The sequence below is a fragment of the Salmo salar genome, chromosome 15 (genome assembly GCF_965601325.2).
Source record: "Salmo salar chromosome 15, fSalSal1, whole genome shotgun sequence".
In the NCBI taxonomy this organism is placed as follows: domain Eukaryota; kingdom Metazoa; phylum Chordata; class Actinopteri; order Salmoniformes; family Salmonidae; genus Salmo; species Salmo salar.
The window spans coordinates 33,586,617-33,730,795 of record NC_138305.1 but is presented as its reverse complement, the minus strand read 5'-3'; the positions used below and the strand labels follow the sequence as shown (position 1 = coordinate 33,730,795).

General features: G+C 44.2%; 2 protein-coding genes across 2 annotated transcripts in view; one reads left to right on the top strand and one right to left on the bottom strand.

Annotated features, from left to right (window-relative positions):
* Nucleotides 1-32,517: 32,517 nt before the first annotated feature.
* Nucleotides 32,518-92,922, bottom strand: kcnk3a (potassium channel, subfamily K, member 3a). The gene is made up of 2 exons (XM_014143993.3): nt 92,475-92,922; nt 32,518-37,614 (listed from the first exon to the last, which is right to left on the bottom strand). The coding sequence occupies exons 1-2, from the start codon at nt 92,806-92,808 to the stop codon at nt 36,650-36,652; spliced, it is 1,299 nt and encodes a 432-aa protein (XP_013999468.1). The 5' UTR covers nt 92,809-92,922; the 3' UTR covers nt 32,518-36,649.
* Nucleotides 92,923-129,346: 36,424 nt separating this feature from the next.
* Nucleotides 129,347-144,179, top strand: part of enpp1 (ectonucleotide pyrophosphatase/phosphodiesterase 1) — a 58,389-nt gene continuing 43,556 nt past the window's right edge. The window contains exon 1 of the mRNA XM_014143992.3: nt 129,347-129,767. Coding sequence (XP_013999467.3) covers nt 129,630-129,767 — 138 coding nt within the window. The 5' untranslated portion in view covers nt 129,347-129,629. The remainder of the gene's footprint in view (nt 129,768-144,179) is intronic.

Here is a 144,179-nt window from a genome sequence, read left to right as displayed (position 1 = left end):
GGCAGTATATGGGGCTTTGGTGACAAAACGGATGGCACTGTGATAGACTGAATCCAATTTTCTGAGTAGAGTGTTGGAGGCTATTTTGTAAATGACATCGCCGAAGTCGAGGATCGATAGGATCGTCAGTTTTACGAGGGTATGTTTGGCAGCATGAGTGAAGGATGCTTTGTTACGAAATAGAAAGCCGATTCTAGATTGAATTTTGGATTGGACATGTTTAATGTGAGTCTGGAAGGAGAGTTTACAGTCTAACCAGACACCTAGGTATTTGTAGTTGTCCACATATTCTAAGTCAGAACAGTCCAGAGTAGTGATGCTGGACGGGCAGGCAGGTGCGGGCAGCGATCGGTTGAAGAGCATGCATTTAGTTTTACTTGCATTTAAGAGCAGTTGGAGCCCACGGAGGTAGAGTTGTATGGCATTGAAGCTCATCTGGAGGTTAGTTAACACAGTGTCCAAAGAAGGGCCCGAGGTATACAGAATGGTGTTCTCTGCGTAGAGGTGGATCAAAGAATCACCAGCAGCGAGAGCAACATCATTGATGTATACAGTGAAGAGACTCGGCCCGAGAATTGAACCCTGTGGCACCCCCATAGAGACTGCCAGAGGTCCGGACAACAGGCCCTCCGATTTGAGATACTGAACTCTATCGGAGAAGTAGTTGGTGAAACAGGCGAGGCAATCATTTGAGAAACCAAGGCTGTTGAGTCTGCCAATAAGAATGTTGTGATTGACAGAGTCGAAAGCCATAGCCAGGTCGATGAATACGGCTGCACAGTAAAGTCTCTTATCGATGGCGCTTATGATATCGTTTAGGACCTTGAGCGTGACTGAGGTGCACCCATGACCAGCTCTGAAACCAGATTGCATAGCGGAAAAGGTACGGTGAGATTCGAAATGGTTGGTAATATGGTTGGTAATCTGTTTGTTGACTTGGCTTAGAAAGGCAGGGTAGAATAAACTGCCTTCATTTTGCTGGACCCCAGGAAGAGTATCTGCTGCCTTGGCAGCAGCTAATGTGTAACGCTCGTTGTTAGAAGGAGAAGTGGACCAAGGCGCAGCGTGGTAAGTGTTCATGATACTTTATTTCAAGAAACACTTAAACAAGAATAACCAAAAGCAAAACCCGAAAGCGCACAGTTCTGTCAGGCTCAGATGCTAAACAGAAAATAACCTCCCACAAACACAGGTGGAAAACAGGCTGCCTAAGTATGATTCCCAATCAAAGACAACGATAGACAGCTGCCTCTGATTGGGAACCACACTGGCCCAAAAACAAAGAAACGGAAAACATAGACTTCCCCACCCGAGTCACACCCTGACCAAACCAAACATAGAGAATAATAAGGATCTCTATGGTCAGGGCTTGACATAATGGGCATCCATAATAAATACAAATACAAATATCAAGTAAAAAAATCCCTTTTTATTACTTTTGAGATCACTAGCACTTTCTCAACAACTAGCTATTTCTACTTATTTCAAGACATCTTGTCAAGTGAAATTTGCTCATGCCATTGCCAGAATGTTTTACTTAATTCAAGCAATTGTTTCCCCATTCTACGTTTTAAAAAAGTATTTTTGAGGATGGATTTTTAGCAGTGCATATGTAATGAAATTGGCAGCCCTCCATATCCCTTAGAGAGTATGTAAACAATCAGTCTGCATCATCGTAATAACTGTTATTTTCAACTGAGGCATGCCGAAAGCATTCCTGGATGCCATTTTCCTAGGAGATCAGAGATTCAAATTGGAAAGGCATTCAAACTCAACTGAACACGCACTGGGGACACGGTCATCATTGCCAAAGCTTGAAATCTCAGGTGGCTGTTGAGATAAAAGGGAAAAGAAGGGGATAAGGGCTGGATGGAGAGAGAGGGAGAGGAAATACAACATGATGGCAAAGTCTTCTATGTAACCCTCAGGCCAGTATAAAAAAAATCTAATCAGTAAATCAGATGAAAATGTGTAAAGTGGAGATAAAACGGTCTCTTCGTGTTGTAGAAGAATAACATTGGTCCTGTCTTTGTCAGTTGCTTTATAACTGTGTCACATTCCTGAAGTTGTTTATCTGTGTTTTGCTTTCTCAGCCACAAGTGCGATCTCACGTTTCCATATTTGGCTGTGAAGACTGCGACAGATATCTCTCCAAGTCAGAGAGTGAGCTCACCTAATTTAGTTGGATCTTAAATCTCCAACGGCAAAACACAAACTCGGCAGCCCTCAAATCTCGGTACTGCAAAAACATTAAAGGGATAGTTTTTCTAAATTACATATAAAACTATCTAAGTCAGTGTCAACTGTTTAGCATGTTTTTAATTTCATGCCCAAATCATCTCTTGAATGAATTGTGTTGTTCAATGACTTGGTTTGAAGTTATTTTGAAATTATATGTAATTTTGCTGAACTGTCATTTTAATGGTGTTATATTAACAAGTTAGGTTTTGTGTGTTTGAGTCACATGGAGAATCTCAATTGCATACTTCTTGCGTCTTCTCTCGTCCTTCTGAAAACCCAGTGGATGAGAAAGCCAGAGGTCCGTCCCAGATTTCATCGTGGGGGACAATGACAGGACTGATTCTAAGCAATTAGCCACTATTGTCTTTCAGACCTTCTCTCTCTCTCATACACTCTCTCACATGTAATAGGCCTACTCTATTATAAACTATTGTCACATGGCCTTCATGTATTGTCCAACAAGAGCATCACACACTCAACGGTACACAGGTAACAAAAGTTGATCAGCACATGAGACAGCCAAACCCTGGTCGGCATCGAGTAATTGTCTCTGGACCCCTCCCAGTTAGGGGGAGTGATGAGCTCTACAGCAGAGTCTCACAACTCAATCGCTGGATGAAAACTGTTTTCTGCCCCTCCCAAAAGATAGAATTTGTAGATAATTGGCCCTCTTTCTGGGACTCACCCACAAACAGGACCAAGCCTGGCCTGTTGAGGAGTGACGGACTCCATCCTAGCTGGAGGGGTGCTCTCATCTTATCTACGAACATAGACAGGGCTCTAACTCCTCTAGCTCCACAATGAAATAGGGTGCAGGCCAGGCAGCAGGCTCTTAGCCAGCCTGCCAGCTTAGTGGAGTCTGCCACTAGCACAGTCAGTGTAGTCAGCTCAGCTTTCCCCATTGAGACCGTGTCTGTGCCTCGATCTAGGTTGGGCAAAATTAAAGATGGCGGTGTTCGCTTTAGCAATCTCACTAGTATAAAGACCTCCTCCATTCCTGCCATTATTGAAAGAGATTGCGATACCTCACATCTCAAAATTGGGTTACTTAATGTTAGATCCCTCACTTCCAAGGCAGTTATAGTCAATGAACTAATCACTGATCATCATCTTGATATGATTGGCCTGACTGAAACATGGCTTAAGCCTGATGAATTTACTGTGTTAAATGAGGCCTCACCCCCTGGTTACGCTAGTGACCATACCCCCCGTGCATCCGGCAAAGGCGGAGGTGTTGCTAACATTTATGATAGCAAATTTCAATTTACAAAAAAAAAACCAATGACGTTTTCGTCTTTTGAGCTTCTAGTCATGTAATCTATGCAGCCTACTCAATCACTTTTTATAGCTACTGTTTACATGCCTCCTGGGCCATATGCAGTGTTCCTCACTGAGTTCCATGAATTCCTATTGGATCTTGTTGTCATAGCAGATAATATTCTAATTTTTGGTGACTTTAACATTCACATGGAAAAGTCCACAGACCCACTCCAAAAGGCTTTCGGAGCCATCATCGACTCAGTGGGTTTTGTCCAACATGTCTCTGGACCTACTCACTGCCACAGTCATACTCTGGACCTAGTTTTGTCCCATGGAATAAATGTTGTGGATCTTAATGTTTTCCCTCATAATCCTGGATTATCGGACCACCATTTTATTTCGTTTGCAATTGCAACAAATAATCTGCTCAGACCCCAACCAAGGAGCATTAAAAGTCGTGCTATAAATTCTCAGACAACCCAAAGATTCCTTGATGCCCTTCCAGACTCCCTCTGCCTACCCAAGGACGTCAGAGGACAAAAATCAGTTAACCACCTAACCGAGGAACTCAATTTAACCTTGCGCAATACCCTAGATGCAGTTGCACCCCTAAAAACTAAAAACATCTGTCATAAGAAACTAGCTCCCTGGTATACAGAAAATACACAAGCTCTGAAGCAAGCTTCCAGAAAATTGGAACGGAAATGGCGCCACACCAAACTGGAAGTCTTCCGACTAGCTTGGAAAGACAGTACCGTGCAGTATCGAAGAGCCCTCACTGCTGCTCGATCATCCTATTTTTCCAACTTAATTGAGGAAAATAAGAACAATCCAAAATTTCTTTTTGATACTGTGCGCAAAGCTAACTAAAAAGCAGCATTCGCAAATGGAGGATGGCTTTCACTTCAGCAGTAATACATTTATGAACTTCTTTGAGGAAAAGATCATGATCATTAGAAAGCAAATTACGGACTCCTCTTTAAATCTGCGTATTCCTCCAAAGCTCCATTGTCCTGAGTCTGCACAACTCTGCCAGGACCTAGGATCAAGGGAGATACTAAAGTGTTTTAGTACTATATCTCTTGACACAATGATGAAAATAATCATGGCCTCTAAACCCTCAAGCTGCATACTGGACCCTATTCCAACTAAACTACTGAAAGAGCTGCTTCCTGTGCTTGGCCCTCCTATGTTGAACATAATAAACGTCTCTCTATCCACCGGATGTGTACCAAGCTCACTAAAAGTGGCAGTAATAAAGCCTCTCTTGAAAAAGCCGAATCTTGACCCAGAAATTATAAAAAACTATCGGCCTATATCGAATCTTCCATTCCTCTCAAAAAAAAATTAAAAAGCTGTTGCGCAGCAACTCACTGCCTTCCTGAAGACAAACAATGTATACGAAACGCTTCAGTCTGGTTTTAGACCCCATCATAGCACTGAGACTGCACTTGTGAAGGTGGTAAATGACCTTTTAATGACGTCAGACCGAGGCTCTGCATCTGTCCTCGTGCTCCTAGATCTTAGTGCTGCTTTTGATACCATCGATCACCACATTATTTTGGAGAGATTGGAAACCCAAATTGGTCTACATGGACAAGTTCTGGCCTGGTTTAGATCTTATCTGTCGGAAAGATATCAGTTTGTCTCTGTGAATGGTTTGTCCTCTCAACTGTAAATTCCGGTGTTCCTCAAGGTTCCGTTTTAGGACCACTATTGTTTTCACTATATCTTTTACCTCTTGGGTATGTCATTCGAAAACATAATGTTAAATTTCACTGCTATGCGGACGACACACAGCTGTACATTTCAATGAAACATGGTGAAGCCCCAAAATTGCCCTCGCTAGAAGCCTGTGTTTCAGACATAAAGAAGTGGATGGCTGCAAACTTTCTACTTTTAAACTCGGACAAAACAGAGATGCTTGTTCTAGGTCCCAAGAAACAAAGAGATCTTCTGTTGAATCTGACAATTAATCTGGATGGTTGTACAGTCATCTCAAATAAAACTGTGAAGGACCTCGGCGTTACTCTGGACCCTGATCTCTCTTTTGAAGAACATATCAAGACTGTTTCAAGGACAGCTTTTTTCCATCTACGTAACATTGCAAAAATCAGAAACTTTCTGTCCAAAAATGACGCAGAAAAATTAATCCATGCTTTTGTTACTTCTAGGCTGGAATACTGCAATGCTCTACTTTCCGGCTACCCGGATAAAGCACTAAACAAACTTCAGTTAGTGCTAAATACGGCTGCTAGAATCCTGACTAGAACCAAAAAATGTTATCACATTACTCCAGTGCTAGCCTCCCTACACTGGCTTCCTGTTAAGGCAAGGGCTGATTTCAAGGTTTTACTGCTAACCTACAAAGCATTACATGGGCTTGCTCCTACCTATCTTTCCGATTTGGTCCTGCCGTACATACCTACACGTACGCTACGGTCACAAGATGCAGGCCTCCTAATTGTCCCTAGAATTTCTAAGCAAACGGCTGGAGGTAGGGCTTTCTCCTATAGAGCTCCATTTTTATGGAATGGTCTGCCTACCCATGTGAGAGACGCAGACTCAGTCTCAACCTTTAAGTCTTTACTGAAGACTTATCTCTTCAGTAGGTCCTATGATTAAGTATAGTCTGGCCCAGGAGTGTGAAGGTGAACGGAAAGGCTGGCGCAACGAACCGCCCTTGCTGTCTCTGCCTTGCCGATTCCCCTCTCTCCACTGGGATTCTCTGCCTCTAACCCTATTACAGGGGCTGAGTCACTGGGTGCGTCACTTGAGTGGGTTGAGTCACTGACGTGGTCTTCCTGTCTGGGTTGCCCCCCCCCCCCCCTTGGGTTGTGCCGTGGCGGAGATCTTTGTGGGCTATACTCGGCCTTGTCTTAGGACGGTAAGTTGGTGGTTGGAGACATCCCTCTAGTGGTGTGGGGGCTTTGCTTTGGCAAAGTGGGTGGGGTTATATCCTGCCTGATTGGCCCTGTCCGGGGGTATCATCGGATGGGGCCACAGTGTCTTCTGATCCCTCCTGTCTCAGCCTCCAGTATTTATGCTGCAGTAGTTTATGTGTCAGGGGGCTAGGGTCAGTCTGTTACATCTGGAGTATTTCTCTTGTCTTATCCGGTGTCCTGTGTGAATTTAAATATGCTCTCTCTAATTCTCTCTTTCTTTCTCTCTTTCTTTCTTTCTCTCGGAGGACCTGAGCCCTAGGATCATGCCTCAGGACTACCTGGCATGATGACTCCTTGCTGTTCCCAGTCCACCTCACCTGGCCGTGCTGCTGCTCCAGTTTGAACTGTTCTGCCTGCGGCTATGGAACCCTGACCTGTTCACCGGACGTGCTTGTTGCACCCTCGACAACTACTATGATTATTATTATTTGACCATGCTGGTCATTTATGAACATTTTAACATCTTGACCATGTTCTGTTATAATATCCACCCGGTCACAGCCAGAAGAGGACTGGCCACCCCTCATAGCCTGGTTCCTCTCTAGGTTTCTTCCTAGGTTTTTGGCCTTTCTAGGGAGTTTTTCCTAGGGAGTTTTTCCTAGCCACCGTGCTTCTTTCACATGCATTGCTTGCTGTTTGGGGTTTTAGGCTGGGTTTCTGTACAGCACTTTGAGATATCAGCTGATGTACGAAGGGCTATATAAATACATTTGATTTGATTTGATTTGGTTAGTGTGTCAAATCATCATGCATCTGCCAAAGTCACAGCAGGTTGTCATTGGTTACGCAATCACTCTCCAGTGGTTCTCTATGTACTTTTGGATAGAATCGATGCTCTCAAGTTCTCGTGTTTGCCAGAGGAGGCTGTTGAATGCACTTGTCCATGAGAGAATCACTGTGCACGCATCCCCGAAGAGATGGCAGAAAGAAACACAACAACATAGGCCAAGGGCGAAATTGTGGTGCAGGTACTTGGGGAATGAACAGTAGACAGGGGACAATGTCTACTAGATTATTAAAAACATATTAAAATGCATTTCCTACAATTCTACACAGTTTTACATGACTTATTATGCCTCTCTTGAGGGGTTATTTTGAGGGGTATATGGAGGAGTATTTTGAAAACTCAGTATAAATGGAAAGATAAGTAGAAGGCCCCCATTTCTTTCCTGCATTTCAATACATCTAGTCATGTGGCAGAGAGAAAACTTTTCCATTTTATAATGCTATTCTACACATTTTGTCATGAATCTGAGAGAAAATGTTGCAGTTTTAAAGCAAATTTTCTTCTACGCCACACATCTTGCCATGAGGTTGAGAGAAAACTGTCCAGTAGAAATCTCACTTTCAAAAGTTAATATTCTCTTAATTCATACCCAAATAATGTTGTTGACTCATCCTATACTCTTATTTGTGGCCAAAGCATACATTGGAGAAAAAAAACACTTAAAAAAACCCACCTCAAACTTGTATCTCAAAAATGCTTGCCATTTCATCATTGAGGATGATGTCAACCTCCTGAGGAGGATGAGCTGGCCAATCAGTGGTCTACTCACATGAATATTTGTAATGACTACACCCACACCATTCTGTTGAGCACTGCTAGAAAAAGTACCCAATTGTGAGACTTGAGAAAAAGTATAATTACCTTCATAGAAAGTTACTCAAGTAAAAGTTAAAGTCACCCAGTAAAATACTACTTGAGTAAAAGTCTAAAAGTATTTGGTTCTAAATATACGTAGGCATGTAATTGCTAAAATATACTTAATTATCAAAAGTAAAAGTATAAACCATTTCAAATTCCTTATAGTAAGCAAAGCAGACGCCACCATTTTCTTGTTTAAAAATGTACAGATATCCAGGAGCACACTCAGACATTATTTACAAATGATGCATTTTTGTTTAGTGAGTCCACCAGATCAGAGACAGTAGGAATGACCACGTGTTCTCTTGATAAGTGTGTGAACTGGACCATTTTCCTATCCTGCGAAGCATTCAAAATGCAACGAGTACTTTTGGGTGCCAGGGAAAATGTATGGAGTAAAAAGTACATTATTTTCATTAGGAATGTAGTGAAGTGAAAGTAAAAGTTGTCCCAAAAAATAAATAGTAAAGTACAGATACCCCAAAAAAACGACTTAAGTAGTACTTTGAAGTATTTTTACTTAAAACCTCTTACATCTAGACGTTCCGCTAGCGGAACACCTGCTCCAATATCCAATGATAGGCGTGGCGCGAAATACAAACTCCTCGAAAATCCGAAAACTTCAATTTTTCAAACATATGACTATTTTACACCATTTTAAAGACAAGACTCTCCTTTATCTAACCGCACTGTCCGATTTCAAAAAGGCTTTACAGCGAAAGCAAAGATTATGTCAGCAGAGTACCCAGCCAGAAATAATCAGACACCCATTTTTCAAGCTAGCATATGTCACAAAAAACAAAACCACAGCTAAATGCAGCACTAACCTTTGATGATCTTCATCAGATGACACTCCTAGGACATTATGTTATACAATACATGCATGTTTTGTTCAATCAAGTTCATATTTATATCAAAAAACAGCTTTTTACATTAGCATGTGACGTTCAGAACTAGCATTCCCACCGAACACTTCCGGTGAATTTACTAAATTACTCACGATAAACGTTCACAAAAAACATAACAATTATTTTAAGAATTATAGATACAGACCTCCATTATGCAATCGCGGTGTCCGATTTTAAAATAGCTTTTCGGTGAAAGCACATTTTGCAATATTCTGAGTAGATAGCTCGCCATCACGGGCTAGCTATTTTGACACCCACCAAGTTTGGTACTCACCAAACTCAGATTTACTATAAGAAAAATTGGATTACCTTTGCTGTTCTTCGTCAGAATGCACTCCCAGGACTTCTACTTCAATAATAAATGTTGGTTTGGTTCCAAATAATCCATAGTTATATCCAAATAGCGGCGTTTTGTTGTGCGTTCAAGACACTATCCGAAGGGTAACGAAGGGTGACGCGCCCGGCGCGTTTCGTGACCAAAAATGTCAAAAATATTCCATTACCGTACTTCGAAGCATGTCAAACGCTGTTTAAAATCAATTTTTATGCGATTTTCCTCGTAAAAAAGCGATAATATTCCGACCGGGAGTCGTTGTTTTCGTTCAAAGACTGAAAATGAAAACATGGAGTGATCTCGTGCACGCGTGCGCCAGTCTCATTGTTCTCAGATCGACCACTTACCAAATGCGCTACTGTTTTTCAGCCATGGCCTGCAAAGTCATCATTCAACGTTCTGGCGCCTTCTGAGAGCCTATGGGAGCGTTAGAAAATGTCACGTTACAGCAGAGATCCCCTGTTTTGGATAGAGATGATCAAGAAGGCCAAGAAATGGTCAGAGAGGGCGCTTCCTGTTTGGAATCTTCTCAGGTTTTGGCCTGCCAAATGAGTTCTGTTATACTCACAGACACAATTCAAACAGTTTTAGAAACTTTGGAGTGTTTTCTATCCAAAGCTAATAATTATATACATATTCTAGTTTCTGGGCAGGAGTAATAATCAGATTAAATCGGGTACGTTGTTTATCCGGCTGTGAAAATACTGCCCCCTATCCATAACAAGTTAAGTACTTTACACCACTGCTGTTGAGGTATGCCCACACATTCCAACACAGAAAAGTACAATTTCTTACCAATCTCTACAGCTTCCATCCAAAAACAAATCCTGTGAAATGACGTCAACACATACTGGAGGAGTTGCTGGCTAGCTACAAGTGTCTAGCTAAGGTAACGAACTAAGCTAGACATTGGATGCATGACTGGAATGACACATCGATGAAACACCAGTAAAAAGTTTGGACACACCTGCTCATTCAATGTTTTTTCTTTATTTTTACTATTATCTCTATTGTAGAATAATAGTGAAGACATCAAAACTATGAAATAACACATATGGAATCATGTAGTACCCAAAAAAGTGTTAAAGAAATGTTAATATATTTTATATTTGAGATTCTTCAAAGCAGCCACCCTTTGCCTTGATGACAGCTGATGAGTCCAAATAGACATTTTTGGTTCCAACCGCTGTGTCTTTGTGAGACGCAGAGTAGGTGAACGGATTATCTCCGCATGTGTAGTTCCCACCTTGAAGCATGGAGGAGGAAGTGTGATGGTGTGGGGGTGTTTTTCTGGTGACACTGTCAGTGATTTATATAGAATTCAAGGCACACTTAACCAACATGGTTACCACAGCATACTGCAGCAATACGCCATCCCATCTGGTTTGCGCTTAGTGGGACTATCATTTGTTTTTCAACAGCACAATGACACAACATACCACCAGGCTGTGTAAGGGCTATTTAACCAAGAATGAGAGTGATGGAGCGCTGCATCAGATGACATGGCCTCCACAAATCACCCGACCTCAACCCAATTAAGATGGATTGGGATGAGTTGGACCGCAGAGTGAAGGAAAAGCAGCCAACAAGTGCTCAGCATATGTGGGAACTCCTTCAAGACTGTTGGAAAAGCATTCCTGGTGAAGCTGGTTGAGAGAATGCCAAGAGTGTGCAAAGCTGTCATCAAGGCAAACGGTGGCTACTTTTAAGAATCTCAAATCTAAAATATAATTTGATTTGTTTAACACTTTTTTGGGTACTACAATAACACAATAACATTTATGAAAAAATCTGAATGACACAACATGTAAAGAAAACCTATGGATATTATATGAATCAAAACATGTTTGCATGAAATATTGCATGAGAATCCATTCCGTCAAGCGTTAACTCATTATTTATTTACTTATTTATTTATTCTCTATTGCCATCAATTGTGAAGGACTACTGTCCTTTTCAGTGTCCAATGTTGTGTGTGAATTTCACTGGATCGTTTTGAATCAGGTCTGGCTAGTTATCTAACCTCCTCGCCGCGAGCGGTAACACGATACAGAGAGCTGGAGCCGTTGAGCGGGCTTCCTCAACATCTTCGGGGAGGACACCTAATCATAACTGACCCAGGAGCAACGCGGCATATTTGACGCTAATAGGCGGTGAAGTCCGAAACATTTCAGTGCTCAGCACTCTGTGGTACTCCCTTTGAAAGAAAGTGCAGTAGGCACCGTTGCCATGGAGACATTAGGAATTTTGTGGTTGTATAATTCAGTTTCACATGTCCTTCTGTACAGCGCTTACTTAAGCAATAAGGAACGAGGGGCTGTAGTATATGGTCAATATATCACGGCTAAGGGCTGTTCTTAAGCACGACTCAACGCAGAGTGCCTGGATACAGCCCTTAGCCGTGGTATGTTGGCCATGTACCACAAACCCTCAAAGGTGCCTTATTGCTATTATAAACTGGTTACCAATGTAATTAGAGCAGTAAAAATAAATGTTTTGTCATACCGTGGTGTATGGTCTGATATACCATGGCTGTCAGCTAATCAGCATTCAGGGCTCGAACCACCCAGTTTATAAATATCTCTAGAACACACAGGGGGATAAAATCTATGTATGCTCACTCTCACAAACCCTGTTGCAACGTTGCCTCAGTAGGTGAGGTTTGATGAGGATGTTATTGCTGGGCGTTTCCATGTACAGTTGAAGTCGGAAGTTTACATACACCTTAGCCAAATACATTTAAACTCAGTTTTTCACAATTCCTGACATTTAATCCTTGTAAAAATTCCCTGTCTTAGGTCAGATAGGATAACCACTTTATTTTAAGAACATGAAATGTCAGAATAATAGTAAAGAGAATGATTTATTTCAGCTTTTATTTCTTTCATCACATTTCCAATGGGTAAGAAGTTTACATACACTCAATTAGTATTTGGTAGCATTGCCTTTAAATTGTTTAACTTGTGTCAAATGTTTTGGGTAGCCTTTCACAAGCTTCCCACAATAAGTTGGGTGAATTTTGGCCCATTCCTCCTGACAAAGCTGGTGTAACTGAGTCAGGTTTGTAGGCATCCTTGCTTGCACACACTTTTTCAGTTCTGGCACACACATTTTCTTTAGGATTGAGGTCAGGGCTTTGTGATGGCAACTCCAATACCTTGACTTTGTTGTCCTTAAGCCATTTTGGCACAACCTTGGAAGCATGCTTGGGGTCATTGTCCATTTGGAAGACCCATTTGCGACCAAGCTTCAACTTCCTGACTGATGTCTTGAGATGTTGCTTCAATATATCCACATAATTTTACTTCCTCATGATGCCATCTATTTTATGAAGTGCACCTGTCCCTCCTGCAGCAAAGCACCCCCACAACATTATGCTGCCACCCCCGTGCTTCATGGTTGGGATGGTGTTCTTTGGCTTGCAAGCCTCCGTCTTTTTCCTCCAAACATAACGATGGTCATTATGGCAAAACAGTTCTATTTTTGTTTCATCAGACCAGAGGACATTTCTCCAAAAAGTACGATCTTTGTCCCCATGTGCAGTTGCAAGCCATAGTCTGGCTATTTTATGGCGATTTTGGAGCAGTGGCTTCTTCCATGCTGAGCGGCCTTTCAGGTTATGTTGATATAGGACTCGTTTTACAGTGGATATAGATAATTTTGTACCTGTTTCTTCCAGAATCTTCACAAGGTCCTTTGCTGTTGTCCTGGGATTGATTTGCACTTTTCGCACCAAGTACGTTCATCTCTAGGAGACAGAACGCGTCTCCTTCCTGAGCGGTATGACGGCTGTGTGGTCCCATGGTGTTTATACTTGCATACTATTGTTTGTACAGATGAACATGGTACCTTCAGGCATTTGGAAATTGCTCCCAAGGATGAACCAGACTTGTGGAGGTCTACAATTGTTTTCTGAGGTCTTGGCTGATTTCTTTTGATTTTCCCATGATGTCAAGCAAAGAGGCACTGAGATTGAAGGTAGGCCTTGAAATACATCCACAGGTACACCTCCAAGTGACTCAAATTATTTCAATTAGCCTATCCGAAGCTTCTAAAGCCATGACATCCTTTTATGGAATTTTCCAATCTGTTTAAAGGCACAGTCAACTTAGTGTATGTAAACTTCTGACCCAATGGAATTGTGATACAGTGAAATAATCTGTCTGTAAACAATTGTTGGAAAAATGACTTGTGTCATGCACAAAGTAGATGTCCTAACCGATTTGCCAAAACTATAGTTTGTTAACAAGAAAATTGTGGATTGGTTGAAAAACAAGTTTTAATGACTCCAACCTAAGTGTATGTAAACTTCCGACTTTAACTGCAATTCTGTTACCAAAAATCTGCATATCTTTATGAGATTTTATGATTTCACTCCATCATGAAGAGTGAGGATAATGAAAGTTCACAGAAGTAACAATCAATGGTAGACCTACCATTTAGTTGGAGTGATTTTACTAGTTTTGCTTTTATGAATTATTAAGTGATTAAAACTCATAATTCCATTACCAAATTGGTAATGCATTTACTGCAACTGAATTGGCTACAATGGGAAATCATAATAGTCACAAACCACAGTAGAGTCACCTGCTACCTTCCACTGGCATTCTGTGATGTTCAGCTCATAACAGTTTTCTTTGTTTTTCTGTCAACTTATGGTCAAACTAAGAGTGTTGAAACAGTCTGAGTCTGAACAACCCCTCTCTCTCTGACTCTCGCTCTCACTCTCCAGTTAATGTCACCTATCCCAGCTCTGGCACATACCCATGAGCCCCCTCTCTTTCCATTTACTGTAACCAGCATCCTCAACTGCTGGCTGTGCACCGACGGACAAAGGATGTCCATGGACATTGAAAAGTAGTAGAAATTTGGTCAGTCTACCCTGGCCGGATCAGACTGTGTCGAATCTGAACCTATGATAGATATACATTATGTTTTACAATTTGTTTAGTACAGTACAAGTACAGTGAGTAGAGCATAGTAGAATACAGTACAATACAGTACAGTGAGTAGAGCACAGACGAGTACAGTACGGTACAATACAGTAGTGCAGTACAATACAGTACAGTACAATACAATTCAATATAGTACAGTAAATAAAAGTAGAGTATAGTACAGTAGAGTAGAGTACAGTATAGTGTTCCCAACCTTTTTTGATTACTGTGCACCCAAATGAATTTTGCTCTGCCCGGAGTACCTCTGAAGTACTCCCACATGTGCATTTTACCAGTAAGCCTATGGTCTCATGAATCATCTCAAGTAGCCCATGTGGATAGGCCAAGTACGCCCAGGGGGCCTAGTACCTCTGATTGGGAACCATTACTCTACTGTTCTCTACTGCAATGTACTGAACTCTGCTCTTCTGTGCTCTGCTCTTCTGTATTGCACTACACTGTACTTCACTGTGCTCTGCTGTGCTGCTCTGTGATGTCCAAACTTGTGAAACATGAGGAGAATGGCATTCATATCCATAATTGTGCATTTCTGTGTATTACAGATCAGGGATGTGATGTAATTCCGTTACCGTAATTCTGTTACTGGAGGTAAATTCACTTCACTTACTGTAGTTCAACAACCAAAGGGATTTTTTTCAAACTCAAGGTGCCATGTCAGAGCTGACATTCCATTCTTTCTGCAGAGTTTCTGGAAAACGTCGTCACATATACAACTGAGGAAGATTTTACCGAAATGATGCTACCAAAGTTTGCATCAGCACATTTCTTCCACTAAACTCGTTTTTGTAACATTTTCAGTGGCATTGCCCTACTACAAGTTAGGAGGTATCCTTCATTAGTATAAATATACCTCGAGTTTCCATCCCTTTCTGTCTTTATCTATTATGTGCAGGGTTAAATCAATATTTAGATTTGCATTGCAGCACCAACAGTCAAAGATCAGATGTAAAAAAACAACTAATAAATAAAATGTTAAATATCAATAAAACTAAATCTATTCTAGGGTAGAATAGAAGTGATATATACAACCATAGATGTTTTAGGGGTTGTGTCCATGTCACGACTTCCGCCGAAGTCGGTCCCTCTCTTTGTTCGGGCAGCGTTCGGCGGTCGACTTCACTGGCTTTCTAGCCACCGCCGATCCACTTTTCATTTTCCATTTGTTCTGTCTTTGTCTTATCACACCTGCCTTCACTCACCAATCACTTGTTTATTATTTAACCCTCTGTTCCCCATGTTGTATTTGTGAGTGATTGTTATTTGTTACGTGGATGATTGTCAGGCACTTGTATGTGTTATGTGCTGTCATTTGGTAACCGGGATTAAAGTGCGCCTGTTTATTATACTCAGCTCTCCTGCACTTGACTTCGCCTCCCATATACACGCATTACAGAATCACTCACCTCAAGAATGGAGTCAGCAGGAGCAGACGCCCTCCCAGTTGTAGTGGAGGAGCGCGTTCAGCAGCACGCGACCATGTTGCAACGTCTGGGCACAGCCATGGATCACGTGCTGCAGACTATGGATCGTTGGGAGAGAGGAGGAGGTTTTTCAGCGCCTCCACCAGCCCCACTACAACAGGTCCCACTGTCCACCCCTCTTTCACCTGGTCCCAGCGGGATTCGACTCGCGCTCCCGAGGGAGTATGATGGGACGGATGCCAGGGGTTTCTACTACAGCTGGAGCTCTACCTGGTGACCGTCCACCCGGCTCCTTCGGGGCGTGAGAGTGTGTCCGCCCTCGTCTCCTGCCTCTCAGGCAAAGCCCTGAAGGGGGCCAACGCTGTATGGAGTGAGGGAGACGCGGCGTTGGACCATTACGCGTTGGACCATTACTGCCGCTTTCGGGCAGTGTTCGACCACCCGCCTGAGGGTCGAGCGGCGGATGAACATCTGTTCCACCTGAGGCAGGGGACGAGGAGCGCGCAGGATTTCGCCTTGGACTTCCGGACCCTGGCCGTCAGTGTGGGATGGAACGACAGGGCCCTGATCGATCACTACAGGTGCAGTCTGCGCGAGGACGTCCGTCGGGAGTTGGCCTGCCAAGACACCACCCTCACATTGGACCAGCTGGTGGACCTGTCCATCTGGCTGGACAACCTGCTGACTGCCCGTGGACGTCCAGATCGGGACCTGTCAGTTCCATCCCCCAGCACCTCCACTCCGACGCCCATGGAGCTGGAAGGTGCTGCACTTAGGGCGACCGGAGGAGGGGCCATTCCCTGCACCATGTGTGGCCGCAGAGGGCACACTGCTGGTTGGTGCTGTGGGGGTTCCTCAGGGAGTCGAGGCAGCAGGCAGGGCACTATCGTGTCACCCCAGGTGAGTCGGCACCAGGCTCACCCAGAGCCCCCTGTTGCTCACATGTATGTGTTTATTTCATTTCCTGAGTTTTCCCCGCATTCCCAGCATAAGGCGCTAGTAGATTCAGGCGCAGCTGGGAATTTTATTGACCGTTCATTTGCTCATAGTTTAGGAATTCCCCTTGTTCCTGTAGATATGCCCTTCCCTGTGCACACCCTAGATAGTCGACCATTAGGGTCAGGGCTGATTAGGGAGGCCACCGCTCCACTTGACATGGTTACGCAGGAGGGTCATAAGGAGAGAATCAGTCTCTTCCTTATTGATTCTCCTGCGTTTCCCGTGGTGCTGGGCTTACCCTGGTTGGCCTATCATGACCCCACTATTTCGTGGCAACAGAGGGCTCTCATCGACGGGGGGATTGTGCGATACATTTCCTGGTAGACGCAGCACTTCCCAGGAGTCACATGTATCCTCTGTCACAGGAGGAGACGGCGGCTATGGAAACATATGTCTCCGAATCCCTGGGACAGGGATACATTCGGCCCTCCACTTCACCTGCCTCCTCAAGTTTATTTTTTGTGAAGAAGAAGGATGAGGTTCTGCGCCCGTGTATTGACTATCGAGGGATCAATCAGATCACTGTGAGGTACAGCTACCCGCTGCCTCTCATTGCCAGTGCGATTGAGTCAATGCACGGGGCGCGCTTCTTCACAAAATTGGATCTCAGGAGTGCTTACAACCTGGTGCGTATCCGGGAGGGGGACGAGTGGAAGACAGCATTTAGTACCACTTCAGGGCACTATGAGTACCTCGTCATGCCGTACGGGTTGATGAATGCTCCATCAGTCTTCCAGGCCATTGTTGACGAGATTTTCCGGGACCTGCACGGGCAGGGTGTAGTGGTGTATATCGACGACATTCTGATATACTCCGCTACACACGCCGAGCATGTGTCCCTGGTGCGCAGGGTGCTTGGTCGACTGTTGGAGCATGACCTGTACGTCAAGGCTGAGAAATGTCTGTTCTTCCAACAGTCTGTCTCCTTCTTAGGGTACCGCATTTCCACGTCAGGGGTGGAGATGGAGAGTGACCGCATTTCAGTCGTGCGTAATTGGCCGACTCCCACCACGGTAAAGGAAGTGCAGCGGTTTCTGGGGTTTGCCAACTACTACCGGAGGTTTATCCGGGGCTTTGGTCAGGTAGCAGCTCCCATTACCTCACTGCTGAAGGAGGGACCGGTGTGGCTGCAGTGGTCGGCTGAGGTGGACAGGGCTTTTGGTCACCTGAAGGCTCTGTTTACCTCGGCTCCCGTGCTGGCTCATCCGGATCCCTCTTTGGCATTCATAGTGGAGGTGGACGCGTCCGAGGCTGGGATAGGAGCCGTGCTCTCTCAGAGCTCGAGCACGCCACCAAAGCTCCGCCCCTGTGCTTTCTTTTAGTAGAAGCTCAGCCCAGCGGAGCGAAACTATGATGTGGGGGACCGGGAGCTGTTGGCTGTTGTCAAGGCTCTGAAGGCGTGTAGACATTGGCTTGAGGGGGCTAAACACCCTTTTCTCATCTGGACTGACCACCGCAATCTGGAGTACATCCGGGCGGTAAGGAGACTGAACCCTCGCCAGGCAAGGTGGGCTATGTTCTTTACCCATTTTGTTTTCACTCTATCCTACAGACCAGGTTCCCAAAACGCTAAGGGAGACGCACTGTCCCGGATGAATGACACAGAGGAGCGGCCCATGGATCACACTCCCATACTTCCGACCTCTTGCCTGGTGGCACCGGTGGTGTGGGAGCTGGACGCGGACATTGAGTGGGCTTTACGCACAGAGCCCACTCCCCTCCAGTGTCCAGCTGGGCGTCTGTACTTTCTGTCTGCTGTCCGCGACCGTTTGATCTATTTGGCCCACACGTCACCCTCCTCTGGTCATCCTGGCATCGGTCGGACGGTGCGTTGCCTTAGTGGGAAGTACGGGTGGCCCACCTTGGCCAAGGACATGAGGGTTTATGTTTCCTCCGGCTCGGTGTGCGCCCAGTGCAAGGCTCCCAGGCACCTGCCCAGAGGGGAATTACAACCCCTACCCGTTCCACAACGGCCGTTGTCGCACCTGTCGGTGAACTTCCTGACGGATCTTCCTCCCTCACAGGGCAACACCACGATCCTGGTTGTTGTGGATCGGTTTTCTAAGTCCTGCCGTCTCCTCCCTTTGCCCGGTCTCCCTACGGCCCTACAGACTGCAGAGGCCCTGTTCACTCACGTCTTCCGGCACTACGGGGTGCCTGAGGACATAGTCTCTGATCGGGGTCCTCAGTTCACGTCCAGGGTCTGGAGAGCATTCATGGAACGTCTCAGGGTCTCGGTCAGCCTTACCTCATGTTTTCACTCCGAGAGTAACGGGCAGGTGGAGAGAGTAAATCAGGATGTGGGTAGGTTTCTGCAGTCATATTGCCAGGACCGGCCGGGGGATTGGGCGACGTTCATCCCCTGGGCAGAGATGGCCCAAAACTCATTCCGCCACTCCTCCACTAACTTCTCTCCTTTCCAGTACGTACTGGGGTATCAGCCGGTTCTGGCACCGTGGCATCAGAGCCAGGTTGAGGCTACTGCGGTGGACGATGTAGCCACCACTATGCTTGAAAATATAGAGAGAGGTACTGTAATATGTTGTATTGGATTTGCCCCAAACATGATACTTTGTATTCAGGACAAAAAGTTAAGTGCTTTGCCACAATTATATTATCTTACTGTTATGAATGGGGTGGTATCTGTATTGGGTTTGGTCTTTCATGTTTGTAATTGGGGAGCTACTTCCTGACTGGGGCTGTTTGGAGTCTCTCTCTCACTCACTCACTCACTCACTCACTCACTCACTCACTCACTCACTCACTCACTCACTCACTCACTCACTCACTCACTCACTCACTCACTCACTCACTCACTCACTCACTCACTCACTCACTCACTCACTCACTCACTCACTCACACACACACACACACACACACACACACACACACACTCTCACACACACACACACACACACACACACACACACACACACACACACACACACACACACACACACACACACACACACACACACACACACTTAGATCGGCCTGCTAAAGCTCTCCATTAACTTCTACATCTGTTCAGGCTCCACACAGAAGCTACATATGACCATAAAGCCGTTAAGCCAGACGTTTTAAACACACTGATCTAACACATCGCTCTGTGTGCCACCCAGGGTTGGGGAGTAAAGGATTACAGGTCATCCCTTAAATGTAAGGGATTACAAAAAAACAGTAACTGTAATCCCTACATTCAGAAAGGATGTTTATGAAAATAAATCTTTGACACTTCTCTGTTTTCTCAATGACATTCAAATCAACATTGAAAAAAGGCGCAAGTTTAAGTTTGTTTCACCTGAGCAGTCCCTTCCTGTACTCCCTGTTCACTCATGACTGCACAGCCAGGCACAACTCCAACACTATCATTAAGTTTGCCAATGACACAACAGTGGTAGGCCTAATCACCAACAACAACGAGACAGCATATAGGGAGGAGGTCAGAGACCTGGCCATGTGGTGCCAGGACAACAACTTCTCCCTCAAACGTCATCAAGACTAAGGAGATGATTGTGGACTACAGGAAAAGGAGGACCGAGCATGCCCCCATTCTCATCGACAGGGCTGTAGTGGAGCAGGTTGAGAGCGCCCAGTTCCTTGGCGTTCACATCACCAACAAACTAACATGGTCCAAACACCCAAGACAGTCGTGAAGAGGGCACAACAAAACCTATTCCCCTTCAGGAGACTGAAAAGATTTGGCATGGGTCCTCAGATCCTCAAAAAGTTCTACAGCTGCACCATCGAGAGCATCCTGACGGGTTTCATCACTGCCTGGTATGGCAACTGCTCAGCCTCCAACCGCAAGACCCTACAGAGGGTATTGCGTACGGCCCAGTACATCACTGGGGCCAAGCTTCCGGCCATCCAGGACCTCTATACCAGGTGGTGTCATAGGAAGGCCCTAAAAATTGTCAAAGACTCCAGCCACCCTAGTCCTAGACTGTTCTCTCTGCTACCGCACGGCAAGCGGTGCCGGAGCACCAAGTCTAGGTCCAAGAGGCTTCTAAACAGCTTCTACCCCCAAGCCATAAGACTACTGAACATCTAATCAAATGGCTAACCAGACTACTTGCATTGCCCCCCCCCCCCCCCTCTTTACGCTGCTGCTACTCTCTGTTATTATCCATGCGTAAGTCACTTTAATAACCCTACCCACATGTATATATTACCTCAATTACCTTGACTAACCGGTGCCCTGGCACATTGACTCTGTACCGGTACCCCCTGTATACAGCCTCACTATTGTTATTTTACTGCTGCTCTTTAATTATTTGTTACTTTATTTCTTTTTTCTTTAGGTATTTTTCTTAAATCTGCATTGTTGGTTAAGGGCTTGTAAGTAAGCATTTCACTGTAAGGTCTACACCTGTTGTATTCGGTGCATGTGACAAATAACATTTGATTTGATTACATGTAGAAAGTCACCTACCCAACAGTGATACAGTTCCTTTAGGGGTTCCTGACAGTGCTGTGGTTCCTTTAGGGGTTCCTGACAGTGCAGAGGCTCCTTTGGGGGTTCCTGACAGTGCAGAGGCTCCTTTAGGGGTTTATGACAGTGCAGTGGTTCCTTTAGGGGTTCCTGACAGTGCAGAGGCTCCTTTAGGGGTTCCTGGCAGTGCTGTGGTTCCTTTAGGGGTTCCTGACAGTGCAGAGGCTCCTTTGGGGGTTCCTGACAGTGCAGAAGCTCCTTTAGGGGTTCCTGGCAGTGCTGTGGTTCCTTTAGGGGTCACTGACAGTGCAATGGCTCCTTTAGGGGTTTATGACAGTGCAGTGGTTCCTTTAGGGGTCCCTGACAGTGCAGTGGTTCCTTTAGGGGTTTATGACAGTGCAGTGGTTCCTTTAGGGGTTCCTGACAGGGCTGGGGTTCTTTTAGGGATCCCTGACAGAGAATGACTGACTTTTTGTCACAACCCGGCTCATTGGAAGTGACAAAGAGCTCTTATAGGACCAGGGCACAAATAATAATATACAATACATTTGCTCTATATTTAGCCATCTTACATATAAAAACGTATTTGTTAATAAAAAATGGTGAATAACTCACCAACAGTTAATGAGGAGGGTGTGCTTGAAAGGATGCACATAACTCTGAAATGTTGGGTTGTATTGGAGAGAGTCTGTCTTAAATCATTTTCCATACACAGTCTGTGCCTGTATTTAGTGTTCATGCTATTGAGGGCTGAGAATCAAATCAAATTTCATTTGTCACATACACATGGTTAGCAGATGTTAATGCAAGTGTGGTGAAATGCTTGTGCTGCTAGTTCCGACCATGCAGTGATATCTAACAAGTAATCTAACAATTTCAAAACAACTACCTTATACACACACAAGTGTAAAGGAATGAATAAGAATATGTACATATAAATATATGGATGAATGGCATAGGCAAGATGCAGTAGATGGTATAGAGTTGTCACGGCTGTCTGAAGGAGCGGACCAAGGTGCAGCGTGTTTGTAGTTCCACATTATTTATTTAATCCGTGAAACTTTTGCAATACACAAAATAACTGAATTTACAAAACAACAAACCGTGACGCAGAGATAAACAAACACTACTCAAAAGATAATAACCCACAAAACAGGAAGAGAAAAACCCCTCCTTAAATATGATCTCTAATCAGAGGCAACGAGGATCAGCTGCCTCCAATTAGAGATCAACCCAAACAATCCCAACATAGAAATAGAAAAACTAGAACTTAAACATAGAAATAGAAAACATAGAACAACCCAAAACACCCCCTATCATGCCCTGCTCTACTCTACAATAGAAAATGACATCTTACTAGGGTCAGGACGTGACAAGAGTACAGTATATACATATGAGATGAGTAATGTGGGGTATGTAAACATTATATAAAGTGGCATTGTTTAAAGTGACTAGTGATACATTTATTACATCCAATTTTTTATTATTAAAGTGACTAGAGATTTGAGTCAGTATGTTGGCAGCAGCCACTCAATGTTAGTGACGGCTGTTTAACAGTCTGATCGCCTTGAGATAGAAGCTGTTTTTCAGTCTCTCGGTCCCAGCTTTGATGCACCTGTACTGACCTCGCCTTCTGGATGATAGCGGGGTGAACAGGCAGTGGCTCGGGTGGTTGTGGTCCTTGATAAACCTTTTGGCCTTCCTGTAACATCAGGTGCTGTAGGTGTCCTGGAGGGCAGGTAGTTTGCCCCCGGTGATGCGTTGTGCAGACCTCACTACCCTCTGGAGAGCCTTACGGTTGTGGGCGGAGCAGTTGCCGTACCAAGTAGTGATACAGCCAACAGGATGCTCTCAAGTCCAATGAATCCACTCTCACATAGGTACGTGGTTGCAAAAGGAATCAGTGTCTTAACAGCGGGATTTACCAAGGCAAGAAACTCTGAGCGCAGCCCTATCCAGAAATCTGCCAGTGATTAAATTACATTTTCACAGAACCGCTTGTTGCAATTTCGATGAGGCTCACTTGTTCAGATATCGGTAAGTGGACTGGAGGCAGGGCATGAAAGGGATAACGAATCCAGTTGCTTGCGTCATCCGTTTCGGGAAAGTACCTGCGTAATTGCACACCTAACTCACTCAGGTGCTTCGCTATATCACATTTGACATTGTCAGTAAGCTTGAGTTAATTTGCACACAAAAAATCATACAATGATGGAAAGACCTGTGTGTTGTCCTTGTTAATGCAGAGAGAGAAGAGCTCCAACGTCTTCATCATAGCCTCAATTTGTCCTGCACATTGAATATAGTTGCAGAGAGTTCCTCTAATCCTAGATTCAGATCATTCAGGCGAGAAAAAACATCACCCAGATAGGCCAGTCGTGTGAGAAACTCGTCATCATGCAAGCGGTCAGACAAGTGAAAATCATGGTCAGTAAAAGATAACTTCAGGCTCGTCTCGCAATAAAAAAAAACGTGTCAATACTTTGCCCCTTGAAAACCAGAGCACTTATCTATGTTGTAAAAGCGTTACATGGTCGCTGCCCATATCATCGCATAGTGCAGAAAACACACGAGAGTTCAGGGGCCTTGCTTTAACAAAGTTAACCATTTTCACTGTAGTGTCCAAAACGTCTTTCAAGCTGTCAGGCATTCCCTTGGCAGCAAGAGCCTCTCGGTGGATACTGCAGTGTACCCAAGTGGCGTCGGGAGCAACTGCTTGCACGGGTGTTACCACTCCACTATGTCTTCCTATCATGGTACCAACACATCTTGACCACCAAAGTCCATTTGAGGTCACAAAGCTGTCCAGTACTTTAAAAAATACCCTTTCATGTTGTCCTGGTTTCCAGTGGTTTGCAGAAGAGGATGTCTTCCTTAATTGACCCCCCATAAACGTAAAGGACATATACCAGGAAATGTGCCATGCCCTCAACATCTGTTGACTCATCCAGCTGTAATGCATAGAATTCACTGGCTTGTATGCAAAGCAATAATTGTTTCAAAACATCTCCTGCCATGTCACTGATGCATCATGAAACAATGTTGTTTGATGAAAGCATTGTCTGTATAGTTGTTTTTTGTCCTTTTCCCCCAGCATTGTCCCAACCATATCTGTGGCAGCAGGAAGAATTCTCCTGAATAGTATGGGCCTGCCTGTCCTAGCCACTCGGTAGCTCACCATATAAGATGCTTCGAGCACCTTCTTATTAATGGTATCTGTTGCTTTTATACATGTCTTACTATTCGAAAGTCGTCTTAATTCTCGCTCAAAAAACTCCTATGGCTTATTTTCCAAATTGGCATGTTTTGTTTCTAAATGTCTGCGCAAGAGTGAAGGTTTCATCGAGTTGTAAGATGGTACTTTTTCACATATAACACACTGTGGCTGAGCAAAGGCACTACTCCCAATATAAGTGAACCCCAAATGAATGTAGTTCTCATCATATTTGCGCCTTTTTGATGGTCCAACGTCTCTGTCTGTTGTTCGGTGCTTTCCCGGGTAAGGGGGCAGTAGCTCTTCGGCTGCATCAGATTCACAACTGTCAGTGTCCATGCTAGCTGGGCTAACAACAAATGTAGAATTACTGATGCTAGCATTGGATGTGCTCGTGGAAGGCGAACAACTTGTGTTGTCGACAGGTGAAGGTGTAGTACTGCTGGTAGTAGCAGTATTCCCAGTAGAGCTGGTATGTGTCTATGGACGTGGGCCTTACTTTTTTTTAACCATTTATTAATTTTCGAGCAAACGGCATGAGCAGCAGCTACGTTTGGCTACATACGGACCATTAGTGGAATTCCCGCGAGAGAGTAACGGTTAATGTGAATGGATGTTAGGACCGTTAGTGTAAGGGGTGTGTAACTGGTGGCAGGGCAGTCAGACGCAGGAGAGCAGAACTTGGTAAATAGCCAGAGCAGTTTAATAGTAAAAACAAACGGCATAAGAAAATACGAAATATGGGTACAATAACCCGACGCGCACCAGTCAAACATATGTGCACATGCACTTACAATAAACAATACCACCCAAAGACATGGGGCAACAGAGGGTTAAATACACAACACATAATGAGGGAAATGAGAACCAGGTGTGTAGGAAAACAAGACAAAACAAATGGAAAATGAAAAATGTATCAGCGATGGCTAGAAGACCGGCGACGTCGACCGTCGAACACCGCCCGAACAAGGAGAGGCGTCGACTTCGGCAGAAGTTGTGACAGTTAGTGGAATTCCCACGAGAGAGTAATAATTCATGTGAATGGATGTTATTTATTTGACTAGGCTACCTGAATTTGACATTGTGTTGTTAATTCGCTGAACACTAGATGGTTTAATGTTATTTCTGGTTGTGAAACGTTTGAAAATGTAATAAAAAAATAAATGAATAAATTAATTAATATTTTATTTATTTATAAAAAAAATGCTCTAGGGGTTCCTGACAGTGCTGTGGTTCCCTTAGGGGTCCCTGACAGTGCAGTGGTTCCTTTAGGAGTTCATGACAGTGAAGTGGTTCCTTTAGGGGTCCCTGACAGTGCAGTGGTTCCTTTAGGGGTCCCTGACAGTGCAGTGGTTCCTTTAGGGGTCCCTGACAGTGCAGTGGTTCCTTTAGGGGTCCCTGACAGTGTAGTGGTTCATTTAGGGGTCCCTGACAGTGTAGTGGTTCATTTAAGGGTTCCAGACAGTGGAGTGTTGATAGTAAATCTAGACCGTTCATTGGGTGTGACTCAATTTTGACACATCAACTGACCTCTATTTATTTGTTCTGGAGGATGTTTACATTTTGATCCTCTGCTCCGACTGAAAGTTGAAATGCTCGTGGTGACGGTATTGCAAACCATGCCCGCTGTTTGATCATGTGCGTAAGTGGTCCCTAAACCTCAGCTGAGGGAGCGAGCTACGTGCGTTATCAAACTGACATTTTTTTGCCTAGTGCCAAAAGCTTGCTGCATAGGGCACCGCACTGGGCTCGTCTCTGAAGCCAGGGGAGCAGAATGATTGCAAGAATGGGGGGGGGATCTGGAGAAGATGGGGGGAGGGGGGGGGTGTCAGGCAGCAGCAACAAACACACACACAGCTGGGGGTGGGCTGGGGAGGATGGAGTGGGAGGGAGTGGCAGGGGGCAGATGCTGTATCTAGTGTCAGTAAAGCATAAGCCCCCTGCCACTCCCTCCCACTTCAAAGCTGGAGGTTACGGTTGCATAACACGGCTAATGTCAACCCCATCGCATGAGATGAGACCCTCCCCAGGATCCTTGACGCTGGCTGCCATTTTCCCTCTGAGTTCGAGGCATCAGCTAAACAATCACCCATTACAGCTGATTTGAACCATCTTTCACAACCAAGCGCTCTGTCACCGAGACCAGCCTGCTCAGTTGAATGGGTGTGAAATGAAAGTAAATAGCAGCGTCGGATAAGATTGAATGGGGTCAACGTGCCCTTATTCATCTGATCTATTTTAACACTTCTCTGTATATGATATTTATTTGTCCTGAGCCTCCGTATCCCCTGTGCACACACAGACAAGTAAACACACACATGTATGCCAAACACACACACTCACACACATACCTGGTCCAGTGGATCCTCTGCATATAAAGGCATCAGTGGGAAATGAGGCTACTGGAACTCTACTGTGAGGGAGGAGAGAGAGTGAGGAGAGGAGACAGGGAGTGAAAGAGAGAGAGGGGAGAGGGAGGGAGGAGAGGAGGCAGGGAGGGAGAGAGAAAGAGCAGAGAGAAGGAGGGAGGAGAGGAGGGAGAGAGAGCAGAGAGAGAGTGAGGAGAGGATGCAGGGAGAAAGAGAGGGAGGAGAGAAGGAAAGAGAGAGAAGAGAGGAAGGAGAGGAGGCTGGGAGGGAGAGAGAGAAGGAGGAGAGGAGGTAGGGAGCCAGAGGGAGGAGAGGGAGAAGATGAGGCAGGGAGAGAGGGAGGGAGGAAAGAGAAGGAGAGAGAGAGAGTGAGCGAGCGAGAGAAAGAGAGAGAGAGAGAAAGGCAGACAGACAGACAGACAGACAGGCAGGCAGGCAGGCAGGCAGGCAGGCAGGCAGGCAGGCAGGCAGGCAGGCAGGCAGGCAGGCAGAGACACATTAATTCCCCAGACTCCCCACTCCTCTGCCAATACAGGGACACATTCAGTCCCCAGAGTCTCCCCAATCCCCTACTGCCCATCTGACTTCACATGGACGTAGTGGACATAAGTTTGTTCCGAGTTTGTTCTGTGAATATATGCAGAAATAGGACTTTATGCATTGCAAATTTATGGGACCAAATATAATTTTAGGTTTAATTATCTGTTAAAGTGAATGACAAATGTTTCTGTAGAATCATTCAAACTTTCTTCACTTTCTATATCAATACGAATATTAATCCCAAATAAGAATAAAAATGCGAAGAATTTCTCATCTCAAGAAAATGACAACAGCATAAAAATGATCTGCTTTATGTTTGTGTGAGGACAAAAACTCACAACACAAAGACATAAAACATGAGAACCGAGTAAAACTAAGAAGACGGTGTGATTTGTGAGTGTTGAAAAGATTAGTTATTACACCCCAATCTGGCCCATTCTCCTGGATGGATGAATTTCAGGGGCTGAAGCAACCATTTTGTGCCTGTATGATTAACGGCAATGAGAAGAGCCAGGTCATTAATGAGATTCAGTGCTGCTGTAATAAAGGCCTAGACAGACATGTTTTTCTGTTTCCTGTGGAAAATGAGTTGGCTAAACGCAACGAGCCTGGAGACTGGAAACGTGAGGAGCTGAATCATCAACATTCACAAGTGGAGGCTCCAGATAAATCAGTGTGTTGTGTGTGTGTGTTAACTAAAAGCTGGCATAATGTACCAGTGCCGCGACACTCACCCCACCGTCACCCTCCCAGCTTTCATTTATTCCAATGAATGTGTTTTCCCACTTTTCAAAAGGGACTCGCAAAAGAAAGGATCCATTGCTAAAATGATTCTGTGAAATGATAATAGCCTGTTGTCACGTTCGTCGTAGGAAGGAGACCAAAGCGCAGCGTGGGTATCGTTCCACATCTTTTATTTTAATGTGAAACTTTGCAAAACAAACAATAAACTACAAACAAAACACAAACCGTGACGAAAGAGGTGCAACATGCACTAACTCAAAATAATCTCCCACAAACACAGGTGGGAAAAACAACTACTTAAATATGATCCCCAATTAGAGACAATGATGACCAGCTGCCTCTAATTGGGGATCATACAAAAACCCCAACATAGAAAAAAGAAACTAGAACCAAACATAGAACTAAATAACCCCCCCCCCCCCAGTCACGCCCTGAGCTACTCTACCATAGAAAATAAGAGCCCTCTATGGTCAGGATGTGACAGTACCCCCCAAAGGTGCGGACTCCGACCGCAAAACCTGAAACCAAAAGGGAGGGTTAGGGGGGGTGTCTAGTGTTGGTGGCAGCTCTGGTGCAGGACGAAGAACCTTCTCATCCCGCGGATCCTCCCGCATCGGAGGCGGTTCTGGTGCAGGACGAAGAACCCTCTAATCCTGTGAATCCGCCAGCATAGGAGGCGGCTCTGGTGTGGGACGAAGAACCCTCTCATCCTGCGAACCCGCCAGCATCGGTGGAGGCTCTGGACTGGCGACTGTCGCTGGAGGCTTCGGACCGTCGGTGGAGGCTCCGGGCCATCTCAGGAGGCTCCGGGCTGTGGGCCGTCTCAGGAGGCTCCGGGCTGTGGGCCGTCTCAGGAGGCTCCGGGCTGTGGGCCGTCGCCGGAGGTTCCGGACTGGGAACTGTGGCCGGAAGCTCCAGTCTGGGAACCGTCGCCGGAAGCTCCGGACTGGGAACCGTCGTCGGAAGCTCCAGACTGGGAACTGTCGCCGGAAGCTCTGGAACGGGAAGGCGCACTGGAGGCTTGATGCGTGGGGCTAGCACAGGTGGCGCCCGACTGGTAACACGCACCTCAGAGCGAGTGCGGAGAGCAGACACAGGACGTACCGGACTGGGCAGGTGCACTGGAGGCCTAGTGCATGGAGCCGGGACAGGTGGCACCAGACTGGTGACACGCACTTCAGGGTGAGTGCGAGGAGCAGGCACAGGACGTACTGGACTGAGGACACGCACTTCAGGGAGAGTGCGAGGAGGAGGCATAGGACGTACCTGACTGAGGACACGCACTGCAGGGAGAGTGCGAGGAGGCGGCACAGGACGTACTGGGCTGTGGAGGCACACTGGAGACCTGGTGCGTAGAACCGGTGCAGGATATACTGGACCGTGGAGGCGCACTGAAGGTCTGGAGCGTAGAGCTGGCACAACCCGTCCTGGCTGAACACTCACTTTAGCCCGGCAAGTGCGGGGCGCTGGCACAGGACGAACTGGGCTGTGAATGCGCACTGGCGACACAGTGCGTAGAGCTGGCGAAGGATATCCTGGACCGAAGAGGCGTACTGGAGACCAGGAGCGCTGAGCCGGCACAACCCGTCCTGGCTGAATGCTCACTTTAGCCCGGCAAATGCGGGGCGCAGGCACAGTGCATACCAGGCTATGAATGCGTACTGGAGATACAGTGCGCATCACCGCATAACACAGTGCCTGACTGGTCACACGCTCCCCACGGTAAGCACGAGGAGTTGGCTCAGGTCTAAACCCTGAGTCTGCCAATCTCCCCATGTGCCCCCCCCAAAAAAATTTGGGGGGAGAGCTGCATCTCGGGTTTTCGTCGTTGCCGTGCTAATTCCTCGTATCGTCGCCGTTCCTCTTTTGCTGCCTCTATCTCCTCCCTTGGACGGCGATATTCCCCAATCTGCGTCCAGGGCCCCTTGCTGTCCAGGATCTCCTCCCATGTCCACTCCTGGCCACGCTGCTTGGTCCTCTGGTGGTGGGAGATTCTGTCACGTTCGTCATAGGAAGGAGATCAAAGAGCAGCGTGGGTATCGTTCCACATCTTTTATTTAAATGTGAAACTTTGCAAAACAAAGACTAAACTACAAACAAAACACAAACCGTGACGAAAGAGGTGCAACATGCACTAACTCAAAATAATCTCCCACAAACACAGGTGGGAAAAACAACTACTTAAATATGATCCCCAATTAGAGACAATGATGACCAGCTGCCTCTAATTGGGGATCATACAAAAACCCCAACATAGAAAAAAGAAACTAGAACCAAACTTCATAGAACTAAATAAACTAGATAAACCCCCCCACCCCCCCCCCCCCAGTACGTGACACTTGTTCTGAAGTTGCAACAAGGGATGAAAGTAGGGGAGGAGCGGAGACAGAGAGAGAGTTAGAGAACGAGAGGGAGGGAGGGAGGGAGGGAGGGAGGGAGGGAGGGAGGGAGGGAGGGAGGGAGGGAGGGAGGGATAAAAAAATAAACTAATCTATCTTCTCCACATTTGTTCCTTACACTCACTAAATTAATGTTGGGATTTGATATTATGGCCATGTCTCATTGATGATATGATTTCAGATTGTTCTTATCAAATAAGAGTGAAAATATGATGCTTTCCAGCTGGTTTCTCTGCAGCTGTGCTTGAAACAACTGCTAGCATTCTGACCAGCTCCCATTGGATCAACAACTATCACATCCATCGAACATTTTAATTTCCAGTTGGAATTTAACCTGCGTGGCCTTGGATATGTGCTTTCTGTCAAATAAGGATTTCTGGCAGTTCTAGGAATGCAAATGTTTTATGGCATTGTAAAATAACCAGCACATTTGAAATAGGAGAGTTGAAACCTATGAACAGACTTAAAATGAGCAAAGAATGTACTTAGCTACAGTACAATCCGACTATATCCATCATTGACAAGAGCTATGTACCAATCAGACTGGTTAGAGACTATTATGGACCAAGACTAAAATACATTTTGGTACTGTTGCCTGCTGTTACTTGTTGCTTAAAGGGGAAGTTAAGGATTTTACAACTTGATGTTAGATGGTTTATCACCCTGAAAGTAGTCTATGGACCAAGGGAAACTGTAATCCATGGTTCGCTTTTCTCTAAACAGCCACAACAAACTTCAGCTAACTTTAGCCACCGCTAGCTAAATCTCAATGTGAGTGGTATGTGCATGTTTTTACATCAACTTGTAGAATCCTGAACTTCCCCTTATAACAATTTTGTTATGATCTTATTTACTTTTCCTTTGTCCAGAGCTACTTTCTCCATCCTTAAGCAATGGAGAATGATGAAAGGAAGAATTACAGGATGAATTTCCTCCTTCTTCCAAGAAAATGACAACCCCGGGTTTGCGAGGTGGTGAGAGGTGAGCCAAAGACAGAGGGGTCAAACAACCAACCTTGATGATTACTGAGAGGAAGTCAAACAGCAACAGGGGCTGAGCGAGGGGCTGAGCGATGACAACAGTGAGTGAAGGATGCAAGGTAATGGCATAAGACGCATTAGGAGGAGCCAAACCTGTCGCAGCATAGGCAGGTCGAACTGGAAATAGAGCGGAAAAGAGGACGAGGGGAGTGGAGAGGAGAATCACTCAAATCAAGGTGGGACTTTGTCAGCGCTTTGAGATTGTTTTACGTAAAATGTGTCATGGCGTGGGCTGAGCCAGGAGTTGCCTAAACTTTTATTTGCCCTTCCTTGTCCATATTTCCGTAACATTATGTAAATTATGTTATCCAAAACGTTTTGTAATACTTTACTTAAGAAACATGCTAATGCTGTTATAATGCATTAGATTTTATAAGTCATAAGTATCTATGAACTGCTTATAATGCACAAAGAAAATTGTATATAAACGGATTTATAATACTTTCTAAGGGACTCATACAGTACATTCTTAAAACAAGTAACAATACATAACTGTACACCCTAAGTAAAGTGTAACTAGTTTCTAATATAGGATTGTGATACAAACTACAGTATGTAAAATCCTCAATGCAATTGTTTTTAAAATGGTTGTTGTTGTTCAGAGTTTATAAGTTAGCTTGTTGTTTAGCTAAGCTGTTAAAAATGACCATTATTACACTACTTCTGGACAAACTGGAGTGTCTATTTAAGACATCAAACGTGCAGAGAATAGACTTGTATACTCAGCTGACAACTTTGTTTGAAGATCCTACTGCTACTGTCTGGGTCGGTATCAACGTGTGTGCATGCGAGTGGAAGGTGTTGGACGGCAGACGCTGTAGTCATAGGAGGGATGGACCCTCTTTCTGATGCAGCAGCACCTACGGTTGTGACCCTCTGCTGATCTCAAGGTGTGAAGGAGATGTCTATGAGATGTAACTGGCTCTATTTGAGGCAATGTGGGTCTCCGTTATGTTTCACCAAGCAGTTAAGAAATAATGTGATGAACTGAGATTTTGACTTTGAACTTGGGTAACCAGTACCACCGAATCACGATGCAAATAAATAAAAATGACAACAACAAAGAATTGTAGTCAATTTCCAATTAATAAACTTTATTAAGAAAATTAGACGAATCAGTGGTAGAATGATAAAAAAAACAGACAGTCTTAAAATCAGTCTTAAAATCAATCTGAAGTGATTCAATCAAAAAAAGTTTCAATGAACCTTAATGAAATGCTTTTAAAATCCTTCAAAAATATAAGTAGCATCTCATGATGTTTTAAACAACGTCTCATTGTTTGACCTCTTCAGCATAAAGACTATTCAGTAAATCACTTATTTGTAATCCAGATATCACCACAGACACTTCTTAGGGATCAGCGTCCCGTCAGCGGGACAGTTGTAAATCATGCAGCGCCTTGTGTCACGATCGCAGATTTTATAGAAACAACAAATGTCGGTACATGTAAGTGTCTTATATCGGCTGAAAGCTTAAATTCTTGTTAATATTACTGCACTGTCCAATTTACAGTAGCTATTACTGCGAAAAAATGCCATGCTATTGTTTGAGGAGAGCTCCTAACAACAAAACACTTTTTTCACCACGATAGATTTGATAAATTCAACTCTGAAGGTGAAATGTGTACTTACATTCTGAAATCTTGCTCTGATTTATCATCCAAAGGGTCCCAGAGATAACATGAAGTGTTGTTTTGTTAGATAAAATCATTTTTCATATCCTAAAAAGGTCCATATAGCATGCACGATCAATTTTGTTTTTCCACTTGTTTAATTTGCAAAGAAAGGAATCTGTGAAACTCTAACCCTAAACATTGTTTCAACCAGTCAAATCACGTTCGTATGAATTCGTCAGAGATCCTAAAACGTAACCAGACTTCACTATATCCTTAGGGGTGTAGTATATCCTATAAAACACCATATTTGGTCAGAGAGCAACACCTTCATGGCACGCTGATGACGCGGGCGGTCTTCACTTGAACGACTCTAAATTTGCCAAATAAGCACCAATCGGGGTCAAACAAAGCCAGCTAGATAGCCAATGAGCTGGGCTTTATGGGAGTATCCAGAAACCATGTTTCTGTCGTAAAATGTAGCTATTAACCTTGTGCAACAGCATGCCTTTTCCTTTTGGACAAAAATTATAAGAATATTCAGAGTTATGAAGTTATGAAAACTGGTTGTTTTGTAAATGTTGAAGTTATACTATGGCTACTAATACTGGTAAAGCTAAATCAAAGTCCAAGTATACAGATTTGACGATATTCTTGCAGAAAAATGTAATATGAATGCAAATGTCTCCTTCACGATTTGCCCAAATGTACCTGGGTGACTTCACACTAAATGTCATGTAGTTCGCTCATACTTCAAGTTATCCATCGGAAACTTTGCACATACACTGCTGCCAACTTGTGGACACCATCGGAATTACAACCAGTGGGACCTTTCTCTTGCATTTCAAAGATGGTGGTAGAAAAAAAACGGTTGTTTTTTTTCTTTGTATTTTCTTCTACCAGACCTATTGTGTTATATTCTCCTACATTCAATTCACATTTCCACAAACTTCAAAGTGTTTCCTTTCAAATGGTACCAAGAATATGCGTATCCTTGCTACAGGTACCCTGAGCTACAGGCAAGTAGATTTGGTATGTCATTTTAGGCAGAAATTGAAAAAAAAAGGGGCAATCCCTAAGAAGATGTGCCTTCTGACGTCATGAATCTGACGTCATGAAGATGCTGTTTTCTGGTTATACATTTGTTTTCTAGTTGAGGAGTCAGCAAATAAGCAGATTACAAGCAGTTAAAGACACCTTTTTCTTGATGTCATCAAGAAGCCATATTTTGGTTGTTATATAGTAAAATAACCAGATTACAGCCAGTTGTAGACATTTTTCTGGATCCTAAAAAGGCATTGAAAAATCTCTTTTCAACCAACCCAAACAAAGACTAAATATATTTGAATGGCATACAGTGCTTTCAGAAAGTATTCATACCCCTTGACTTATCCAACATTTTGTTGTGTTACAACCTGAATTCAAAATTGATGAAATTATTGTTTTTCCTCAGCAATCTACATAATGAAAAGATGAAAACATGTTTTTAGATTTAAAAGAAATGTATTAAAAATGAAATACAGAAATATATAATTTACATAAGTATTCACACCCCTGTGGCAATACTTTGTAGAAGCACCTTTGGCAGCAATTACAGCTTTGAGTTGTCTTGGGTATGTCTGTATCAGCTTTGCACATCTGTATTTGGGGATTTTCTCCAATTTTCTCCCATCCTTGCAGATTTTCTCAAGCTCTGTTAAGGTAGATGGGGAGTGGCGGTGAAAAGGAATCTTCAAATTCCGTCTGGCCACTCTCCCATAAATTCCAGATTGGTGAAGTAATGTAGAGTCTGTTGTTTTTCTGGCAGGTTCTCCCATCTCAGACAAGGAACTCTGTAGTCCTGTCAGAGTGGTCATTGGGTTCTTGGTCACCTCCCTTCCCTTGACCGGTTGCTCAGTTTGGTCTGACGGACAGCTCTAGACAGAGTCTGGGTAGTTCCATATTTTTTCAATTTCCCAATGATGCAGACCACTGTGCTCTTGAAAACGTTCAACACTCTAGAAATGGTTTTATACCCTTCCCAGACATATGCCTCATCACAATTATATCTCAAAGATCTATGGACAGTTCATTGGACTTCATGGTATAGTTTCCGCTCTGACATGCATTGTCAACTGTGGGACCTTACAGACAGGTGTATTTCTTTCTAAATAATGTCCAAACAATTCAGTTGGCCACAGGTGGACTCCAATCAAGTTGTAGCGACATCTCTAGGATGACCAAAGAAAATTGGATGCACCTGAGCTCAATTTGGAGTGTCATAGCAAAGCGGTATCAATACTTATGTAAATTAGATATTCCTGTATTTCACTTTCAATACAATTACAAAAATGTTTAAAAACATGTTTTCACGTTGTTATTATGGGGTATTGTGTGTAGATAGGTGATACATGTTTATTTTAGATTTTTTTTAATCTATACCGAATTCAGGCTGTAACGTAACAAAATGTGGAATAAGTCATGGGGTATGAATACATTCTAAAGGTACTGTAATTGTAACCACTTTTGCCTGCTGGGCTACGAGCCAAACTAACCAATAACAAATCTCCCTCTGACAACATTTAAGAGCATGACATCCATAGGAATATATTATTTAGGTACCAAAACATCAGGTGAGTTAGCATAAATTAGGATCTTCAATTCCATGTAATGCACTGGTATCCAGCGCCCTAAAGCATACAATAATGTTATAAAGTGCAGCAGTGAACAAGATTAGACTGTCTACTATGCACAAAGTGAGCCCACATGATCTGAGTAAAACCCTATTATGAAAACATAAAACCGATGAATAGCAAACATACAGTAAAACAATTATACACACAAGAAAAAAGCATTAAAAAGAAAATGACAAAACTTAGCACAATGTATGATTGGTTTTGAGGTTTGAGAGATAAATACAGTAAGAAACTAAAGCAAATCAAAAGTGTTTGGCTTGAGCCAATTTAGTTTTTAGAACACTTTCACTAATAAAATTGGTTCTTCCCTAGTAAGTCCATTGCTTAAATACAGCATCCATATTACAAATATATTTACATGTATTTAATGGATGATTATTGGGAGTAACACTTCAATACGTCCCTTTCTTCTTTGTGAAAAAGAGACAAACTTCACCCACCAAACTTAAAATCAGGTTTTGTTAAGTCATGTGGCTTATCATGATGCACAGTTTCTTAAAATACATAATCCCTCTATTTCGCATAAAAATATTTGTCTCTCACAGTGTAACGTGTCATCTTATCGTTCAAACAATCTGCACATGGTGAAGATCAATAACTTCAACCTTAAATACGGCAAACGGTGAAGGGATGCTGAAAATATAGCAAGGATATAGTTCAAGGGTGCAAAACTTCGGTCTTCGAGGCCTATTCTTGTTTTTGGAAAATCAGTGGCATTAATCGATCATTTAAAAGTGCCAGGCAAAAACACATCACCCCAGGACAGGGATCCCCTGAGGACTGTAAGTTGAGCACCCCTGATTTAGATCTTGGTTTAGTCCATCGAAAATAGTGCCACAGTATTAGGGTCCTTCCATGTGGTAGACAAGAGGTGTGGCTTGGTTCTTTTAAGCATGGAGTCCTCCAAACCTCTAGATGGAGCTGCGCCGCTTGCTGTGTCCTAGTCTGTACGGGGTGAGGCTGTGCAGGCCCGTGGACACAGAGCTGATGACAGAATGGGGGTGGTGCATGCTGTAGACACAGCCGTTGGAGTGAAGGGGATGGAGGGCATCGGAGGAAAAGGCCTCCCCCTGCTCCATGTAGGTGTCAGAGGTGGACAGGTCCCTGGGGATGATCATGGGGATGGAGTACTGCAGCTTCTCCCTGCTCTTGTACCATAGGCAGGAGCACATGGACTGGAAGTGGAGCACCTCCGCATATACGTTACGCAGCCCCCGCCCCGCTCCCCCCACACCACCGTTTCCGCCCCCTCCTGGTCCTCCCGTTCCTCCAGCTCCCCCACTGCACCCTGAGGCGGCCGAGGAGGAGGAAGGTGGGTCGGGGGCGCAGCCCGGGTGGTTGTGCCCTCCTGCCTGGCCATTCCGGGAGAGGAGGGCGCGCTGCTCGGCATCCCGCTTCTCGTCCTCCGCGTTCATGGTCATGAAGCGCAGCACAACCAGGTTGAGGAAGGCGCCAATCACGGTCAGGCCGGTGAGGATGTACATGAAGCAGAAGGCCACGTACTTGGGGTTTGTCTGCAGCGCCTGGTCCTTCTGCAGCGCCACGTAGTCTCCGAAGCCGATGGTGGTGAGCGTGATGAAGCAATAGTAGAAGGCGTGGAAAAAGCTCCAACCCTCAAAGTGGGAGAAGGAGAGCGCACCCACGCACAGTGTGCTCATGCACGAGATGAAGCCGATGGCCACCATGTTGACCATGGAGACCTCGGTGCGCCGCATGCCAAGGCAGTTCTTCAGGCGGTGCAGTAGATAGCGCACCAAGGTGTTGATGCGCTCGCCCAGACTCTGGAACATGACCAGGGTGAGAGGGATGCCCAGCAGGGCGTAGAGCATACAGAAAACCTTCCCTCCGTCTGTGCTGGGGGCAGCATGGCCGTAACCTAGGACAGAGATGAGACAGGTAGAGAGTCAGTGGGATGGAACAGACTAAATGTAGGCAGTTTCTTCAGTTAGTTAGTCAATTTAGTTATTTGAGTTACTTTGTTGAGTTAGTCAGTTGAGTTGCGTTAGTTGAGTTACTTAGTTCAGTTATTTGAGTTACTTAGTTGAGTCAGTTGAGTTAGTCAGCTGAGTTAGTTGTTACTTAGTTGAGTCAGTTGAGTTAGTCAGTTGAGTTAGTTGTGACTTAGTTGAGTCAGTTGAGTTAGTCAGTTGAGTTAGTTGAGTTACTAAGTTGAGTTATTTGAGTTACTTAGTTGAGTCAGTTGAGTTAGTCAGTTGAGTTAGTTGTTACTTAGTTGAGTCAGTTGAGTTAGTCAGGTGAGTTGAGTTAGTTGAGTTACTAAGTTCAGTTATTTGAGTTACTTAGTTGAGTCAGTTGAGTTAGTTGAGTTATACAGTTGAGTTAGTCAGTTGAGTTAGTTGAGTTAGTCAGTTGAGTTAGTTAGTCAATTTAGTTAGTAAACCCAGTCAGAGGGGTGAAGGTCGAGAGTGCCAATTCAATACAATTGTATATTCTTAAAACAGCCCATCTGATTAATGTTGAGAGGCTCTGTGGGAGAATGCAAGGGAGTTATGAATGCACAGCAGTAGTGGTGGTGAGATTGGCTCAGTATTGATGTCTTGTGGGATAGAGAGCCCTTGAATTATTCATAACGAGTCAGTCTCTCTGGGGTTTGGCGAGTATAGACCACTAAGGACAGTTGCTTCTAATTAGCACTTTACATTTTTTATGATATTTAAATAAGATCGAGAGCCATGGGGTTTGGAGGAGATGCACTTGCTCTCAATATGAATTCTCATTCTTTTTGAATACAGATCAGTTAGGGGCATTGTTTCTGATCATGTTACTGGTAGGTGTACATGGTTTGTATTATCATTAATTATACCATTACCAGGCCAACTGAACAGGCTGTGACAGGATTGGTCCAAGACAAATAAATACCAGAGGGATAATCCCAAATAAAGCAGAGAGCCCAACTCTAGAAGTCAATGTCATAATGAAATAATGACATATGATTCGACGATTGGCAAAGTTCTCTTAAAAGGGTTGCTAGGAGATGATAAACCGATTTTAGTGATCTTGCACTTATTGAGAGAGACACTTAAAACCACTTGAGATGATGGAATATTTTTTTTTTTAACACTTCACAGCAGTTCCTAAGAAATTACTCATCCCGTGGACACTTGCTGAGCTGGCCAAGCTTATAAACCCACCGAACACCGAACGAGTGATCTGCCATGCAGCCTGGCACATTTCAGGTGAAATATTGTTCAGGTTTAAAAAAAAATCAACCTTTAACCAACTATCAAAAGTGCAGCCAACCTCCATCCCACACACATCCTGTCCCCCACACGTGTAATATAACATGGTTGTCAAGGGAGATGTGTTTCCACGGGCAGCGCACCCGTTGCATGCGAGAGCCTTGCAACCCCGTCTTAGATAACAATGACGCTGCAAATGGAAAACACTGTCCAATTGTTTGAAAGTAATTACTTTGCCGTTTGATTTAAATTCAAGGGATATGGTTGTATTGTAACACCAACCTGTGTGGTTAACTAATCTGTCCCTCTGAAGGCAAATCAGTTTAAAGCCTTACCCGCCACGCTGCCAAAAAAAGACAACCATTAGGAATGATACATTGCCTCTTGGAAAGGGAAAGCTGTCCTGGGCTTTGGCTCTGCATCTCCGAAATGAGAAGCCATAACTTTAACCTCCTGACGACACTTAGCTATTTTTAGTTTCATCTACTGTGCGTTAAAGCATTTATCTCTCTGTCCTGAGATGTCTTGTGTTATTTTCCAATGAGTTTTCCATCTCTATCTTTCTTCACCTTGTCCTATAGGGGAGATGGAGAGGCTGTAATGGAGCAGAATGTTCTGTTTTCTCTTTTCAAAACGTGTTGAATTGATGTTTCTACACTGTAGGCACCTGGTGCGATACATTTCATTAGCAAAGAATAATTTGCCTCCAACCAAGTTAATTTGGTTTGAAGTGAATAATCTCAATTTCAGTTAAGATTATAATTTTTTGGTGGCCCTATGCGGTTGTAAATCACACAAATACACATGAACACCAAAGGTTTTTTCAATTTCAAGTAATTGAGGAAGAAATAGTGAATCGTGCAAATATGCCAATATATTTGACCGCATCTGTAGGAACTAAACTGTTTAACAAAAAATAATAATGAGATTGATCGACACCGGAATTTATCACGTAAACGGCAATATTTTCATGTCTGAATTTTTCGATGTTTCATTCACTAAATGTACTGAATGTAACGGCTCAATCAGCCAGGGCCGTTGTGTCAACCCTGCCATCCGGCAGCCAGTCCTAATCTCTCATTGTCTTCTAATCCTCACGCTTTGTCACACCGGGGACCACATGTCACAGGTCGCTCCCTGCAGCTCCACACATCTCACACCGTTTCCCTCACTCCATTGATATGCTCCCTGTTGTCAACCGTGCGAACTGTAAAACCAAGGGATGAAGGTGGGATGACTTCACCAACTGATAACCTTGGGTGTGACCTCGATTGGTCTTTTCAAGAACGTTGTACTGCTGTCGTGGTTATGTCAATTATTCTTTACTTCTCCTTTGCGACATTAGCTGTATTAGCTCATTACTGTATTCATAATTCAGCATAGCCCCTAGTCAAAGCTGCTGTTGTTACCTTACTTCTGGGCGACAAACTCCCTCCTGGCCAGGCGATCCACATGCATCATTAGACCTCTAAGCAGCAGCTCATGCAGAATGCCTTATGTCTAGTCTGCTGATGTTGGTGTTCAGCCTAGCCGAGGGTTTCAAGGTTTTCCCCCCATGTCAATGTTCATTTCCACAGTTCCTCAACCGAGGTCGAATGGAAATGGCTGTGTAGCGCCAACATAACTACTTACGGAAATATTTATATTGTATATCCTTTGTGTCCTGGGTACAACTCTTCAGAGTTCTTCACCCAGGATGGTATAATGTAGGCTACGGATGACTGTAGAACTGCTCTGTAAATGACCGTGTAGAGCTTGGTACACACTGTAAGTACTCTGTTGGACTCTGTAATGCACAGTGCACACAGTCCTTCAACCAGGGTGTACAGTGCATTCGGAAAGTATTCAAACCCCATGACTTTTTCCACATTTTGTTACGTTACAGCCTTATTCAAAAAATCCTCATCAATCTACACACAATACCCCATAATGACAAAGCGAACACCGGTTTTTAGAAATGTTTGCAAATTTATTTAAAATATATATATATTTTTTTTGCTTTGTCATTATGGGGTATTGTGTGTAAATTGATGAGAAAATAAAAACATTTTAATCGATTTTAGAATAAGGCTGTAACGTAAAAAAATGTGGAAAAAGTCAAGGGGTCTAAATACTTTCTGAATGCACTGTACACTGTAGATGATAGAATAAGTGCCTCGGGGGCATCTTGTGCTGCTGAACCAAGACTCCAGGTGACAGTTGAGGAGGCGCTGGTTGAATCCCGGGGCTGTCAGGAGCTGTCACGACCAAGGAACAACTCCACAGGACACAGGGAGGTTTGGAGTGACAGTCAGGCAGCTCGTCACTATAGGGCAGTGAAGCTGGAGGCGACAGGGCTGGGAGCCCCAGCAGTGGGAGTGTGGGGAGGCCCCTGTTACACAACAACACGCCCCCTTTACCCTGTGCACGTGTCCCCTCGCCCCGACATGATGACTCAGGATGTGTCAGTGGCTCTGGCTGACTCTGGCTGGCACGCAGCGGTTGCTCCTCCAGGGCCCACTCACATTGTCCAAACTGATTACAGTCACTGGGAGAGGAGAAGTGCGCCATCACCCTATATGGCAGGTAAAGAGTCCACTAACTGTCGACTAAGAGATTAGATTGACGCCTGCCTGACTGACTGACTGACCATCCGACCGACCTATGAACCCATGACCAACTATTGGATGCTGTCACTGAACTTTTGACCAGCTATTGGATGCTGAAAAAGGTCCTCTGATTTGATTCAGACGTTCTTTATGGCTTTCCTACGCACGCCTTTCCTTCTCAGTAGTTGATATTCAGACTTACCTGAACGGGCTTTGCAGGTGTGGTTCCCTTGTGCATGCTGAATAAATTACATTAATCCGCTAAAAAACCATCCCACTTGCTGGCCAACAGATCTTTTCGTGTAGTTTTCATTCAATTGGGTTTTCAGTACATTTATCTAAAGCAATCCCTTTAAATTTGGTGTACCTTTAATTGGAATATTCTTGACAGACTCCGGATCAGAATATTAGGGATCAATGAAAGAAAGACATGTAAATACAAACATATTCGTCTTCTTTTCAGCACCAATCGGTGGATTTAAAAAATACTCTGCTCTTGTATATGATTTAGGGTTAGGAAAGTATTTATGAATAATACATTTAAAAAAAGATTTGGAGAGCCTTTATGCACAAAATACATTGGTCAATCAAAAACAGTGGTTTGATTCATCCTGAATGTTGCCATATTCAATTGTTCAACCATTAAATATTGGAAAGTAGAAAAAAAGTGTACAATAGAGGTTGAATAATAGTCCTATAAATCTACCTTAATCCTCACTAATCATGGAACTGTATGACAACGGTCCAGTCGTGGTGAACCGTGCTCCAGGCTCCACGTTTAACCTGCTACATGGTCTGAGTTCCATAATTCAAATAGACTACATGTCCCAAGTTATTGCACAACGTTAGACTAACATGATCCACTAATGCTAGCGACCCTCAGCAACAACTATGAGGATGTGACAGAGGAAAGGTAAACCGAAGGGAATGATGCAAAATGTAAGCTACAAATGTAAGGAAACTAACACTAAAGTGACAGTTATAAACGTATTACTGACAATGGCTCCCAATAGGGGCTAATATTTAACATGATACAAATTATAAAATAAAACAGAGAAAAGACGGCATATAATTATAACATTCTAAAGCACATCAACTTGGCAGGTTCAGCCCTACAGGAGCCTATAGCGTGGGTCTCCAAATTTCATCCACGCAGATTATGAGGGCACGCAATAAGAATTCTGAAAAACAAAACAGGTATTTATAGCCTACTTCACTGTGGAAAGTCATGTTGGTATGATTTTCAGTTTGCTTCTATGTGACTGGTTTCACATTCGTCTCCTGGGATCATAAGGAAAAATCATCTAAAACAATTGCTATGTGTATTTCCAATCCCCTTCTCCAAAACAGATTACTAATTTACCTAGCTATTATAAATAGCTCATCAATGTATAAATTACAGTGTATGGAAAATGCTGTTATTTCTATTAGAAATATCATAAGGTGAATGCACCAATTTGTAAGTCGCTCTGGATAAGAGCGTCTGCTAAATGTAAATGTAGAAAACACAAAGCAGATGCTTTTTCCACTTGGAACCAGCAGGTTCGCTCGACCTGGTGGAGGAATTATGAGGGAATTAAGTCAAGGTCAGAATAACTGTAGACACGTTCATTTCTTAGATCTCCACCCCGAACTAATAGCGCCAGCAAGGTCAGCGTAGGCATATAGAGAAAAGTGTATAAAATTGGAATCACGTTCCATTTACGCGCGCTTAACTCGGGTTGGAATTCTAAATGACCAGCAAAAGCATTAGATTCCATCTATGGTTTACGTAGTACTTAATGAAAGAGTATAAACTGGGTGGTTCGAGCCCTGAATGCTGATTGGCTGACAGCCGTGGTATATCAGACCGTATACCATGGGTTTGACAAAACATTTATTTTTACTGCTCTAATTACGTTGGTAACCAGTTTATAATAGCAATAAAAAATTGGGGGTTTGTGGTATATGGCCAATATACCACGACTAAGTGCTGTGGTCCAGGTACTCCGCGTTGCGTCGTGCAATAGAACAGCCCTTAGCTGTGGTATATTGGCCACATACAGTACCACAGCTCCTCGGGCTTTATCATATCAGTCACAGCTGCCTTGGTATGACGAAAGAAAGAAAAAAGCTCTTGTAATTTAGACACATTGTGGAAAGAAAAATAAATTGACAACACCTCCCTAACGATACTAACCACTATATAACCATCTGGAATGTTCATTACCAGTGAAAGAAAGGCCACTTTGTCCTAAAATGAACTATATACTTAGTTTCTGAATTACTAACCAAACAAGACACATCAAAGCGAGACGCCACAAATGGGGCACCAGAGCTGATTGTGTCATTATACAATTTCCACAATTACCATCTGAATGAAAATATGAAAATTGTGAAAACAGGCTAAATGCAATTGGGGCCTTAAAAATACTAATTAGGGGCTCAGAGTTAGGAGATGAAAGGCCTTGATAAAGGTCACAACACACAGGTGCACCCTACACACCACCTTGTCTTCACCCCCCCCCCCCCCCCCCCCAATGGAGCAGTCCCTTATTGGAGTGCCTAAAACAGTGAAGTGGTTGTATTATGGGGATTCAGCCTTATAGAGAAGTTAATAGACTTTGCCATTTATTGTGTAGGTTACGTGAAAGATTTTGTAAGAACAACAATATATTTGTCATACATGGGGCAGCAGAGAAAAACTCCTAAAAGTATTTCATCATATAGGCAAAGCAATACGAAGGATTTCAGCGAGACCAAATAGCTTCAGCAGCCCTAAGAGTCTAAGTCTGCGTGCCACTTTACCCTTAACCTGAAGCCTCAACTTAGCCTTGAGGTACAGGACTGCGTTGTTATGCAATCACTCTGATTTCACAATTTTTAATCCGCCATACTCATTTTACCAGGCCTGTGCTCGGCTTTACGCAGCGTTGAGCCATATTAACCTTCACGCGGATTTTCTCAATTAAATTCCTGATATCTCCCAAAACGTTTTCCCTACAAAACCTGGAGTCGGGTTTGAAACAATGTGATCTGTGTATGGGACTTTGGTCACCTTTTGTGACTATGTCAATGGGTTCAAAGGTTCAGCCTGGTCTACACATAAGAGTGTAGAGACTGGTTCCCTTGCATGTGACGTGTGCTTTTCCAAGGCATCCACCTGATGCATCTAACCGTCTTGATTATCCTGATTAATTGGATGGAGATAAAAAGAGGCTTTGAAATCACATCAAAGGAGGGCATTATGTGCCTGTTAGGACCCTCTGCCCCGGTCACTCTATTACATTTCCATTGATTACGGAGCACATTTTGTTCTCGCCATAAAGACGAGGAACACAACCTATTTATTAACCCGCAGAGCATATCTCCTTGCATAATGGGCCGGGATTCTCAAAGAGGGTGATGAATCTATCAAAGATACATTTAGGAGACATTTGTGAAAAGGCTAAGGTGTATTACATACTGACCCAGGTCTGTCAAGGAGCTGGAAATCAAATAACCTTGTCCATGTGCTCAAGGCATAACATAAATTGCAGGCATTAGGCAATGCCTAATAGGCATTAGGTATTTTAAGGTATTAGGTCATAAGTATTTTCCCATGGCAATGTAAACAAATGGGACTTGAAAAGGACTATAAAGATTACGTATGAAGAAGACATGATACACACATACACTCATCCATCAAGATTGCAAGCCATCAATATACAATAAGAGGGAGTATAGACAAGCCCCAGAGGAGGGGGGGACCATGACAGCAGAAGTGCCCGAGGTAGGGTCATGAAAAAAGATGGAGCCGGAGGGTAGGGCTGCTATCTTATCGGCTCTTAACCAACCATGCTATTTTGTTTGTTTTGTCGCATTATTAGAAACTTGTTTTGTACATAATATTGCTGCTACCGTCTCTTATGACCGAAAAGAGCTTCGGGACATCAGAACTGAGATTACTCACATCAAATTGGACGAGGAGTTATTTTTCAATTAATCGGACGCGAGGGATATACTACGGACACCCGACCAGGCCCAGATGCCCGTGACTCACTGGAAAAGGAAATGTAGGTTTCGCAGAAAGAGATCAGGATGCCTTGTGAGGATCAGGCGACGAGTGGCTAATCTGCCCTTGCCTTCCGTTCTGCTAGCTAACGTTCAATCGCTGGAAAATAAATAGGACAAACTGAAAGCACATATATCCTACCAACGGGACATTAAAAACTGTAATATCTTATGTTTCACCGAGTTGTGGCTTAGCGATGACATTAACAACATACAGCTGGCGGGTTATACACTCCATCGGCAGGACAGAACAGCAGCCTCTGGTAAAACATGGGGTGGGGGCCTATGCATATTTGTAAACAGTAGATGGTGCACAATATCTAAGGATGTCTCAGGGTTTGCTTGCCTGAGGTAGAGTATCTCATGATAATCTGTAGAACACACTATCTACCTATTCCGCCACAAGCAAACAGGAAAACGTTCATCCAGAGGAGCGCTCCTAGTGGCCGGGGACTTTAATGCAGGGAAACTTCAATCAGTTTTACCTCATTTCTATCAGCATGTTTAATGTGCAACCAGAGGGGAAAAAATTCTAGACCACCTTTACTCTACACACAGAGACGCGTACAAAGCTCTCCCTCGCCCTCCATTTGGCAAATCTGACTATAACTCTATCCTCCTGATTCCAGCTTGCAAACAAGAATTAAAGCAGGAAGCACCAGTGACTCAATCAATAAAAAAGTGGTCAGATGAAACAGATGCTAAACTACAGGACTGTTTTGCTAGCACAGACTGGAAAATGTTCCGGGATTCTTCCGATGGCATTGAGGATTATACCACATCAGTCACTGGCTTTATCAATAAGTGCATCGAGGACATCGTTCCCAGAGTGACTGTACGTACATACCCAAACCAGTAGCCATGGATTACAGGCAACATTCGCACTGAGCTAAAGGGTAGAGCTGCCGCTTTCAAGGAGCGGGACGCTAACCCGGATGCTTATAAGAAATCCCGCTATGGCCTCCGACGAACCATCAAACAGGCAAAGCGTCAATACAGGACTAAGATCGAATCGTACTACACCGGCTCCGACACTCGTTGGATGTGGCAGGGCTTGCAAACTATTACAGACTACAAAGGGAAGCACAGCCGAGAGCTGCCCAGTGACACAAGCCTACCAGACAAGCTAAATAACTTCTATGCTCGCTTCGAGACAAGTAACACTGAAACATGCATGAAAGCATCAGTTGTTCCGGACGACTGTGTGATCATGCTCTCTGCAGCCGATGTGACTAAGACCTTTAAACAGGTCAACATTCACAAAGCCGCTGGGCCAGACGGATTACCAGGACGTGTACTCCGAGCATGCGCTGACCAACTGGCAAGTGTCTTCACTGACATTTTCAACCTCTCCCTGTCTGAGTCTGTAATACTAACATGTTTCAAGCAGACCACCATAATCCTTGTGCCCAAGAACACTTAGGTAACCTGCCTAAATGACTACCGACCCGTAGCACTCACGTCGGTAGCCATGAAATGCTTTGAAAGGCTCGTCATGCTCACATCAACACCATTATCCCAGAAACCCTAGACACACTCCAATTTGCATACAGCAAAAACAGATCCACAGATGATGCAATCTCTATTGCACTCCACACTGCCCTTTCCCACCTGGACAAAAGGAACACCTATGTGAGAATGATATTCATTGACTACAGCTCAGCGTTCAACACCATAGTGCCCTCAAAGATCACCACTAAGCTAAGGACCCTGGGACTAAACACCTCCCTCTGCAACTAGATCCTGGACTTCCTGACGGGCCGCCCCCAGGTGGTAAGGGTAGGTAACAACACATCCACCACGCTGATCCTCAACACGGGGACCCCTCAGGGATGCGTGCTCAGTCCCCTCCTGTACTCCCTGTTCACTCATGACTGCACGGCCAGGCATGACTCCAACACCATCATTAAGTTTGCTGATGACACAACAGTGGTAGGCCTGATCACCGACAATGATGAGACAGCATATAGGGAGGAGGTCAGAGACCTGACCGTGGGGTGCATTGACAACAACCTCTCCCTCAACGTGATCAAGACAAAGGAGATGATGGTGGACTACAGGAAAAGGAGGACCCGACCACGCCCCCATTCTCATCGACGGGGCTGTAGTGGAGCAGCTTCAAGTTCTTTGGTGTCCACATCACCAACAAACTAACATGGTCCAAGCACACCAAGACAGTCGTGAAGAGGGCACGACAAAACCTATTCCCCCTCAGGAGACTGAAAATATTTGGCATGGGTCCTCAGATCCTCAAAAGGTTTTACAGCTGCACCATCGAGAGCATCCTGACGGGTTGCATCACTGCCTGGTATTGGCAACTGCTCGGTCTCCGACTGCAAGGCACTACAGAGGGTAGTGCATACAGCCCAGTACATCACTGGGGCCAAACTTCCTGCAATCCAGGACCTCTATACCAGGCGGTGTCAGAGGAAGGCCCTAAAAATTGTCAAGGACTCCAAACACCCTAGTCATAGACTGTTCTCTCTGCTACAGCACGGCAGGCAGTATCGGAGCGCCAAGTCTAGGTCCAAGAGGCTTCTAAACAGCTTCTACCCCAAACCATAAGACTCCTGAACAGCTAATCAAATGGCTACCCAGACCATTTGTATTGCCCCCCCCCCCCACGCTGCTGCTACTCTCTGTTATTGTCTATGCATAGTCGCTTTAATAATTCTACCTACATGTACAGTGTAGCCTTTATTTATTTCAGCTTTTATTTATTTAATCACATTCCCAGTGGGTCAGAAGTTTACATACACTCAATAAGTATTTGGTAGCATTTCCTTTAAATTGTTTAACTTGGGTCAAACGTTTCAGGTAGCCTTCCACAAGTTTCCCACAATAAGTTGGGTGAATTTTGGCCCCTTCCCCCTGACAGAGCTGGTGTAACTGAGTCAGGTTTGTAGGCCTACTTGCTCGCACACGCTTTTTCAGTTCTGCCAACAAATTTTCTATAGGATTGAGGTCAGGGCTTTGTGATGACCACTCCAATACCTTGACTTTGTTGTCCTTAAGACATTTTCCCACAACTTTGGAAGTATGCTTGGGGTCATTGTCCATTTGGAAGACCCATTTGCGACCAAGCTTCAAGTTCCTGATTTATGTCTTGAGATGTTGCTTTAATATAGCATGGCCAAACAGTTCCATTTTGTTTCAATATATCATGGCCAAACAGTTCTATTTTGTTTCATCAGAACAGAGGACATTTCTCCAAAAAGTATGAACTTTGTCCCCATGTGCAGTTGCAAACCATTGTACAGAGGGGAGTCTGGCTATTTTATGGCGGCTTTGGAGTAGTGGCTTCTTCCTTGCTGAGCGGACTTTCAGCTTATGTTGATATAGGACATGTTTTACTGTGGATATAGATACTTTTGTTCCTGTTTCCTCCAGTATTTTCACAAGGTCCTTTGCTGTTGTTCTGGGATTGATTTGTACTTTTCGCACCAAAGTACGTTCATCTCTTGGAGACAGAACTCCTGAGCGGTATGATGGCTGCTTGGTCCCATGGTGTTTATACTTGCGTACTATTGTTTGTACAGATGAACGTGGTACCTCCAGGCGTTTGGAATTTGCTCCCAAGGATGAACCTGACTTGTGGAGGTCGACAATTTTTTTTCTGAGGTCTTGGCTGATTTCTTTTGATTTTCCCATGATGTCGAGCAAAGTTTGAAGGCAGGCCTTGAAATACATCCACAGGTACACCTGCATTGTTGGTTAAGGGCTTGTAAGCAAGCATTTCACTGTAAAGTCTACACCTGTTGTATTCAGCGCATGTGACAAATAAAATGCGATATGATTTAATTTGACTCTGGACTTCATCCCTGACTAGATGTTCTCAGACATCTGGAACTCCCTTGAGACATATGCCAGACTGGATGATGTTTAACTGCCACAGTGGGAAGCTAAAACAGTCTGTGTGTGGCGGTGGCTGGTTCAACTCTAGACGTCAGAGGGACTGTAAAATATGGGACACCAGTTGGTTCAATAAACAAAGAATATCTGCAATGATAGTGGAGTTTGTTAGCTAGCCCAGTTTTCCAGCACCGATGGCCACTTCAATCTAGTCTGGTCATATTGTCACTGTGACCTGTTTACATTTGACCCATCTGAGATACCGTATTTAGTGGGAACGTGTAATCTTATAACAGCACACGCATTTAACATGTTATACTTCAAACTTCCACCATCTCTAAACTCTCATCATGCATCATCCAGACCATTGTTTTAGCCTGGTGCTCCAGTCCGTTGTGTTTTAGCCTGGTGCTCCAGTCTGTTGTGTTTTAGCCTGGTGCTTCAGTCCGTTGTGTTTTAGCCTGGTGCTCCAGTCCGTTGTGTTTTAGCCTGGTGCTTCAGTCCGTTGTGTTTTAGCCTGGTGCTCCAGTCCGTTGTGTTTTAGCCTGGTGCTCCAGTCCGTTGTGTTTTGGCCTGGTGCTTCAGTCCGTTGTGTTTTAGCCTGGTGCTCCAGTCCGTTGTGTTTTAGCCTGGTGCTCCAGTCCGTTGTGTTTTAGCCTGGTGCTCCAGTCCGTTGTGTTTTAGCCTGGTGCTTCAGTCCGTTGTGTTTTAGCCTGGTGCTCCAGTCCGTTGTGTTTTAGCCTGGTGCTCCAGTCCGTTGTGTTTTAGCCTGGTGCTTCAGTCCGTTGTGTTTTAGCCTGGTGCTCCAGTCCGCTGTGTTTTAGCCTGGTGCTCCAGTCCATTGTGTTTTAGCCTGGTGCTTCAGTCCGTTGTGTTTTAGCCTGGTGCTTCAGTCCGTTGTGTTTTAGCCCGGTGCTTCAGTCCGTTGTGTTTTAGCCTGGTCCTACAGTGCATTGTGTTTTAGCCTGGTGCTATAGTCTGTTTATGCTTTAGACAACTCCTCTCTGTGTTGGTTCATTGTGCCATGCTAAACAGCACAGTGTAGTATGACAATGCTAGAATGTCTGTAGCATGTACAGTGTGAGACCCAGCCTGGGAACTAGGCCAGTTGCGCCTGCCTAGCAACTGTATCGGTCTATGGTAGCTGCTCCAAATGCTTGGTTCGACTGGCGCCTAGCCGAACAAGCGTGCTCACATACAGTACTTCCTTAAAAGACCTTTGTTTGAAAAAAGGCGGCACTAGTACTGTTTGTCCATCTCGAGATGCAGTAGCCAGAATGAATCTCAGATAACTCAAGAAATCTGTCATTCATTTTGAAGATCTTAGTTGCGCAATTTTATATCTAAGATGTTTGGTGCAGTATTCTCAACTGAATAAATTAGCATGAAAACGAGTCGTCTATCATTGCATGACAACAAACACTTAATTGAAGAATCTCTACTGTTGACCAATGACCAATGAAGGTGCGTAGACTTCGGCTAAGAACTTCAGCTTGCCACGAAACCATTACAAGTTAAGTATAGCATTCCCAGACCTAATGTGTCTCCCCTTCACCAATTTAAACAATAGACCCCGGAGGAGACCTGCCATGAATTTCTAATCATGGACAACTCAAACTCCAAACAACCCCCTGATTGTTTATTCATGCACTTCAACACGGCGCTGGCCCTCTCTTCCCTCCCCTCTCACCCCCTCCCCTTCTCTCCATTAGCCCAGCGAGATTTTGACCCATAAGAGACCCTTGCAAAACAGCTGCTCTCAAAGGGCTCTCGGTGGTGTCCACGTATACACTGTGAGACCAAGAACGCTTGGAATGTGGTGTAGTTGGAATAATAATTCAATTCGAGAGTCAATGAGTCTAATCATGTATCCTGAGTAAAAAACAAAACTGTACAAACTTTTACTGGCTTCATTAATGTTCAATCAGCTAAAAGAGGAAAAAGGACAGGCGAGAGGGTCTTTTTAGATGTAGGACATCTAAAACATTAATTATGTAATATAGTTTCTATTTAGCGCAGTTACACATTGCGACACAATGATCCAGGAGAAAAAGTTGACACTAGTATTTATTAAATACTAGTGTCAACTGAGTTGTTTTGTCATCAACTCCCTGGTTCAGCTCATTCAACCAGACATGATAAATACCAGCCCTGGGTCGTTACAACCAGAAACTGTACAACTAGTTTTGCCCACTGGGTCGTTCAATGACGAAACCAACCTCCTTCATGACGTATTTGTTGACGCTAGTAGAAAGTAGTCCTTCCAAGCCCACATCATTTTCCACGTGTACAAGTGACTTCAGCTGATAGGAGCCAGGGGCCGGATGGCTCTCATGTTTATGCCAGCCAGTGATCTGTGACCTCAGGACCCAGCGCAGGTCCACCAGGAGCATTTATTATCTGCAAGCCAATGTGAAGCCGAGAGGAGAGACAGCACATTGGCAGCGCGGCACTGTTTTGGGTTAGGTTTAACTCAGTTACCCGTTCTGCCGGCTCCAGGCTCCAGGCTCCTATGGCAGACCATTCAGCACCCATGTTGCTCTCATCCGCCCCACAGCTGAGGCCCCGACCGGCCCCTGAGATGACCTCATTATCAATCCCCAAAGAACTAGAGACAGAAAGGGGGAGTTGTGACTTGGCTGATGTACCCGTCTACCCCATCTCCCTTCCTCCACCTCCACCTCCACTACTAGATCAGGCTGTGTCTAGTAGTCTAGATCAGGTTGTGTCAGTCCTCTAGTAGTCTAGATCAGGTTGTGTCAGTCCTCTAGTAGTCTAGATCAGGTTGTGTCAGTCCTCTAGTAGTCTAGATCAGGTTGTGTCAGTCCTCTAGTAGTCTAGATCAGGCTGTGTCTGTCCTCTGGAATTCTAGATCAGGCTGTGTCAGTCAGTCCTCTAGTAGTCTAGATCAGGCTGTGTCAGTCAGTCCTCTAGTAGTCTAGTTCAGGTTGTGTCAGTCCTCTAGTAGTCTAGATCAGGCTGTGTCAGTCCTCTAGTAGTCTAGATCAGGCTGTGTCTGTCCTCTAGTAGTCTAGATCAGGTTGTGTCAGTCCTCTAGTAGTCTAGGTCAGGCTGTGTCAGTCAGTCCTCTAGTAGTCAAATCAAATCATATTTATTTATATAGCCCTTCTTAGATCAGCTGATAAGTGCTGTACAGAAACCCAGCCTAAAACCCCAAACAGCAAGCAATGCAGGTGTAGAAGCTAGAAGTCCTCTAGTAGTCTAGATCAGGCTGTGTCAGTCAGTCCTCAAGTAGTCTAGATCAGGCTGTGTCAGTCAATCCTCTAGTAGTCTAGATCAGGCTGTGTCAGTCAGTCCTCAAGTAGTCTAGATCAGGCTGTGTCTGTCCTCTAGTAGTCTAGATCAGGCTGTGTAAGTCAGTCTTCTTGTAGTTTAGTACAGGTTGTGTCAGTCAGTCCTCTAGTAGTCTAGATCAGGCTGTATCTGTCCTCTAGTAGTCTAGATCAGGCTGTGTCAGTCCTCTAGTAGTCTAGATCAGGCTGTATCAGTCCTCTAGTAGTCTAGATCAGGCTGTGTCAGTCAGTCCTCTAGTAGTCTAGATCAGGCTGTGTCAGTCAGTCCTCTAGTAGTCTAGATCAGGCTGTGTCAGTCCATCCTCTAGTAGTCTAGATCAGGCTGTGTCAGTCCATCCTCTAGTAGTCTAGATCAGGCTGTGTCAGTCCATCCTCTAGTAGTCTAGATCAGGCTGTGTCAGTCAGTCCTCTAGTAGTCTAGATCAGGCTGTGTCAGTCAGTCCTCTAGTAGTCTAGATCAGGCTGTGTCAGTCAGTCCTCTAGTAGTCTAGATCAGGCTGTGTCAGTCCTCTAGTAGACTAGATCAGGCTGTGTCAGTCAGTCCTCTAGTAGTCTATATCAGGCTGTGTCAGTCCATCCTCTAGTAGTCTAGATCAGGCTGTGTCAGTCAGTCCTCTAGTAGTCTAGATCAGTAATCAGGCAGGGCCATTATTTCCAACAGTCACTATGAAAACATGATGAAATGACAGGGGGCTATTTCCATACACTTTCTCCCTAGGTTCCTTTTCAGGGAATAAAAGAGGAAACCTTGGCAGCACTCGGTTTTCCATGAGGTCATCAAGCCAGGCATTCCGAGCAGAGTGTGAGATCCCAGGAAGGATTAAGTGATTAATCAGTCACATGATTTATAGACCTGACACACAGTGGACTGGGACACATTGTCATCCCCAGTACAGGGCCCAGGGTACATTTAAGGCTCAGGTACGTACGTAGAAGACAGGAGGTGGAAAGAGATGGTGGAAGATGGGGAAGAGAAGGGAGGGTTTGGGGAGAAGAAAGGAAGAAAATAGCAGAGAGAAAATGTCCAAGAAGTGGACACATTTAGATTATATATAGTTCCAGTCAGTCCAAAAACAGTAAATAATCGTGTTCTAGAATTCGCTCTCTATTTCCATACAATGGCAAAGCAGTAGTTACTTTAATTATTAACCACTCAATCTAGTGGTGAGGAAGGCTCAAATTTGTTGTAATTTCTTATATACTGTACTGACTGTGTATAGAGGTTTCTTTACAGGCTTTTAGACAGGTATCTTGATGGCCACTTCTGTTTCAAGCATCCCATTTGTGACATCCTGTGTGTGTGTGTGTGTGTGTGTGTGTGTGTGTGTGTGTGTGTGTGTGTGTGTGTGTGTGTGTGTGTGTGTGTGTGTGTGTGTGTGTGTGTGTGTGTGTGTGTGTGTGTGTGTGTGTGTGTGTGTGTGTGAGAGTGTGTATTTATACAACGGGAGGGTCTAATCCTGAATGCTGATAGGTTAAAACCTCATTCCAGCCGGTGTCTATTCCACAAGTTACCACCGGCTAAATCTATGACGTTAAAATACCTGTTTACTCTGTTCCATCTGACTGTGCAATCCACTGTCTCATCAGCCCAGGCAGGGAAGTTATAAACTTGATCACCACTATAAAAATAATCTAGACATTATCTCACATTTCTTTTAGACTAACATTTACTTTTCAACAGCGGAGATTTGTATAAACCTTGCTGTCAGACTCTCCGACATTTGCAACATTGTTTCAATATTTAAATTCGATCTCCTGCTACTGCTGTCCCATAGTAATGAATGAGTCGGGACGAGACAGACAAGCAGACAGCGTTTCTCAGCCAGTCGAAATTATGAATCAGCCGGCATAATTTTTACGGATATATACAAAACAAAATCTATTGAAAAAAGGTACAATGAAACGCAGCTAATTTGCATTCTTTCCGGCTTCAGTTTGAAGTGATTGGGTTACTGTGGCTGTGTTATTGGCTAGCTTCTCTGAACAACAGTATCCTGACGAGTGAGCACATGTTCTATGTCAGTCAAAATCGCGCCTCATTCGCTCATTGTTATTGACGTATCCAAATAAATGTCACTTGAAAAAAGCTTAAATAAATGCAAATGCAGCTACTTTGCTGTTATTCTTTTTGATATTACTGTAAGTTAGCTGTAGTTGGCTAGCTAGCAAGCAAGGGATAAGAATGTTGCCAGCCAGTATGGCAATGGAACATTTAGAACGAGCGACTGGGTCGCTTCCATAGATACAGAACAAAAAGACTGAACGACTGGGTCGCGTCCATAGATACAGAACAAAAAGACTGAATGACTGGGTCGCGTCCATAGATACAGAACAAAAAGACTGAATGACTGGGTCGCGTCCATAGATACAGAACAAAAAGACTGAATGACTGGGTCGCATCCATAGATACAGAACAAAAAGACTGAACGACTGGGTCGTGTCCATAGATACAGAACAAAAAGACTGAATGACTGGGTCGCGTCCATAGATACAGAACAAAAAGACTGAACGAATGGGTCGCGTCCATAGATACAGAACAAAAAGACTGAACGACTGGGTCGCGTCCATAGATACAGAACAAAAAGACTGAACGAATGGGTCGCGTCCATAGATACAGAACAAAAAGACTGAACGACTGGGTCGCGTCCATAGATACAGAACAAAAAGACTGAACGACTGGGTCGCGTCTCTAGCAACCCTAGATTTGTGTCGGTACTATATCTTGTGGAAAGATGAAATAATATGAATAAATTAATCAAAATAAAGTTTTTAATGAAAATATGTGAATCATTATTTTAATGTTGGTAACCCATTGTATAAAAGTGATAATGCCCTTGAAGCCAGTGTTTGGAGGACATATTGACACGGTTTGCCGGCCCTCGACTTCGTTTTGGGCCTAACAACACCCGTGCCAATATATCCTCCAAACACCAGCTTCTCGGGCATTATCACTTAAGTGTGTGTGTTTCTTGCCCTCTCCCTCTCCCTTTAAAAATGGCTTTATAAATACATTAGATGGTTGGTTGGTCGGTTGTAAGTGTGTGTGTGTGTGTGTGTGTGTGTGTGTGTGTGTGTGTGTGTGTGTGTGTGTGTGTGTGTGTGTGTGTGTGTGTGTGTGTGTGTGTGTGTGGAGAGAGAGAGACAGAGACAGAGAGTGTTATGGCACTGTATATGTATGTGAAAGCATATGTACATGCTTAACTGAGTTCTAAATTTAAGGACCTTGATTGCATACAATCATATGAAACTATCATAATATTTGCATTATAATATTTCGAGATGAAGTCACTATATTTTTTTCTTCAGGATTACAGCAGAGGTAGTAAAGCCTAAAGCCTTCTGGCCATTGTAAGCACTGCACTCCACTTCAAGCATTGCCAATATTGGTCAGGACATTCCAAAACAAGTAATGTGGCCTGACCAGGAAAAACACTTGGTAACACTTTAGTTAACGTTGACAGGTATGTTTTATTACTTGTTTTAAGCACTTATGAGCCCTTAAAATGTCTCATTATAATGTCTCTTTATAAGGCTTGTGGCAATTCTACAATGGAAGGAACATAGCTGTAATTTAGTCAGGGTCATTATGACATGTTGCTAAGAAATGGTAACACTTTAGTTAAAGCTGACATGTAGAATGCTTGATTATAAAAGGGCATTTTCTCTATGTAACACATTCAATTGCCTGACATTACAGGAGTGTCATAGACACGTATGACAGATGATAGGCACTCATATCTTATAATACAATATAATGCAGTCATAATGCATTATAAGACTTGAAATAAGCACCTTAATAAGCACCTCCCCACATTGAGTAATAAGTGACCCCTGTTTTCCTGCAGTGTCAGTGTAACCGATGTGAAATGGCTAGCTAGTTAGCGAGGTGTGCGCTAATAGCATTTCAATTGGTGACGTCACTCGCTCTGAGACCTTGAAGTAGTTGTTCCCCTTGCTCTGCAAGGACTGTGGCTTTTGTGGAGCGATGGGTAACGCTGTTACATCAGCATAGCCCTGTCACAGATGACATGTGGGGCTGAGCGGTGATGTGCACATGTGTGTTGTACCCATTACCGTTGAACGCATCCAGCAGGCTATTTATGGCAGGCACCCACCTGTGAACCCTTGACTGTGACACACGTGATCGCTAACATAACATGCATGTCGTGCATCACGCACGTGTAAATATAGGGAACCGAGGAATGAAGTAGTAAGTCTAATGGCTGACATCTTCACAGGCCCGGCTGATTGGTGATAGAGTGATTTTCACTGTGCAGCCGGTTAATGTTTTATTCAGTCAAATGCTTTAAAAAAAATGGATTGTGCTTCACTCTTTCTCTCTCGCTGTCTCTCTCCCTCTCTCTGGCTCGCTCTTTCTCCAATGCTCTCTCTCTCTCACTCCCCTTTCATTCCCTCTCCCTCTCCCTCCCTCTGGCAGACTGGCAGACACACTCCGATCCTTCGGATCACTGTACTCTTGTCACAAATATAAGAAGAAAAACAATGTAGAGCTCTCCTGGATGAAAGAGATACGGTTTCCAAGGTTGATAGGTAGCCAATAGTACTCACACATTCACTGGATGTGGTGGGGACAGGGAAGAGGGGTCTGGGAATTGGGATGGAAAACGGACCCAGAGTGGTTGGTTGAGTGGGTGGACTGGTGCCAGCAGGTCTCTTCAGGAGTGGATGGGTTCACTGTTTTGGATCAATGAGCCGGTGTATCAACACATAGACAGGCAGCCATGACCGTTGTCTAGGCTATGCGCTTTGGGTAGCACCAGGGGCATATACTGTACCAAAACACACACACGCGTGATACATCCCTAACATATATACACACACACACACACACACACACACACACACACACACACACACACACACACACACACACACACACACACACACACACACACACACACACACACACACACACACACACACACACACACACACCGACAGCAGGTAGGCGGACAGGCACAGACGCACACACACACTCACACACACATATACTCACATTCATGACAGCTGGCTGATGCTGTATGATAAAGGCTCTATAACAGAGTTATGGATACCCAAACCCTCTCTTGCTTGGCTCCGAGCCAAATGTAAAAGCTATCACATAGCATTGCACAAGCCTATTATAGGGCCCCTGCATAATGACTAGTGACTTGACATGCAATTAAATCAAGCAGCGGATCTTATTTAGCGGTTATATGAACCGCAATTGTTCCTCCTCTGTCTATAGTCTAACACATGTAACAGTATTGTAGTACTCGAGTCCTGTCTCGAGACCACATATTGAGTGTCTCGGTCTTGTCTCGGTGTCGGATACATTTGAACTCGGTCTTGACTTGGTCTCGGACAGTGAGGACTCGTAATTTCTTTCTGAGACCAGCCGAGATCAGCGGAGTAAAAAACTCGTAATTATCAGCTTCCATTCTGTTAGCGCATACAACCCCTTCAGCAGGCCAAATATATACACTCCTTTCTTGAAACATGAATATCTTAACAGCCTTATCTATTATAGACATGTTTGCGCAGTGGCGAACCTAGAGGCCTTCAGTCCCTTACAAAAAAGATTGCAGTCAGAGTGCAGTGTAACTGCAGTACACTGTAGTTAGAAGGCAGTGTAACTGCAGTATGCTGCAAATACTGCAGAAATATAGCACAGTTTTTTTGCTGCAGTAATTTTGCAGTGTAACTGCAGTTACAGTGCAGTATAACTGCAGTTCAACTGCACTAAACTGAAGTTATTCTGCAATAAATGCGTCCAAAATACCACAGTCGACTGCAATTACTGCACTTTTACTGCAGTTTCAAAACTGCAATCTTTTTTTGTAAGGGCTGTGTGATACGTTCGTGATTCTGAAAGGACAGCAACCGTAATAGCAGTGCACTCATGTATGAGAGTGCACTTTTTGTAAAACACAAAGGGCCAGTGGTGTAGTTGAGGGTACATGCAGGTATAAACCGTATACCCACTTTTTTGTCAGTGGGCATTGCATGTACTCATTTCTTAATAAATCTTCTTTAGGGATAGGGGGCAGTATTTTCACATCCGGATGAAAAGTGTGCCCAAAGTAAACTGCCTGTTACTCCGGCCCAGAAGCTAGGATATGCATATTATTAGTAGATTTGCATTGAAAACACTCTAAAGTTTCTAAAACAGTTAAAATAATGTCTGTGAGTATAACATAACTGATTTGGCAGGCGAAACCCTGAAGACAAACCATCCAGGGAAAAATAAAATTGAGGTCATAGTATTTCCCATTGGGTTTCTATTGAAAGCCCTATTTAATAGGAACCTGGTTGCAGTTCCCATGGCTTCCACTAGATGTCAACAGTCTTTAGAATTTGGTTGATGTTTTTCTTTTGAGAAATGAAGAAGTATGGCTGTTCTTTGTGAATGTCACTTCAGATGGATTATACTGTTTGGTGCGTGTGAACTGGAACGTGCTTCACGTTGTTTTTATCCGGTATTGAACACAGTATATTTCGTCTTAAATTTGATTGATTATTTACGTTTTAGGATACCTTAGGTTGGATTAGGAACGTTGTTTGAAATGTTTGGACCAAGTTTACAGGTAATTTATTAGATACTTTGTAGTCATGTTGGGCGAGTTGGAACCGGTGTATTTCTGAATCAAACGCGCCAAATAAATGGACATTTTGGGGATATAAAGAAGGACATTATCGATCAAAAGGACCATTTGTGATGTTTCTGGGACATTTTGGAGTGCCAACAGAAGAAGATCTTCAAAGGTAAGGCATTTATTATATCGTTATTTCTGACTTTTGTGTCGCCACCTGCCTGGTTGAAAATGATTTTCATGTGTTTGTATGCGGGGTGCTGTCCTCAGATAATCTCATGGTCTGCTTTCGCCGTAAAGCCTTTTTGAAATCTGACACTACGGCTGGATTAACAAGAAGTTAAGCTTTATTTTGATGTATTATACTTATATTTTCAGTTATCTTGAATATTGATATTTCTGTAGTTAGAATTTGGAGCTCTGCAATTTCACTGGATGTTGTCAAATCGATCCCGCTAACGGGATTGGCGCGGGAAGGGATCACTAACTTAATCCCTACTGATGCGCATCAAAGTAGTGTAGTGGAGGTATAAGACTTGTCAATTATGTAGTACAATATAGAAATCATGCACAAAGTAGCCAACACAATCACAATCCACCCACTGGGGAGCCAGGCCCTGACAGGCCCACCCAATCAGATTGATGTGGTTAATACTTATTTCTCTCATTAAAATGCAAATCAATTTATAACATTTTTGACATGCGTTTTTCTAAATTTTTTTGCTGTTATTCTGTCTCTCACTGTTCAAATAAACCTACCATTAAAATTATAGACTGATCATTTCTTTGTCAGTGGGCAAATGTACAAAATTCACCTGACTGTATATTGCTATAGAATTTTCACAAACGCATTAGTATAGATAATTCCTAAACATAAGAATTTATGAACACTTAGATATTTTCAAGTTGTCGCTTGACAGAAAATGTTTAAGAAAGTGTTATATTCTTCCTGGGGGTGTACAGTATATGAACAGATTTGAATAAGATTTCATGTTGCTAAAATGCTGTCAGTTCCACTTTAAATGCATCAATGTTTCACACACAAGTTATTTTCAAAGAGATGGCTAACAACAGCGAGTGCACTGCAATAAAAAACACAGTTCCACTCACCAGATGATGATCATTTGAAACTTAACTCCTTGTTGAAAGTTATTCTTGAAAAGGGCTAACAAATTAGCAACAACACCTTCTGCAGCCGCTGCAAACTAGCCGACAACAAAAGCTAGCTAGCTAGACCGCGAGAAAACTACTGCTCGCTATTGCGCAATGCCCCGTTGGCCTTCAAGAAGGCAGATGTTTCCAAACGTTTTTGCCCTAATACAGTTGAATGGCAGATGTCTTTATCTAGCTTCTAAAGGCATAGCCAATGGCTCACTTAGCTAGCTAGAGTTATCTCCCTGGAGACAGCAAAGAAAAATCCTGAATGGATATTTTTTTCTCTTCAGTTCCCTTACCTTTCCAACACAAACTGAAGAAATTAAATCAGAACATCATTGAAAATAATTATATAATTCTAATTATTATTATAATAATTATTTTATAAATCCTTAGCCCTTCTCTGAAGGCATAGAAGGCCCATTGGGTTAGTAATCATTTGTAGAGTGGCTCAATTTTACCTCAGCATGCATTTTTTCACTATTCTGAATGTCTAAAGAATCCATATGTTGTTCTGAAATATGAACACAGAAATACTGGACATTTTGAAATCTTCTTATGGAGGTGATTTGACAAAATTACAATCATGGTCTTAAATTGGACTCTGGTCTTGGTCTTCTGGTCTTGGTCTTAACTCTGTCTCGAACCCCTTGTCCCACTCCCAGTCTCGGCCCGGTCTCGCCCCCCTCCCCCCTACAGTCTTGGTCTTGCCTCGGACTCGATTAGCTCCGGTCTTGGTCTTGAATCGGTCTTGTTTTAGGTGGTCTCGAACACAACACGGACATGTTGTAATGAACACGATGGGAGACAGAGTGCTGGTTTCAAGCGCAGAGTGCAGCAGGTGTTTATTTAGTAAATGACCACAGGAAGAGGCAGGTAGCAGGGTCCAGGGCCAGGCAGAAGGTCATACACAGGGAATCCAAAAAGGAACCAGTACAGGCAGGGAAAAAGGCTAATAACGTAGTCCAGGAGATCAGGCAAGAGGTTTATGACAGGAAATCTGAAAGGCAAAAGTACAGGCAGGGAATAGGCAAAAAAAAGTTGATAGTGTGGATGGCCAAAAACTACGATACACGGGAGGACTAATATGGAAATAACCAGTACTCCGAATAGAATGTGGACAAAAACAAACAATACCTCACAATGATGGGGTGCAAAGAACTGAACTAAATAGTGTGTGTAAATGACATACAGGTGTGTGAACAGGTGATTAGAATTCAGGTGATTGGAATCTGGAGAGTGAGCTGCATTCAGGGGATCTATGTGTTTGAGAGTGTGAGCTGGAAAGTGGTCTGGAAAGTGAGCTGCGTTCAGGGGATCTACGTGTTTGAGAGTGTGAGCTGGAAAGTGGGCTGGAAAGTGAGCTGCGTTTAGGGGATCTATCTGTTTGAGAGTGTGAGTTGGAAGCAGACGTTACACATGTCATCTTTTGTTTCTCTTCTGACATTTGTTTTACAGTTCTCATGCAAATGATAAGGGAATATGTAACACAGTGATGTCAAACCAAATGAATTGTAGCTTCGCTACAGGCTGTCTTGTGGTTTTTATCCCCAAAAAAGAAATCTCTCATCATATGCATGTTTTTCTTGGTACTGTATTTTTCACAAGGCAGTAATGAAACTAACTGATCAATCAGGAAAATAATGTGCAGTGAACAATTATCTGTTCTGAAGAAAGGGATGTTTTGTTGTGTATGTGCCCTACAGTGAGGGAAAAAAGTTTTTGATTTTGATTTTGTATGTTTGCCCACTGACAAAGAAATGATCAGTCTATAATTTTAATGGTAGGTTTATTTGAACAGTGAGAGACAGAATAACAACAAAACAATCTAGAAAAACGCATGTCAAAAATGTTATAAACTGATTTGCATTTTAATGAGGGAAATATGTATTTTACCCCCTCTCAATCAGAAAGATTTCTGGCCCCCAGGTGTCTTTTATACAGGTAACGAGCTAGTGCTCCTAATCTCAGCTCGTTACCTGTATAAAAGACACCTGTCCTCAGAAGCAATCAATCAATCAGATTCCAAACTCTCCACCATGGCCAAGACCAAAGAGCTCTCCAAGGATGTCAGGGACAAGATTGTAGACCTACACAAGGCTGGAATGGGCTACAAGACCATCGCCAAGCAGCTTGGTGAGAAGGTGACAGCAGTTGGTGCGATTATTCGCAAATGGAAGAAACACAAAAGAACTGTCAATCTCCCTCGGCCTGGGGCTCCATGCAAGATCTCACCTCGTCGAGTTGCAATGATCATGAGAACGGTGAGGCATCAGCCCAGAACTACACGGAAGGATCTTATCAATGATCTCAAGGCAGCTGGGACCATAGTCACCAAGAAAACAATTGGTAACACACTACGCCGTGAAGGACTGAAATCCTGCAGCGCCCGCAAGGTCCCCTTGCTCAAGAAAGCACATATACATGCCCGTCTGAAGTTTGCCAATGAACATCTGAATGATTCAGAGGACAACTGGGTGAAAGTGTTGTGGTCAGATGAGACCAAAATGGAGCTCTTTGGCATCAACTCAACTCGCCGTATTTGGAGGTGGAGGAATGCTGCCTATGACCCCAAGAACACCATCCCCACCGTCAAACATGGAGGTGGAAACATTATGCTTTGGGGGTGTTTTTCTGCTAAGGGGACAGGACAACTTCACCGCATCAAAAGGACGATGGACGGGGCCATGTACCGTCAAATCTTGGGTGAGAACCTCCTTCCCTCAGCCAGGGCACTGAAAATGGGTCGTGGATGGGTATTCCAGCATGACAATGACCCAAAACACACGGCCAAGGCAACAAAGGCGTGGCTCAAGAAGAAGCACATTAAGGTACTGGAGTGGCCTAGCCAGTCTCCAGACCTTAATCCCATAGAAAATCTGTGGAGGGAGCTGAAGGTTCGAGTTGCCAAACGTCAGCCTCGAAACCTTAATGACTTGGAGAAGATCTGCAAAGAGGAGTGGGACAAAATCCCTCCTGAGATGTGTGCAAACCTGGTGGCCAACTACAAGAAACGTCTGACCTCTGTGATTGCCAACAAGGGTTTTGCCACTAAGTACTAAGTCATGTTTTGCAGAGGGGTCAAATACTTATTTCCCTCATTAAAATGCAAATCAATTTCTAACATTTTTGACATGCGTTTTTCTCGATTTTTTTGTTGTTATTCTGTCTCTCACTGTTCAAATAAACCTACCATTAAAATTATAGACTGATCATTTCTTTGTCAGTGGGCAAACGTACAAAATCAGCAGGGTATCAAATACTTTTTCCCCTCACTGTAGCTCTGGTCCAGGTCGCACTAACACCCTGTACCCTTTATGAGGTAGCCCAGCTAGCTAGCACCCTGGACCCTTTATGAGGTAGCCCAGCTAGCTAACACCCTGGACCCTTTATGAGGTAACCCAGCTAGCTAGCACCCTGGACCCTTTATGAGGTAGCCCAGCTAGCTAACATCCTGGACTCTTTATGAGGTAGCCCAGCTAGGTACCCTGGACTCAGTTTCTGTATAAGAACTTTGTGACAATTGCTGTTGTAAAAAGGGCTCTATAAATAAATGTGATTGATTGCATTACTAGGGACAAGCCCTGACCCTGACACCCTTTTTTCACCACCATGCATATCCAAATGGATGAAAAGATAGGGAATAGATGAATGGACAAGCCATTTTCACCGCTTCTCTCCTACCCACAGCCATGATATCAGAGTGATATCTAATGGAGGTCTCCAGGCCCACATCTGGGTCCTAACAGTATTTGTTTTCCTTAAAATACTTTGAGCGTTTGATTGAGCCTGCCTAGAGTGCCATGTGGGCGGGGTTTAAACTTTTCGGACTGTTCCATTGTGTTCCATTGCGCCAAGCATGCTAAATCAAGCGTAGTTAACGTATTTGATAAAATACACAAACATAAACAAATACTATTTCAATCCATGTTTTTCCAGACCGATACTGGAACCCAGGAACATCTCAGTTAGGCCTGTGTGTCAGTGCTCCCTTCCCTTTGTCCCTTTCAGTCACATAAAATCTATGTGTTCATAAGCTCCCTACTCCCTCAGCCCCCAGGGGTAAACACCGTTCACCTATTATTGTTATTGCTATTATCATTAGTGTGTGTGACGGTCTCCTGCATCAAAGGTGGCTCACAGAGCTTAAATCAAATGCAAAAACAAAATGGAACATATAGTTGTTGAAGGAGGAGACATGATTCAGAGGCAACTACAATCACAGCTAAGGTTCCAAAGGGAGGGTATATTACTGGTAACTTCCAAAGGGAGGGTATATTACTGGTAACTTCCAAAGGGAGGGTATATTACTGGTAACTTCCAAAGGGAGAGTATATTACTGGTAACTTCCAAAGGGAGGGTATATTACTGGCAACTTCCAAAGGGAGGGTATATTACTGGTAACTTCCAAAGGGAGGGTATATTACTGGTAACTTCCAAAGGGAGGGTATATTACTGGTAACTTCCAAAGGGAGGGTATATTACTGGTAACTTCCAAAGGGAGGGTATATTACTGGTAACTTCCAAAGGGAGGGTATATTACTGGTAACTTCCAAAGGGAGGGTATATTACTGGTAACTTCCAAAGGGAGGGTATATTACTGGTAACTTCCAAAAGGAGGGTATATTACTGGTAACTTTCAAAGGGAGGGTATATTACTGGTAACTTCCAAAGGGAGGGTATATTACTGGTAACTTCCAAAGGGAGGGTATATTACTGGTAACTTCCAAAGGGAGGGTATATTACTGGTAACTTTCAACGGGAGGGTATATTACTGGTAACTTCCAAAGGGAGGGTATATTACTGGTAACTTCCAAAGGGAGGGTATATTACTGGTAACTTCCAAAGGGAGGGTATATTACTGGCAACTTCCAAAGGGAGGGTATATTACTGGTAACTTCCAAAGGGAGGGTATATTACTGGTAACTTCCAAAGGGAGGGTATATTACTGGTAACTTCCAAAGGGAGGGTATATTACTGGCAACTTCCAAAGGGAGGGTATATTACTGGTAACTTCCAAAGGGAGGGTATATTACTGGTAACTTCCAAAGGGAGGGTATATTACTGGTAACTTCCAAAGGGAGGGTATATTACTGGTAACTTCCAAAGGGAGGGTATATTACTGGCAACTTCCAAAGGGAGGGTATATTACTGGCAACTTCCAAAGGGAGGGTATATTACTGGTAACTTCCAAAGGGAGGGTATATTACTGGTAACTTCCAAAGGGAGGGTATATTACTGGTAACTTCCAAAGGGAGGGTATATTACTGGTAACTTCCAAAGGGAGGGTATATTACTGGTAACTTCCAAAGGGAGGGTATATTACTGGTAACTTCCAAAGGGAGGGTATATTACTGGTAACTTTCAACGGGAGGGTATATTACTGGTAACTTCCAAAGGGAGGGTATATTACTGGTAACTTCCAAAGGGAGGGTATATTACTGGTAACTTCCAAAGGGAGGGTATATTACTGGTAACTTCCAAAGGGAGGGTATATTACTGGTAACTTTCAACGGGAGGGTATATTACTGGTAACTTCCAAAGGGAGGGTATATTACTGGTAACTTCCAAAGGGAGGGTATATTACTGGTAACTTCCAAAGGGAGGGTATATTACTGGCAACTTCCAAAGGGAGGGTATATTACTGGTAACTTCCAAAGGGAGGGTATATTACTGGTAACTTCCAAAGGGAGGGTATATTACTGGTAACTTCCAAAGGGAGGGTATATTACTGGCAACTTCCAAAGGGAGGGTATATTACTGGTAACTTCCAAAGGGAGGGTATATTACTGGTAACTTCCAAAGGGAGGGTATATTACTGGTAACTTCCAAAGGGAGGGTATATTACTGGTAACTTCCAAAGGGAGGGTATATTACTGGCAACTTCCAAAGGGAGGGTATATTACTGGTAACTTTCAACGGGAGGGTATATTACTGGTAACTTCCAAAGGGAGGGTATATTACTGGTAACTTCCAAAGGGAGGGTATATTACTGGCAACTTCCAAAGGGAGGGTATATTACTGGCAACTTTCAAAGGGAGGGTATTACATTTACATTTAAGACATTTAGCAGACGCTCTTATCCAGAGCGACTTACAAATTGGTGCATTCACCTTATAATATCCAGTGGAACAACCACTTTACAATAGGTAACTTCCAAAGGGAGGGTATATTACTGGTAACTTCCAAAGGGAGGGTATGTTACTGGTAACTTCCAAAGGGAGGGTATGTTACTGGTAACTTCCAAAGGGAGGGTATATTACTGGTAACTTTCAAAGGGAGGGTATATTACTGGTAACTTTCAAAGGGAGGGTATATAACTGGTAACTTTTGAAGTTTACTAGTAAACTATCAGAACTTTGGTAACTTTCAAGGTTTTTTAGGGAATTTTACCACATGACATCTAGTGGCCTTCTGGGGTGCTTCAGATTATCACAGGTGTCTGTAATTATCTCTGGCCCTCTGTGTGGCCTTATCATGTAAAATATATAAAATAATCTGTAAAAACATTATCCGAATTATAAACATTTTTTTTTACACATTTTTATTTATTTGAATATGTTAATATGTCTTTGTTGTAAATGTTTTAGTGCCAAACTGGTGGCAGTTGTGAAAGAAGTTACTAGTTGGAAGAGATGCAGAATCTTTCGAAAATAATACCATAGTTGATAAGATGATTTTTTCATTAATTAGGCTATTTTCTCTTGAACCATATGGTCTACCTAGAAACTCATGGACAATATGGACACACGTATAAAAAATATACCATATGAATACATAAAAAAAGATATATACTTAAGTATAAATTACCAAAGTTACCATAGATTGCCATAGATGACCTGTTAATTTGTGGACGCATAAATTCTACGCTCCAAAATGCGATGTGGTTTGATGAGAACACACATTTTTTTGCCAAGGCAGAGATGAGTGGCCGACACCGAGATGCCCACGGACAGCAGTGGACTTATAAATTCCGGCCTAATGTCATTACACTTTTTGGTGTTTTGTGTAAACCACTGTTTGGAGGCTGGAAATATGTTGCGAGTGGATGAACGTGCACAGGCAGCCTAGTAAAGGAGCCCTTTGAAGTGATTGTTTGGCAATCAGATGAAAACATCATGACTGGTTGTGTTTATGACACAATAAAAGGTAATCCATTTTAAAAGTTAAATGACAAATCTTTACGACTAGGTCCACAGAGATCCTATGATTAGGACAATATATTTTTTGAGTGCACATGCAAATGCGCTCAGATATAGTCTCATAACAGGAATAAATGAACTCTACTTTCACCCCTGGCCTAATTGATCAAATCTATTTTATAAAGCACTTTTTTACATCACCAGCTGTAAAGCACAAAATGTTTTACAGATAAAACCCCAAAGCGCAAGCAATGCAGAGGTAGAAGCACAGTGGCTAGGAAAAACTCCCTAGAAGGTAGGGTCCTAGGAAGAAACCTAACGAGGAATTAGGAAAAATCATTCTAATGCATTGCACTTTGTAAAGGATAGGGAAAATAAGCTCTGTTACCATAGCGACCGAGCACACCCTTGTTTTTAACATTGAACATCTTGTGAACCTGTAGACAGCTGGAACTGTCTACAAGGTGGTGAGTTGTGAGAAGGCCATCCCAGGTTTGTTATGATAAAGACAGCAACTGATGGTCGTCCATTACTGGATCATAAACACACAGGGTTTGCGTCCCAAATGGTGCCCTATCCCCTATATAGTGCACTATTTTGACTGGAGCCCTATGGGTAGTGCACTATATATGGGATAGGCTGCCATTTGGGACGCAGTGAGGGGCAACGTCTCAGAGACGTCTAACAGCTTTCCACACACACTATGGGGCAGACTCTGTTTTGCAGCACGAGGGTTTGTGAGGATAGTCAAGCAAGCACACTGGGATAGTGTGCTTAACTTGCCAACTCTATTGCATTGAGGTACAGGACCACAGAATTGCCAGGGCATTGATATTAAAACTGCCTTGGCTGATAGTGGTGTGAAAGCTGTGTGTGCGTGCGTGTGTGTTTGTGATAGAGAATAACATAGACACAAAAAGTTTCTAGCTTATAGTGATAAGGCCAGCTTCTTGCTAAAAGTGAAATGAGAGCAGCCTGTGTGTGTGAGAGAAAGCCATGAAATGATTTATTCCATCACACTATGATGTCCCACTGTTTTCTTTAACTGGCTGATGCACTGTGCTGAGAGAGAGAGAGAGAGAGAGATAGCTGTTCCTAGGGATTACAGCACGCCACATTGTCCTTCCCAACATCCCAAAAACAAACACCCTTCCATCCCTAGCTTCATGAAAGACATCACTTGCAGAACACACATATTCACAGCTCTGAGTATATTTTTTTAACTAGGCAAGTCAGTTAAGAACAAATTCTTATTTACAATGACAGCCTACCCCGGCCAAACCCAAACGACACGGGGCCAATTGTGCACCACCCTATGGGACTCCCAATCACAGCCAAATGGTACGCAGCCTGGATTTGAACCAGGGCCTGCAATTACACCTCCTGCACTGAGATGCAGTGCCTTAGACCACTGCACCACTCAGGAGCCCCAGACAGACATGCATGCACGCACACATACACACACGCACGCACACACACGCACGCACACAAACACACACACATTTGCAGCACAGTAAAACAGAAGTGCTTTAGATCATTCAGAATTTCAGATGAAGCGCAGTTGAACGTGTCTGGAAAAATAACCAGCAAGAGGGCTGGAGATTAAATATGTATATGTAGGGTATATTACCTTTCTCAGGCGTTGCCTTAAAACTTGTGGACAGAGACTCAGTTGATAGACACACGAACATCGCCTGCGGTTTCTGACACCATCTTCAGCAGCATGCAGTTTGTAATATTCTCCCTTTTCGTTTACACAATCTAGCCCTCTACTCATGGGCTATCTCTATCTCCTCCTCTATCTCCACCTCTATCTCCACCTCCACCTTCTCTTCCTCTATCACCACCTCCTCCTCCACCTCCTCCACGTCCACCTCCATCTCCACCTCCACCAGAATGTCCACCTCTATCTCCACCTCTATCTCCCTTCCATCTCCACCTCTATCTTCATCTCTATCTCCACTTCTATCTTCATATCTATCTCCACCTCTATCTCCACCTCCCTTCCACCCCCTCCTCCATATCCACCACTATCTCCACCTCCATCTCCACCTTCATCTCCAATTCCACCTCTATCTGCACCTCTATCTCTATATCCACCTGTATCTCCAACTCCACCTCCTCTATCTCCACCTCCATCATCATCTCTATCGCCACCTCCTCCATCTCCACCTCTATCTCCACCACTTACACCTCTATCTCCATCTCCACCTCTATCTCTATAATCACCTCTATCTCCACATCCATCTCCTCCTCCACCTCGATCTCCACCTCTATCTCCTCCTCAGTCTCTATCTTCAGCTCCACCTCTATAATTACCTCCACCTCTATTTCCACCTCCACCTCTATGTCCACCTCTATCTCCACTATCTCCTTCTCCACCTCTATCTCCACCTCCTCCTCCACCACCTCTATCTCCACCTCTATCTCCACCTCCTCCATCTCTACCTCCATCTCCACCTCCATCTCTTCCTCTATCTGTACCTCCACCTATATATCTATCTCCACCTCTATCTCCACCTCCTCCTCCACCACCTCCACCTCCATCTCTACCTCCATCTCCACCTCTACCTCTACCTCTATCTGTACCTCCACCTCTATATCTATCTCCACCTCTATCTCCACCTCCTCCACCACCTCCACCTCCATCTCCACCTCCATCTCTACCTCTATCTGTACCTCCACCTCCACCTCTATCTCCACCTCTATCTCCACCTCCATCTCCACCTCTATCTGTAACTCCACCTCTATATCTATCTCCACCTCTATCTCCACCTCCTCCTCCACCACCTCCACCTCCATCTCTACCTCCATCTCCACCTCTACCTCTATCTGTACCTCCACCTCTATATCTATCTCCACCTCTATCTCCACCTCCTCCACCACCCCCACCTCTATCTCCACCTGGCGGCAGGTAGCCTAGGAGCTGGATCGAATACCCAAGCTGACAAGGTAAAAATCTGTCGTTCTGCCACTGAGCAAGGCAATTAACCCACAGTTCCCTGGGCACCGTGGATGTTGATTAAGGCAGGCCCCTGCAACTCTCTGATTCAGAGGGGTTGGGTTAAATGTGGAAGACACATTTGGACAACTGACTAGGTATCCCCATTTCCACTTTCTCAACCTCTTCCATCTCCACTTAAACATCTGTCTCTATCTCCACCATCTCCTTCTCCACCTGGCAGCAGATAGCCTAGTGGTTAGAGCATTAGGCCAGTAACTGGAAGGTTGCTGGATTGAATCCCTGAGCTGACAAGGTAAAAATCTGTTGTTCTGAGCAAGGCAGTTAACCCACTGTTCTCCAGGGCTGAAGACATGCATGTTGATTAAGGCAGCCCCCTGGAGCTCTCTGATTCAGAGGTGTTGGGTTAAACGCAGAAGACACATTTGGACAACTGACTAGGTATCTCCAGCACTATCTCAACTTCCACCTCTATCTCTAGTTCCACTTCTCCTCCACATCCTTCTCCATCTCTAGCTATCAGTGGTGTAAAGTACTTAAGTTAAAATATTTTAAAGTATTACTTCAGTAGTTTTTTTGGGTATCTGTACTTTACTATTTAGATTTTTTACAACTTCTACTTTTACGCCACTACATTTTGAATGCTTAACAGGACAGGAAAATGGTCCCATTCGCACACTTATCAAGCAAACATCTCTGGTCATACCTGATTGAGGTAGTATGTACATGTAGATATGGTTAAAGTGACTATGCATATATGATGAACAGAGAGTAGCAGTAGCATAAAAGAGGGGTTGGCGGGTGGTGGGTGGCGGGACACAATGCAGATAGCCCGGTTAGCCAATGTGTGGGAGCACTGGTTGGCCGGCCCAATTGAGGTAGCATGTACATGAATGTATAGTTAAAGTGACTATGCATATACGGTAGTAGAGAGAACAGTCTATGACTGGGGTAGCTGGGGTCGATTACAATTTTTAGGGCCTTCCTCTGACACCGCCTGGTGTAGAGGTCCTAGATGGCAGGCAGTTTAGCTCCAGTGATGTACTGGGCCGTACGCACTACCCTCTGTAGTGCCTTGCGGTCAGAGGCCGAGCAATTACCGTACCAGGCAGTGATGCAACCAGTCAGGATGCTCTCGATGTTGCAGCTGTAGAACCTTTTAAGGATCTCAGGACCCATGACAAATCTTTTTCGTTTCCTGAGTGGGAATAGGCTTTGTCGTGCCCTCTTCACGACTGTCTTGGTGTGTTTGGACCATTCTAGTTTGTTGTTGATGTGGACACCGAGAAACTTGAAGCTCTCATCCTGCTCCACTACAGCCCCGTCGATGAGAATGGGGGCGTGCTCGGTCCTCCTTTTCCTGTAGTCCACAATCATCTCCTTAGTCTTGGCAATGTTGAGGGATAGGTTGTTATTCTGGCACCACACGGCCAGGTCTCTGACCTCCTCCCTATAGGCTGTCTCGTCGTTGTCTGTGATCAGGCCTACCACTGTTGTGTTGTTGTGTTACAAGCACACATGATTCAACTGCTCAACTTATCCTCAAGCCCTTGATTTGTTTAATCAGGTGTGCTGCTGATACTTCAATTGTGGAACTGGCTGGGGGTACTCGAGAAGACGTTTGGAAAACACTGTTCTACTCAGTTGCTACTTACAATTCGTTACTGGCTGTAGGCTACTGTATAAGTTTCCAATACCTTTCCATTTAAGGTCACGGGAGGAGAAACTTTACAGAGGAACCAAATGTTATCCCAAAGACAGTAATTTGATTACTGTGAGCGTTACATCCAATCAGTAGCTGGACAGACAGACAACAAGAGGCTTACATTGCCTAGCCCTAGGGTATGTTCTGTTCAGTGGCTTTCAATCAATGGCTACTGATATCCTTACACTAAAACATTCTAATATCTACGACACAAATCCAAAGGAAAGTTTGAGATACGGGTTTAATATTTTAAATGCTCTGTACTGTACTTCCAGGTACAATGTAGTTACATTCCATGAAGGACAGTTTATAGAGGACATTACCTGCCAAAAACTATTGTAAAGTATCAAAAAACTCCCCCGCCATAAAATCAATCAAATGTTCAACATATTTTTCCAGGAAAATAATATAACGCATGGTGTACTTTACTGACTTTCTGTGTTTTCTAGACATATCTTGTTTCTGTGACGGCATTCTCTTAATATCACATTTCCATTCAAAGGATTAGCACATAAATCATATCGCTAGCTATACCTGTCCAGGAGTCACTAAGAGAGCGAGAGAGAAAGCGTGTGTGTAAGCTTTGGGTAGACGAGCGGCCCATAATTCAATATTCTGGGGCCATGAGATTATATCCGTTGTTTCATTCAGAAAACGCCACATGGAAAACCAAGTTCTTAAATCGGATTAAACAGACTGAACTGGTGGGGTAGAAAACGATACAATATTACGGTGATTTGCCTGACTACAGTTGATGAATTGTATTTACTTATCCCTTGAACAAACCTGAATTTGTGAATGTCTCATGGAGAGATTTAGATCCTATTTTGTCTAGTTTAAAGCTGATCAGATCCCGCTAGCTCATAGTCTTATGAATGAACATGGTCATTTTTTTGTTTAACAAGGTAATCAAGAACTCATTCTCTGTTGAAAGAAAAAAACACAACAGACAGGCATTCTGCTAACATGTCAGCTGATCATGAGCACATTCTCCAGATATTCTCAGTTTGTCTGTCACACGTTTGTCTCTCAGCAGAACGAGCTTTCGCAGCCCAAAATAGTCTGCATCATTTCATTATTTTTTCGCTCTCCACTGTACTGAAAATGTGGCACTGAAAATCCATTAAATATTTTGACAAATCAGACGCTGAGGTGACCGTGATTAATTTCCTTTAAGCTCTCAGTGGGTTACACGAGAGGTGTGTCATTTTGACCCTCCATGGTGTGAATGTGTTTTCATCTATTTGACAATGGCCCTTTTCTGCCATGCCAGGGCTATGCCAGGCTTGTTGCTGGTACAGTATTAGGAGTGGGTACTGCCTGACTCTGACTGGTTGTTCTCCAGCCTAGTGCCACTGACACTCAGGGCTCCTGAGGCCTTGTCACTTTTAATCTAAGTGTGTCTTGATCATTAGCGAAAGGGGGCAGTGCCTCGCTGGAGAGCACAGCATCGGGTTAAGCAAGGTTATTTGTTATGTTTTTCATTTTACTTTACGTAAGGGTTTGAGGAAGCAGGGGCTAGGAGGCCACTATTGGCTCTTAATAATAACGCTGATAATATAATGCTCACTCATCATGCCTCAGCAAGTACTCACGGTTATCATTTTATTTTCTGAAATTAGGATAAGTGCCTTGTCATCTTTTGGAGGGAGTGTTGTGATTCAGGATGAAAGAGGAGGGTACAGCTAATGGGGTGAGGTGGTGGCATTCAAAGGGAACCACTGGAAGTGGGTTTTTTTTACATTTAAAGTCTCAAAAGGATAGATTAGAGAAAATTACATATTTAGATAGCCCTACATTGAAAGCAGTCTAGGAACAAAGAGTGACTGCAATCCCGACTTTGTTTTGCTAAACAAGCCACTATTATTAACATTTTCGGGCCCCAAAAAATTATTGATCTGCATACTCCATCAATGTAATCACTTGGACCAAGAATTAACAACTAAATAATTGGTATAGCTTACATAACACATGTAACAAAAGGAATGTGTGGATAGAGGTTATCATACATGTCATACTTCCTAAACAGTCCTCATTGTCAGTCCTTATTGTCAGTCCTCAGCAGACCACCTGCTTTCTCTTGGACCCAGTCCCCCTCTCTCATCTCTCAACAGATGACTAGACTGTCATGGATCAACAGCAGCATCTCTCTGATTGGCAGAAATCTCTTAACATATCGAGCCGTCTTGTGATACCAAAATCAACGATCAAAATGGCCCCAGGTTACTCCTGTACACTGGACCTAAAGCAGACAGACATCTGAGCACTATGGATTCAGCCATGTACATGACAGTTAACATATATAGCATAGAACATATACACAGTGCAAGACTAACATAGAAATGGACCTTGCATGTAAAAAAATGCAGGATGGAAGAGTTGGTCTCTATCCACGAGTTAAAGTGAAATGAGCAACAGAGTAGATTCTAACTGTATATTATTAATGTATATTATTCCTCCAGCATATTCAGAACAGGAATTGAAATTCAGTTCATGATTTGAAACGATCCATTATGCTCTATGAGGATAAATGAACACGGTGACACTTGTGTATGAATAAACGTTGAGTGTATTTACATGGCTAATTCATTTGTTCTGTATGCTAATTGTTACCAAGACTAAACAAAAGGTCAAAGGTGAGGGGATAGGGGTTTGATCATTTCTTTGAATCAGCGTCACTGAATTAAAAGCAGCACAGTGGAAACATTTTGATCTTACATTTCTTATGAACCACTTACTGTCTCTGCATATAATGTACCACAGAAAAGGCTTTACCCACAATAAAAAAACTGTCCTAATTAAACAAATGCAAATGACTTCCACATTTTGCTGAGCATGAAATTGCTGCTATATCAAAGAGATAGGCAGAGCAGAGACAGCTGCCCAGGGAGAATAACCCAGGGAGTCTGTGGCCTGGAATCACCCTGTTTTTGTAAATTATTCTATCACACAGCCATAGCTCTTTTATATCATAGGCACAGTCGCAGGTGAGCCCTGCCATCTATTCTAACACAATACATTGGGGGGGATAGAAAAACAAAACACCAGCTCTGCTTTCGACAACGCTGCTATCTGCTATGTTCAGTTTGTTCCTAGCCTCATGGATGGATGGATGCTCTATAGGCCCGAGTTGCTTATAGGCAGTCAATAGTGTTCATTCAGTCCGTGTTCAGCCAGCCAGTGTTAAGTGATGTGGGAATGACAGCCTGGCATGGCTCTGTGATGCCAGCGGGGGCTTATGATGCGAACATTCCCCCAGACTTGATCAAAACCGTCCCAGTGCCAAGAGGCCCCAGCTCTCTCCCTGGCTCTCTCCCCGGCTCTCTCCCCGGCTCTCTCCCCGGCTCTCTTCCCGGCTCTCTCCCCAGCTCTCTCCGGCTCTTTTGCGACTCGCAGAGTGCTTTCTAACTGGCTGCTTATTTATTCTCCCCTTGTGGGATTCCTTCCATCGAAACAATCTTTCCCAGGAGATGATAAGTAAGTGGACACCACCTCCCCCTCTCTTAGTATCGTCAGAGTGAAGACTGATTCCTGCTAGCAGCCTTACTTAGACTTACTCCTTTCCTGTCTTCTCTCCCTTCCCCACTTCAGACAGGCATTTATACTGAGTTATTAGTAACATGCTGGAACCGATCTTTCTCAGGAGGTGGATACTGAATCTTTCCAATGGTGGAAACACATACTTATCTTTAGCAGGTTAATACTATGTCAGGATGATTTAATAAAGGCGTTCTTAGAAATGGGTCTCTAAGGGGGAGCGGAACAGAGATTTACTCAAGAGAGCAAGACACTCCCCCTGTTTTTTGGGGGGGTTTCACAGATGTATGGTTCTATCACAGAATCCTTCTGTGTTCCGTGGAGAGGTCACTAAAACATTTTCCATGATCATCCTTAGATGTTCTCTCAGAGGCATTTACAAAGGACCACATGTGCCATTTTCCTTTTTCCTCCAAACTCTTGAACCTTATAGTGATATATATTGCACAAAAATATAAAGGCAACGTGTAAAGTGTTGGTCCCATGTTTCATGAGCTGAAATAAAAGATCCCAGAAATGTTCCATACGCACAAAAAGCTTATTTCTCTCAAATGTTGTGCACACATTTGTTTACATCCCTGTTAGTGAGCATTTCTCTTTTGCCAATATAATCCATCCACCTGATTGCAGGAATGTCCACCAGAGCTGTTGCCAGAGAATTGAATGTTAATTTCTCTACCATAAGCCGCATCCAACGTCATTTTAGAGAATTCGTGGTCTCCGACCTCACAACAGCAGACCACGTGTAACCACGCCACCCCAGGACTTCTTCACCTGCGGGATCATCTGAGACCAGCCACCCGGACAGCTGATGAAACTGGAATATTTCTGTCTTATAATAAAGCTCTTTGGTGGGGGAAAAACTCATTCTGATTGGCTGGGCCTGGTGCCCCAGTGGTTGGACCTGGTTCCCAAGTGCGGCAGGTAGCCTAGTGGTTAGGGCGTACGGGCAGTAACCGTAAAGGTTGCTAGATCAAATCCCCGAGCTGAACAAGGCAGTTAACCCACTGTTCCTAGGCCGTCATTGTAAATAAGAATTTGTTCTTAACTGACTGCCTAGTTAAATTAAGGTTAAATCATTTTTTTTTAAAGTGGTTGGGCCTATTCCCTCAAACGCCTACGCATGGCTGCGCCCCTGCCCAATCATGTGAAATCCATAGATTAGGGCCTAATGAATTTATTTCCATTGAATGATTTCCTTATATATGAAAATATGAACTGTAACTCAGTAAAATCGTTGAAATTGTTACATGTATATTCAGTATAGATTCCACTGATCCACATGGACATACAGTATATATACACAGTGCCTTCGAAAAGTATTCAGACCCATTGACTTTTTCCAAATTTTATTACGTTACAGCCTTATTCTAAAATGTATGAAATATATTTTTTTCCTCATCAATCTACACACAATACCACATAATGACAAAGCAAAAACTGATTATATATATATATATACCATATTTACATAAGTATTCAGATCCTTTACTAAGTACTTTGTGGAAGCACCTTTGGCAGAGATTACAGCATTGAGTCTTCTTGGGTATGACGCTACATGCTTGGCACACCTGTATTTGGGGAGTTTCTCCAATTCTTCTCTGCAGATCCTTTCAAGCTCTATCAGGTTGGATGGGGAGTGTTGCTGCCCATATATTTTCAGGTCTCTCCAGAGATGTTTGATCGGGTTCAAGTCTGTACTCTGGCTGGCCCACTCAAGGACATTTTGCTCCGTTCATCTTTGCCTTGATCCTAACTCCCAGTCCCTGCCGCTGAAAAACATTCCCACAGCATGACGCTGCGACCACCATGCTTCACCATAGGGATGGTGCCAGGCTTCCACCAGACGTGACGCTTGGCATTCAGGCCAAAGAGTTCAATATTGCTTTCATCAGACCAGAGAATCTTGTTTCTCATGGTCTGAGAGTCCTCTAGGTGTCTTTTGGCAAACTCCAAGTGGGCTGTCATGTGCCTTTTACTGACGAGTGGCTTCCATCTGGCCACTCTACCTTAAAGGCCTGATTGGTGGAGTGCTGCAGAGATGGTTGTCCTTCTGGAAGTTTCTCCCATCTCCACAGAGGCACTATAGAGCTCTGTCAGAGTGACCATTGGGTTCTTGGTCACCTCCCTAACCAAGGCCTTTCTCCCAAGATTGCTCAGTTTGGCCAGGCGGCCAGCTCTAGGAAGAGTCTTGCTGCAGACATTTTTTGGTACCCTTCCCCAGATCTGTGCCTCGACACAATCCTGATTCGGAGCTCTAATGACAATTCCTTCGACCTCATGGCTTGGTTTTTGCTCTGACATGCACTGTCAACAGTGGGACCTTATATAGAAAGCTGTGTGCCTTTCCAAATCATGTCCAACCAATTGAATTTACCACAGGTGGACTCCAATCAAGTTGTAGAAACATCTCAAGGATGATCAATAGAAACAGGATGCACATGAGCTCAATTGCGAGTCTCATAGCAAAATATGAGACTCTAAATACTTTTTTTTTTAAATAGAATTGCAAAAAAAAATTAAATCCTGTTTTCACTTTGTCATTATGGGCTAGATTTTAGAATAAGGCTGTAACATAACAAAATGTGGAAAAAGTCAAGGGGTCTGAGTACGTTCTGAAGGCACTGTATGTATATATATATATATATATATATATATATATATATATATATATATATATATATATATAGTGTACAAATAATTAAGGACACCTGCTCTTTCCATGGCCAGGCAAATGCTATGATCCCTTATTGATGTTACTTGTTAAAACCACTTCAATCAGTGTAGATGAAGGGGAGACAGGTTAAAAAGGGACTTTTAAGCCTTGAAACAATTGAGACATGGATTGTGTATGTGTGTCCTTCAGTGGGTGAATGGGCAAGACAAAATATTGAATTGCCTTTGAACTGGGTATGGTTGTGACGTGGTGAGGTTGGACCCAGGTGCAGAGAAGAGACCAGACAAGGAATCAGTGGTTAAGGATAAGCATAAATACTTTACTGATAAACAGTAGCCACAGGATCACAGTACACTGGGGAAAAACAACAAACACTTCATCTCAAAAACTCACTCAGGAAACAAACAAACACGGTAAACAATTCAAGCTTCTGCAAAGGAAACCAGAACACACACCTCTTTAAACAGGTAAATTATAATGAGTAATAGGACACACCTGAGTGTCATTAATGTCTCTAGGGTGGTCTCTGCCGCCCTCTGGTGACAGGTGGAACCATGACAATGGTAGTAGGTGCTAGGCACACCGGTTTGTGTCAAGAACGGCAACACTGCTGGGTTTTTCACGCTGAACAGTTTCCCGTGTGTATCAAGAATGGTCAACCACCCAAAGGACTTCCAGCCAACTTGGCAACTGTGGGAAGCATTGCAGTGAATGTTTTCTTGCCTATCATCATTATTTGGAAACGGTATATTGATGATATTTTTGTTCTATGGAGGGGTGATGAAAAACAGCTCCAGGCATTCCATGTTTTTCTTAACTCCTGTTCTGAGCATCTGCGATTTACTATGCAAGCTGACACACGTCAAATCAGTTTCCTTGATCTTCTGATCTTGTGTGAGGATAATGTTCTATACATTGATCTTTACAGGAAACGTACTGATCTTAACAGTTTGTTGAGGGCTGATAGCTGTCACCCGATTCCCTTGAAAAACAGTTTTCCCTACAGCCAATTCTGTCCAATCAAAATAATTTGCAAAAAACAATCATATTTCGACAGAAATATGGCTGAGACGCAAAGAAAATTCAAGGAGAGGGGGGACAAAAATTGTCAGATTAATACTGCCATTGAGAAAATTCTAAACAAACCAAGACATGATCTTTTTCAAGGACAGTCTCGCAAAAAGAAGCATTCTTGCGTTCTAACTACCTGCTATTCAAAGTGCTCTGAACAAATTAAGGGAATCATTCACAAACATTGGCACATTCTAAGATCCGATGACAGTATCAGTAATGTGTTTTCGGACCCTCCCTTGGTCGTATTCTTGTGGGGCAAAAATCTCAGAGATCAATTGGTAAACTTTGATTTACCACCCCAAGATATCCCTGCACAACATCTATTTTGCCATAACTTTGGAAGTATGCTTGGGGTCATTGTCTATTTGGAAGACCCATTTGCAACCAAGCATTAACTTCCTGACTGATGTCTTGAGATGTTGCTTCAATATATCCATATAATTCTCCTTCCACATGATGCCATCTATTTTGTGAAGTGCACCAGTCCCTCCTGCAGCAAAGCACCCCCACAACATGATGCTGCCACCCCCGTGCTTCACGGTTGGGATGGTGTTCTTCGGCTTGCAAGCGTCCCCCTTTTTCCTCCAAACATAATGATGGTCATCGTGGCCAAACAGTTCTATTTTGTTTCATCAGACCAGAGGACATTTCTCCAAAAAGTACGATCTTTGTCCCCATGTTCAGTTGCTAACCGCAGTCTGGCTATTTTATGGTGGTTTTGGAGCAGTGGCTTCTTCCTTGTTGAGCGGACTTTCAGATTATGTCAATATAGGACTTGTTTTACTGTGGCTATAGATTCTTTTGTACCTGTTTCCTCCAGCATCTTCACAAGGTTCTTTGCTATTGTTCTGGGATTGATTTGCACATTTCGCACCAAAGTACGTTCATCTCTTGGAGACAGAACGCGTCTCCTTCCTGAGCAGTATGACGGCTGCATGGTCCCATGGTGTTTATACTTGCATACTATTGTTTGTACAGATGAACGTGGTACCTTCAGGCATTTGGAAATTGCTCCCAAGGATGAACTGTCATGGCTGTTTGAAGGAGCGGACCAAGATGCAGCGTGTTCGTAGTTCCACATATTTATTAAAAGTGAAACAGAATGCAATACACTGAAATACTTGAAAATACAAAACAACAAACCGTGACGCAGAGAGGACAACACACTACTCAAAAGACAATAACCCACAAACCACAATGAGAAAAACCCCTACTTTAATATGATCTCTAATCAGAGGCAATGAGGATCAGCTGCCTCCAATTAGAGCTCAACCCCAAACAATCCCAACATAGAAATAGACAAACTAGAACCTAAACATAGAAATAGAAAAACATAAATTAGCCCAAAACACCCCCTGTCACGCCCTGCCCTACTCTACTATAGAAAATGACATCTTACTAGGGACAGGACATGACAGTACCCCCCCAAAGGTGCAGACTCCGAATGCAAACAAAACAAAAACCCCAACAAAACAACCACCAAAACACAAAGGGAGGGTAGGGTGGGTGACTACTGTCTAAGGCGGCGGCTCTGGTTCCGGGCTTAGTACCTCCACCGACCGCTGATCCCCCTGCTTCTGTATGTCTGGAGGAATCAGACCATGGATCATCGTCGGAGGCTTCGGTCAGCCAACCGCCCCTGAAGACCCTGGGCTAAAGGCCGCCGCTGAAGACCCTTGGCTAAAGGCCGCCGCTGAAGACCCCGGGCTAAAGGCCGCCGCTGAAGGCTCCGGGTTGCAGACCGCCGCTGAAGGCTCCGGGTTGCGGACCGCCGCTGAAGGCTCTGGGTTGCGGACCTCCGCTGAAGGCTCCGGGTTGCGGACCGCCGCTGAAGGCTCCGGGCTGCGTCGCTGGAGGCTCAGGGCTGAGGAGCGTCGCTGGAGGCTCCGGGCTGAGGAGCGTCGCTGGAGGCTCCGGGCTGAGGAGCGTCGCTGGAGGCTCAGGGCTGAGGAGCGTCGCTGGAGGCTCAGGGTTGAGGAGCGTCGCTGGAGGCTCAGGGCTGAGGAGCGTCGCTGGAGGCTCAGGGCTGAGGAGCGTCGCTGGAGGCTCAGGGCTGAGGAGCGTCGCTGGAGGCTCAGGGCTGAGGAGCGTCGCTGGAGGCTCAGGGCTGAGGAGCATCGCTGGAGGCTCCGGGCTATGGAGGCGCACTGGAGGAATAGTGCGAGGAGCAGGAATCGCTCTCACCGGACTGGGGAGACGCACTAAGGGCCAAGTGCTCACAGCAGGCACTGGCTGTACCGGGTCATGGATACGCACTGGAGGTCTGCTACGTGGGACTGGCATGGGAGGCGCCAGGCTAGTAACACGCACCTTCGGGCTAGTGCGGGGAGCAGGAACAGGACGTACTGGGCTATGGTGGCACACTGGAGGAAGAGTGCACGGAGCAGGCACAGGACGTACTGGGCTATGGTGGCCCACTGGAGGAAGAGTACGCGGAGCAGGCACAGGGTACACTGGGTCTTGGAGACGCACTGGAGATCTGGAGCGTACGGCCTGCACAACCCGTCCTGGCTGGATGGTCACTGTAGCCCAGCACGGTCGGAGCGCTGGCACAGGGCGAACTGGGCTGTGCTGGGGAATGAGGGCTGCCCTGCGTAGAGCAGGCACAGGATAAACTGGGCCGAGGAGACGCACTGGCGGCCAGATGCGCTGAGCAGGCACACTCCTTCCTGGCTGAGTGCCAACTCTAGCATGGCAACGCTGAGGAGCTTGCACCAAGCGCACCAGGCTTTGAATGCGTATGGGCGATACAGTGCGCATTTCCGCATAGCTCGGTGCTTTCCTCGTCACCCACTCCCCATGGTAAGCACGGGGAGTTGGCTCAGGTCTCCATCCTGACTTAGCAAAACTCCTCGTGTGCCCCCCCTGCCTCTCGCACTTGCCTATTGGTGGATATAGCGCCTCGTAATATCGCCGCTCCGCTCTTGCTGCCTCGATCTCCTCCTTCGGTCGGCGATACTCCCCAGCCTGCCTCCAGGGTCCTTTCCTGTCTAATATCTCCTCCCAAGTCCACGACTCCAAGTACTTCTCCTGTTGCTCCCTTCCACGCTGCTTGGTCCTTTGTTGGTGGGTTATTCTGTCACGGCTGTTTGAAGGAGCGGACCAATATGCAGCGTGTTCGTAGTTCCACATATTTATTAAAAGTGAAACTGAATGCAATACACTGAAATACTTGAAAATACAAAACAACAAACCGTGACGCAGAGAGGACAACACACTACTCAAAAGACAATAACCCACAAACCCCAATGAGAAAAACCCCTACTAAATATGATCTCTAATCAGAGGCAATGAGGATCAGCTGCCTCCAATTAGAGATCAACTCCAAACAATCCCAACATTGAAATAGACAAACTAGAACCTAAACATAGAAATAGAAAAACATAGATTAGCCCAAAACACCCCCTGTCACGCCCTGCCCTACTCTACTATAGAAAATGACATCTTACTAGGGACAGGACGTGACATGAACCAAACTTGTGGAGGTCTACAATTTTTTGCTGAGGTCTTGGCTGATTTATTTTGATTTTCCCATGATGTCAAGCAAAGAGGCACTGAGTTTGAAAGTAGGCCTTGAAATACATCCACAGGTACACCTCCAATTGACTCAAATTATGTCAATCAGCCAATCAGAAGCTTCTAAAGCCATGACATCCTTTTCTTGAATTTTCCAAGCTGTTTGAAGGCACAGTCAACTTAGTGTATGTAAACTTCTGACCCACTGGAATTGTGATACAGTGAATTATAAGTGAAATAATCTGTCTGTAAACAATTGTTGGAAAAATTCCTTGTGTCATGCACAAAGTAGATGTCCTAACCGACTTGCCAGAACTATAGTTTGTTTACAAGAAATGATTGGAGTTTGAAAAACTAGTTTTAATGACTCCAACCTAAGTGTATGTAAACTTCCGACTTCAAATGTAGATCCTTCAAACACCCCCAAACAGGGAAACAGATCCCAATTAAAGGTGTTATCACGAGCTCCGCTAAGGCAGTTATTTATCTTATAACTTGTCCTTGGGGATAAAAATTACGTGGGTAAAACAAAGTGTGAATTAAAAGTACAAATCTCAGAGCATCGTAGCACCATTAGGTGCAAAAACTCAACTTATCCAGTTGCGGCTCACTTTTTGGAAGCAAACCACTCGATTTCGTCCCTACGTTATATTGGCATCGAACATGTCACCCTCCCTAGGAGAGGGGGTGACCTCGAGAATTTATTGTTAAAACGAGAGGCTGCCTGGATCTTTAATTTAAAGACCCTTGCTCCCTTCGGCCTCAACATATACTTTAATCTGAAGCCATTCTTGTGATTATTGTGATTTTGCTATTGTAAATGTTTGTAGGCCTCTGTTGCCAAATTGTATCTACGATCCTATGCTATCCATTCATGTTTTTGGTATGTTATTTTTATATCTGAGAAATAACCAATGATATCAGGCCACACCCCGACATGATTACAGACACCTGTGTGTGTCCTTTGACACTATATAAACTAGTCACCCCACAGTGTTTGTCATTATACCCTGATGAAGACAGCTTGTCTGTCGAAACGTTGGATATTAGGTTATTAAATTATTGCATCTGAGCTCCTAGAGTGTGCGGCTCTCCTTTAGTTTTTCAAATGTTCTACTCCGCTAGCCAGCAGCTCGCCTAAATAGATGTGCGTTTCTTCCGCCTCTGGAAGCATTGGAGTCAACATGGGCCAGCATCCCTATGGAACGCTTCCGAACACCTTGTAGAGTCCATGCAACAATTCCAAAGATTTACTGAGTTACAGTTCATATAAGGAAATCAGTCAATTGAAATAAATTCATTAGTCCCTAATCTATGGATTTCACATGAATGGGTATACAGATTTGCATCTGTTGGTCACGGATACATTTTTAAAAAAAAGTAGGGGCATGGATCAAAAAAACAGTCTGTATCTGGTGTGACCACCATTTGCCTCATGCACTGCAACACATCTCCTTCGCATAGAGTTGATCAGGCTATTGATTGTGGCAAATGAAATGTTTTCCCAGTCCTCTTCCATGGCTCTGCGAGGTTTCTGGATATTGGCGGGACCTGGAACACGCTGTCGTACACGTCAATCCAGAGCATCCTAAACATGCTCAAAAGGTGACATGTCTGGTGAGTATACAGGCCATGGAAGAACTGGGATATTTTCAGCTTCCAGGAATTGCGTACAGATCCTTGTGACATGCTAAAACATGAGGTGATGGCGGTGGATGAATGGCATGAATGGGCCTCAGGATCTCGTCACGGTATCACTGTGCATTCAAATTGCCATCGATAAAATGCAATTGTGATCGTTGTCTGTAGTTTATGCCTGCCCATACGATAACCCCACCGCCACCATGGGGCACTCTGTTCACAACACTGACATTAGCAAACCGCTCGCCCACACAACGCTATACGACGCTGTCTGCCATCTGCCCGGTACAGTTGAAACCATAATTAATTCATGAAGAGCACACTTCTCCAGCATGCCAGTGGCTTATCGAAGGTGAACATTTGCCCACTGAAGTCAGTTACAACGCCGAACTGCAGTCAGGTCAAGACCCTAGTGAGAACGATGAGCACGAAGATGAGCTTCCCTGAGACGTTTCTGACAGTTTGTGAAATTCTTCAATTGCGCAAACCCACAGTTTCATCAGCTGCATGGGTGGCTGGTCTCAGACGATCCCGCAGATGAAGAAGCCGGATGTGGAGTTCCTGGACTGGCATGGTTACAGGTGTTCCTCGGTTGTGAGGCCAGTTGGACATACACTACTGTTCAAAAGTTTGGGGTCACTTAGAAATGTCCTTGTTTTTGAAGGAAAAGCACATTTTTGTGTACTTGTCCTCTTTCTCAGTTGTATACCGTGGCCACTCACTCCTCTTTCTATTCTGGTAAGAGCCAGTTTGCGCTGTTCTGTAAAGGGGGTAGTGTTGTACGAGATCTTCAATTTATTGGCAATTTCTCGCATGGAATAGCCTTCATTTCTCAGAACAAGAATAGGCTGACGATTTTCAGAAGAAAGTTATTTGTTTCTAGTCATTGTGAGCCTGTAATCGAAGCCACAAATGCTGATGCTCCAGATACTCAACTAGTCTAAGGAAGGCCAGTTTGATTGCTTCTTTAATCAGGACAACAGTTTTCAGCTGTGCTAACATCAATTCAAAATGGTTTTCTAATGATCAATTAGCCTTTTTAAATGATAAACTTGGATTAGCTAACACAACGTTCCATTGGAACACAGGAGTGATGATTGCTGATAATGTGCCTCTGTACGCCTATGTAGACATTCCATTAAAAATCAGCCGTTTACAGCTACAATAGTCATTTACAACATTAACAATGTCTACACTGTATTTCTGATCAATTTTATGTTATTTTCTTTTGATGGACAAAATGTGTTTATTTTCTTTCAAAAACAAGGACATTTCTAAGGGACCCAAACTTTTGAACGGTAGTGTACTGCCAAATTCTCTAAAACAACGTTGGATGCAGCTTAAGGTAGAGAAATTAACATTCAATTATCTAGCAACAGCGCTGGTGGACATTCCTGCAGTCAGCATGCCAATTGCACACTCTCTCAAAACTTGAGACATCTGTGGCATTGTGTTGTATGACAAAACTCCACATTTTAGAGTGGCTTTTTATTGTTCCCAGCACAAGGTGCACCTGTGTAATGATCATGCTCTTTAATCAGCTTCTTGATATGCCACACCTGTCAGGTGGGTGGATTATATTGGTAAAGGAGAAATGTTCACTAAGAGGGATGTATACACATTTTAGCAAAAAAATTGACATCAACTTTTTGTGCGTATGGAAAATGTCTGGGATCTATATTTCAGCTGATGAAACATGGGACCAACACTTTACATGTTGTGTTTATATTTTTGTTCAGCATATATATCAACACTGCTCATACATATACTAACTAATTAAAGTTGTGAATGTGAGACATTTTTCATCATGTGATGTTTCTTTCATCAATGCATAAAAATAATAAAGATAAAAAATTTACTTTTATTATACAGCTATATCTTCATTTTGTTTTGGCTTGGTCCTGACTGCAATAAGTCCATATGAAGAGACTGTGGCTTTACAAACAAAATAAATATTAAAATTGGATTCAATAATGCTGAAACTGCCACGTCCGTTTGCAAAGAAATGAACAAAGAAATTACTTCATACAATAGGTTAGGTTTAGGTTTATATCCCTCTGACATCATTGCACATCATTGCACGTACAATAGAACAGCAGAGTGTGTAATGCACAGGTTTTCACCACCATGCTGGATGCTCCTCTCCTCCATTTCCTAAACACTAACAAATGTGCCTTTGGGCTTGTGTCCAGGTTATGGGGTTTCACTAAAGTTGTAGCTGTGTGTCTACGTCTTCTGTGATATGGTTTGGTGTGTCTACACACAGGGACATGACTGTGTTATTGTGTGTGGGGTCATGACTGCGTTATTGTGTGAGTATGAGGGGTCATGACTGTGTTATTGTGTGAGTGAGAGGGGTCATGACTGTGTTATTGTGTGAGTGAGAGGGGTCATAACTGTGTTATTGTGTGTGGGGTCATGACTGTGTTATTGTGTGAGTATGAGGGGTCATGACTGTGTTATTGTGTGAGTGAGAGGGGTCATGACTGTGTTATTGTGTGAGTATGAGGGGTCATGACTGTGTTATTGTGTGAGTATGAGGGGTCATGACTGTGTTATTGTGTGAGTATGAGGGGTCATGACTGTGTTATTGTGTGAGTGAGAGGGGTCATGACTGTGTTATTGTGTGAGTGAGAGGGGTCATGACTGTGTTATTGTGTGAGTGAGAGGGGTCATAACTGTGTTATTGTGTGTGGGGTCATGACTGTGTTATTGTGTGAGTATGAGGGGTCATGACTGTGTTATTGTGTGAGTGAGAGGGGTCATGACTGCGTTATTGTGTGAGTATGAGGGGTCATGACTGCGTTATTGTGTGAGTGAGAGGGGTCATGACTGTGTTATTGTGTGAGTGAGAGGGGTCATGACTGTGTTATTGTGTGAGTATGAGGGGTCATGACTGTGTTATTGTGTGAGTGAGAGGGTCATGACTGTGTTATTGTGTGAGTATGAGGGGTCATGACTGTGTTATTGTGTGAGTATGAGGGGTCATGACTGCGTTATTGTGTGAGTATGAGGGGTCATGACTGTGTTATTGTGTGAGTATGAGGGGTCATAACTGTGTTATTGTGTGAGTATGAGGGGTCATAACTGTGTTATTGTGTGAGTGAGAGGGGTCATGACTGTGTTATTGTGTGAGTGAGAGGGGTCATGACTGTGTTATTGTGTGAGTGAGAGGGGTCATGACTGTGTTATTGTGTGAGTATGAGGGGTCATGACTGTGTTATTGTGTGAGTGAGAGGGGTCATGACTGCGTTATTGTGTGAGTATGAGGGGTCATAACTGTGTTATTGTGTGAGTGAGAGGGGTCATGACTGTGTTATTGTGTGAGTGAGAGGGGTCATGACTGTGTTATTGTGTGAGTGAGAGGGGTCATGACTGTGTTATTGTGTGAGTATGAGGGGTCATGACTGTGTTATTGTGTGAGTGAGAGGGGTCATGACTGCGTTATTGTGTGAGTATGAGGGGTCATGACTGTGTTATTGTGTGAGTGAGAGGGGTCATAACTGTGTTATTGTGTGTGGGGTCATGACTGTGTTATTGTGTGAGTATGAGGGGTCATGACTGTGTTATTGTGTGAGTATGAGGGGTCATAACTGTGTTATTGTGTGAGTATGAGGGGTCATGACTGTGTTATTGTGTGAGTATCAGGGGTCATGACTGTGTTATTGTGTGAGTATGAGGGGTCATGACTGTGTTATTATGTGAGTGAGAGGGGTCATGACTGTGTTATTGTGTGAGTATGAGGGGTCATGACTGTGTTATTGTGTGAGTATCAGGGGTCATGACTGTGTTATTGTGTGAGTATGAGGGGTCATAACTGTGTTATTGTGTGAGTATGAGGGGTCATGACTGTGTTATTGTGTGAGTATGAGGGGTCATGACTGTGTTATTGTGTGAGTATGAGGGGTCATGACTGCGTTATTGTGTGAGTATGAGGGGTCATGACTGTGTTATTGTGTGAGTGAGAGGGGTCATGACTGTGTTATTGTGTGAGTGAGAGGGGTCATGACTGTGTTATTGTGTGAGTATGAGGGGTCATGACTGTGTTATTGTGTGAGTGAGAGGGGTCATGACTGTGTTATTGTGTGAGTATGAGGGGTCATGACTGTGTTATTGTGTGAGTGAGAGGGGTCATAACTGTGTTATTGTGTGAGTGAGAGGGGTCATAACTGTGTTATTGTGTGAGTATGAGGGGTCATGACTGCGTTATTGTGTGAGTATGAGGGGTCATGACTGTGTTATTGTGTGAGTGAGAGGTGTCATGACTGTGTTATTGTGTGAGTATGAGGGGTCATGACTGTGTTATTATGTTAGTGAGAGGGGTCATGACTGTGTGTCATTGTGTTAGTGAGAGGGGTCATGACAGTGTGTCATTGTGTTAGTGAGAGGGGTCATGACAGTGTGTCATTGTGTTAGTGAGAGGGGTCATGACTGTGTGTCATTGTGTTAGTGAGAGGGGTCATGACAGTGTGTCATTGTGTAAGTGAGAGGGGTCATGACAGTGTGTCATTGTGTTAGTGAGAGGGGTCATGACAGTGTGTCATTGTGTTAGTGAGAGGGGTTATGATGACTGTGTGTCATTGTGTTAGTGAGAGGGGTCATGACAGTGTGTCATTGTGTTAGTGAGAGGGGTCATGATGAATGTGTGTCATTGTGTTAGTGAGAGGGGTCATGACAGTGTGTCATTGTGTAAGTGAGAGGGGTCATGACAGTGTGTCATTGTGTTAGTGAGAGGGGTCATGACAGTGTGTCATTGTGTTAGTGAGAGGGGTTATGATGACTGTGTGTCATTGTGTTAGTGAGAGGGGTCATGACAGTGTGTCATTGTGTTAGTGAGAGGGGTCATGATGAATGTGTGTCATTGTGTTAGTGAGAGGGGTCATGACAGTGTGTCATTGTGTTAGTGAGAGGGGTCATGACAGTGTGTCATTGTGTTAGTGAGAGGGGTCATGACAGTGTGTCATTGTGTTAGTGAGAGGAGTCATGACAGTGTGTCATTGTGTTAGTGAGAGGGGTCATGACAGTGTGTCAGTGTGTTAGTGAGAGGGGTTATGATGACTGTGTGTCATTGTGTTAGTGAGAGGGGTCATGACAGTGTGTCATTGTGTTAGTGAGAGGGGTCATGATGAATGTGTGTCATTGTGTTAGTGAGAGGGGTCATGACAGTGTGTCATTGTGTTAGTGAGAGGGGTCATGATGACTGTGTGTCATTGTGTTAGTGAGAGGGGTCATGATGACTGTGTGTCATTGTGTTAGTGAGAGGGGTCATGATGACTGCGTGTCATTGTGTTAGTGAGAGGGGTCATGATGACTGCGTGTCATTGTGTTAGTGAGAGGGGTCATGACAGTGTGTCATTGTGTTAGTGAGAGGGGTCATGATGAATGTGTGTCATTGTGTTAGTGAGAGGGGTCATGACAGTGTGTCATTGTGTTAGTGAGAGGGGTCATGATGACTGTGTGTCATTGTGTTAGTGAGAGGGGTCATGATGACTGTGTGTCATTGTGTTAGTGAGAGGGGTCATGATGACTGCGTGTCATTGTGTTAGTGAGAGGGGTCATGATGACTGCGTGTCATTGTGTTAGTGAGAGGGGTCATGATGACTGTGTGTCATTGTGTTAGTGAGAGGGGTCATGACAGTGTGTCAGTGTGTTAGTGAGAGGGGTTATGATGACTGTGTGTCATTGTGTTAGTGAGAGGGGTCATGACAGTGTGTCATTGTGTTAGTGAGAGGGGTCATGATGAATGTGTGTCATTGTGTTAGTGAGAGGGGTCATGACAGTGTGTCATTGTGTTAGTGAGAGGGGTCATGATGACTGTGTGTCATTGTGTTAGTGAGAGGGGTCATGATGACTGTGTGTCATTGTGTTAGTGAGAGGGGTCATGATGACTGCGTGTCATTGTGTTAGTGAGAGGGGTCATGATGACTGCGTGTCATTGTGTTAGTGAGCGGGGTCATGATGACTGTGTGTCATTGTGTTAGTGAGAGGGGTCATGACTGTGTGTCATTGTGTGACTACAGTATACAATACACAATATAGTAGAGTGGATGGGAGGCCAGTTAAACACTGCAGCTCTGGTGTTGCCATCAATAGTTAATGGCGGAGTGAAAAGCCAAACACTGTGTCATTGCCAGCCCGGTGGGCTCACAATTACAGCATGCCGTTTCAGCCACCTGGATCGGGTTTGCATCCAATTAGTCCTCTACATGTGGTAGGGTTACCACCACCCTGGGTCACCAGCTACAACTGGCCCAAGTGGCTCAATACAGAGCGGAGGCTGAGGTGAAAGTGAGGACTGGGATGAGGGCATGGGACAGGGTGGGGGTGAGGGTGATGGTAGGGAGGGGGGGTTTGAGAGTGAGGCGGGGAATAAAAGTGAGGGTGAGGTATAAGGGTGGTAAAGGGTGATGATAGGGGTGAGCTTGTGTGTGTGTGAGAGAGAATGTGAGTGAGTTAGTGAGGTTGATGGATAACAGGTGATAGTGGGAAATGTGGGAGTGAGGGATGAGGATGAGTGAGGGATGAGGGAGAGTGAGGGTTGAGGGAGAGTGAAGGATGAGGGAGACTGAGGGATGAGGGTGAGTGAGGGATGAGGGTGAGTGAGGGATGAGGGTGAGTGGGGGATGAGGGTGAGTGGGGGATGAGGGTGAGTGGGGGATGAGGGTGAGTGAGGGATGAGGGTGAGTGAGGGATGAGGGAGACTGAGGGATGAGGGTGAGTGAGGGATGAGGGTGAGTGAGGGATGAGGGTGAGTGGGGGATGAGGGTGAGTGTATTTTCCTAATCATGTAGGCTACATTTGTCTTTAGGCAAAACAAATACTGTAGAAAGACCCCTAATGGTTACACATGTCCAGTCATTTTCCAAAGATCGACTCCTTTTTTTCTTGGTCGTGTGAAAAAGGAGACCAGACTATTCTCTTCTACTTCAAAAATGTTCCTATCCTTATGTCATTAGGGGTAATATCCAAAGGGGGCAGTTGACATTAGCCTGTCTACTGAGCTTATAATACATCGGGCCTGGTTTTTACTAGCACTTTCAAACTTAAATATTATGATGAGATGATTTTGATTAACATACAAAATATTATTCGTAGAGACTTTTTGAAGACCACGTTTTGGTTAGGCTGAGCATTTGCACCTGATGCTGCTGAACAGCCATTATTAGTCCAAGGGCTCTTGAGAGGATTAGGACAGCAACCTGTTAACGATAATATTTGTTCTAGGGTTGTGATGGATTGCTTTGTAAGACATACTCCAAAGCTTTAGTGTTAGTGTTAATGTTTTGTGAAGTCCATCCAAAAAAACAGCAGGGTCATAACACGATTAAACACCACGTTTGCGATGATATCTCACTATTAAACAGATAATAATAAAGTTTATCTTAACGAGTCCCAAACTTGCTGCAAACTATCATACCCATGCAACCATTTAGAAATACACTGTAAATGCATTTTAAATGTATTTCTTTGTTTGCTTCAGACACGCCTATGCGTGTCTATAATAATAATAATAATGTATCCTAATAGACTGAAGCAAATAATATTGATTGTCAACTAAAAATAGCATGAAACATGATGTCATCTTCAACAAGGTCGTAATGGCAATAGTTTGAATAACTTACCGAACTTGCAAGGACATGGAGCGTAGCCTATGCATAGCCTACCTATGTTTTTGCTTTGATTTATGCAGCACAATCAAGTGCAACATATTCAGGTAAGATGTACGTCACTGGTTTAATAAATCTTACCTATGGTCGTGATCACAGTGATTGCGAAGTAAAATGATCCAGCGAATTTCCACTGTAACCCGGCTTTATGAGGCTTCAGCTGCAACACCACTTCCTCGAGTTCATCGAAGTTGAGTTTAGTGAGATTGTATTTGTTCCTAAGCTCTTGTTTTCTGTCGTACACTTTCTTCTTCTGGGTCGTCTCCTTCTTAGATTCTAAGGCATCGAAGACAGCCGCACCGACTAACAGGTAGATGAACGTGCAAATGATGAGCGCAAGGGTCCTCACGTTTTGTCTCTTCATGGTCAGGGTGAGTAGACGGGCTCCAAAAATGTGAAAGCGAATCTTGAGCATGGGGAGCTCGGCTGGTTCATTGCGAGGCTGGCTCTATCAACAGGGACAGTGGCGCGCAGAAAGCTCTCTGATGACTTTATTTGCCCAAGCGCACATTTTCTCTCGGAGCTGTTCGTTTCAGCACCACCCCTTCCAACCGCCCTCCCACCGCGTGCTCGCCTGAATGCGTTCTTAGGGTCTGTGCGTATTTATGTACAGTATGTCTGTATACAGAAGAGAGTGGGTGGGAGGCTACTGTAGACGGCAAGTTTACGGTAATATCACCATTAGCTAAAATAGTGCTGCTGTTGGATATTGCCTTATAAGGAAAACATATATGTCACAATTACTCGTTGTATAATGTAGGCTGTGCAATAAGGCAACCCTCTCACATGTAACAAATGAATGCAGAACAGACAGCTACATGCTACTGAAGCCAATTCCCGCCACCCCAAATATTGATACTCAAAATGTTGACTTATGTATCTCTACATTTGTAGATAGTAGCTCAAAAGTTTTACTTACTTATCAAAACATTTCGAGATAGTATCTCACAATTTTGACTTACCGTACTTATCTCAACATTTCGAGATAGGTAAGTCCAAATTGCAAGATATTATCAAAAGAATTCGAGATAAGTAAGTCAAAATTGCGAGATCCTATCTCGAAATGTAATAATACTGACTGGAAATTACAAGATATTAGACCTTACTTTCTTTATTTGTTCCATTGTGTGGTTATTACAGAGGTGGCATCCCAGAGTTTTTCCTGATCTGGTAGTATGACATCACCCAAAGTTTGAATATACAGGCATTGGGAAGTATTCAGACCCCTTGACTTTTTCTACATTTTGTTAAGTTACAGCCATATAATACCTCATAATGGCAAAGCAAAAACTGTTTTTTAGAAATATTTGCAAATTTATATGAAAAAAAAAGGTATTCAGACCCTTTATTCAATACTTTGTTGAAGCAGCAATTACAGCCTCAAGTCTTCTTGGGTATGACGCTACAAGCTTGGCACACCTGACTTGGGGAGTTTCTCCCATTCTTCTCTGCAGATCCTCTCAAGCTCTGTCAGGTTGGATGGGGAGCGTCGCTGCACAGAGATGTTCGATCGAGTTTAAGCCCGGGCTCTGGCTGTGCCACTCAAGGACATTCAGATACTTGTCCCGAAGCCACTCCTGTGTTGTCTTGGCTGTGTGCTTAGGGTCGTTGTCCTGTTGGAAGATGAACCTTCGACCCAGTCTGAGGTCCTGAAAGCTCTGGAGCAGGTTTTCATCAAGGATCTCTCTGTACTTTGCTCTGTTCATCTTTCCCTCGATCTTGACTAGTCTCCCAGTCCCTGCCACTGAAAAACATCCCCACAGCATGATGCTGCCACCACCATGCTTCACTGTAGGGATGGTGCCAGGATTCCTCCAGACGTGACGCTTGGAATTCAGGCCAAAGAGTTCAATCTTGGTTTCATCAGACCAGAGAATCTTGTTTCTCATGGTCTGAGAGTCCTTTAGGTGCCTTTTGGCAAACTCCAAGCGGGCTGTCATGTTCCTTTTACTGATGAGTGGCTTCTGTCTGGTCATTCAGTCATAAAGGCCTTGGTGGTGCTGTAGAGATGGTTGTCCTTCTGGAAGGTCCTTTCATCTCCACAGAGGAACTCTGGAGCTCTGTCAGAGTGACCATCAGGTTCTTGGTCACCTCCCTGACCAAGGCCCTTCTCCCCCGATTGCTCAGTTTGGCCAGGCGGCCAGCTCTAGGAAGAGTCTTGGTGGTTCCAAACTTCTTCCATTTAAGAATGATGGAGGCCACTGTGTTCTTGGGGACCTTCAATGCTGCAGACATTTTTTGGTACCCTTCCCCAGATCTGTGCCTCGACACAATCCTGTCTCAGAGCTCAACGGACAATTCCTTCGACCTCATGGCTTGGTTTTTGCTCTGACATGCACTGTCAACAGTGGGACCTTATATAGACAGGTGTGTGCCTTTCCAAATCATTTCCAATCAATAAAATATACCACAGATGGACTCTAATCAAGGATGATCAATGGAAACAGGTTCCACCTGAGCTCAATTTTGAGTCTCATAGCAAAGGGTCTGAATACTTATGTATATAAGGTATTTCGTTTTTTTATTTTTAATACATTTGCAAAAATGTCTAAAAACCTGTTTTTGCTGTATTGTGTGTAGATTGATGAGGAAAAACATTTATTTAATCAATTTTAGAATAAAGCTGTAACGTAACAAAATATGAAAGAAGTCAAGGGGTCTAAATACTTTCAGAATGCACTGTATACCAAATTTGTGCTATGGTTGTTAGCTGTGGTTGTTATCAGTAGGTTACAGCTGATCAGACAGAAGCACATATCAATTGTGCACAAGTTGACAAATCATGAGGCAAATCAGTCTTAACAACCTCTTTCTTTCTGTCAATACATTATTAAACCAAATCAAGAGTGCTGGGGCAAATGCCAGCTCGCCACATGTTTTGCCTTTGGCCTTGCTGTGAGGATCTCTGCAACGTGGACAGATGTAAATCTGCACACAATGCTACTTATGAAAACAACACATCCTGTATGATCTACCATCTCCACATTTTGAGAAAGTGTCTCGAAATGTCGAGATAGTATTGACAAGTAACAATGGCACCGGAGAAGAAGGTTGGCGTTTTACGTGTCCCCAACCGATTGTGTTTTTGTGTTTGTTTATTTGCGTTGTTGGTAACTTCTTTTTTTACTTATTTTGTACAAAATGTTGCCGCTACCATCTCTTATGACTGAAAATAACTTCTGGACATCAGGACTGCGATTACTCACCACAGACTGGCAGAATCCTTTTTTTCCTTTAATGAGTCTGATGAGCCTGACGTGAATGATATACTGCTTTCTCGGGAACAGGCCCAGATCCCCGTGATTTGCGTGAAGAGGAGGCAGGGAAAAAGGGGCCAGAAGGCGGGCTGCCTTCTGAGAATTCATAGGCGATTGAATAAACCTCCACTTCCTTCCATTCTGCTAGCAAACGTGCAACGGGACATTCAACACTGTAATATCTTAAGCTTCACGGAGTCGGGGCTGAACGACGACACTATCAACATACAGCTGGCTGGTTATACGCTGTACCGGCAGGATAGAACAGTGGAGTCTGGTAAGTCAAGGGGCGGCAGACTATGTATTTTTGTAAATAACAGCTGGTGCACGATATCTAAGGAAGTCTCAAGCTATTGCTCGCCTGAGGTAGAGTATCTCATGATAAACTGTAGACCACACTATCTACCACCACTCTACCTACCTAGAGAGTTTTCAACTGTATTTTTCGAAGCTGTTTACATCCCACCACAGACTGAGGCTGGCACTAAGACAGCATTGAATGAGATGTATTCCGCCATAAGCAAACAAGAAAACGCTCGCCCAGAAGCAGCGCTCCTAGTAGCTGGGGACTTTAATGCAGGGAAACTTAAATCTGTTTTACCAAATTTCTATTAGCATGTTAAATGTGCAACCAGAGGGGAAAAAACTCTGGACCACCTTTACTCCACACACTGAGACACATGCTCTCCCTCACCCTCCATTTGGCAAGTCTGACCATAATTCTATCCTCCTGAATCATGCTTACAAGCAAAAATTAAAGCAGGAAGCACCAGTGACAAGATCAATAAAAAAGTGGTCAGATAAAGCAGATGCTAGGCTACAGGACTGTTTTGCTAGCACAGACTGGAATATGTTTCCGGGATTCTTCCGATGGCACTGAGGAGTACACCACATCAGTCATTGGCTTCATCAATAAGTGCATCGATGACGTCGTCCCCACAGTGACTGTACGTACATACCCCAACCAGAAGCCATGGATTACAGGCAACATCCACACTGAGCTAAAGGCTAGAGCTGCCGCTTTCAAGGAGCGGGACTCTAACCCAGACGCTTATAAGAAATCTCGCTATGCCCTCCTACGAACCATCAAACAGGCAAAGCATCAATGGTCCTGTCTAAGATTGAATCGTACTACACCGGCTTTGATGCTCGTCGGATGTGGCAGGGCTTGCAAACTATTACAGACTACAAAGGGAAGCACAGCCGAGAGCTGCCCAGTGACACGAGCCTAACAGACAAGCTAAACTACTTCTATGCTTACTTCGAGGCAAATAACACTGAAACATGCATGAGAGCACCAGCTGTTCCGGAAGACTGTGTGATCACGCTCTCCACAGCCGATGTGAGTAAGACCTTTAAACAGGTCAACATTCACAAGGCCGCGGGGCCAGACGGATTACCAGGACGTGTACTCTGAGCATGTGCTTACCAACTGGCAAGTGTCTTCACTGAGATTTTCAACCTCTCCCTGTCCGAGTCTGTAATACCAACATGTTTTAAGCAGACAACCATAGTGCCTGTGCCCAAGAACACTAAGGTAACCTGCCTAAATGACTACTGACCCGTAGCACTCACGTCTGTAGCCATGAGGTGCTTTGAAAGGCTGGTCATGGCTCACATCAACACCATTATCCCAGAAACCCTAGACCCATTCCAATTTGCATAATGCCCCCAACAGATCCAGAGACAATGCAATCTCTATTGCACTCCATACTGCCCTTTCCCACCTGGACAAAAGGAACACCTATGTGAGAATGCTATTCATTGACTACAGCTCAGCATTCAACACCATAGTGCCCTCAAAGCTCATCAATATGCTAAGGACCCTGGGACTAAACATCTCCCTCTGCAACTGAATCCTATACTTTCTGACGAGCCGCCTCCAGGTGGTAAGGGTAGGTAACAACACATCCGCCACGCTGCTCCTCAACACAGGGGCCCCTCAGGGGTGCGTGCTCAGTCCCCTCCTGTACTCCCTGTTCATTCATGACTGTACGGCCAGGCACGACTCCAACACCACCATTAAGTTTGCCAATGACACAACAGTGGTAGGCCTGATCACCGACAATGACAAGACAACCTATAGGGAGGAGGTCAGAGACCTGGCTGTGTGGTGCCAGGACAACAACCTCTCCCTCCACGTGATCAAGACTAATGAGGTGATTGTGGACTACAGGAAAAAGAGGACCGAGCACGCCCCCATTCTCATCAATGGGGCTGCAGTGGAGCAGGTTGATAGCTTCAAGTTCCTTGGTGTCCACATCACCAACAAACTAACATGCTCCAAGCACACCAAGACAGTCGTGAAGAGGGCACGACAAAACCTGTTACCCCTCAGGAGACTGAAAAGATCTGGCATGGGTTCTCAGATCCTTAAAAGGTTCTACAGCTGCACCATCGAGAGCATCCTGACTGGTTGCATCACTGCCTGGTATGGCAACTGTCGGCCTCTGACCGCAAGGCACTACAGAGGGTAGTGCGAAAGGCCCAGTACATCACTGGGGCCAAGCTTCCTGCCATCCAGGTCCTCTATACCAGGCGGTGTCAGAGGAAGGCCCTAAAAATTGTCTAAGACTCCAGCCACCGTAGTCATAGACTGTTCTCTATGCTACTGCACGGCAAGCGGTACCGGAGTGCCAAGTCTAGGTCCAAGAGGCTTCTAAACAGCTTCTACCCCCAAGCCATAAGACTCCTGAACATCAAATCAAATGGCTACCCGGATTATTTGCATCACCCCCACTCTTTTACACCGCTGCCACTCTCTGTTGTTACCATCTATGCATAGTCACTTTAATAACTCTACCTAAATGTACATATTACCTCAAATAACCGGTGTCCCCACACATTGACTCTATACCGGAACCCCCCTGTATATAGTCTCGCTGTTGTTATTTTACTGCTGCCCCTTAATTACTTGTTACTTTTATTTCTTATTCTTTCCCATTTTTTTTTTACTGCATTGTTGGTTAGGGGCTCGTAAGTAAGCATTTCACCTGTTGTATTTGGCGCATGTGACTAATACAATTTTGAGTTGATTTGATTTGACATTGTCCTTTTTTTTTGGTGGCAGGAACGCGTTCCGTAACATGCAGAGCTACAGACACAAAAGCTAGGCTAACAGTACTGGCATGTCCCTGTTGACAAGCAATCTGTCATTTCTTATCTCTTATGCCTGCTGCTCGGCTTGGCTTTTGCTCAAGGCTATTCCACACCTGCCTAAATGTCAGTGAACTATTATTTCATCCACAAGACATTTCGTCGAAGAGCCTCACTTTGCAACTCTATACAGTACACTGGGTGAGAGACACGACTAACCATTGTTTGACATGCATACTTTTTAATTTTATACTTACATTGATGGTCATGGATTGTCATATGTGAATGGTTGGCCCACTCTGTTTCATTTGTAATTCATGGAAGTTGAAGATGTGTACTTGGCAGGTTGTCTATAAACCAAATAAAGGTACATCTACAAGCATCAGCCAACAATTTAAGAGTCCGCTCCTAAGTTAATAAGATCATCAGTCACGCTTATGAAGGTTCAGTTTGAGGTAAGCATGGCAGTCTAGGGTTGCAAAATTCAAGTAAAAACTGTGTCATAACAACCTAGGATCTCTCTCTCTCTGATAGGCTTTGTCAGTGGGAGCTGGAGAAAAATAGAATAATTACAATGTTCAATCAAATAGGATCCACAGTGTCATATCCTAGAATCTGGTCTGTGATACGTCAATGGGAGCCGGAGACCAATAGATGATGAGTATGATGCTCAATCAACTGCCAAGGGAGCCATTTGAAATCATTCAAATATACTTTAAGTGTTTGCTTTAGCCTGTCTGTGGTGCCTGATGGGCAGGGTTTACTTTTTAGATACATTTTTATTGGTTGCATTGCAACAGGCAAGCTCAAATAAGCAAAGCTAAAGTATTTGTAATGATTTCAAATGTAATTTGAACCCATGTCTGCAAGGGAGTACTGACTGAGGGCTCAGATAGAAACTGAAGGCAATCTTAATCAGCTTTTATTATTTCCTGTTGGTCCTCATTTTGATGTAATGTTGTCCCCGCTACGATAAGGATGTGCACTCCCCTGCCCCTTTGTTTCACCATGTCACAGTATTTATCTCGTCCTGTGACGTTGGCGATTTCGATGTGTGCACCGATAAGTTTTGCGAGTGAATAATAGCTTACAAACACTTTTTTTCCCTGCTGTGTCATCGCCTAGAATCTAGCTAGTGTCTCAAGGCATTTCATGAACAATCATGAATGACGCACGCACAGCACTTTGGGAATGCAACAGGAATAAACCTGAATTCATAAAAATGGAAGAGAATATTAGAACATATCTTAAACACTGATTCTCTATGGTCTTTGTAACATTGTGGCAGTTCCTGGTGCAGTCAGTGTTTTATTGCACATGTGGGGCATGTTAAAAATAGCTTTATCTTCAATATTCAGCTCAGTGTATTGAACCGAGACTGAGCCCTTTCCTAAATCCTGCCATTGTGGTCCAAAGACCACAGGCTCTGAAACGGTCGATACGATCAATGAATCAATGACATTTAATTCCAAAAAGGTGCCTCTTAAAAATTGTTTTTCCACGTAGCCCTGACGATTGTGATAAATTTCAACCACGAAAATGTCCACATCGCAGTAAATACTTTCACATTAGTGAGAGTGCTGTCGTGCAAAACAGGACAAGACATTTACGGGCTGTATTTTGGCAAAGATAAAGTGTAACTTAGGCCAAGCTCTTGTGGGGATCCTTCAAGAACTCCACAATTAGAACAACAAAAGGACCCATTGTTTCATGAAAAGATGTGCTAAATTAAAGCAGGATTGGGTACCATGCAGGATATAATTTCACCCCTTGACCTTTCCGCAGTATAGCAAGCAGTACTGTATGTAGACAGTAAGCGTCTAAATATGCACAAACACAGAAAAAAGCTAAGCAGTAATTTAAATCTAAAATCCCTTCAAAAACTATTCATTTCAGTTCATTTGAAATGCAGCAGAGTCAATCAACAAAGGAAACATCAATCTGATATGCTCACCACTTATTTCTGTTCAAAATTTTGTATGAAGACTGCCCAAATATGCCTAATTTGTTTATTAAAAACTTTTTATGTTCAAAATTGTGCACTCTCCTCAAACAATAGCATGGTATTCTTTCACTATAATAGCTACTGTAAATTGGACAGTTCAGTTAGATTAACAAGAATTTAAGCTTTCTGCCAATATCAGATATGTCTATGTCCTGGGAAATTTTCTTGTTACTTACAACCTCATGCTAATCGCATTAGCCTACGTTAGCTCAACTGTCCCGTGGAAGAGACACCGATCCCGAAGAACTTTTAATGCATCTTGGAAATATAGACCTGTAAACACACAGATACAATAGGTGGAAATAACAACTATGAATATGTATGATGAATGTAAGCTTTACTTTTTGGTAACTGTTTAACAGACACCTTTCCATGCCAAATTTGTTCTCATTCAGTGCTGTGTGGTCCTGCCTGACAAAAATGCATACAGTTACACAGGTTTTTTGATGTTGTGATAATCTAATCATCTCTAAGGAAAACAAGTGGTCTGAGACAGTGAAAACTGTCAGTTCTTGTCAGTCAAATGTTCCTCTGAGGATTTTATATGTTCAGCCTCTTGCAATTACGTTGGGGGGCCCCCCTAGGTTTGACTCCAAATCCATTGTGGTGTCCAAAATCCAATATGGCTGCCACAATACCATTAAAATGGTGGTTTAATAATGTGTTTTAAATTAGAAACATCTTTCAGATTTGTGTACCTGTACTCAAGAGTATTTTTTTGTGTAATTCAACAATGTTGGGAATCCAGTAGGTCCGCCATAATGATACTCAAACACCATTGTCTGGATATAGATAAGGCAACAGACTGCTTGGCATGGCAACACCAAGTATTCTAAGTCAGGAGCCTCTGTGTCACGGCCGTCGTTGAAGAGAGAAGGGGACCAAGGCGCAGCGGGATGCGTGCTCATCATTATTACTTTATTTAATTAAAGTGAACACGAAAACAAGAAACAACAGACCGACAGTTTCACAGGCTATAAATAACAGCAGTGCAAAATACAACTACCCACAAACAGACAGGTGAAAACAAGCTCCCTAAGTATGACTCCCAATCAGGAACAACGATGTACAGCTGTTCCTGATTGAGAGCCACACCAGGCCAACAAAGAAATACAAAACCTAGAAAACCTAGAAACCCAAAACCAGAACATACACCAAAAACCCCGGAACACATAAATACAATTCCCCTCTACATACACATAACCCCCCGAACCATATAAAACAAATACCCTCTGCCACGTCCTGACCAAACTACCATAACCAATAACCCCTATACTGGTCAGAACGTGACACTCTGAGGATCAATGAGGTAACTGGGAGGCTCCAACGAAAGGAAAGAGAATCCAACCCTGGACTCAGACACCCTCTCTCTAGCTCTACAACTTGCCCCCACTGTAGTATAACTTGTGCCTCCAGGATTGGGCTCTTAAGTCACCTCCTTATTTAGAAGTGAGCTTTGATTCATTGCTAGCCTAAAACATCTGCCTGAATCCTTCCACAGGCTCACTGCATTTGTGATGCACATTGGGATGTTCCGGTGCACTCTTATCCTGTTCCGGTTGAGCTGGTACATTGCTTCTTCCAGACAGTCATGTCCATCATCCTGGCTGTCTGAACCTGGAGTTGCAGTAGATGTTGACATTAGGGTATATTAGGAGGATGCAACCAGGTGTTCACTACAAGGAACCAACACACCTCTCCAATGTTAATGCCATCCTGAATCTCCCAGAACTGTCCTCCATAAGCCCACTCCACAATCAGTCCCCCCTTTGGCAGTTCATAAAGACACAGACACCATGGAACTGGACTGCCACTTGTCAAGAGGCCAATCAACAGCCAAAATGCCATCTGGAAAGTGCTTGTGTGCATTGTCCTCATATGTACCTATTTTGCTACCACCCATTGCTGACCAGTCCATGTGACACCTGAACTGGACTAGCATGTGAAGAATGAGCTCTCATGCAGTGGTGACTCATGCATTGGTCTGGGAAACTGTTCAGCAATCTCAACATCCCTATAAGGACATAAAGACATCTATGGCAAACAAGAGGCCGCTTAGGATGGTCAAACTTATACAAAGATGCTATATGTGATTGTTTATGGTGGCTGGGGATTAACTGGGATATAGTGGTCTTTGTGCACCATGCTTGATCAGTTTGACCTCCTCTGCAACCCCTTTACTAATGTACTGGTCACTGCCAAAGTAAAGGAAACACTCGAGTAAATGAGGCATACAAAGTATATTGAAAGCAGGTGCTTCCACACAGGTGTAGTTCCTGAGTTAATTAAGCAATTAACATGCCATCATACTTAGGGTCATGTCATGTATAAAATGCCCAGTTGCCCATTATTTTGGCTACCATGGCTAGAAGAAGAGATCTCAGTGACTTTGAAAGAGGGGACTCAAATGAGCATAGGGGGTTTAAAGGGTGTGTGTGTGTGTGTGTGTGTGTGTGTGTGTGCGTGCGTGCGTGCGTGCGTGCGTGCGTGCGTGCGTGTGTGCGCATGTGCGTGCGTGTGTGTCTCAGTCACCAGATCTTAACCCAATTTAAAACTTTTTCCATCACCAACAAAACACCAAATGGTTGAATTTCTCGTGGAAGAATGGTCTCGCATCCCTCCCACAGAGTTCCAGAGGCTTGTAGAATCTATGCCAAGGCACATTTAAGGTGTTATCGTGGTGGCCCAACACCCTATTAATACACATTATGTTGGAGTTTCCTTTATATGTTTGTGGATTTGTGCTACGCCCCTCATAACCAACGCTTCATAGTCTATGACCTACACTCTAGGTAACCTGACATCACCCTCACAGGTTCTGCCATTCTCATTATCTCCTGCTGAACAGGTATGACGTGATCTGTATTACTTTTTGTCACATTTAACATATAGTTGAAGTCGGAAGTTTAAATGCACCTTAGCCAAATACATTTAAACTCAGTTTTTCACTATTCCTGACATTTAATTATAGTAGAAATTCACTGTCTTAGGTCAGTTAGGATCAGAACTTTATTTTAAGAATGTGAAATGTCAGAATAATAGTGGAGAGAATGATTTATTTCAGCTTTTATTTCTTTCATCACATACCCATGGGTCAGAAGTTTACATACACTCAATTAGTATTTGGTAGCATTGCCTTTAAATTGTTTAATTTGGGTCAAAGGTTTCAGGTAGCCTTCCACAAGCTTCCCACAATAAGTTGGATGAATTTTGGCCCATTCCTCCTGACAGAGCTGGTGTAACTGAGTCAGGTTTGTAAGCCTCCTTGCTCGCACACGCTTTTTCAGTTCTGCCCACAAATTCTCTATAGGATGAGGTCAGGGCTTTGTGATGACCACTCCAATACTTTGACTTTGTTGTCCTTAGGCCATTTTGCCACAACTTTGGAAGTATGCTTGGTCATTGTCCATTTGGAAGACCCATTTGCGACCAAGTTTTAATTTCCTGACTGATGTCTGGAGATGTTGCTTCAATATATCTGTATAATTTTCCTACCTCATGATGCCATCTGTTTTGTGAAGTGCACCAGTCCCTCCTGCAGCAAAGCACCCACACAACATGATGCTGCCACCCCCGTACTTCACGGTTGGGATGGTGTTCTTCGGCTTGCAAGCCTCCCCCTTTTTCCTCCAAACATAACGATGGTCATTATGGCCAAACAGTTCTAATTTTGTTTCATCAGACCAGAGGACATTTCTCCAAAAAGTACGATCTTTGTCCCAATATGCAGTTGCAAACCGTAGTCTGGCTTTTTTATGGCGGTTTTGGAGCAGTGGCTTCTTCCTTGCTGAGCGGCCTTTCAGGTTTTGTCGATATAGGACTCGTTTTACTGTGGATATAGATACTTTGTACCTGTTTCCTCCAGCATCTTCAGAAGTTCCTTTGCTGTTGTTCTGGGATTGATTTGCACTTTTTGCACCAAAGTACGTTCATCTCTTGGAGACAGAATGGCGGAAATTGCCCCCAAGGATGAACCAGACTTGTGGAGGTCTACAATTTTTTGCTGAGGTCTTGGCTGATTTATTTTGATTTTCCCATGATGTCAAGCAAAGAGGCACTGAGTTTGAAGGTAGGCCTTGAAATACATCAACAGGTACACCTCCAATTGACTCAAATGATTTCAGTTAGCCTATCTGAAGCTTCTAAAGCCATGACATTTTCTGGATTTTTCCAAGCTGTTTAAAGGCACAGTCACCTTATTGTATGTAAACTTCTGACCCACTGGAATTGTGATACAGTGAATCTGTAAACAATTGTTGGAAAAATTCCTTGTGTCATGCACAAAGTATAGTTTGTTAACAAGAAATTTGTGGAGTGGTTGAAAAATTAGTTTTAATGACTCCAACCTAGGTGTTTATAAACTTCCGACTTCAACTGTAAATAATTCCAACCACAGGTCAATTATGTGTTAAGCGGAGATCTGTCTGTGACAGCCCTTTCACAGACTCCTTCACAACCAGACAACCAGCCATTCCACTACTGGAGTATCCTCAGCATCATTCAGGCTGAGATAACATTCTGGTTAGTCAATGGGTCTCGTTGGCATGCAAGCTGCATCTGTTGAGTGCCTGCACCCAACTGTTTAAGAAATGGAAACTGATCACCCCACAGCCCTGAATACCCTGCCAAACATACAGGAATTATACTGCCTTTGTTGCTGCAGCTTGCCCAGAATGACCAGTTCGCTGTGCAAGCTGGTCAGGCTCCAGAACTACAACCACTACTGTTAGCTGTGCAACCTGGTCAGGCTCCAGAACTACAACCACTACTGTTAGCTGTGTAACCTGGTCAGGCTCTAGAACTACAACCGCTACTGTTAGCTGTACAACCTGGTCAGGCTCCAGAACTACAACCCCTGCTGTTAGCTGTACAACCTGGTCAGGCTCCAGAACTACAACCACTACTGTTAGCTGTACAACCTGGTCAGGCTCCAGAACTACAACCACTACTGTTAGCTGTACAACCTGGTCAGGCTCCAGAACTACAACCCCTACTGTTAGCTGTACAACCTGGTCAGGCTCCAGAACTACAACCACTACTGTTACCTGTACAACCTGGTCAGGCTCCAGAACTACAACCACTACTGTTAGCTGTACAACCTGGTCAGGCTCCAGAACTACAACCCCTACTGTTAGCTGTGTAACCTGGTCAGGCTCCAGAACTACAACCACTACTGTTACCTGTACAACCTGGTCAGGCTCCTGAACTACAACCACTACTGTTAGCTGTGTAACCTGGTCAGGCTCCAAGACTACAACCACTACTGTTACCTGTACAACCTGGTCAGGCTCCTGAACTACAACCACTACTGTTAGCTGTGTAACCTGGTCAGGCTCCAGAACTACAACCACTACTGTTAGCTGTGCAACCTGGTCAGGCTCCAGAACTACAACCACTACTGTTAGCTGTGTAACCTGGTCAGGCTCCAGAACTACAACCACTACTGGGTACTTTGTCTTCTCACCCTGATAGGACACAGTCATGACCTGTCACCTCAAAGACTGAATGAACCTTGCAGATGTTGTTTTAGTGGGAAAAAGAAGGGAAATGTAGAGCTGCTAGAGTGGCTGACTGTTGTATTACAGACTGTTTTCTTGTTACTTAGTGTCCTAACCTACTATGTGATTGTGTCATGAAAGAGTCTTATGAAACCCTTTTAAAGACAGAATAACACCAGAGCAATTTATATGCAGGTGAAGGCATTTGAGTGTAATTATGTTGGCCATATTGGATTCAGAATAAAATAGATTTACACCAAAACAGTCTTTATGGACATGAGTGTTGTACACAATTCTGGGGAAAAAAGCCTGTCATCTACAAAATTCATATTTACACGTGATTACCATCAAATGGTATAATGGGAGCCATTTAGATTTTGGACACCATTTTGGATTTGAGGCTAAATCTAGGGTCGTCACAAAGATAATCTGTTGTGGCCCCCTTACTAAATTGCAAGAGTAGGGGCTGTATGTGACGAATACAATTTGATTTGATTTAAAGTTGTCTATTATTCAGCTACCAAAATGTAATGCTTACATGCATCATAAATATGAATAGTTGATATTTCTGCCTATTGTATCTCTGTGTTTATAGGTCTATATTTCCAAGACTAATTAATGCTGTTTGTTTGTGTATTTAGGGCAGACAACTGACTATCTGTAATCTACATTTTAGCAATATCAGAGCTTGCAATATTGGGTTACATGAACTTACAGTGCCTTACAAAAGCATTCACACCCTTTGACTTTTTCCACATTTTGTTGTGTTACAGCCTGAATTTGAAATTGATTAAATTTAGAGTTTGTGTCATTGATCTACACACAATACCCGACAATGTCAAATGGAATTTTGTTTTTAGAGTTTTTAAAAATTTTAATAATACATTTAACGCTGAAATGTCTTGAGTCAATAAGTATTCAACCCCTTTGTTATAGCAAGTATAAAGTATAACAAGTCATAATAAGTTGCATGGACTCACTCTGGGTGCAAAAATAGTGGTTAACATGATTTTTTTTACGATTACACCATCTCTGTACCCCATACATACAATTATATGTAAGGTCCCTCAGTCGAGTAGTGAATTTCAAGCACTGATTCAACCACAAAGACCAGAGGTTTTCCAATGCCTCGCAAAGAATGGCACCTATATCAGGACACCGAATATCCCTTTGAGCATGGTGAAGTTATTAATCAATCAATCAATCAATGAAATGTATTTATAAAGGCCTTTTTACATCAGCCGATGTCAAGTGCTGTACAGAAACCAAGCCTAAAGCCCCAAACAGCAAGCAATGCAGATGTAGAAGCATGGTGGCTAGGAAAAACTCCATAGAAAGGCAGAAACCTAGGAAGAAACCTAGAGAGGAACCAGGCTCTGAGGGGTGGCCAGTCCTCTTCTGGCTGTGCCAGGTGGAGATTATAACAGAACATGGCCAAGATGTTCAAATGTTCATAGATGACCAGCAGGGTCAGATATTAATAATCACAGTGGTTGTAGAGGGTGCAACAGATCAGCACCTCAGGAGTAAATGTCAGTTGGCTTTTCATAGCCGATCATTCAGAGTTAGAGACAGCAGGTGCAGTAGAGAGAGAGTCCAAAACAGCAGGTCCGGGACAAGGTAGCACGTCCAGTGAACAGATCAGGGTTCCATAGCCGCTTTGGATTGTATATCAATACACCCAATCACTACGAAGATACAGGCATCCTTCCTAACTCAGTTGCCAGAGAAGAAGGAAACCACTCAGGGATTTCACCATGAGGCCAATGGTGATTTTAAAACAGTTACACAGTTTAATGGCTGTAATAGGAAAAAACGTTGTAGTAACATTGTAGTTACTCCACAATACGAACCTAAATGACAGAGTGAAAAGAAGGAAGCCTGTACAGAATAAAAAATATTCCAAAACATGCATCCTGTTTGCAATAAGGCACTAAAGTAATACTGCAAAAAAATTGGCAAAGAAATTAACTTTTTGTCCTGAATACAAAGCATTATGTTTGGGGCAAATCCAACACAACACATCACTGAGTACCACTCTTCATATTTCCAAGCATAGTGGTGGCTGCATCATGTTATGGGTATGCTTATCATCGGCAAGGATTAAGGAGTTTTTGGGGGGGGATAAAAATTAACAGAATAGAGCTATGCACAGGAAAAATCCTAGAGGAAAACCTAGTTCAACCTGCTTTGCAAAACATAGACAAATTCACCTTTCGGCAGGACAATAACCCAAAACTTAAGGCCAAATATAAACTGGAGTTGCATACCAAGATGCCATTGAATGTTTCTGAGTGGCCTTGTTACAATTTTGACTTAAATTGGGATGAAAATCTATGGCAAGACTTAAAAATGGGTGTCTAGCAATGATCAACAAGTAACTTGGCCAAGCTTCTGTGAGAAGCAGTGTGAACACTTCAAACACCAAGCTCCATTCTTTAGGCCCCAGGCCCTAGGCTCCAGGCAATGCGGATGGGGGGGTCCAGTGCCATTGCCCCCCACAGTCAGCAAGACACAGGCATGATTCCGGATGTCCTGGGCAGTGGCCGTACGGATCAGCGGTCCAGTTGGTGCCCAGGCTTGGCTCCTGACTGGGGGCGATAGGGGTTGACCGGGGCCTTTTATTACTACAATTTGGGCAGGGGACAGGAAGTAGAGGAAGTGGGGCAGGGAGAGCCAGGGGGCCCAGTGACATCACTCTCGGGAGTGTATTACTGTAGATAGACTTTTACAGTACATTAGAGTCACACTCATCATGTGCATTGGTATAATTAAGAAAGTGTAACTTTGTAATTTTGGGGATTGGACTCTGAACACAAACACTACCCTGTTACCTCAATGACTTTAATAGGAAAACAAGACTGAAAGATTTCATTATGCATACAATACCTCCCAAATGTACTGTACAGTACAGTGTTCTTTGGAAACGGTAAGGGAACATGGTAAGCTGAGCTAGCATTAGTTACATCAAATCAAGTCAAATTTGCTTGCATCTCATTTCAGTCCCTGTTAAGTCATGTTTAAAGGCCCAATGAAGTGTCAACTTGTCAAGCTCTAAAAACTATGTCCTGAGCTTACCAATGTTGTATAACAAAATATTTTTTGTTTTATTGGTGATTCTCTATAGATCAGTTGGTAGAGCACAGCACTTGTAATGCCAGGATAGTGGGTTCAATTCCAGGGACCACCCATACATAAAATATGTATGCACGTAAGACCGTAAGTCGCTTTAGGTAAAAACATCTGCTAAATGACATATGGAAAAGTGTTGTTGTGTCATAGGTTTCTATTATGATACGCCAGTATCTGATATGTACAGTAGATACAGTAGAAACTGTACAGTAGAAACTATGCACTGATGAGGTCAGCAGGAACCCATTTGTGGGAAAGGAGGAAATAGCCAGCCCCAAATAGCATTATTTATTTATGAGATACCATCTTATTGCTCTGTTCTTATCTATATTTCTGCAAGATCGATGTTACAAAGCTAGCTCAGATTTTCAGTCAAGAAATCAAAAGGAGCTCCGCTATCTCAAAGCAGCAGACGCAAAAGAAATAGAACAGGATAAAGGCTGTGAAACCTTATAGCCACATAGATGAGCCTACACTCGTTTAAAAAACAAAGCACACTGTCCTTCATTCTAGCCATCCTCTCAAGCCTTGGTGCCTCCTTAAAGGGGAAATCTGCAGTTGCTACATCCATTTTTGGACTTATTGATATGTACCCATTGATTCTTGAGGAATATACATGCCCCATGAGCTTAGTTCAAATGTCGTACCCCATCAGAACCCAAAATATACTGGTTTTTTAACACATTTTTGTAAACAAATAAATGTAAACAAACACTGTATAGCCTAGGGGTGGCAGGTAGCCTGGTGGGTAGGAGTGTTGGGCCAGTAACCGAAAGGTTGCTGGATCAAATCCCCAAGCTGTTGTTCTGCCCTTCAGCAAGACAGTTAACCCCACAGGGTTGTCATTGTTTCAACTGCTGATTGGGCCTGATAATTTGAGCCCATTTCTCAGTCCTTGCATCCATAGATCCATCTACAAATTTTAGAGTGGTTACATTTCCTCAGTAGCAGGGCTGCCGTTTTGTTGTTTTTCTGAATTTAGGAGTGGACCTTTAAGACTGTGGGATCTTAAGCACTAAGGAGACATACTAAGGGGAAAAGCGGCAAGCTCACCCGACATAATCAGTGTCACACTGTATTTGTAGCGTTGTGTGTCCCTTTAAACTGTGATTTAGTATGGAGCGATTGGGCAAGTTTGATTTGCATGGCCCAGCGCCCCGGGTGGGTGGAGATTTGACCAATGGGCAATGCAAAACAAATTTGTCCATTCATTTCCCTTTCACACGAGCAGGCCTTCAGTTTGATGGCACACACTTTGAAGTATATCGTTTGAGATATGTAAAAGCGCCTCAGCCACTGGTGGGTGAGTTTAAGGAACAGAAAAAACAGCTAGGGACAGGTAGCCGGGCTCCGCATGTGACCCCATGTGAAGTTTGTGAGGGTTGTGACCTCACAACAATGTTGTAAGACTTTGCTTCATAAACGGCTTGGTCGTAAGGCTCTATAAATGTAGTCATAGTTGTTTATAGGCAATTACTAGCACCTATGTCATGCATTATAATGCATTTTGCATAGCTCATAAGGCATTATAAATGTGCTTACGAAGCATTCTAAAAGTAACTATTGCATTATGAAGAGGGTATTCATACCCAGTGTTCAGCCCATTACCTATGTTTTCCTGAGTGTATATACACTATGTTTCCTCTCTCTTGTGGTTCATATCCTGGAAGCAACAACAACAACCTGTACTTGTTGTAACCTGCACTTTGAGATGTGATTCTGTCTAGTCTAGTCGAACCGTCATTAGTGTGTCCCATGGGTTGTAAAAACACTCAACCCAGTCAGTTTTGTGAATTGCAGTGACATGCTCACAGCCCATGATTAGTCTCTTTGATGCTCACAGCCCACAATCAGTCTCTCTGATGCCCACAGACAGCAGATGAGTCTCCCTGATGCCCACAGACAGCAGATCAGTCTCTCTGATGCCCACAGACAGCAGATCAGTCTCGTTGATGCCCACAGACAGCAGATCAGTCTCTCTGATGCTCACAGACAGCAGATCAGTCTCTCTGATGCCCACAGACAGCAGATCAGTCTCTCTGATGCCCACAGACAGCAGATCAGTCTCGTTGATGCCCACAGACAGCAGATCAGTCTCTCTGATGCTCACAGACAGCAGATCAGTCTCTCTGATGCCCACAGACAGCAGATCAGTCTCTCTGATGCCCACAGACAGCAGATCAGTCTCTCTGATGCCCACAGACAGCAGATCAGTCTCGTTGATGCCCACAGACAGCAGATCAGTCTCTCTGATGCTCACAGACAGCAGATCAGTCTCTCTGATGCCCACAGACAGCAGATCAGTCTCTCTGATGCTCATAGACAGCAGATCAGTCTCGTTGATGCCCACAGACAGCAGATCAGTCTCTCTGATGCCCACAGACAGCAGATCAGTCTCTCTGATGCCCACAGACAGCAGATCAGTCTCTCTGATGCTCATAGACAGCAGATCAGTCTCTCTGATGCCCACAGACAGCAGATCAGTCTCTCTGATGCCCACAGACAGCAGATCAGTCTCTCTGATGCCCACAGACAGCAGATCAGTCTCTCTGATGCCCACAGACAGCAGATCAGTCTCTCTGATGCTCATAGACAGCAGATCAGTCTCTCTGATGCCCAGACAGCAGATCAGTCTCTCTGATGCCCAGACAGCAGATCAGTCTCTCTGATGCCCAGACAGCAGATCAGTCTCTCTGATGCCCAGACAGCAGATCAGTTTCTCTGATGCCCAGACAGCATATCAGTCTCTCTGATGCCCAGACAGCAGATCAGTCTCTCTGATGCCCAGACAGCAGATCAGTCTCTCTGATGCCCAGACAGCAGATCAGTCTCTCTGATGCCCAGACAGCAGATCAGTCTCTCTGATGCCCACAGACAGCAGATCAGTCTCTCTGATGCCCAGACAGCAGATCAGTCTCTCTGATGCCCACAGACAGCAGATCAGTCTCGTTGATGCCCACAGACAGCAGATCAGTCTCTCTGATGCCCACAGACAGCAGATCAGTCTCTCTGATGCCCACAGACAGCAGATCAGTCTCTCTGATGCCCACAGACAGCAGATCAGTCTCTCTGATGCCCAGACAGCAGATCAGTCTCTCTGATGCCCACAGACAGCAGATCAGTCTCTCTGATGCCCACATACAGCAGATCAGTCTCTCTGATGCCCACAGACAGCAGATCAGTCTCTCTGATGCCCACAGACAGCAGATCAGTCTCTCTGATGCCCACAGACAGCAGATCAGTCTATCTGATGCCCACAGACAGCAGATCAGTCTCTCTGATGCCCACATACAGCAGATCATTCTCTCTGATGCCCAGACAGCAGATCAGTCTCTCTGATGCCCACAGACAGCAGATCAGTCTCGTTGATGCCCACAATCAATCAATCAAATTTATTTTTATATAGCCCTTCGTACATCAGCTGATATCTCAAAGTGCTGTACAGAAACCCAGCCTAAAACCCCAAACAGCAAGCAAAGCATGTGAAAGAAGCACGGTGGCTAGGAAAAACTCCCTAGGAAAAACTCCCTAGAAAGGCCAAAAACCTAGGAAGAAACCTAGAGAGGAACCAGGCTATGAGGGGTGGCCAGTCCTCTTCTGGCTGTGCAGGGTGGATATTATAACAGAACATGGTCAAGATGTTAAAATGTTAAAATGTTCATAAATGACCAGCATGGTCAAATAATAATAATCATAGCAGTTGTCGAGGGTGCAACAAGCACGTCCGGTGAACAGGTCAGGGTTCCATAGCCGCAGGCAGAACAGTTGAAACTGGAGCAGCAGCACAGACAGCAGATCAGTCTCTCTGATGCCCACAGACAGCAGATCAGTCTCTCTGATGCCCACATACAGCAGATCAGTCTCTCTGATGCCCACATACAGCAGATCAGTCTCTCTGATGCCCACATACAGCAGATCAGTCTCTCTGATGCCCACATACAGCAGATCTAAGAGAACCAATAAACATCATCAATTCTAAGCTCCTTTTAACTCTCATCTTGCCATACTAAAGCTGTGTGGGGGAAGTCAATCAACCTGGCAACTCAATGGCAATGCCTTTTTTCCCTTTAAATCTTTTATTTCCCTTTAATGGTCTTCATATGCATACATTTGATTGAATACATATTTTTTCATGTATTGTGCGCAATGTAAAACTTAACTAAACGATCCTCAATGTCCCATTCACACAACCTAGTTGAGTCTTAAAAGGGTATTGGGCTATTGATTTAGTTATGTTCAAATGAACAAGGCCAGAGGGCACAAATCCATATTGTCTCCTGAAGCGATAATGAATTTTGATTTTGTGCCCATTCAGGCAAAACACCTACATTTATGATACACCCCCCCCCCTCCTATTCCCCCGTGAAATGTGTCAATTATTGAAACTGATAAGCTCATTCGAGGGGCTAGCAGGCATTTGATTTCTAATTAAGTACTTTATTGAATGATTAAACACTTTATCCATAAAATGTATCCTTGAAATAGATTTCACTTTGGAATAAATACTGTTGGAAACTGTTGGCACCTTTATATTTAGGGTGACACAAATAACACATATTCAAAGGAGTATGTCTATGTGGTTGTGTTGCAGTCATAACAACAAGCATGTATTTTCCAAAAGCCTGGTACATCCAACTGACCCTTTCCAACACCATGCTCTCCAAATGAACATGCACTTGCCGTTAAATACTTAAAGAGACATTACACTCCAAAATCAAAGTTTGTCAGATGTTTTCAGACCTCAATAACTAGGTTTCCACCCAACCATTTCATGCGGATGAATTACCTGACACATGAAAAAAGTCAAGACCGGGCTGATGGAAACAGGAAATTCCGGTACAATTTTATAAATGTCAAAAACATGTTGTGTCTGTACAAACAATTATGCAAGAAACGGCAGTTGAAACGCCTTCATGTGCAAATATTTCTATAATAACCATCCTATCAAAGTACATTTGGAATCATGTGGTGTGTGGTCCTCCCACTATGACTCGTCTGGAAACCATGCAGTTTGTTAGGCTATAGATGAAATAAGTGATGAACTTCACAGAGTGGTGAAAGTGCACGGTGATGAGCTTGATGCTCTGTCTTATTCTGTTGACATGATGATCGATGCTTGGCTGCGAACCGCCCTTGCTGTCTCTGCCTGGCCGGTTCCCCTCTCTCCACTGGGATTCTCTGCCTCTAACCCTTTTACAGGGGCTGAGTCACTGGCTTACTGGTGCTCTTCCATGCCGTCCCTAGGAGGGGTGAGTCACTTGAGTGGGTTGTGTCACTGACGTGATATTCCTGTCCGGGTTGGCGCCCCCCTTAGGTTTGTGCCGTGGGGGAGATCTTTGTGGGCTATACTTAGCCATTTCTCAGGGTAGTAAGTTGGTGGTTGAAGATATCCCTCTAGTGGTGTGGGAGCTGTGCTTTGGCAAAGTGGGTGGGGTTATATCATGCCTGGTTGGCCCTGTCCAGGGGCATCATCTGATGGGGCCACATTGTCTCCCGATCCCTCCTGTCTCAGTCTCCAGTATCTATGCTGCAATAGTCTATGTGCCGGGAGGCTAGGGTCAGTATGTTATATCTGGTGTAATTCTCCTGTCTTATCTGGTGTCCTGTGTGAATTTAAGTATGCTCCCTCTAATTCTCTCTCTCTTCCTCTCCCTCCCCTCCCGGAGGACCTGAGCCCTGGGACCATGCCTCAGGACTACCTGGCCTGATGACTCCTTGCTGACCCCAGTCCATCTGGTTGTGCTGCTGCTCCAGTTTCAACTGTTCTGCCTGCGGCTATGAACCCTGACCTGTTCACTGGACTTGCTACCTTGTCCCGGACCTGCTGTTTTTGACTCTCTCTCTTTACCGCACCTGCTGTCTCTAACTCTGAATGCTTGGCTATGAAAAGCCAACTGACATTTACTCCTGAGGTGCTGACCTGTTGCACCCTCTACAACCACTGTGATTGTTATTATTATTTGACCCTGCTGGTCATCTATGAATGTTTGAACATCTTGGCCATGTAGTGTTATAATCTCCAACCGGCACAGCCAGAAGAGGACTGCCTGCCCCCCATCAGAGCCTGGTTCCTCTCTAGGTTTCTTCCTAGGTTCCTGCCTTTCTAGGCAGTTTTTCCCTAACCACCGTGCTTCTACATCTGCATTGCTTGCTGTTTGGGGTTTTAGGCTGGGTTTCTGTAGAGCACTTTGTGACATCGGCGGATGTAAAAAGGACTTTATATACAGTTGAATTCGGAAGTTTACATACACTTAGTCATTAACACTCGTTTTTCAACCACTCCACAAATTTCTTGTTAACAAACTATAGTTTTGGCAAGTCGGTTACGACATCTACTTTGTGCATGACACAAGTAATTTTTCCAACAATTGTTTACAGACAGATTATTTCACTGTATCACAATTCCAGTGGGACAGAAGTTTACATACACTAAGTTGACTGTGCCTTTAAACAGCTTGGACAATAGTACGCAAGTATAAACACCATGGGACCACGCAGCCATCATAGAGATGAACGTACTTTGGTGCGAAAAGTGCAAATAAATTCCAGAACAACAGCAAAGGATCTTGTGAAGATGCTGGAAGAAACAGGTACAAAAGTATCTATATCCACAGTAATATGAGTCCTATATTGACATAACCTGAAAGGCCGCTCAGCAAGGAAGAAGCCACTGCTCCAAAATCGCCATAAAATAGCCAGACTACGGTTTGCAACTGCACATGGGGACAAAGATCGTACTTTTTGGAGAAATGTCCTCTGGTCTGATGAAACAAAAATAGAACTGTTTGGCCATAATGATCATCGTTATGTTTGGAGTAAAAAGGGGGAGGCTTGCAAGCCGAAGAACACCATCCCAACCGTGAAGCAGGGGGGGTGGCAGTATCATGTGGGGGTGCTTTGCTGCAGGAGGGACTGGTGCACTTCACAAAATAGATGGCATCATTAGGTAGGAAAATTATTTGGCTATATTGAAGCAACATCTCAAGACATCAGTCAGGAAGTTAAAGCTTGGTCGCAAATGGGTCTTCCAAATGGACAAGGACCCCAAGCATACTTCCAAAGTTGTGGCAAAATGGCTTAAGGACAACAAAGTCAAGGTATTGGAGTGGCCATCACAAAATCCTGACCTCAATCCTATAGAAAATGTGTGGGCAGAACTGAAAAAGCGTGTGCGAGCAAGGAAGGCTACAAACCTGACTCAGTTACACCAGCTCTGTCAGGAGGAATGGGCCAAAATTCACCCAACTTATTGTGGGAAGTTTGTGGAAGGCTACACAAAACGTTTGACCCAAGTTAAACAATTTAAAGGCAATGCTACCAAATACTAATTGAGTGTATTTAAACTTCTGACCCACTGGGAATGTGATGAAAGAAATAAAAGCTGAAATAAATCATTCTCTCTACTATTATTCTGACATTTCAGATTCTTAAAATAAAGGGATGATCCTAACTGACCTAAGACAGGGAATTGTTACTAGGATTAAATGTAAGGAATTGTGAAAAACTGAGTTTAAATGTATTTGGCTAAGGTGTATGTAAACTTCCGACTTCAACTGTATACACATTTGATTGATTGATTGGGCACATTCACTATACAAGCATGTTTTGTGACAAAATCATCAGCAGAGTTGAAAATGCGATGGAAACCCATTGACAGTGCCTTCAGAAATTGTTCATACCATTTGACATATTATTCCAAATTCTGTTGTGTTAGAGGCTGAATTAAAACAAAAAAATCTCAACTATCTACACAATACCACATAATGACAAAGTGAAAACATGTTTTGAGAAATGTAAGAATTTTTGGAGGAAATGAAATACAAAAATATACATTTACATAAGTAATCACACCCCTGAGTCAATACATGTTAGAATCACCTTTGGAAGCGGTTACAGCTGTGAGTCTTTCTGGGTAAGTCTCTAAGAGCTTTCCACACCTGGATTGTACAATATTTGCACATTGCTATTTTTAAATTCTTCAAGCTCTGTCAAATTGGTTGTGGATCATTCCTAAACAGCCATTTTCAAGTTTTGCCATTGATTTTCAAGCCAGTTTAAGTCAAAACTATAACTAGGCCACTCAGGAACATTCAATGTCATCTTGGTAAGCAACTCCAGTATATTTGGCCTTCTGTTTTAGGTTATTGTCCTGCTGAAAAGTGGATTTGTCTCCCAGTGTCTGTTGGAAAGCAGACTGAACCAGGTTTTCCTCTAGGATTTTGCCTGTGCTTGGCTCTATTCCATTTATTTGTATCCTAAAAAACTCCCTAGTCCTTGCCGATGACAAGCATACCCATAAATGATGCACCCACCACCATGCCTCGAAAATATGAAGAGTGGTACTGAGTGATGTGTTTGATTTTGCCACAAACATAATGCTTTTTATTTTGCAGTTTTACTTTAGTGCCTTAATGCAAACATTATTTGGAATATTTTTATTCTGCACAGGCTTGCTTATTTTCACTGTGTCATTTAGGTTAGTATTGTGGAATAACTACAATTGTGTTGATCCATTCTCAGTTATTTTAGGTGCACTACGTCATCGCATACATCATTTTATCTGCAATAAGTATGTTTGATGGAAACACAGACAGACAGACACATCTCTGGTGAGAAAATGTGCATATTGTTTTATGCAGATTTTGGAGACCTAGCTACTGTGGTCTCATGTTGAGAGAAATCCATGTCTCAGGCCATCTATTTTGTAGATTTACCTGTATGCCACAAACCTAAATGAATGGAAAACATTAGCACCATATCATGTCACATTTTAATTCAATACAATGCTTGTGTTGTTCATTCATTTAGGCTTGAGGCATAAGGCTGAGGAACGTAGCTGGATCTACACAATCGATGGCATGGGATGGGGATTCATCTTGACATTAGACTACTTTAAGTCTTAAAACGTTGGACAAACTTCAATTTGGGATGTCCCTTTTAATCATCAAGTGGCCTGCAATAAAAACACACTATGTCAAATATCATATTAGCCTATGCCATCTGCCTATGTGAATTGTTTCTCCACATCTCTATCCTTGATTTATCCGGTACTTTTCCATACATGCCAAATAATTCTAATAAGCATGGACAGCAGGAACTTAATTAGTCTGTTTGGTGGAAAGGTTAGCTAATTTGTCCTGTGGCTTTAGGCAGCAGATCGTTGTTTGCTTAGATTGATTTATCTGTAATAAGAAAGCCATATGTGAAGAGAAATGTATGAATAATGAAAGCAAAATAGAGTGGGACTGGGAAACATGGCAGTTGTTGAAAATACTCACAAAACAAGGTAGTCTGAATAATATTGGCCAAATCCTGGAAAACATGGGCAGATTTTTTTTTCAGCCCTGCACATTTCGTACATAAGGCCTTTTGTAGAGAGGAAAATGGACAAAAGCAACAATCTTGATAAAAATCAATTGTGATTCATATTGTTTTTCCCACCGAACCGTATCCGTGAATGCAAGTCATATACTGTCATGTGTACCCAACTACTAAAGGTTAGACATGACAGCTGATGTAAAAAGGGCTTTATAAACACATTTGATTGCATTTGATTGATAGTTTAACTGTTCTCAGAATTGTTCTATGTGTTGTGAGGTCAAAGTTTGAGTAGGGGAGAGTGGGGTAAGTTGGGCCAAAGGGGTAAGTTGAGCCAAAGGGCTAAGTTGAGCTGCCCTTGTGTCTAGGAAACCATACACAAAATGTATCATTTGACCAAATATTTAGGAAGAGGTCATCATTTCATGGAGTCTGTGAAGGAAGAAACCACATGGAAAAAGTGGTAAGCAAGTTAGCTCCCAAAAACCGAACACCAGATATGGTTTCAAATGACACCAGGACTAGCTTTGTAGCATCTACAGGATAATCATTTTACTGTCTAAAAGAAGACGTGTTTAATGCCAAAATGTCACATATTTCTCAACTTTAATCAATTATTTCTCAATAATTAAATCAAATCAAATTGTATTTGTGCCAAATGCAACAGGTGTAGATAGACCTTACCATGAAATGCTTTCTTAGAAGCCCTTAACCAACAAGGCAGTTCAGAAAATAGAGTTAAGCTTTATTTACTAAATATTATTTACTAATATTAATAAATTACTATGCATAGATAATAAACATTGAGTAGCAGCAGTGTAAAAACAAAGGGGGGGTGGGGGGGGGGGGGGGGGTAGAAGCTGTTAAGGAGCTTTTTGGACCTAAACTTGGAGCTCCGGTACCGCTTGCCTTGCAGTAGCAGAGAGAACAGTCTATGACTTAGGTGACTGGATTTTTTTTTATTTTTAATTTGGACATTCCTCTGACACCGCCTAGTATAGAGGTCCTGGATGGCAGGAAACTTGGCCCCAGTGATGTACTGGGCCATACGCACTACCCTCTGTAGCGCCTTATGGTCGAATGCCGAGCAGTTGCCATAGCAGACTGGGATGCAACCGGTGAGGATGCTCTCCTTTTGTATACAAGACAAACATCCTTCCCCGAAAAATACCTTCCTATGGATTTCATTTCAGGAAGATCCAAAACACCATAAATATTTTTGGACCAATCTCTTGTGGAATCGCTCTAATGTTGGATATTTGTGCCACATCTCTCCTGCTACAAGGTGATAAGGCTTTTCCATGTGTGAGAGGTCAAAGGTCATATTCAGAGGTTAAACCAGGCACACTACCATGGACATGCTGTGGGAAGGCCTTTATGCTTTTTAAATGGTGAACACAACGTGGTTCCGTACAAGGTCATTGAATATAACTGTCAATTTAAAGGCACACCTTGAAAAGGCACAATCTGCAAGATGTCCTGCTGTTCAATGGCCATTTCAATCTGTGATATACTTGACTTTATTGTAATATTGATGGTTATTAGTGACTGACAGCTAGGGTAAGCTCAGAACAGCCGCGCCAGCTTTAGTAAAGGTATCCCGCTTTGACATGTCTGACACACGTTGATGAAGCACTCCACACATCTTTAGTACTACAGCTGTGTCTCACAGAGTTTATCCCCCTGTCTGCCTGCCTGCCTATCTGTTTGCCTGTCCATCTGTCTGTTTGTCTGTCTGGTGTCTGACTGTTGTCTGTCAATCTGTCTGTCTCACAGTTTACCCTGTCTGTGTGTGCGACATGTCTGTCTGTCTGAACATAGGCCTGTTTGTTTGTTTGTTAGTTTGTCCGTCTGGCTGTGCCTTCTGGCCAATATCCTTCACTTAACAAATCAAGGTTATTCTCCACAAGGGGTTTTTAGTCGAGGTTTACCAATGGTCCTTGCAGGATATATTTTTGATTGAGGTTAGCCAGCAAGGTTCTTGGCCGTTGTCTATATCAAACACAGTTGTATTAAAAGCTTTTGTAATATGCTTCTAAACCCCAAAGACTCATCTTACTTTCATAAGCAAATTGAAAGAGAAGAAAATGCTTCTGTTGAATTTGTATCTGTTGTTCTTTGTTTCCTAATCATTTTGACTACAGTGAAGACGTGAGCCGTATCCTTGAAAAAAAGCCACTGAGTTAAACAAAATCTTACACGAGTGAAAGCAAAAAAACAGTGACATAACACATACGTCCAAAACAATTAGACTTATATACTGTATGGTGTATCCTCATGGCTCTGTCAGGCAAACCTATACACAGAACACACCACAATGCTTAAATGAAGCAAATAACAGGTTTTTGGTTTTATGACCCTTAACAAATGCACTGATTGGAAAGGAGGGATCTGCAGAAATCATGCAGACTGTGCTCCATGATTGGGAGAATCCGAGAGGATGAGAGAGAGAGAGAGAGAGAGAGGGGGGGGGGGGGGGGAGAAAGACAGAGCGACAGAGAGAGAGGCAGAGAGAGAGGCAGAGAGGGAGAAAGACAGAGCGACAGAGAGAGGCAGAGAGAGAGAGAGGGAGAGGCGGGAGAGAGAGAGAACGAGAGAGAGAGGGAGAGGCGGGAGAAAGAGAGGGAGAAAGACAGAGCGACAGAGAGAGAGGCAGAGAGAGAGGCAGAGAGAGAGAGAGAGAGGGAGAGGCGGGAGAGAGAGAGAGAAAGAGAGAGAGAGGGAGAGGAGGGAGAGAGAGAGAGAAAGAGAGAGGGGGAGAGGAGGGAGAGAGAGGGAGAGGAGGGAGAGAGAGGGAGAGGAGGGAGAGGAGGGAGAGAGAGGGGGGGGATAACCGGGGGAGAACACATTACTCATAGTGAGAGAGGAGGGGGTGATGTGGGCTATATGATCAAATCCAACCAAACACAGAGCTGAAAAATAGAAGTGAGCTCTCTCCCTTCTCCTTTTTCAGCCCCAGCCTAGCTGCCTCCACAACTTAAAAAACCCTGACACAGCCACCGTGGAGGAGCCGCTTCAAACAAGGCCCTCCAGCATTGTACTATGTTTGTGTAGTGACAGTTGGCCCACTCTGTATGTTCACAACATTGTTAACAAGAACAATGCTACCAGCAGTCTCTTTCATACACACAAATTGAGCCATTCAAGTTTCTAGTTATCTAAGGCTGTCCTCCTCCAGGACATAAATACTGTGAGCAACCAGGTAGGCTTAGCTTGTCAATCAACCACTCATCTGTTCAGATAGTCTTGATGGCTGATGTACAGTACATGACGTCTGGGACGGAAATTGCTGAGACGAAGGACGATTTCAATATGGCAACGTTTTGAGGAGCATGTCGCACATCCAATGAATAATTCACCCGAGCATTACATTTTTACCTCGTTTTTATAAGTGGCCTACGTTCTCTCCCAGGGAAGATGAGAGGCGCGCTCATAACTGTCAGCTGATGAATTCTTAAACTAAAGAACGACTCCCACCACTTCGTATTCCATTATTCAAGTGTCATTGTTCGCTTGGGACGGAGCTGGAGGAGCCACTCGACGTCTCCTCAAGTACCACTGAGGCGGTTTGATTTTTCAAACACAGTGATGACACGCAGTGCAGCTAAGATAATAAACCCCAAAGCCTCAACAGCAACAGCCTTTGGAAAAGTTAGGGCATTCTGACGTTATCAGCATTACCCATGAATCCCTGTGGGATTAGCAGTAAGAGACCAGGGAAAGTTATGCTGTCACTTGTTGGATATCGAATTCTGCTCCTGGGCATAAATGACTACTGCCTGATGGATCTAACTGGTATGCTTCAGCCTTAGTCATCATGCGTCCCAAATGGCACCCTATTCCATAGGGCCCTGGTCAAAAGTAGTGCACTACACACAATATGGGCATGGTAAACACATTTAAATCCAGATGTAAACGCATGATGTGCTCGGAATTCCATTATCAGAACTCCATGATCAGAATACAAACAATGCATTAACTGTCAAGTGTAGACACAGCCATTGAGCCATTATGCCAAAACAACTATCTCAAACACAGATGCCTCCAGTGAACTAGACCGGGCATACTATCCGTGACTCAAGGACATAAAAAAACGCATCTACCTGACAGAAAGGCAGCCCAATTCTGAAATTTGTTTCACTAATTGGATTTTTGACCAATCAGATCAGCTCTGAAGAAAATCTGACATGAAAAGATCTGATAAGAAATCATATGGTAAGTAAAGATCGCAATTAATGAAAATATTGAAATTTTATTACATTTTTCTAAGTATGCTCTTAAGTATGCCTTGACCCCTGAGGGAAAGAGAGGGAGAGAAGCAGAGAGAGAACACATGGTAGATTCATACTGTATATTAATAAAGTATATACCCCGTAGGGAATAGGGTGCCATTTGGGGCATAGCCATTGAACCCAGATAGCAATTTAATTGCACTTATAGACCTTACCCATCACCATCAAATTGACAACATAGGCCTTTTCAAGAGCAAAATGTGAGAGAAGATTCTGAGAACAAGGGAGAATGTGCGACGGAGACAATAAGTGCTGAATGTGAGGGTCACAGATAAGGTCATATTCTAATGGCCAGCTGGGTTGAGGACAGCTGTAGGCTCTCTGCTGAGACACACTGCTGCGGCGAAACTAGTTCACTGAGCATAGGACACTGCACATCACTCACTCACAGTAAATAAACACACACACAAACACACACACACACACACAGAGAATGAAAGATAAACACGCAGCACTGGAAACAGTAAGTCCCAGGCATGCTGTAAATCCTGAGTGTCACACAAGGGAGAGGTCAGAGGTCGCGTGTTCCTGCCCCAGTGCTGGCAATGTGATCGCCATCATGAGCACTACGTTTCTCAGAGGGACAGTGGAACACCCTAACCTCAACCCCAAATGCTGTAAAAACATACAATGTACAATGCTATGGGAAAACGTGTTGGAAATAAATAAATATGCCGTCGTGAGAAAATTTGCTGTAAAAATAGGTGCTGTCCATTGTCATAGTCAAGCCTCAGCCATTATGGCTCTAGCAATGACAGTTACAACACTACCACCTTGTGGGTGTAGATGGAAGTTAACACTGTGTGTTTGAATGGCTTCCATGTGAATACAGTAAATAGGCCTAGCCCTGGAGACCTTGATGCATTTCCTAGACATAATTAACGAAGACTCAACTCACTATAATTGCTTTGCACATGGCTACCCTGTAAGAAAGGATGGTTCCATGGCCTAGATTCGTTCATGGTGGTAGAAAACGTTGAATGTTTTGCTAGCTACCTTTATTGAGGGGTAGTACATATGAAGGTCATTCAGTGAGTAGTAGGTGGTGAAGTGAGGCCTCATCTCACTTTAGAAATTACAACGTATACCTAGATGGTATGGCCATGAACTATGATGACATAGTAGTAGCCAGTGCTTCATTTGAGCCGGATCCTGGTACCTTTCCGTTTTGGACTGTTTTGTTCCGAACCTATTTGAGCCGGATCCTGGTACCTCTCCGTTTTTGACTGTTATGTTCCGAACCTATTTGAGCCAGATCCTGGTACCTCTCTGTTTTGGACTGTTTTGTTCCGAACCTATTTGAGCCGGATCCTGGTACCTCTCCGTTTTGGACTGTTTTGTTCCGAACCTATTTGAGCCGGATCCTGGTACCTCTCCGTTTTTGACTGTTATGTTCCGAACCTATTTGAGCCGGATCCTGGTACCTCTCCGTTTTTGACTGTTATGTTCCGAACCTATTTGAGCCGGATCCTGGTACCTCTCCGTTTTTGACTGTTATGTTCCGAACCTATTTGAGCCGGATCCTGGTACCTCTCCGTTTTTGACTGTTATGTTCCGAACCTATTTGAGCCGGATCCTGGTACCTCTCCGTTTTTGACTGTTATGTTCCGAACCTATTTGAGCCGGATCCTGGTACCTCTCCGTTTTGGACTGTTTTGTTCCGAACCTATTTGGCCAGATCCAGTAACTCTCGTGGCATGAAAAATTAGGTTTTTACAATGTAACAATTCTAATAAAATGAATCAAAGTTCATTCGAGTTGCCTCTTCATTAATTATCCTGCCCCCACAAAAAAAACGTAATGTGAAAAAGTAGATTTTCAGCCCGGGGCTAATATTCTCAGAATTGTTTTGGGTTCGGTCGGTTTTATGGTTTGCGGAACATTCTAACCTCTGTTTGAAACCAACGCTTGGCCGTGGCTGTGTGAGAAGAGTGCCAGTATCTCTCACATAACTAGAATGACATTCAATTTTTATAATCTCTCTCCCTCTTTGCTCTGACAGACATGAGCCTGCAACTCTCATCTCTCCAGTGTTGCACTTCATCATTTATTTCCATATGGAATCATACCCGCACGAAGCGTTCTGAAGGAACTGCAGCACCCCTGATAAATTGAAATACATTTGTCAAAGTTATAGAATGACTGCTGTCTCTTCAGAAATAAATGAAATCATTCAGAATAGCCTACTACACCATGAATAGGCATACAATTTAGCCACAGACGATCAATAGCTTCTTTTTTTTTTTTAAATAGCCTAGCTGTGGAATGTAGCCCAATAACAAAGAATAGCCTACAGTCGGGAACGTGCGGGCAAATATGTCACTGAAAAAAACAGCACACAAACCAAACAGGCCTTTTGCAATATTTAAAATACAATCGAGGGAAAACAAAGTTTGGAAAGAAAATGGCTCCTGCTGAAAAGAGAACACTCTATGCTGTAAGCTACCAACATATTTGATCAACTTCCCAATATTCCCAATATTGTTTTCAGTGGCGACCTGTCATTCAGGGCAAGTGGGGCCCACCTGTGTTGAGCCCCACCTGTTTAGCCAAAAATATATTTATATTTACAGTACCAGTCGAACGTTTGGACACACCTACTCAAGTTTTTTCCCCCACAATTTTCTATATTGTAGAATAATAGTGAAGACATCAAAACTATTAAATAACACATTGAATCATGTAGTAACCAAAAAAGTGTTAAACAAATAAAAAAATGTCATATTTGAGATTCTTCAAAGTAGCCACCCTTTCCTTGATGACAGCTTTGCACACTCTTGGCATTCTCTCAACCAGCTTCATAAGTTAGTCACCTGGAATGCATTTCAATTAACAGGTGTGCCTTGTTAAAAGTTAATTTGTGGATTCTTTCCTTCTTAATGCATTTGGGCCAATCAGTTGTGTTGTGACAAGGTAGGTGTGGTATACAGAAGATAGACCTATTTGGTAAATGACCAAGTCCATATCATGGCAAGAACAGCTCAAATACGTAAAGAGAAACGACAGTCCATCACTATTTTAAAACATGAATGTCAGTCAATCCGGAAAATTTCAAGAACTTTGAAAGTATCTTCAAATGCAGTCGCAAAAACCATCAAGTGCTTTGATGAAACTGGCTCTCATGAGGACTGCCACAGGAAAGGAAGACTCAGAGTTACCTCTGCTGCAGAGGATAAGTTCATTAGAATTACCAGCCTCAGAAATTGCAGCCAAAATAAATGCTTCACAGAGTTCAAGTACAGACACATCTCAACATCAACTGTTCAGAGGAGACTATGTGAAAATAGTACAAATTAAAAAAACACTTGAATGAGTAGGTCTGTCCAAACTTTTGACTGGTACTGTATGAATTTGTTTTTTGTTGTTGTCACGTGTACATTATGGTGGACACCTGTCACCATCGTTATGCGCATCAGCGCATAATGACACTCACCTGGACTCCATCACCTCCTTGATTACCTGCCCTATATATGTGACTCCCTTTGGTACCTTCCCCAGGCATCAATGTTTCTGTGTCAGTTTCATGTCTGTGATTCTTGTTTTGTATTATGTTTTCATTTATTAATTAAATGATTCACTCCCTGAAATTGCTTCCCGACTCCCAGTGCACACGTTACAGTTGTTGCCTGTTTTGCATGTTATTTTGGCGTTAATACTTGTCACATATCAGTTTACAAACAATGCAAAAAAAATCTTTGAGTTAATAAAGCCACATACAAACAGTCTTTTTTTTTGCTTTCTTGAGTAAGGCAGCTCCAAAATGTAGGTGTTTCAGCTTAGCTCAGTGCTTTCTGTGGTGGTGGGGCAGCCAGCGGATAATATAGAGCAAAGGGGTTGGTAATGTTCTCTAGTTGCACCGTGATTGGCTCAGTGTTCTGTCACTCATGGGGACACTACGTCAGTGCAAAATCTACAGGGGAGAGCTCGAAAATTCAAGCCCCTTGGGTGATGTCATAGATTTACATTAGAAGTGCCCATCTAAGAAGGCTCAAGGTAATTGGCCACAGATAAAATGATGTCAAATCACGTTATATCTACTGTAGCTTTGATTGGACTGATCATGACAACATCATACTGTCAAAATCTTAGCTAGCTAGACAAGCAGTCATCATCGTGAATCAAGTCGACAATCTACTGGCAAATTATTTTCAAACCTTGTCATATAAAGAGAAATTATAGATAAAATGTATCGGTGCTCATCGGCCATTGGACAAACATTACACAACAAGTTGGAAATCTCAAATTCAACAATGAGTGGTTTGGAAGGAATCAGTGGCTAACTGCAAGCATTGCAAAGCAATCACTAGCCTGCTATTCAGTGGAGATGGTGTGTGGGCCAAGTCTGGGTTTAAGGGTCTCTTTTCCAAGCTTAAAAATAAAAATATTCACATGCAACACCATGGGCCAGAAAAGGTTGAATACATTGGCCATACTATCAATCCAGCATGACTTCTTCCACGTTCAAGACAACTGGGAACTGGGGAAAAAACGAGCTCCGACTGGGAAAATCCTTTTTGAAAAGGTCATCCAACTCGGAATTCCAAGTCGGGAACTTGGGCCTCTTTCTAGAGCTCCAACCTGAAGATCACTGACGTCATGATTTGACCTTGTTTTTTTCAGAGTTCCCAGTTTTATTGAAAGCACTATACATCCAGAGAATGCCAGACTTTGATGGCAGAATTTGCCCACAAGAAGGATCACCATGCCACCTTCCTGTTCAAGTGAGCACAGCACAACAAGGTGAGTCCAACAATGTCTTATATGCTGCTGCATAAATTATGTAATATGCCTGGGAGATATGTAGACTGTAGCTAAGAAAGCAATACTAAGTGTATGTTGTGTAGTAAGCTGTTAGTAGCTCATGTGCCTCACCCTGATAATGTGGTCCCTTTCCCCCCTCATAACTTAGCCTGCTGTTCTGACTTGCTGGTGCACATGTAGCCTATAGCCTGTTTTAGAGAAATGTCATCATTGAATATTGCAAGAGCTTTCATTGTCTGCTGTAAGAACAGCCCATGTTCTGAATTCTGTCGCTATACTTTTAAAAAGTGCTGAACAAATAGTTACATTGAGTGCGTCTGTTTTAGCTCGCTCATTAATGTCTTAATAAAAATTACGGATTACCTCTTATCCACTCATCGTTCCCTTATGCTATAGTTTGTACATCTCAATTGTCAGTAGAAACCACATAACTTTTTCTCTAAGCAAGTCAGCCATATCAGCTATGTTTTTTAAAAGGCAGTAAATGAGGCTGAATGAACTGTTTCGCTGCCAGACAAGGCTCTGCTGATTGCCAGGTGTAGTGGTGGTAAACATTCACTCCATGGTGCTGTAAAGAAAGCTCTGCTGTTGGGACAGCTTTATGTAGGCCCTAACAGTTTGTGGGCACTGTTTGCCACCATTATAGTGCAATTAATGTATTGTTTAGTGTCGTGTTGTGTAGTGGCTTTGCTAGCATGCATACTTTTGTGTTTGTTTGACCCACTAAGATGTACATGCTAATATCGCCATTGATTATTTTACAAAAGAGAGAGAGAGAGAGAGAGAGCAATAGGCTTTGGCACGAGCGCATCTGCCAGCAAGGGAGTGAGCTGCGCATCAGTGTGTGAGTCAGTGAAACTGGAAAGCATTTTTAGGACTATAATTTCCTCCTCATATTGAAGCCTACAATATGTCTCCACCTAGGCCTAGGCTATAGATGGATTCATGACAAGGCCGTTTTTATTGATCTCAGGTTCTCAGTTGGTCGTTTTGTGCGGTATTTTAAAAAGATGCTGCCAAAGTCTCCAGTCATGTAAAATGACGTAGAGTTGCACGAAATGTGTTTATAAAAGGCAAATATTTCCCCGGATAATAGACTACAAAAATGTTTCCCCGTGTGCAACTTCTGTAAGTGCTTCTATTCTACTGCTCTATGCCACAACGCAAATGCGCTGATATGCATGCAATGCTTTCTGGTACCTCAGAACTCCCCCGGTCAGCCAACTCTCGCGCTCACTTTTTGTTCCGGCACCTCCCAATCTACAAATGAAGCACTGGCAGTAGCCATAGGAGTCTTGAAGGTTAGCGATTGCAAGGAAGTTGCAAGCTTCATGATCACCAAAAGGTGGCGGCAGTGATGCATTATCTGAACTTGTAGAATTTTCCTTGTTGAGTTGTATAGCCTAAACAGTACACCACCTTCAAACTGATGTTTAACTGTCTTTATACATGTCTGAGGTAGTCTATTGTAATAATTACAGTGAGTAATTATTGTACATAAAGCGAATGTTGGCTAATTACAAATGTCCTCTCAACATAATTACAAACGTCCAACTCTAGCTCTCCATACCTATTGTGGCGTCTATTTTCGATGTTTCCTCTGCCATGCGTGAGGGTGGTGTGGCAGGACTTGGCCGCGGTAGTCTTGTAATTTACTTTTTAATGGTACTACTCCAATAATGTACTTCACCCTGACTCAGCTGGCTGCACATGTTGTATAAGGATTAGGCTACAACGCTAACTTCGAGACGTCAACACAAAAAGAAGGAGGTTCTTCATTGAGCCCTACAAAGTCCAAAGGAAAAGAGACCAGACTATTTTCTCTCAAATCTGCAAAACCTTTCTGTTACAAACTCCCGGGAAAAACTTTATGCAGAATGGAAATATCCAAAGCAGATGACCTTTCGACTGAGCAGGCTGCCAATTTACTAGGTTCACCTGGTCGAGACAATCAGATGAGACAGAGTGGACAGGTCCACAAAAAGAGGTCAAAGAACCGCATGGTCATCGTTGCGGTGAGTGGAATTACTGTAACTTTTCAGGCTGGGTAGGCTATGGTAAAACTAGGATCAAGTGTACCTACGCAGTCTGCATTCTTGGTGATGTTATATCGCATGATGATACAATGTAACCTAGCCAAACTTTAAAGTCAAGTACCAGCATGTATAGCCTACATTTCAATTCATTTGTGGCATGTTATCTTTTGGATGGCACACATTCAGTGATTCGTTCATAGGCTATTGCAAGCGAGCAGGTGTTTATGTTATCAAATTTGATATGCTATTGAATTACATAAAGGAACAATGACATTGGGTAAGACAGTTAAACTAAGCTGATGAGGTATTTTTACATTGTATTTCTTTTAAACCTTATTTTACCAGGTAAGTTGACTGAGAACCTGTTCTAATTTACAGCAACAACCTAGGGAATAGTTACATGGGAGAGGGGGTGAATGAGCCAACTGGAAGCTGTGGATGATTAGGTGGCCAGGACACTGGGGTTAACACCCCTACTCTTATGATAAGTGCTATGGGATCTTAAGTGACCACAGAGAGTCAGGACACCCGTTTAACGTCCCATCCAAAAGACTGCACCCTACACAGGGCAATGTCCCATATCACTGCCCTGGGTCATTGGGATACTTTTTTTTAGACCAGAGGAAAGAGTGCCTCCTAATGGCAATGATGTACCATCATTAATGGCTATATAGTAGTGATCCTTCATATATGAGCCATGTTACAATTCTCACCTAGCGGATTAATCCAATTGGCACGATTCGTAGGGTGTTTGCATTTCACACCAGGGACCTGGGTTTACTTCCCTGCCCTGCTGTTTTACTACATTGGTGTCAGAAGTGAGATGGTGGCCATGAGGCCATCAGAACGCACGACGGGACTTGTGAGGGGGCCATGATACGTCAAAGCACAAGGACCTGCCTTCCCATTTGGAGGGGCCGTTTAGCGATCCTCACCAATTCCCACCAAGCCAGTTAACCTCTTTGGTGTGACAGGTAGGGTGTTTGCCAGCGACCTGGGTTCACTTCCCTACTTGCCTGTGCCAGCCATTGACTTTGTGGTTGTCTGAACCTGCAATTACTATATCCTTACATTCAAGAATGTCTCAGTAGCCTACGTGCGCTACTTACAGCGCAATGTCTCAACAATCAGCTTGCGTGCACTTGGGCAATATGTCTTGTCAGACATGAGTCAACTCTCTTCAGGAATCATTCTGCACACATCTGTTCAGAGTTGTGAAATATTACAACAGATGGCAATATTAGAGAGTGTTGCAATGCAGACTGGTCTCATAGACTAACATAACATAGTAAACGTAATGCCGGGACACTCAACTTTACTTACTTACTTAATTACTTAAGGCAAAAACAAAAGGAGGGGTGGTTGGTCTGAGTGGATGGGTAGGTGTATAACGTGAATGCCTAGCAACCCAAAGGTTGCTTGTTTGAAACTCATCGTGGGGAACTTTAGCTAATTAACTTTGCAACTACTTACTACTGTTTAGTTACTTTGCAACAACTTAGCATGTTAGCTAACCCTTCCCCTAACCTTAACCCTTTTAGCTAACCCTTTAACCTAAATCCTAACCTTAACCCCTAGAGCTAGCTAACGTTAGCCACCTAGCTAGCGTTAGCCACAACAAATTGGAATTCGTAACATACTGTATCATACATTTAGCAAATTCATAACATATTGTACATTTTGCAAATTTGTAACATACTGTAATGACCTGACTAGATCATGAAGGAACAATTGTCCAGACAGAGGATGGAGTTAACGAATGGACGGTTTATTAACCCAACTTAACACAGGCTACTGTTTGGCCGTAGCCCACGCCAAATAAATGAAAGGTACACTACAAACCAACCGTGACCTTCTCTTGTGAAGCCCAGACGTAAGAGAGAGAACAATGGCTAAACCCGGTCTTAACTTCCAATGCTCCATCCCCCTGCCCAACCCCCCTTCACACCACTCCGCCAACCACCAGGCTGCCCGGTATCAGAACATTCCAGGCATTCCCGTGATTGGCAGATAGCAGGTTGATTGGCATGACCCCGCGAACACTGGTAAGTACGACACAACCCACTAATAGCCTAACACATAACCCACAACTGTCTGTGCAGGTCGCTACACAGCCCCCCCACCACAAAGTCCCTCGTCCCCGAGGGAACAAACAAAGTCTCTGAAGCGACCCGGAGGTCTCCTTTGCCTGCGTGGCCGTGATGTTCGCAGAGTGTCCAGATGTGAAACAGGGGGCTCCATCCGTGGCAGGGGGCTGCTCTCTGGGACCCAGGGGATGAAGGAAGGGATATGGGGGACAAGGAAGCGGGAACGGGGAATACAGTCCGTGGCACCGGGGAACCACGCGGTGACACAGGGAGGGAGACAGGGGGAGTGGGCCGTCTGGAGCCTTGTCGACGGCACCTGGGGGTGGGTGCCTGGAGAATGTCCTTGCCAGAGAGGGGAATTGTGGGGGTCCCTGGGGTTTGGGGAGAAGCGGCCCCTCTGTATGGGGCTAACCTGTCCCAGTGCAGTGCCACCTTTCTCCCCCTGGAAGGAAGCTGCACCCGGTACACAACCTCCCCTACCCTCTCCAGGATGCTGCAGGGCCCCACCCAGTGACTGTCCAACTTGGGGCATCTGCCTTTTTTCCTTAGGGGGCTGTAGACCCAGACCAGCTCCCCAGCCACAAAGTGCCTTCCTCGGGTGTGCACGTCATAGTGCCTCTTCTGCCTCACACCTGCATTCACCAGCTGCTCTCTGGCGAAGTTGTGGGCTGTCTCCAGGCGGTCCTGGAGTCTTCGGGCATACTCCGGCCCCGGGGGAACATGAGGGCTATCCAGGGGACGACCAAACGCCATCTCCGCAGGGGTGCGGATCTCTCTCCCCAGCATGAGGAGGGCAGGCGTGCAGGAGGTGGAGTCTTGGACAGCGGAACGGCATGCCATGAGGACCATAGGCAGGTGCTTGTCCCAGTCATGCTGGTGTTTGGCAGAGACGATGGCCAGCTGCTGTCCAAGCGTTTTGTTGAAGCGCTCCACAAGGCCATCACTTTGAGGATGGAGAGGAGTAGTGCGGGTCTTGTGCATACCCAGCCTCTCACACATGGTGGCGAACACACGGGACTCAAAGTTTCTGCCTTGGTCGCTGTGGATGGACTCCGCAGCTCCAAACCTGCTGAACATCCCCGCTGTCAGGGCATCGACGGTGGTCTCTGCCTCCTGGTCAGGCAGAGCATAGGCCTCAGGCCATTTTGTGAAATAGTCCATAGCCGTGAGCACCCAGCGGTTTCCACTGTCTGTGGTGGGGAACGGCCCAACTACATCCACTCCCACCCTCTCCATGGGAGCCCCCACTGGGAACTGTTGGAGCTGAGCATGAGAGCGGCCTGGGGGGCCCTTTCTTGCTGTGCAGTTGTCACAGCGGCGGCAAAAGTCCTCCACATCCCTCTTGTGCTGCCCCCAGTAAAAGCCCTGACGGAGGCGGCGGAGTGTTTTTGTGACCCCAAAGTGTCCAGTCCCCACCCCCCCATGAGTACTCTGGAGCACCGCCTCCCGCAATGCTTTTGGGACCACCACCTGCCACCTCTCCTCTCCCGTAGCTGACTCCTTCCATGCCCGCTGTAGCACGCCATCAGCCAGCCGCAGTCTCTCAAACTTTGACCACAACCCTTTGGTCGCGAGTGAGAGCGCTGTCACCTCTTCCCATGGTGGCCTCACCTGTGCCTCTACCCACTGTAGCACTGGCTGTAGGTCTGTGTCCCGTCCCTGCTGCTGCCCCCATTCAGCCACGTCGACAGTCTGCAGCTCACAGCAGACAGGGCCGCTCACCCGACACACTGTGGCACAGACCCCCTCCTCTGCACTCAGCGCTCTCTCCCGTCCCTCTCTCTGTTCACAGTGGCGGCAGCCATCTGCAGTACAGGGCCGACGGGACATGGCGTCGGCGTTGGAGTGGCGTGCCCCTGCCCTGTGCACCACTGTGAAGTCATACGGCTGAAGCTCCTCCAACCAGCGTGCCACCTGCCCCTCTGGTTCTCTGAACGACATGAGCCACTGGAGAGCAGGGTGGTCAGTCCTCACAGTAAATGGCAGGCCACCCAGGTAGTACTTGAAGTGTTTGATGGAAGCCACAACAGCCAAGAGCTCCCGCCGGGTGACACAGTAGCGGCGCTCATGTTTGTTAAATGTTCTGCTGAAGTACGCCACCACTCTCTCCCCCTCTGGCCCCACCTGGGCCAGCACCCCACCCATGCCCACATTGCTCGCGTCTGTGTCCAGGATAAAGGGCAAGGTGAGGTCAGGGGGGGGCGAGCACAGGGGCCTCGATCAGTGCACATTTGAGGGTGTTGAAGGCCTCCTCACACTCCCCTGTCCAAGTGAAGGCCTTGTCCTTCGGCAGCAGGCGGTTCAGGGGAGCAGCGACGCTTGAGAAGCCCCGTACAAACCTCCTGTAGTACGAGGCCAGGCCCAGGAAGCTCTTCAGCTGACGCTGGTCGGTGGGGGTGGGCCAGTCTCGGACAGCCCCCACCTTGTCCTCCATGGTGCTGATCCCCTCCTTCCCCACTCGGTGGCCCAGGAAGGACACCTCTCTCCTCATGAAGTGGCACTTCTCGGGGTGGAGCTTCAGACCTGCGGCAGCCACCCGCTCCAGCACACTCCGTAGCGCCACCAGAGCTGACTGGAAGGAGCTGCCATGGGCCAGGATGTCATCGAGGTATACCAGACACTGCTGTCGGGGGATGCCATCCAGCACCCTGTCCATCAAACGCTCAAAAGTAGCTGGAGCGTTGCACAGGCCGAAGCACAGGACCTTGAACTGCCAGTGTCCTCTGTTAGTGGAGAACGCAGTTTTGGCTCTGGCCTCTGGAGAGAGGGGCACCTGCCAGTAGCCACTGCGGAGGTCTAGTGAGGAGAACCAGGAGGACCCCCTAACCAGGTCCAGCGACTCATCGATACGTGGTATGGGGTATGAGTCCTTCCTGGTCACCTCATTCAGCCGCCTGTAGTCCGCACAGAACCTCAGCTTGCCCCCCTTCTTAGGAACCATGACAACCGGCGCCGCCCAGGGGCTGTCTGAGGGCTCGATGAAGTCTGCCCGCTGCATCTCCAACACAGCCTTGTCTGCCGCCTCCTGGCGTGCCAGCGGGATACGGCGGGGACGCATCTTGATGGGTCGAGCATCACCTGTGTCGATCTCATGCTGCACCAGATGAGTCTGACCCACCTCTTCCTCACTCAGCGCAAAGCTGTCTCTGAATTCAAACAGCAACTGCCACAACCGTTCCTGCTGCTCAGGGTCAAGACCAACACAGTTCCTCCCCCATATCTCCCTCACTGCAGACAGTGTCCTCTCCTCTCCCATCTGGGGTAGCTGGGCTGGGAGGGTGCGGCCCGGGCTCACGGAGGGCTGTGTCGTGGGGGTAGCTGGGGGAATGTAACACACAGCCGTAGGTGACAGGGGGGCTGGGGAAAAGTCACACACAGATGTGGGGGAGGGGGGGCAGCCATGAGTCTCTGCTGCTTTAACTGTTGGAGTAAAGGGTTTGTTGGGTTGAGTGTATGTGATATTAGGGGGGGCCATGATGACTGCAGGCCCTCCCTGGAAGCTCAGTGTGCCCCCATTTAGGTCTAACTGGCAGCCTGTGCTCCTAAGAAAGTCCAACCCCAGGATACAAGGGTCCTGCACAACCGCCACCCACACGGGATGACACACAGTCCTGCCCCCTACTGTCAGAGTCATTATTCCCTTCCCTTTCATGGGTGCCAGCTCACCTGTGACTGTGTGGAGCTGCACAGTTGTGGGCTCACACTGAATCCAACCTGGTACAATATCTGGCCTCACCAGGGTTACTGTGGACCCAGTGTCCACCAGGCCAGAGCAGGGCACCCCCTCCACAGGGACATGACAAAAGTCCCCAACACAGGTCCGGCCCACCACGACAACAGGCTCCGTCCGCTTGCCCACGTCTGCTTCTGGGGGAAGTGGAGCCTTGCTTCCCCGTCTGGGCCGGTGGGCTCCTCCTGAAGAAGATGGTGGTGGTTGGGATAGAAAGCCAGGGGTCCGCACTACCCGGTCAATGCGGACCCCGAGCCGTTTCCCTGAGCTCCGGGGGACTTGGGGCAATCTCGGCGCAGATGGCCTGTCTGGCCACAACCCCAGCAGACCCGGGGACCACGGCGTGTGTTTCGTTCCACCTGTAGCGACACAGCACGAATGAGTTCTGTCATATCAGCCACGCATGCAGGCTTTTCCGGCTCTGGGCTGCTCTGCCCCCCAGCTCCCCCAGAGGGTCTGTCTCCCTGCGCCCCCACCAAAGACCCAGCTGAAGCCCCAGCCCACACCAGCTCCCTCTCCAAAGCCATCTCCAAGGCTATCTGCAATGACTCAGGATGAGCCAGCTGGGTCTGTATGCGCAGCTCCGTAGGAGAAAGCACCTGTATGAACTGGTCCCGTGCTAGCTCGCTCTGCACGTAGGGGGGCATGTGAGCATATTCCCGCCGAGAGAGGCTCTCAATGTCATTAGCTAGCACCCGTAGAGGCTCTCCAGGCTGCCTGCGTCTATTACTCAGTTCGGAGCGCAGCAGCCCGGGCTGTACACACTGTCCATAGCGCCTCCTCAGTGCTCCCACTAAGGCACCATAATCGCGTCTGTCCTCGGGGCTAATCAATATCAAACAGGCCAGAGCATCATCCGTCAGGCATAAAGCCAACTGCAGTGCCCTATCTTCATTCGACCACCCCCTAAAATGAGCAACAGTTCAAACTGAGCATGAAAAGCTTCCCAATCCGCCTTACCGGAATACTTTGGGGTCTTAACGGATACGGACGCAGCTGGGGGCTGGGCGCCGCCATGTTTGTTTACATCCTGAGCCCCAGATTCCTCGTCCCGCCGGCGTCGACGTCACCCCTTCGGTCCGCCCACCAGAATCCGCGCGAAACACATTAGACGAAGCACTCATGCCCGCTTCAGCCGCCATCACTCTAACGTCCTCCCTCAAGCGGCCTCTGGGATCCGACGCCCTGGCGATCTCCTCAGCCAGATCCTCTGACGTCCATGCACACGCACCTCCTTGGCCATAATCGTCCCCTACCTCCACCTTCACTTTTGGATTCCCTTGAAGCATTTTCAACCCCGTTCTCACCTATGTTAGCTAGCCACCGAAGTCAGCTAGCTGGCTAACTTTTATACACGTTTTTACTTCTGACACCAGTGTAATGACCTGACTAGATCATGAAGGAACAATTGTCCAGACAGAGGATGGAGTTAACGAATGGACGGTTTATTAACCCAACTTAACACAGGCTACTGTTTGGCCGTAGCCCACGTCAAATAAATGAAAGGTACACTACAAACCAACCGTGACCTTCTCTTGTGAAGCCCAGACGTAAGAGAGAGAACAATGGCTAAACCCGGTCTTAACTTCCAATGCTCCATCCCCCTGCCCAACCCCCCTTCACGCCACTCCGCCAACCACCAGGCTGCCCGGTATCAGAACATTCCAGGCATTCCCGTGATTGGCAGATAGCAGGTTGATTGGCTTGACCCCGCGAACACTGGTAAGTACGACACAACCCACTAATAGCCTAACACATAACCCACAACTGTCTGTGCGGGTCGCTACAATACGTTTAGCAAATTCTGAAAATGTTGTACATTTTGCAAATTCGTAACATATTATACGAAAGAGATAATCGACATCCGCAAATGAATACATATCATATGATACCAGTCAAAGGTTTGGTCATTCCAGGGTTTTTCTTTATTTTTACTATTTTCTACATTGTAGAATAATAGCGAAGACATCACAACTGTGAAATAACACATATGGAATCATGTAGTAGCCAAAAAAGTGTTAACAAATCAAAATATATTTTATGTTTGAGGTTCTTCAAAGTAGCCACCCTTTGCCTCGATGACAGCTTTGCACACTTGGCATTCTCTCAACCAGCTTCATGCTTTTCCAACAGTCTTGAAGGAGTTTCCACATATGCTGAGCACTTGTTGGCTGCTTTTATTTCACTCTGTGGTCCAACTCATCCCAAACCATCTCAATTGGGTTGAGGTCAGGTGATTGTGGAGGCCCGGTCATCTGATGCAGCACTCCATCACTCTCCTCCTTGGTCAAATGGCCCTTACACAGCCTGGAGGTGTGTTGGGTAGGGATGTACGATGTATCGGTGAACATATCGGAATCAGCCAATATTAGCTAAAAATGCCAACATCGGTATCGGCCTGATGTCTAGTTTAACGCCGATGTTAAAATACCGATGTCAAAGCTGCCGTGCATACCTATATAACGTAGGTACATGACATAATGACGCCACGTAACATTTTGCACTACACGTGCAAAACAGCATCCCTAACCTTGCCAACAATGTCTGCTGTGTGGATTGAGCAGTCAACAAGTCGAGCAGTCATTTGAAAGAGTAAGAACATTTCAGCAAGACAACTCAAAAGCGAAATCCATTAAAGTCAAGATAATGGAATTCATTGCCCTTGACAATCAACCGTTCTCTGTAGTGGGTGATGTTGGCTTTCGCCGACTGTTCGAGCACCGGTACACACTATCAAGTGCGCTATTTTTCAGATGTTGCCCTACCAGAGGTACACAGTAATAGCGTCACTGCTATTAGCTTCACGACATACATACTATGAAACGCCGTTTGGGTCTTTGCGTGTCGTAATAGCGTCACTGCTGTTAGCTTCACGACATGCATACTGTGGAACGCCGTTTGGGTCTTTGCGTGTCGTAATAGCGTCACTGCTATTAGCTTCATGACATACATACTATGGAATGCCGTTTGGGTCTTTGCGTGTCAAAAAAGATACAGTAGCACTGTCAAAGCTGTACAAAAAAGTCTGCAAACTCCAGCCATGAACGATGTGTTTACAATACCTCGTTGGTAATAAAGCATCATTTGTTTGACCGCAACTTCTGGGGTAGCTAGCGTTAGCTTGGTAGCAAGCTAGCACCAATACAACCAGCCTGAAAACAACGACCAGTAAGAAACTGCAGTCATTTTCATTATTCTTAGCAATGATTTAGGAATCCTTGTATTGTTGTTCGCCTATTGAAATTGAACTTCAGTTCATGAAAATAAACTCAGCAAAATAGGAAATGTCCTCTCACTGTCAACTGCGTTTATTTTCAGCAAACTTAACATGTGTAAATATTTGTATGAACATAAGATTCAACAACTGAAACAAACTGAACAAGTTCCACAGACATGTGACTAACAGAAATTGAATAATGTGTCCCTGAACAAAGGGAGGGTCAAAATCAAAAGTAACAGTCAGTATCTGGTGTGGCCACCAGCTGCATTAAGTACTGCAGTACATCTCATCCCCATGGACTGCACCAGATTTGCCAGTTCTTGCTGTGAGATGTTACCCCACTCTTCCACCAAGGCACCTGCATGTCCCAGACATGCTCAATGGGATTGAGATCCGGGCTCTTCGCTGGCTATGGCAGAACAGACATTCCTGTCTTGCAGGAAATCACGCACAGAACGAGCAGAATGGCTGGTGGCATTGTCATGCTGGAAGGTCATGTCAGGATGAGCTTGCAGGAAGGGTACCACATGAGGGAGGAAGATATCTTCCCTGTAACGCACAGCTTTGAGAACGCCTGCAATGACAACAAACTCAGTCCGATGATACTGTGACACACCGCCCCAGACCATGACAGATCCACACTGATCCTCAGCACTGGAGCTCCCCAAGGGTGCGTGCTCAGTCCCCTCCTGTAGTCCCTGTTCACCCACGACTGCATGGCCAGGCACGACTCCAACACTATCATTAAGTTTGCAGACGACACAACAGTGGTAGACCTGATCACCGACAACGACGAGACAGCCTATAGGGAGGAGGTCAGAGACCTGGCTGGTAGGTGCCAGAATAACAGCCTAACCCTCAACGTTACCAAGACTAAGGAGATGATTGTGGACTACAGGAAAAGGAGGGCCGAGCATGCACCCATTCTCATCGACAGGGCTGTCGTGGAGCAGGTTGAGAGCTTCAAGTTCCTTGGTGTCCACATCAACAACAAACTAGAATGGTCCAAACACACCAAGACAGTCGTGAAGATGGCATGACAAAGCCTATTCCCCCTCAGGAAACAAAAAGGATTTGGCATGGGTCCTGAGATCCTCAAAACGTTCTACAGCTGCAACATCGAGAGCATCCTGACTAGTTGCATTACTGCCTGGTACGGCAATTGCTCGGCCTCCGACCGCAAGGCACTACAGAGGGTAGTGCATACGGCCCAGTACATCACTGGGGCTAAGCTGCCTGCCATCCAGGACCTCTATACCAGGCAGTGTCGGAAGGCCCTAAAAATTGTCAAAGACCCCAGTCATAGACTGTCCTCTCTACTACCGCATGGCAAGTGGTACCGGAGTGCCAACTCTAGGACAAAAAGGCTTCTCAACAGTTTTTACCCCCAAGCCATAAGACTCCTGAACAGATAATCAAATGGCTACCCGGACTATTTGCATTGTGTGACCCCCCCCCAACCCCTCTTTTTCACGCTGCTACTTCTCTCTGTTTATCATATATGCACAGTCACTTTTCACTATACATTCATGTACATACTACCTCGATTGGGCCGACCAAGCAGTGCTCCCGAACATTGGCTAACCGGGCTATCTGCATTGTGTCCCACCACCCGCCAACCCCTCTTTTACGCTACAGCTACTCTCTGTTCATCATATATGCATAGTCACTTTAACCATATCTACATGTACATACTACCTCAATCAGCCTGACTAACCGGTGTCTGTATGTAGCCTCGCTACTGTATATAGCCTGTTTTTTACTGTTTTCTTTACTTACCTACTGTTCACCTAATAATTTTTTTGCATTATTGGTTAGAGCCTGTAAGTAAGCTTTTCACTGTAAGGTCTACACCTGTTGTATTCGGTGCACGTGACAAATAAACTTTGATTTGATCCTCCACCTCCAAATCAATCCCGCTCCAGAGTACAGGCCTCGGTTTAACGCTCATTCCTTCGACGATAAACCCAAATCCAACCATCACCCATGGTGAGACAAAACCACGACTCGTCAGTGAAGAGCACTTTTTGCCAGTCCTGTCTGGTCCAGCGATGGTGGGTTTGTGCCCATAGGTGACGTTGTTGCCGGTGATGTCTGGGGAGGACCTGCCTTACAACAGGCCTACAAGCCCTCAGTCCAGCCTCTCTCAGCTTATTGCGGACAGTCTGAGCACTGATGGAGGGATTGTGCGTTCGTGGTGTAACTCGAGCAGTTGTTGTTGCCATCCTGTACCTGTCCCGCAGGTGTGATGTTCGGATGTACCGATCCTGTGCAGGTGTTGTTACACTTGGTCTGCCACTGCATGGACAATCAGCTGTCTGTCCTGTCTCCCTGTAGCGCTGTCTTAGGCGTCTCACAGTACAGACGTTGCAATTTCTTCCCTGGCCACATCTGCAGTCCTCATGCCTCCTTGCAGCATGCCTAAGGCATGTTCACGCAGATGAGCAGGGACCCTGGGCATTTTTCTTTTGGTGTTTTTCAGAGTCAGTAGAAAGGCCTCTTTAGTATCCTAAGTTTTCATAACTGACTTTAGCCTACCGTCTGTAAGCTGTTAGTGTCTTAACGACCGTTCCACAGGTGCATGTTCATTAATTGTTTATGGTTCATTGAACAAGCATGGGAAACAGTGTTTATACCCTTTACAATGAAGATCTGTGAAGTTATTTGGATTTTTACAAATTATCTTTTAAATTATCTGAAAAAGGGACGTTTCTTTTTTTTGCTGAGTTTAAATAGCTAGCCAGCTACTTAACCCTTTTGCCCAAAGCTAATGTTATAAGCAGCCAGCTAGCTTCATCTGGCTAGTGACGCTCGACCGGCCCAGGATATGTGTTGTGAAGCTAGGCACAAAAATAATTAGGCACAGTAGTGGAATTTGCGGTTTGCCTTCAAAATAAAAGTTTGACAGTGACAAATGAATACATATAGTAGAATTATGCCATACTTTTATTTTGAAGGCTAAACGCAAATTCCACTATTGTGGCTAATCCTTATTGTGGCCTGCTTCATAGATGGTCTGACCACCATTAAACAAAATAGAACTCTTATAAATGAGGGTTATTTTAGATGACACCTAGCTAGATAACTGTAGCTACTGAAACAAATTGTCGTTTTGCTTTGTTTTTGGGGAAGAACATTGTTTGCATCCATGAGCTAGATAGCTTTTTTTTAAATGACCAGCACTGTAGGTGCGCGAGACAACTTTACCTGCATCATAGCATAAGTATCGATGAAGAAATACGAGTGATAGTGTAATCTGTGTAATAACTACATAAAAAAATGTATGAACGTGTTAAATTATTATGTGACGTGCAGTCATATTCAGATCCTGATTGATCAACAAGCTTATGACACGTCAAATAGTGTTATTTGACACGCAAGGACCCAAACGGCATTCCATAGAAATCCTGGTTGAGAATTAAATGACTGAACAATGAAACAGCACAGCAAGTAAGTGAAAGAAATCGTTTTTGATTATGTTTTACTGGTAATGGGGACATGCGTAAATGCCAACAAAATATTTTTTGGGTCCGTGTGGAGTGTGTGTGTGTGTGTGTAACCTTTTTTTTAACTAGGCGAGTTAAGAACAAATTCTTATTTACAATGACGGCTTCCCCGGCCTAACCCGGACAACACTGGGCCAATTGTGCGCCGCCCTATGGGACTCCCAATCATGGCCGGATGTGATAGAGCCTGGATTCAAATCAGGGACTAGTGACGCCTCTTGCACTGAGATGCAGTGCCTTAGATCGCTGCGTCCGTGTGTGTGTGTTAACTATTTAACTGTACTAGAATGCTTAAAAGGCCGCAAAAAAATGCAATATTGGTTATCAGTATAATTTTTTGGGGCAAGGGAAATAACGGATATCGGTATCGGCCAAAAATGTAATATCAGTGTTGGGTCATTGTCCTGTTGAAAAACAAATTGAAGTCCCATTAAGTGCAAACCAGATGGGATGGCGTATCGCTGCAGAATGCTGTGATAGCCATGCTGGTTAAGTGTGCCTTGAATTAAATAAATCAATGACAGTGTAACCAGCAAAGCACCCCCACACTATCACACCTCCTCCATGCTTCATGGTGGAAACCACACATGCAGTGATCATCCGTTCACCTACTCTGCATCTCACAAAGACACAGCGGTTGGAGCCAAAGTCCAAATTTTAGATTTTATCAGACCAAAGGACAGATTTCCACCAGTGTAATGTCCATTGCTCGTGTTTCTTGGCCCAAGCAAGTCTCTTCTTCTCATTGTTGTCATTTTAATAGTGGTTTCTTTGCAGCAATTTGACCATGAAGGCCTGATTTCATGCAGTCTCTTCTGAACTGTTGATGTTACTTGAACTCTGAAGCATTTATTTGGGCTGATTGCTGCAGAGGACTCTGTGTTATCCTTTTCTGTTGCAGTCCTCATGAGATCCAGTTTCATTATAGCACTTGATGGTTTTTGCGACTGCACTTGAAGAAACTTTCAAAGTTCTTGAAATTTTCCAGATTGACTAACCTTCATGTCTTAAAATAATGGACTGTTGTTTCTCTTTTCTTATTTGAGCTGTTTTTGCCATAATATGGACTTGGTCTTTTACCAAATAGGGCTATCTTCTGTATACCACCTCTACCTTGTCACAACACAACTGATTGGCTCAAACGCATTAAGAAGGAAAGAAATTCTCTAATGTACTTTTAACAAGACACACCTGTTAATTGAAATGCATTCCAGGTGACTAACTCATGAAACTGGTTTAGATAATGCTAAGAGTGTGCAAAGCTGTCAAGGTAAAGGGTGGCTACTTTGAAAAATCTAAAATATATTTTGATTTAACACTTTGTTGTTGTTGCTTACTACACAATTCCATATGTTATTTCACCGTTTTGATGTCTTCACTATTATTCTACAATGTAAAAAATAATACAAAATTAAGAAAAACCCTTGAATGTCTCAGATTTACAAACGGAATAATAATACAAAAAGTCAACCAATAACAGGAATCCTTCATGATTCCATGAAGCAAGACATGAAGCAAATTGATATTGACATTTTTGAGTATTCTTGCTCAATAAACCTGGGATGTATATAGCTACTCCCACCATTTGGGTTGTGAGATTCATATTCTGTTTAGTGTCCTGAGGCGCCTGCTGTAGGTTTCCACCGAACAGTGTGTTTACTTTCACTGGACCTCGGTACTTTACCCTTGGCTTTCCCAGGACACCAGCCAGGTTTCTCAAACACCACACACACTCTTGCACACATATATACACACACACATGCATACTTGCACAATATTTTGTTCTAATATGGCTTTTCCAGTAAGTTCATGAGGACTTACGAGATCACACATGTACAGCATATGATT

What these genes read in the sequence shown, in the direction of transcription:
- kcnk3a (XM_014143993.3), bottom strand. Translation starts at nt 92,808, where the DNA reads ATGCTCAAGATTCGCTTTCACATTTTTGGAGCCCGTCTACTCACCCTG. An exon ending in CACTGTGATCACGACCATAG is followed by an intron (nt 37,615 to 92,474) that starts GTAAGATTTATT and finishes TCTCTGTCCTAG; the next exon opens with GTTACGGCCATGCTGCCCCC.